Source organism: Zootoca vivipara, chromosome 12, assembly GCF_965207765.1.
Source record: "Zootoca vivipara chromosome 12, rZooViv2.hap1.1, whole genome shotgun sequence".
Lineage (NCBI taxonomy): Eukaryota > Metazoa > Chordata > Lepidosauria > Squamata > Lacertidae > Zootoca > Zootoca vivipara.
Genome location: NC_142595.1, coordinates 2654092 through 2798270, shown reverse-complemented (window position 1 = coordinate 2798270; position 144179 = coordinate 2654092). Strand labels below are relative to the sequence as shown.

The following is a 144179-nucleotide window of genomic DNA, read 5'->3' as shown; positions in this document are numbered from 1 at the left end:
GTTGATCTGAATTCCTGTAATTCGGGATTGCTATCTTTCTGACTCAATACCACGCTCCCAAGGTTTTATTTAACCTAAATTTGAAACAATAGGTGAGATGGCATAGACTTTTGGTCACCCATACTTTCTATTATATTGTACTGACTTGCACATCCACCACTAATGTGTCTTGAAGGAGAGGAAGAAACTATGCATGCATGCATACTTTTAGTGAACAAAGAAATTTTGAGTCAAGTTGTAAAATGCCACACCACACCTTCTTATTCAAATACGTTTAATAGATCTGCATCTATCACTGGAAATCTCTTCTCTCTCTTTAAAAAACAAAACTGTTTTGACAATCATTTAACAGTACCACCTCCATTTTTCCAAAAATGCTGTTGAGAGGAAGGGCATACTACTGATCAAACTCCCTGTCAGGTTTCAGCAGTACAACAGAATTTTGTGATTCGCAGGACTGAACCTGCATACATATGACTGAAGCGGCATTCGACCCGGAGCCCCATCAGGATGTGGCAGGTTCTTCCTCCAAACAGTCCTTACATTGCCCTCAATAGAAGGGTCATTCATGGGCGCAGCCGGGACTGGGGGGGGGGCGTTGTTGAGCTTTTTTTTTTTTTTTGGTAAGATCACCCAAAAAGTTGTCCAGCTTTTCTTCGGAGATAACGGGTCAAAATCCCGCCCTGAAAGAGAACATTACGGGGGGCAGAGGTTTTTTTTGGGGGGGGGGGACGAGAACCTCAGTTAACTGAGTATTACTCCTTTTCAATAATTGGGGGGGGGGACTGCTGCCGCCCTGCCCTCCTTGGCTATAGCCCATGGGGCCATTGAAGTGGCTTTTATTAATTGCCCATTCTTGGGGGGGGGGCTGGCTATTAATGAGCCTGTCAGATCAAAAGAAAACGGGGTCCTCCAGAAGCCTGGGTGGGAGTGGATCATTTCACGTGCTGGGCACAGCTTTCCTCCCCTATCCTGCTCCAATCCTCCCTCGGCGACCCTCACCCGCCTGGGTTTGCCAACGGCAGCCCCCGGGATGGCGTCCCGCGAGTGGGGAAGGCAGGCAGGCGCCTCGCCTCCCGGCGGACCCCGGCGCGTGTGCCGGGCGCGCGGGCAGCTCTTGGCCAAGTCCCAGGAGAAGCGCCCCGAGGGAGAGCCGGGGAGGGCTGGGCGCCGCGGAAGCGGAGGCGAGATGCGCGGCGCTTTCCTGCCCTCGCTCCCCCGCAGCCGCCCGGACGGGAGAGGATCAACCCCATCGGCATCTCTGGGGGAGAAGGAGCTGGTGGGGACGCGGAAGCGGAGGGAGGGAGGGGGGATTTCTGCGCGCTCGCTGGTGCTTTCGCGGCTCCCACCCACCCCCGAGAAAGACCAGGGAGAGAAAAGTGAGGGAGAGACCGAGACACAACAACTCACCTTCCGAAGAGGTGGCTGTCGGAGGAGGGTCTCCCCAGACGGAGGGCCGAAAGGGTGTGGAGAGAGAGCAGCTCCCGGACACGAGGTGCGAAGCGAGCAGCAGCCAGTAGACCAAACCAAAACAAGCAGGGGAGGGAGCGCCAGGTCGGAGTGGCACGAATCCGGAGTGAGTGAAAGAAGAACCCCACAAGAGAAGAAGAAGAACTGAAGGGTCCTGGCAGTCTGGGGAGGAAAAGGAAGCCCGGCTGTTCGGCTGAGCCAGGGCAGCTCCCCCCGACAGTCCTGCGCTTGGGGCGGACTTGCCAGGGTCGAAGAAGCAGGCGCCTGTTTCCCCGCCGCTGCCTCCTTCGCTCTTGGTCCTCGCAGCCTCAGACCGCGCTCTCGCGCTCGCTACGCCGGGCGCGCTCCTGTGCGCAGCGGCGACGGCGCTGCCGCTGCTGGGCGCGGCGCGGCTGAATTGGCTCCTCAGCCCAGCCCAGCCCTGCCCTGCCCTCGGCTCAGGCGGCGACGGGATACGCGACGGGGCAAGGGAGAGATGGGCGAGGGAGCGGCGGGGCACAGGGCCAGGGCCCCGAAGGACAGAGGCCTCCGAGGGCGGACGGTGCCAGAGAGGGCGAGGGCGAGGAGGACCCCTTTGCTACTGGGCCTTTGGCTCTTTCTTCTGCTCCGGAGCCGCCGGCCGGATGACGGCGTGGGAAGGAGCTCAGGGGACGACGACGCCCCCAACCCAACCCCGTTTTGCCAGCGTCGTTATATACCGCCCTGTGCGTCTCCTCCTCCAGGTGCACAGGATCGGAGCTTTAAATGTAGCCATTCAGTCAGTATTCATTGGGTAACGCTAAGTACCCTGATGTGAAAGATGGAGGGCACAATCATTAATTAATGATTTAATGATATTTGGAGTAGGGTGGGAGTTGGGGTCTTGTTCAATTGCTAACTAGTGCATGAGTGCATTGCTTTGTTTATTATTTAAGTATTGTTGTTTGCCATCATTTATGTGGCTGGCACTAGGAGAAGGGGACGGCAGAGGACGAGATGGTTGGACAGTGTTCTCGAAGCCACGAACATGAGTCTGACCAAACTGCGGGAGGCAGTGGAAGACAGGAGTGCCTGGCGTGCTATGGTCCATGGGGTCAGGACTAAACAACAACAAAGTACAAACAATCCCTCAATGAACAGATGGGAACTGTAAAGTTCAGGGAGCAGGTAATGTGGAACAAGTTTGAGAAAGGGAAGATGCCTTCAGAATGCAGGCGAGAAACCCACAATGCAGCAGCCACAAATGGCATTACTGACACACCTGGAATCGGGAGAGCTGTGGCAAGGATTGAGGCCTACACTTGCCAGCAGTGCATTTATGGCTGGCTCCCTGACTCAAGAGACAGGGCAAAACCACCTGAAGATGGGGGTAGAGGATGCACCACAGCTGCAGTGCCCCCAGAATGGTACTATTTCATACTTTGACTTGTGGCGCTGGCAAATTTACCCAAAAGATTGTAGAGTTTTAGCTGTATGACTGTTGGACACTAAGGGCTCATCCAGACTTCCTTTTGCACTGTGCTTTTCAGGCACATGTCCAGGCTTTAAAGCTCCATGTCTGAACCGGTTTTCCTTTCCTTTTCTTTTTACGTCCTGCCTTTCCCCCAATAAAAAATGCATTTTACCACCGAATTGGAGCAAATGGCAGTCCACAGAAAACCCAACTGCCGTTTGCTCTGATTCAGCAGTAAAATGTAAGTTTCCCCAGGGAAAGTTGGAATAAGGAAGGTTTGCATCTTGCTTGCAACAGGGGAAGTTCATCACGCTGGAAATATTATGCTTTATGGGGACTCTAAGACGAGTCCTGCTGGATCAGGCACATGTGGCTTAGCATTCTGTTCTCACAGCAACTCAGCAGACTTCATGTAAAAGAAGAACTGAAATAATAATTGAAATGTACTCGGAGTCGAGAGTGAATTTCATGCTCTTTATTCAGCTCATAGTCATCAAGGAGAAGAAGAATGGCTCTTTTCCCAAAACCATCTGCTTATATACATTATTTACACAATGGGCCTTGCGTGATTGGCTACTTCAGGGCTACACCTGTGGGCCAATTATATTGTGGATTGACTTCTGCCTGCAGCCTGATTGGCTGCTCCTACAGGCCAATCAGGTAGCAGATTCACTTCTGCCAGCCGCCTGATTGGCTGCTCCAGCAGGCCAATCAGGTTGCGGATTCACTTCCACCTGGAGTTGGATTGGGTAGCTCCCGCTGTTTCTGAATCCTATTGTTCTAGGATTCAGCTCAGTACATAACAATAATACTTCTATCAGGCAGGGGTTTGTTTTTGTTTTCTGTGGTGCTGAAGGTAACATGAAAGCCATCACTGCACGTTTTGCATATTTATGCTGGAAAGCTCACTCTGGTCAGCAATCAGTAGCCTTTAACTGGACATGAGAACGTCAGTGAAGCCATACAGTGTTGGCTGAGGTAGCAGAGCTCACAGTGGCTAACATGATTCATAAATACACACTCACACCATGTTCACACACAAAACCAATTCTCACTACAGCCAACCAACTGTAGACAACCAACCACACCCTAAGCCACACCCAACCTCTCACCACCAAGGAAATGCAATGAGTGAATAGTAAGAGAACCCACACAAGTAACGCTGGCACAACCCCTCACACACACTAAGTAGAATAACAGAAGCATAACCACACCACACCATTCACCTCTCCCCACTTCTTTTCTCCTCCTCCTTCCTAATTGTTTAAACCAATTCATAAACCAAGAATCTATACATTGATCACTAATAATGAAACATATGTTGTAGAAAATTTCCACATTTATTATGCTTTTTTGTGATATACAAATGACATGAGAAAACTTTGTATACTTATTTGTATAACATTATTCTTGTTTATAAAAACCCAATTTAAAGAGAGAGAGAGAGAGAGAGAGAGAAAGAGACCACACTGAAGTGCCTCACCATCCTGGCTCTAAAGAATAAAAAAAGTATTGGAAACTCTGGCTAGGAGTTCAATTATTGACCTTTTGGCTGAGTTGGGGTGGGATTTCATGAATGGAAACGGGAAATGCTCACTCCCTTTGCTCCCTCCCTCTTGCTGCCAATGGTGTTAGCCATGGCAACAGTGCTCTTTTCAGCAACCAGGGGCTCACAGCCACCATAATGCCCCCTCTATGAAGGGGGCACAAAGTTGCTGGCTGTTAGTCTGCCCCCACGTGAAATTCACCCCCTGAGAATCACCAGGACCTACTCCCCATTTTGCCACCTGCCAATGGGACAAATAAACGGAAACCCAGCACTAGTCTGAAAATGCTGGGCAGTTAACTATAACATTAATCTAAGTTCTATCATTAACTCAGAAAATGCTAGTCTGTTATAAACTAGGGTAAGTAAATGTATATTTTTTTAAAAAGAAACTCCTCAGGTGCTGCTGTTGATTAGTCTTGTCTTGCTTTTCTTCTGTCCAAAGCATTTGAGCCACTTATGTCCAGCAAGACTCTTCTTATGTTCTTAAGCATAACAATTTAAAATAGAATTAATGTAAAACATTCTTATTTTGCTGCTGTATGCTGTAGAAAAGCAATGGCTTCCTGGAGCACTTTCAAATGCATCAGACTGACATTAGTCCTTCCCCTATGTTATTATTAGCTTTTTTTAAAAAAACTTTAGCAAACTCTCTGTTGAGGCTTATTGGTAATTCTTATCTGTCCAAGGAGATTACTGACAGGTTCATCCATTTTGAGGAGAGTCTAGAATGGATTTCTCATTTGGCTGTCAGTTTGTGTTCTTCATTTGTCAGGGGATGCCGGGGGGGGGGAGCCTTAAGCTTTTCTTTTATTTGTCAAGACTTGCCTTCCTCATCACAACCAACAATGCTACTCAGGTATTTAACGGAAACATATGGAGTGCAATGGGTTCCATCTGAGAGATGTAAATACCTATAGTTCAGAGGTGTGGTGGTCAGAGCAGCCTTTCACAACCTTGGGTGCCCAGATGTTGTTGGACTACAACTCCCATCATCCCTGACCACTGCTCCTGTTAGCTGAGCATGATGGGAGTTGTAGTCCAACAACATCTGGGGACCTAAACTTGAGGGTTGGGCTAGGACAGACATCCCCAAACTTCGGCCCTCCTCATGTTTTGGACTACAATTCCCATCATCCCTGACCACTGGTCCTGTTAGCTAGGGATCATGGGAGTTGTGGGCCAAATCATCTGGAGGGCCGCAGTTTGGGGATGCCTGGGCTAGGACCTGGGAGAGCAGGGTTCAGATCCATGCTCAGCCATGAACCACACTGGGTGAGGGTTTTGACAGTCCCCCATTATATTCTTGTGGAGAAGCTGGTGAAATGTGGGCTGGACTGTTAGGTGGATTTCCAGCTGGTTTACTGACCAAACTCAAAGAGAGCTCATTAAAGGTTCCTCTTCATCCTGAAAAAAAGTGAGAAGTGGGGTGCCACAGGGCCCGTTGTTGTTCAACATCTTTATAAAGAATGAAGGAACTGAGGGAATGCTCATCAAATCCGCAGGTGACACCAAACTGGGAGTGGTGTTAGAATCAGGATTCAAGATGACCTTAACTGAGTGGAGAACTGGGACAAACCTAACAAAATTAATTTCAGTAGGGACAATGATTCACAGAGGGAATCATTCAGCCCATCGCCCAGCCCTTCCCGGCTTGCTTTTATGAGCCAGGATGGGCAAGAATCAAGGAGACAGGTGGTCAAATGTGAAATGTTCTTCCTGTAAAGTAATAGTCACCCTGTGAGCTCCATTTTTAAGTGTACGTTCCAAGTTTAAAAGCTCTGCAACATATCATATGGCAAATAATTTAGTAAATTAGCAATACAGTGGAACCTTGTCTTACGTACCGTCCTCCTTACGAATGCTGTGGGTTATAAGCTCTGCTAACCCGGAAGTAGATGCTCCTGGTTGCAAACTTTGCCCTGGGATGCAAGCGGAAGTCATGCTCTGGCAGTAGGGCAGCAGCGGGAGGCACCATTAGCAAAAGCGTGCCTCGGGTTATGAACGGTTTCCGCTTAAGAACGGACCTCTGGAACGAATTAAGTTCGTAACCGGAGGTACCATTGTATGTTGTTTAAGATTATGTTTCCTTTGTCGGTTCTGAACTTACCACCAGTCAGTGACTGACCTTAATTTGTATGAACTAGTCAGTGTTTCTCTTAAGGTTTCTCATTACGCATATTGTTGGTCTGCACCTCTTGGTACTTGTCCTGTTTTAGTAATTTCTGACACCATACAGCGTAGTCCCACCTACTATTTTCTTGCAGCATCATTAATATAATAATGTAAATGTTTCGGGGTGGTGTGGTATGAGTTGTATTCAGATCACATAACCCGTAGTCCCCCCCCCCAATCCCCATTCTATAATGGATAACAACAAGGGTTAGAGAAGGCTAATTGTAATGCTATTGTATTAGACACAAAACAGATGATGCTCCTTATGGAATTTTTTTTATAGACTTAGCAGTAGTTGGGAACATATTCAGTTGATAGCCGAGTGTGTATCGCTCAAAATCAGTCAATAGAATGACTGGGAATTCATAGTTCTCCACAGGAATATATATATCCTTGATGAATAGTTATAGTAGTCTGAAATGTGATAAACCGATAGCTGTGTAGATCATTGCATCTTTGGGTTTAGCCTTATTTTCTTTGTGCTTTTGGCAAAAAAAGTGTACCCCTACTTACAAAGAGGCAAATAGATTTTTCTTAAAAGTGCTATCAGATAATGTCAGAGGTTGTTACAGCTACTCTTGAGTAACGACTCTCCACATACTTGTCTTTAACAGAGTCTTTATTGGTGCACGTTATTTACAGTGTAGTGAGCTGTCGGTTTCATGTCCTCTCATTCCGTTTCAGAATCCGGCACTGCCCCTTTCCGCGACTTTGACCAACATAACAGCCTCGGGACAGCGAATCTCCTCCCCTTTCTCCTCCTCCTTAATTCCAGTGCCGGGGGAAAGGGTCTACACTCCGTCTTTTCCCTGTCCCCCCCTTTCCACCTCTCTCTCTTCCCGCCTGTGGAGCAAGGGCTCTCCCATGCTGCCGGAGACCTGGCACTCTCTCTCCGCTTCCTGACTGGCCCCTTCAGACTTTCATGGCTGCTTGGGGACGAACTGCTCCTGATGAGAGGGGGAGGTTCTCTGTAATCTCTCCCCCTTACAGATAATTTCAAAACATTACTGAAGGAAAACAAGACCCCATGACAGCAACTTTGAGAGGCTATATAGGATATGCAATATCCATGAAATGAATGGAAAGTGACATTTATTTCCAACCACCAGTGTAATGAAATTGGTAGAAGAAGAACAGTGCTACACAAACGCTCTATTAAAGGAAAGCTTATTTCTGTCCAACAAATAGGAGAATGTTTTTAATAGCTTTTCCTTGTGAAAATGTGATCCAGCTATTCCTGCCACACAAGGCCAGTGAGAGTCATGACTCAGCACATGTGTATACTGAAGCACGATTGCCACCATGATCACAAGCACAGTTTTCTACCCAAGTCTTTCAAAAGCAACAAATTTCAACAGACCTTTGCAAAACTAATTATACCTCTATTTTTTGAGTGGTTGTATTCAAAATAGCCAGTGTAAGGTAATATCAGGAGTAATTGTAGGTGTTTGTGCTAGTTTGTCTACATGCAATTACAGGTGCCCAGTTATAATACCGTATATAAATTATTAGAGTTGGCTTTTCCATAAAACAGTAATTCATACAGCAGTCTCATTATGGTAGAAAAACTCAGAATAAACCATACATTTAGGTAGGCAGTAGGCACACTAAAATTGAGCCCAGCTCTGACGTTTTAGTAGGAGTAGGTGCCTCTGTGACTACCTGAGTTTCTTTGCTGCTGCGGGTTGATTTCCTCTTGATAATTATATGGCCCAAATATTTAACCTGGTCCTGAAAAAAAGCAAAAGACACTTGCCTACTCACTTTTAGCCCCGCCTTGTGCATTTTGTGGAGCACAGCTTTCAAATTCTTCAGATTTGTTGGCAGATGTCTTTGCCCATCGCTAAGGTATCATCTATATACTATATAACATCTGCCCATTCCACCCTGCCATCATCCATTGGTCCTGAGCGGCTTGTTCCCCAGAAATAGGTTCAGATGTGTGCAGAGATGATACACCCTGAGCAAGCAGAGTCACAGCACTAAGGCAAGAAATCCCACTGTGCAACAGTTATTTAACGGTAATGCCCATTTTTAGTTATATTTAGCGTTCATTTCTCATCTATTCTTGATGATGAAGGACAGTTTATATCATAATAAATACAATTTTAATTAATAGATTACGCTTGCGGTATATGGGTAGCACAGAATAATGAACTAGGAAGGACAGAGCTGAGGAAAAGAGGTAGCAGAATCACACACAGACCATTTTTAGCTGGTTAATTGAGCCTTGGTGCAAGTTATCTTGCCTGAGGCGTCTGAGGACAGGAATAACACGGAAAGAATATTCTGAAGCTCTCCTTTAAGCAAGCTTTGAAACTTGAGCTTTAAGATTAAGGGCTATGAAAAGCAGTATAGCATTCTTTGTTATCCATATAACTTCATTTAAATTGATGGAATAATTCCAGGAGACTGTAGCAATAAGCATGCAAACTGTTGTGGTGCCTCGGATGCTAGGGGCATAACCAGACTGGCTTTGATGTTATCTGGTATATTGCTTATTTATTTTGCTTTTACAGTCAACACATAATGTTACCCATGTCTGCACCACATTGTAAGCTTAATGGCCGACCTCATTAACGAAATCTTTCACTGTTCTTTCATGGAAGGATAATTTCAATTGATGGGAGAAAATATTTAGTATTGAGGCTGCAAGCAAAGAGCACAGAGTGAGTGCAATTCTGTTAATTCTCCTGGACTCTTCAGTGGCTTTTGCTTTCATTGACCATAGTACCCTTTGTGTAGTATGTAAACTAGTCACTGTACCCAAGTCCTTACATTCCTATCTTAACAATCAGGTATAGAAAGGGGTGCTCTGCCCAATGGCAGTTACACTGTGATGTGCAACAGGTCTTCATCTCGTTCCCCATGCTGTTTAATATCTATTTAGACTTTGTGGGGTTCCCACTGCCATCAACCCCACAAGCACAGCCTGTGGAAAAGGTGGATGGGAGCTGCCACCAAACAACAGGAGAGCCTCAGATTCCCCTTTGCTGACCTACATGAGGCCACCAAATGAAGTCCCTCCAGGGATCTGAGCTGAGGTGTTACCTACTTGCCTCCCAATGTCCTGATTCCCAATTGCTGATGAATGCAGATGATGTCCCCCCCGCCCCCCCAAACCTTTAATACTCAAATAAATGTGATATGCAGGTAACTTGCAACTTATGGACATTTAACTTGTGCACATTCTGCTTTATGTTTTTGGCAATTAAAAAAATGGGGGGTGTCCAAGGAAAAAGACTTTGGCAAACACACCTGCCATTGCGCCCAGTGTGTTTTGACTATACACGATTTTCGCTTTACACACTATTCCCGGAATGTAACCCCCATGTAAGTTGAAAATGGACTATATGCAAAAATGTTGTTCAAAGGTGCAACAGGTAACACACATATCTACTCAAAGGCTCATTTGCACAAAGGCACTGCAGGTAATATGGCTACTCAAGCAAAGGCATTGATCCAACAACAGTCCCTTGCAATCCTGTTATAAAGGAATGGGTCATGTGCCACTAAGCACACCCCAGCGGTTCTGTCCCAATCTAATGTGCCACCTGGAGGAGGGTATGCCATGGGAGTCCATGGTTCAAAGAGGTTTGGTTTTTTCTTTCAAACGGCCCAAAAGGCCTTCAGAGTAGCTAAAGTAGCCCATTATATTTTCCCATTGGTCTCCTGGAAATTTATAGATTCTGTTATTCACTTCATTTTATAAAGAGCAATAAGGCCAAATAACAAAAATCTTGTACACAATGACTTTTCTGGTCTGACTTTTTTTTATTGAGAGACCATTTAGTACATGTTAATTACTGCTACCCAATATGTATGTCAGTGGCTAAATACGTCAGTGAATTGTTGCATGTGAAATTACCTAGGCTGTTCTTTATTATTCAAAAATATTTTTGGTTTCCTTTTTTTTTTTAGAAAAAATCTTTATTGTTTATTAAAATTTCAAAGAAATACAAAAAAGAAAATACATGTAAAAAATGCACACTTTACAACAATTCAAAAATTCTGTTTAACATAACTGAACTAACTTAAGAATCTGAGTGCTCCAGACCCTGGTTATGAAGAACCAGGGAGAAAGAAGATAAAAAGGAAGAAGAAAGGTGGTCAAGAAAATATCTAAGGTAAGTTAGAATGGGGGGAGGGGGGAGGGGGGAGGGAGGAGGGAGGGATAGAGTGGGGTATGACAGAAGAAAAAGTAGAGGGGAGAAAGGATAAATAGACAAGAGAAAGAATTAGTAAGGATATTTAAGAAAGACAGCGGAAAGTGAAAAAGTGGAAAGCCCATTATATTTTCCCATTGGTCTCCTGGAAATTTATAGATTCTGTTATTCACTTCATTTTATAAAGAGCAATAAGGCCAAATAACAAAAATCTTGTACACAATGACTTTTCTGGTCTGACTTTTTTTTATTGAGAGACCATTTAGTACATGTTAATTACTGCTACCCAATATGTATGTCAGTGGCTAAATACGTCAGTGAATTGTTGCATGTGAAATTACCTAGGCTGTTCTTTATTATTCAAAAATATTTTTGGTTTCCAAATGCTATGGCATCCAGGCAGAAGAAGCAGCTAACAGCTCCTTGCTGACTCAGCAGGTATTGCAGTGAAGATCAAATTATGCTGCTAGGAGCCTTGAAATTAGGCAGACCTGATGAGTTGAGTACAGTGGTACCTCTGGTTAAAAACTTAATTCGTTCTGGAGGTCCGTTCTTAACCTGAAACTGTTCTTAACCTGAGGTACCATTTTAGCTAATGGGGCCTCCCGCTGCCGCTGCGCTGCCACCGCTCGATTTCTGTTCTCATCCTGAAGCAAAGTTCTTAACCCGAGGTACTATTTCTGGGTTAGCGGAGTCTGTAACCTGAAGTGTCTGTAACCTGAAGTGTCTGTAACCTGAGGTACCACTGTAGTATCATTCTGAGGAAATGCATAAAACTCATTTGGGGATTTCAGAAAGGAACTGTGCTCTACTCAGCTATAACCCAAAAGCTCACTGCTTCAGAAAGGGGAATTACAGTCGTACCTTGGAAGCTGAACGCCTTGGCTCCTGAACAAATTGGCTCCTGAACGACCTAAACCCGGAAGTGAGTGTTCCGGTTTTTGAATGATTTTCGGAAACCAAATGTCCTGTGCAGTTTCCCCAGCTTCCGATTGGCTGTCGGATGCTCCTGCAGCCAATTGGAAGTCGTGCTTTGGTTTTATAACACTTCCAGGAGTCGAACAGACTCCCGGAACGCATTCTGTTCGAAAACCAAGGTACCACTTTATACACAATTTTACAGCAGTTTAACATTATCAGGAGTTTCATGAGACCTGGAACTTGGAATGAGCTAATCTGAACTCTGGAGACCATCTGCCAGTCCATGTAGACAGTGAGATAGATGGACTGAGATCTGACACAGTACAAAACAGCTTCTTCTACCACTGAGCCTTATTCTACTCATTTTATTTGAGCGAATTCCAGTTTGAGCTTCGGGAAGCTTGTCCATCATTAGCTGCTTCTGCCTGGATATAGGAAGGAACATAGCAGCTTCTGCTGTCAGCTATGCTATGATTATAACAGAAATTTTATAATAAAGTCATGGAGGTTTCCTCCAAGGATTCTACATACCTCATGCTACCTTGAAGACCAATCCAAAGAAGAGACTGAGACTTTTAGACTCCAAAAATGATAAACCAAAATCAAAAGTGCTGCCACTTTTCCAGATGTCCACGGCTCCTAATCCTTTGTACTTATTCACCACTTTAGACACTTTAGATACCTGCAAGTTCTGAGCTAGGAGCTGGGTCAGGAGGCCAGTGCTACTGGTATGCAGGGGCTTGTCTTGAACTCAAGGCCCCTATATTCCCTGAGAGTTTGCTGTGGGAGCTGTCCTTGGACTGCAGAGTTTGAACTAACCTCTGTTAGCTAGAACCTTGATCATTGCTACTTTTTGTTGCTGGATCCTCATTCAAACCTTGTTCAGCACTTTGTGGACCTCACAGCTTAGTGCCACAACATGCCACTTATATACATCCTGTACCATCATTACTTGGCACAACTGAAAGTAGTCGCTCACAGATAACACCTTTAAGTACATACCAAATAATAATGCTAAACTGATTGATGGATGAATTATCTTCTGTTGACTCAACTCGAATAGAATAATATTCTGCTTGAGAAACTTCATGCCTAATTATTTCTTGTATCACATTCTTCAAAATTTGGATTAACATGTAAATAGTTGTTTAATAGTTTGTTTTATTATATTGGAACGTCTATTATATTTTCAAGCTACTAAAAGGTCATTAACATTTTTAGCATATTGTCTCTCTTGAACATCAAAGGGGGCTCAATTGCCATTGGGCAAGTTGACACCTTGGCCAGTCCACTCCGTGACTGAAAGTCAAACCTTAAAAGAAATGCCCTTGATATCCTTTAGGAATTCACATCTCAAACCAGTGAATACTCCCGTGAAGGACTGCTTTCAAGACCCATCTAGCAATTCTAGAGTCACTGAAGAAGAGCAGTTAATAAACTCAGACCCAGTGGCATCATTGCCTACACGATCTAAACGTGTTAAGATTGCTGATACTATGCCCAGGACGATTTGATTTCCTTTGAGACACCTCCTAGAAATAGAAATCAAGTGTGCATCATACAACAGCAACCTGGTTAGAGATGAGGAAATTGGAGTCCTATGAACTAGGAGAAGAAAATCTCAAAAGGAAAGTCTCTATTCCTGTAGAGGTACACCAGCTGCAACATAAGCCTCGTCAGTTAGTGAATGGATCAGTAATAACCACAGAGAATATTATTGAAATTAAACCTTTACATAACAATGACAATCAACACAAAGACTGGAGTCTCCTGTCTCCTCTTGTCACTTGGCAGGTTGGAGGAATGAACTGGAGGACAGTGATTTTCTGCACTACATAAAACATTTCCAAATCTTGCTGTTCCAAGAAACTTGGTTAATGCAGAAAATTTGGCTACTTAGATACAGCTAAGCCCAGGGAACCTACTGCCATGGAGTGGACACCCCCCCCCCAACTGATCAGTAATCTGCTTTGTTTTGCCTTGGGTTGTTTGGTTTGGTCCCCTTTTTATTATTATTATCAGGCTGCTGTGCCTGAATGCTCTCTTGCACTGGGCACAACTGGGCTTTAGAGAGGAGGGGATTTGAGAGGGAGGAAGTCTCTCTTTCAGCCTCTGGGCAACTGCCCCGCACTGCTGCCCCGCATTTTGTGCTGCTGGTGCCCTAGGCAGGTGAATATGACCATGGAGAAATGCAGCTGGGCACCTGAAGCGGACGGCAAGGGATGGAGTCATGCAGGTGGTGGGTCAGGCTGCTGGAGAAGGAGGTGGTGTTTTCCTGGAGGTTGCAATGTTGCAGACATCTCCCACCCAAAGCAGGGTGGTTTTTGTTTTGTTTTTAGGAGCATGCAGATGTTGTGGCAGTGAGGAACATCAAGGGGGGAATAAGAGGGGAAGGCTTGCAGTTCCTTATTGCCCCCCCCTTCTCCGATACTGACAACCAGGGCATTGGCCCACTGAGAAGAGAAGTTAAGATTCTTGGCTGCCCCCTAGATCTGACCCAAGGTTGATGGGAAAGTTGCGGAAGCACTGGGACTGAGAAGAAGGCAAAGTTAGGGGTTCTCTCAACTGTCCAGTGCCGGATTTATGTATAAGCTAAACGAGCTATAGCTTAGGGCCCCACTCTCTTGGAGCCCCCCCCAAAAAATTAAAGAAAACAACAACTGGATGTACATTTCCAAAATATAAGATAAAAAACAAATAAAATAAAACCTACATACAGCAACAGTGTTTTGTGTTGTGTGGGCTCCTATGATGTAAGTAATGGGTCCTGCCTGCTAGCCTGCTCCCTAATTACTTTGATAAAATACATATTTTTTATGTGCGAATGGTTTAGATACCTATTAGGTCCATAAATTACCACATATATAGCATATATTCAACACAAAAAACGGTGACAATTTGTTGTTGACAAAGGACAGCTGAACATATAAAGGGCCCCATTACCTTCAGTAGCTTAGGGCCTCATCCAACCTAAATCCGGCCCTGGAACTGTCCAAATTCCCAACAGCACATCTGGATGTGGAATCTCTAAAGGGAGTCTTTGTGGTGGGTAACCTCTCCCAGACTCCTAATACTGTTATTTTATGGGTATCAATGGCTGGCGCCCCCGCCCTCGCAGGGTGCAGCATGGTTTCCGCGCAGCTTTGCCGTGCGGCGCCCTGCCTACCGGCCCGGCGCCCTGGTGCACCGCGCCACCAGAGGTCTACCTAGAGCCGGCCCTGTGTGTGATTTATTCAGGACCTGGAGACAGCATGCCTACTTAAATTCAACCTGTGCTCCTACCTCCCCCCCCCACAAGGTGTCTTATAGTACCTTCAAGACTTAATAAATGTATTGTGCTACAAGACTTTGTTGCTTTGCTGCCTACAGCAGAATAAGAGGCTACCTCCCCGATTTGCCTCTTGCATGTTCGTGCTGCCACTGAGCATAACGTCATAACGATCCATAGTTTAAAGTAAAATTCAGCAAATGTGTCCTCTTTTTTGCTCTTCAGAATGTGGAAACCCTAATCAATGGTTCTCAACTAGATAACTCAGAAGGAGAGTTTACTTATATAAGCAATTCCGCCGCAAGTGTAGTAGATTATGTGGTGATTGCTCATCTCTTTCAATCATCATTTCGTCTCTTCACAGTAAGCTCAGTAGTTGGTAATGATCATCAGCCACTCAGATTTTCCTTGCATTGGTCTAATAGTGCTACCATAAAGGATGACACTTATCTAAATTTTGAACAAGCACTACTAACTTCAAACAAGAGGATTAAATGGAATCCCTTGTTGCAAACAGATTTACAACAGAGGCTTTATTCAGAAGAGTTTTTGAAATTAAGAAACAATCTGCTACAAGTATCCAGTATTGAATTAGCAAATGAACTATATGTACAACTAATAACTTCTCTCAGGCCATTTTTCCTTTAAAAAGGTATCCCTCGTGGAAATTACCAAATTAAAAGGGACAATGCATGGTTTGATAAAGAATGCAGGACTTTAAAAAGGCAGATAAGAGAAGCTTTAAGATCATATCACACCAGTAATTCTCCCACAATTCCCTCACAATTCTACAAAATGCACAAGAATTATAGAAGACTAATCAGAGAGAGAGAAAAGGTCAATTATGAGGAACAATGGAAGGAATTAGGCCTCACACTTGCAAAAGAACCCAGCTAAATTCTGGGATATACTTGCAAGGTTGGAAAAAAGAACAGCTCTCGTTCTGGAAGGAACTATTGGTAAAAACCGATTGGGAAAGCCATTTTAGGAGGGCATTCAATGAGCCCGCTGTCGCCATGATCACTACTGAGGACAATACTGGATGTAAATGGGAATGCAGCGGGGAAAATATCTCAGCAGACAGGGCTAACTCACTAATCTCAAGACTAAAAAAAGACAAAGCCCCGGTGAGGATGGTCTCCCACCAGATTTTTTTATTGCATTTTTGACTGGTGGGCCACAATTTTTGCACCACCATTTTCTTTAATTAATAACTCTTGTGCCTCCTAAGCTGGTCATTGGCTTGTTGTTTAGTCATTTAGTCGTGTCTAACTCTTCGTGACCCCATGGACCATAGCACGCCAGGCACTCCTGTCTTCCACTGCCTCCCGCAGTTTGGTCAGACTCATGTTGGTAGCTTCGAGAACACTGTCATTGGCTATTGTGGTATTAATAAATAAAAAGGGGCCTAGAAATGATCCAGCAAATTATAGGCCAATTAGCCTTTTAGATGTCCAAGGGAAGATATATGCTAGGTCTCTTATTGACAAGCTAGTTGAGTTTATAAGAGCTGAGCATTACTTTCCAGTGAAAATCAGAAATCAGAAATATCCCATTCTCCTTTATACAGATGATGCAAACTTGATCTCTTATACCCAATTGGGTTTGTGCATACTGTTGAATCAGTTTAGTTTGTATTGCAAGAATGAACATATTCTTATCAATTACTAAAAAACAAAACTTATGGAATTTGGAAAATTCAATAAAATTTACAACTGGTCACTTGATGGAAATAAACTGGAGCAAGTATTTTCCTTTAAGTACCTTGGTGTGGTCTTTCAGTGGATAGGGAAATGGTTTGCACAGGTCCAATCAAGCACCTTGCTAGCTGGTAGAACCTTAAATGGACCATTACAATTTCATAGTCTGGTGCAGCCCGCTTTAGAACTCTGTAAGACCAGGGTGTTGCCAAAGCTGCTATATGGAGCACCACTGTGGGCTATGGCCAATTTAGATTCACTGGAAAGAACACAAAATAATTTTTTGCACATACTCCTACCAGTCCCTATTTCTACAAAAATATAATTACTCCGTGCAGAATTGGATGTAATGTCCATTAAAGCTGAAGCTCTTAGGCTAGCCCTGCTTTTCTGGTTAAAAACTATTTTTAAGCAGTTATCAGATTTTCTCCTGACAATTTTGGAAGAGATGGGCCCAAACTCATCGAAGCATGAAATGCATAAGGTTGCCCTGAGTTTGGGATTCTCTGTTTTCTTTTGATGCAAGGTTTCAAAAGAGCTAAAGTGGTACCTCGGGTTAAAAACTTAACTGTTCTTAATCTGAGATACCACTTTAGCTAATGGGGCCTCCCGCTTCCGTCGTGCAGCCTCCACGCAATTTCTGTTCTCCTGAAGCAAAGTTCTTAACCCAAGGTACTATTTCTAGGTTAGCAGAGTCTGTAACCTGAAGTGTCTGTAACTCGAGGTACCACTGTACTTCGAAGGCTTAGAGATGTTGAAAGGCAATCACAACTTGTCAATCCAATAATTTGTAAGCTTCCTTTATGCCATTGAATTTATCCCTTCCAAATCCAAATGTTAAAATGAGGATAGCCTTCACACAGTAAAATTAAATTTCCTTCCATTAGCAGGTTGAATGGGCCGGCATAAGAGAATTCCTAAGGAGGAGAGTTTGTGGTTGCAACTCTGTGTCCACAGAAGATACAATTCATGTGCTCCTTGAATGCCCTTTTTATAGTTAACTTAGAAACAACTATATTTACCCATTGTTAAGATCACAGAAGGGAAGGTCACCCCTAGAAAAGACTTGTTAAATCCCTGCTATTAAATTTAAATAGGATATGGGAAAAGATTTATCCTTTAAAGGTTAAGGAGCAGATATGTAAATCTGTTGCTGTTGTTGTTATCATTCTCATGTGTATAATGGGTGCCTGCTAAAACACAATAAACTGACTTGACGGTGACTATGACTGTACAATACTCCTTTTCACAGCTCTGCTGTTGGATTCCCAAGTGGTAGCTGTGGTCAGAAGTGCTTTTTCCACTTGATTAAAGAAGTCAACTGAAACTTTTTTTAATGAAACAAATATATTGCCACAATTTTGCCTAGCCAGCTAAACTCAAGGCTCAATAGTTTGACGTACTCTACATGAGGCTTCCCTTAAATTTTAGTGTGAAACTGCGGCTGGTCCAGAAAATTGTGACTTACCTACAATGATAATGAAAATGAATAAACAAAGGTGCTTGGAAGAGTTATGGACCAGGGAACTAAGAGAGCATAGAGCTGCCAAGGCTTGACCTTGAGATGGTACCTTATTATTAAGGAGCTACCCCTACACATCCAAGAACAGATCCTCACAAACACACCAGCGGAACCTCGGCCAGGAACTTTCTATCTTCTACCCAAAATACACAAACCAGGAAACCCAGGACGCCCCATCATCTCAGGTATTGGCACCATTACAGTGGGTGTTTCCGGCTATATGGACTCTGTTCTGAAACCATATGCTATCAGTGCTCCCAGCTACGTACGTGACACCACAGATTTTCTGAGGAAAATACAATATTTGAACAATCTTCCTAACAATACTATACTAGCCACTATGGATGTGGAATCTCTATATACCAACATCCCACACAATGATGGTTTACAAGCCATAAGGAACACCATTTCAGATAAAACCACAGCGGACTTTGCTACCAAACTCTGCCACTTTGTCCTTACCCACAACCACTTCAAATTTGGTGATGACCTGTTCCTCCAGATCAGCGGCACAGCCATGGGCACCCGCATGGCCCCACAGTATGCCAACATCTTCATGGCAGATTTAGAACAACGTTTCCTTAACTCCTACCCACTCAAACCTCTCCTGTACCTGCGATACATTGACGATATTTTTATTATCTGGACACATGGACAACAGACCCTGGAAACCTTCCACCAGACATTCAATGACTTTCACCCCACCATCAACCTAACAATGAACCAATCTATGCAAGAAATACATTTTTTGGACACTACTATAAAAATACAGGATGGACGTATAGACACCACCTTATACAGAAAACCAACTGACCGACAAACATATCTACATGCTTCTAGCTACCATCCCAAACATACCAAACAATCCATCGTATACAGCCAGGCCTTACGTTACAACCGCATCTGTTCCAACTCTACAGACAGAGAATCTCACCTAAGAGATCTACAGCAAACCTTTTTAGAACTAAAATATCCACCTGATGAAGTTAAACAACAGATCAACAGAGCCAGACAGATACCTAGAGAGAACCTGCTGCAAGACAGACCCAAAAAAGAAAATAACAGAACACCACTAGTCATCACATACAGCTCCCAAGCTAAAACAGTACAACGCATCATCAGAGATCTACAGCCTCTCCTGGACAATGACCGCTCCCTTTCTCAAGCTCTGGGAGGAAGACCTTTCATTGCCTACAGACAGCCACCCAATCTTAAACAACTCCTCACCCACAATAATACAACCACCAGACTTAACATGGACACTGGTACCAGAGCCTGCAATAAACCCAGATGCCAACTTTGCTGCCACATACACCCAGACAACACCATTACTGGCCCCAACAACATCCAACATACCATCTCAGGACTATTTAATTGCTCATCCTCTAACATTGTGTATGCCATCAAATGCCAACAGTGCCCTTCAGCTCTCTATATTGGACAAACAGGCCAAACCCTACGCCAAAGGATAAATGGACATAAATCTGACATCAGGAACCAGAAGACAGAAAAACCAGTAGGAGAACACTTCAATCTCCCAGGACATTCTATACAAGATCTCAAAGTAGCTGTCTTACTACAAAAGAATTTCAGAAATAGACTGGAAAGAGAAGTTGCTGAATTGCAACTTATCACCAAGCTCAAAACCATGGAGGGACCTGGTTTGAACAGAGATATCGGGTTCTTATCTCATTATACATGATAAGCGATCTTCAGCCATCTCAACCCTTGCTTTTTCATGCAAAACCATTTGCAGTCGTTTGCGGTCATCAACAGCTATCAGTCAGTCAATCACCCATTTCCACCACCCTTCTGAGTGATCCCCCCTCCCCATCCCCACCCCTCCCCACCCCTTCTCTACATAAGTGCCTGGAAACTTCCATTTCACTGTATCTGAAGAAGTGTGCATGCACACGAAAGCTCATACCAAAATAAAAACTTAGTTGGTCTTTAAGGTGCTACTGAAGGAATTTTTTTATTTTAGGTATCCTGACAGACAGGCTTTCTGCTGTAGATCGCCACCACCCTGTGTTGTATGTATAATGTTTTGGGAGGGTGGTCTGGAGCTACAGGGGAGGCAATTACAAAAGTCTATATAAGAGCTTGCACACCACTGTTCGGGGTTCCTCTCCTCCCTCCCTGCGTGGGGGGAGCAGGGGACCCTGTTGCAACAGTTTAATAAAGATCAGGCTTACTAGCTACTTTGCTTCTCACTATTCTCTGGTTGGCCTCTGTTACTTTCTCCTACCAATAGAGAACCTACATAAGGACTCTATATGAGCTCTTGGATACCCCATAAGGGAAAAAGGAGCAGTTTTTTTTCTTATAACAGTTATATTCAAGAGTTTGTGTGCCCCAAAGCAATTCCTTTCAATAATATTTGTTGCAGTTACTTTTTATGGCACACTGTAATTATAGCAAAATTATCAGTATAGGGCACACAATCACTTTGTTAAACCCCCCCCCCCAAATGTTTGTATATTTGACATGTTTGCTTAGTACAAACATCCACATTGTTTACAAAATTAAGCAGTGTGTAGAACCAACAGGATGGAGACAGATATTGGGGATAATCCTATGTTGCCTGAGCTACAGATGGTGGCAATTTGTGCCACAACCCTCCCTAAACTGCAGCCCTACAATAAGAGCTTCTAGATGCCCGGTATTTCTAAAATGGATGAGAATTCCAGGTTTTATTTACATAATTAAATTTCAGTTCCTGCTGGAGAACCACAACAGGTTGAAAGTGAGGTTGTTGCTTAATTAGAGGGCACTGGACATCTTTCACACCCCAAAGACCAAGGGGCCAATTTCCCCTTGTCCCTGATATCATTAGTTGCCCAAATTGGGAGCAAGCTCTCTTCAGACTATGCCACAAAAGCTTTTAGGTCCTATAGACTATGCTACAGTTTTGATAATTGTATGGAATACTGTAAATAGCACCACTGACACTTGTTGTTGTTGTTGTTTAGTCGTTTAGTTGTGTCCGACTCTTCGTGACCCCATGGACCAGAGCACGCCAGGCACTCCTGTCTTCCACTGCCTCCCGCAGTTTGGTCAAACTCATGTTGGTAGCTTCGAGAACACTGTCCAACCATCTTGTCCTCTGTCGTCCCCTTCTCCTAGTGCCCTCCATCTTTCCCAACATCAGGGTCTTTTCCAGGGAGTCTTCTCTTCTCATGAAGACTTGACCACTGACACTAGAGTAAGATGATTGCTTAACTTAGGGAGTGAATCTGCTTTCTTTCGCAGAGTGAAATCAATCAGTGTCTAGAGGTGGCTAGAAATCTGCCTGGAGCACCATATTTTAAAAAGAGCTGAATAAAGAAATGTTGGATAAAAGATTGAACTACACTGTCTTTATTGGCAACACAGTTCACCTTTTAGCTTAAAAGTTGCATTTCGTATTTCACTTACTTTGAACATCAGTTGTGTTGAGCTCAGAGACCACTGACAATGCCCTGTTGGTGGAAACGTTTTGAGTTTCATTTGAGCAGAGAGCTAAAAACTGCGCAACAGCTTAGTGTACTCATCTTAACAATATATTAACCTTTTTGGGAAATACGTTTCAGCTGGTTCCATCTGTCTACATCTATTTTTATCATAAACAAACCATATTTCTATATTAAACCTGGATCCCTTACTCGGGGTTTTAAAAAATGGTAATCTCCAAGTATTTGATCCCTATATCTCCCACATAAAAATTAATTTTTAACTGAAATGCCCTTTAGATAACAGTAAAAACACCAATTTATACCAATTAGCTTAGACATGGAATATCTGCATCTGTTTAAATATTGAACGGATAAACATCAGTAGACTTGCTGACAAGCTGGGTGGCATAGAAGCTGCATAAAGGCAACTTGTCCGAGTTGAAAACAAGTACTGTAGTTCAGAGTCATTAATCAATGGGAACTCTGTTTCGGCCATTGGGATTAGTGACTTGGGTATAATGCACAACTAAATAATCAAAATGTCATATACTTCTAAGTTTAATTGGCTGAGTAAAGTGCAGCCTTTGGTTTAAGTCACCTTTTAGCATTAGCTGCCCAGTTCAATTGCAGGCACAGTTTAGATTCAGATCGTGCCTGGAATTGCACAAGTGCTCTGCCTGGCCGGGGTGTGTGTGTGTGGAATCCAGTTGCAGAAACAGTTTGAATTCATATCATATCATCTCAGTGCCCATCCAGCTGTTTGATGCCTCTTTGAAGTCATCACCTGATGTCATCATTACATCAGGCTACTGATAGATGAGTGGTCCTGCTCACCTGACAAAGTTGGTCCATGGGAGGTGGGGAAGTAAGGATCTGGCCTCTTGGTGCTGATGTACATGTTGCTGATGTTATTTCTGTTGTCTGATCTTTGACCGCAATGAAGATTGATTGATTGATTGATTGATTGAAGTAAGTGAATTTAAAATGTAAAATGGAACACACTTTGAATATTTTCTCTTTGTTCCCTGTAACTTGGCTTCTCGCAGCAAGGGAACCGCCAGAAGGCCCTCAGCGCTGGACCTCTGTGTCCGGGCAGAATGATGGGGGCGGAGACACTCCTTCAGGTATACTGGACAGAGGTCGTTTAGGGCTTTAAAGGTCAGCACCTTTAAATATAGGTGTGGGTTTCAAGGTTTCATCATTGTGTGTTGAAGTTTGCAGGTGCAGGAATAGCTGCATATATTGGGCACTGTGCCCAATTCAGAGACACTGAGTTGCACCCAACATTGGGGGGGCATCACCCACGTGTGACATCATGCATGCCACAACCCCCCCCCAAACCAAGCAGGCCAACTTGGTCTGCCACCCACTGCCTGCCATCCAACACCTTACCTTTCTTTGCTGCTGCCACCGGCACAAAGCTGAGGCTGCTGTGGCAAGGCCACCTCCTCCCACTCTGCAAGAATCTTTGGTGCATTCCTTTGAGATTGCCAGCACACCTTCCTGAAAGGCGCCCTGGCAATCATCAGATGGATGCACCAGCACAGGCATTGAGGGGGCTGAAGACCCCTTGCCCCCCCTGGAATTGGTTTGCCTGATCTACTCCCAGAAGGATCCCTTGTTGTTGTTGTTTAGTCGTTTAGTCATGTCCGACACTTAGTGCAGTGTTTCTCAACCAGTGTGCCTCCAGACGTTTTGGGACTACAACTCCCATCATTCCTGATCACTGGTCTTGCTAGCTAGGGATGATGGGAGTTGTAGTCCCAAAACATCTGGAGGCACACTGGTTGAGAAACACTGACTTAGTGACCCCATGGACCATAGCACGCCAGGCACTCCTGTCTTCCACTGCCTCCCACAGTTTGGTCAAACTCGTCCCCTTCTCCTAGTGCCCTCAATCTTTCCCAACATCAGGGTCTTTTCCAGGGAGTCTTCTCTTCTCATGAGGTGGCCAAAGTATTGGAACCTCAGCTTCAGAATCTGTCCTTCCAGTGAGCACTCAGGGCTGATTTCCTTCAGAATGGATAGGTTTGATCTTCTTGCAGTCCATGGGACTCTCAAGAGTCTCCTCCAGCACCATAATTCAAAAGCATCCATTCTTCGGCGATCAGCCTTCTTTATGGTCCAGCTCTCACTTCCATACATCACTACTGGGGAAACCATAGCTTTAACTATACGGACCTTTGTCGGCAAGGTAATGTCTCTGCTTTTTAAGATGCTGTCTAGGTTTGTCATTGCGAAGGATCCCTAGCTGGAGTCAAAGCAAGTGCTGTCCTGTGTATATCTGGAGGGCTCTCAAGCTAGGAATATGTATCCAAAGAAATATTATGGTGAAATAAGGTATGTATGTATGTATTTATTTATTTATTTATATTTTAAAAAATAATTTTGAATATAGAAACAAATATAAATGCCATCTCCAACTTCTCGAAAGATTCCATCAACAGTGTCTCCGGAAATTTTTACATATCACTTGGGAAGACAGGCAAACTAATATCAGTGTACTAGAAGAAGCAAAGATCACCAGTGTTGAAGCAATGATTCTTCAACATCAACTTTGTTGGACTGGTCATGCTGTGCAGATGCCTGATGATCGTTTTCCAAAGCAACTACTGTACTCTATTCCGAACTTAAAAATGGAAAGTGTAATGCTAGTGGTCAACAAAAGAGGTTTAATGACTGTCTCAAGGCAAATCTAAAAAATGTAGTATAAACACTGACAATTGGGGAACACTGGCCTGTGAGTGCTCCAGTTGGAGAACAGCCTTTACCAAAGGTGTCATGGGCTTTGAAGAAACTCAATCTCAGGACGCAAGGGAGAAATGTGCTAAGAGGAAGGCACACTCGGCAAATCCACACCGTTATCAACTCCCACCCGGAAACCAATGTCCCCACTATGGAAGAACATGTGGATCCAGAATTGGCCTCCACAGTCACTTACAGACTCATTGTTAAAACCATGTTTATGGAAGACAATCTTACTCGACTACGAGTGATCGCCAAAGAAGAAGACGATATCTGGAGGCATCTCAAGCTAGGAATGTGTACCCAAATAAATATTATGGGAAAATGACATATTTTTTAAAAAAAATAATAATAATTTTGAATATAGAAACAAATATATCATCAATTACAGCCCCCCTCCTGTTCCTCCCAAAACAACCTAAATGATAGCCAGTAATAATAAAAGAAAACATTGATTCAATACCGTAGCTGCCAATTTAGAAAGTGTTGGTCCACATGTTCCTGTGTGTCTTTGGTGGTTTATACACATGTTCCTTCTTTGCTGCAAATGCAATAAAAGTGGGCCCTTTTAATTTATGAAGGTATTTATCAAAATTACCTTTAATGCTTTATAATTAGTAGAACTATAAAACACAGTGGCCAGGGATGCCAACGTGAATAAAATGGGCACCCCAGCCTGCCTTGCATAATCAATTACATGTCACAATGCACTGATGCCATTTGAATGGCAGTGCCCATCAACTTTTGGGGGGGGCAGCCCCCTCAAACCTTTTATGGGGGGTGAAGACCCCTCGGCCCCTAGGAGTTGGCCCCTATGGCCCAATTATATCATGTAGTAGTTACTGTAAATAGAGTGTATAAAATAATATCAACCTCACAAGTTGATGAATTTAGTTGTGTTGTTGCACACTACCTACCGGTAAGTGTGATGCAAGAGAAGATTAATTATGCTTTGACATATCGTGACAACCATCAGACAGAAACAATATTTGGCCTAATTTATATCATTCTGATGCTTTACTGATAGGGTGAGCAAATGTGTGATGATAAAAGTCTAATCAAATGCTTAAAGGAAGAACATCCATTTTCCTAATACCGACTGCTATAAAATCTAGAAATAGTGTTATTTGTTTCAAAGGAAATCATCTTTAAATAGGCCCTCCTGGAGATGCTGTAAAAGCTATGATATTAAAATGCTAAGGCTTCAATTCTGAGCAAGCTTGCTAGGAAATGGGTCCCACTAGATTTGGCACTTCTGAGTAAATAACTTCAATATCTGGCTGTATGGAAATACTGGCCTGGTTTAGACACTCAATTCCCTGCTTGTTAAACCATCATTTAGCAGCTGGGAACCAGCCACAGGACCACATGATTGCTCCTCCTCCCTCCCTTTGCTGCCTCACTTCCTTACAGCTTATAGCCTGGTTTAATTAAGCCACAGTTGAGTTGAGCCTTCATGTCCAAAATAAGGAACATTAAAGTGGTTTAATGTCATTTTTCTAACAAGGGGCTTAAACCACAATTTGAAGTTTATTTAATGCTGGTAAACCAGCATTAAACCACCATCTCTCAACTTTGCAACTGGAGGTATAAACAGGAGGTAGGTCAAGATAAGGGCTACACTATCATCTTTTGGAGGAAGGGGGCAATAAAATGTAATACACAGTGCATCATTTGGATGATAGGTACTGTGTAAACGGTTAGAAGCTTGGAGTACAGAGGATCCTGCTTCATGTCAGATAACAGTACTAAAATTGCTTTCAGGTTACAATACTTTCATAAAACTCTGAAAAACATTGAGATCTACATTGGAACTGAGATACAGTGCAGACTTTTAAATTGAAACTGTTAAGTTAGGTGAATGAATTTTTTTCCCCGTATGTGTATATAGCTAATATTTTTCTTTTTGAATGATTTTTGTTGCACTTATGATTTGATTGATGTAATTTCTTTTAAAAATTTGTAAACCTTTTAAAATGATAAAGTATTTTTAAATTTTTTAAAAAAAAATTAAAAGAAGAAGAAGCTTGGAGTACAGAGGATCCTGCTTCATGTCAGATAACAGTACTAAAATTGCTTTCAGGTTACAATACTTTCATAAAACTCTGAAAAACATTCAGATCTACATTGGAACTGAGATACAATGCAGACTTTTAAATTGAAACTGTTAAGTTAGGCATGCACCGAAACTGTGTTTGGTTTAGGTCTTCACTCTTTAAGTATAGAGGGAGTTAGTTTCATGTTTTTGTAACTCTGTATTTATACTGCTGCAAGTTCCAAACAGAATAAATGAATAACTTTACTAAGCATTTCCATATCAAAGCCTCTAGGGCTCACCATGAAAGGGTACCCAGACATTTTAAAGCCCCGTGTCCTAGTTCACCTGTCATTGAGGTCAGGTGAGAAAAGACAAGAACGTTATTCTTACTTGCATGATCCCGATGCAAATGTAAACAATAATACAATCTGTTTTAATTTGATTCCCAGAGGTAGAAAGTCTGGTGGAAATTATCTTCTTTTTCCTATGCAGTATATATTTCACTTTATAGAAATGGCAGAGCAGATATATGTGCTCATAACTGGGCCATTCACACACATAATCAGTTATGCTGAAGCTGTAGCATACCTACGTGTGGGAGCCTTGCATAACATAGATTGGTCATGACCCAGAGTAAGCGAGCAGGAGCAGCAAACGGGGAGTTTTACATGGGATTGGTGCAAGAGGCAAGGAGGGGCTGCGGCTGTTAGATTAAAGTAGGGGGGACCTGCTGCAGTTCCCCCCGAAAAGCTACTTCCCCTCCTCTAAAAGGAGCACATGAATTAAGGTTCCACAAAATGAGCCTTGTGGTATCTTAGAGAATAACAAATTTATTACAAAAAAATTCCTTCAGTAGCACCTTAAAGACCAACTAAGTTTTTATTTTGGTATGAGCTTTTGCTCTTTGATTAACAAAGAGAAATTATTCTAAGTGTGTTCCATTTCACATTTTAATTTCACTTACTTCAATCAATCAATCAATCAGTCAATCAATCTATTACCCCACAGGGAGTGGCAAGCCTGCCTGCAAATGACTTTATTGATTTTCTACACCCCCCGCTTGGTACCCTGGTCTCTACGTGCAACAAGCCTGACATTGGACTACCCAAGCAAGACCAGTCTGAAATGCTCTCGTCCTCATATGCCTCGATGCCGGAATTGGAGGCTTCCATTATTCTAAGTCCAATACGCAATCAAGATTCACAGCATTTGTCAAATTCTGACCCGCTAGCAGTATCGACGCAAGATACAGCTGTTGACCTGTTACCTTTGCAACCTATACGGGTCGGCAAAGCCCTTGCTCTGGAAAAACCAGCTGAACATCTTGATATTTGTAATAGTGTCATCGAAGATCCTCTGGGCCATATCAACTTATTGGCCCCTCAGTTAAAGTTATCACACCTACCTAGGGACCAGCGACCTCAAACCTGGAAACACCAAGCATGGCAGAAAGAGGATGAGCCTAACCCAGGAGCCTCAAACCATCGGAAAAGAGATTGACTGCCACTATTTCCACCATCAGCCTATTTCCACATTCTATCTTGGAATGTGGCAGGATGGTTATCTAAGCAGGGTGATGTCGACCTTCTAGATTTCCTTACAAAATTTCAGATTATATGTCTACAGGAGACATGGTGTCTAGATCTCCATGTCCCTTCTTTGCAGGGATACGAAGCCTTTGTTACCCCCGCGATAAAACCAAATATCCGGGGCCGACCTAGTGGCGGTTTAGTCACTTTTGTTTCAACCAAGCTAAAGTGCAAGGTCCAGCAACAGCAGTGGGCGAAGAGTAGTGGCACCCGCCCTGTGGAATGCCCTCCCACCAGATGTCAAAGAGAAAAACAGCTACCAGATTTTTAGAAGACATCTGAAGGCAGCCCTGTTTAGGGAAGCTTTTAATATTTAATAGATTATTGTATTTTAATATTCTGTTGGCAGCCACCCAGAGTGGCTGGGGAAACCCAGCCAGATGGGCGGAGTATAAATAAATAAATTTATTATTATTACTACTACTACTACTATATTTTTAAAAGCAATATTCTAGTCTTCATAGGGAACAGTTTGGAAATAAGGAGACAGAATGTAGTAAAATCTTCAAAAACAGCAGGGATATGAGGTGAAACTAGTCAGGGAACTTTACTGCTTTCCTAGCCTACCATCTCCCCTGGATTCAACTCACTGTCCTCTTGCCTGCACTTACAATTCAGTCAGTCAAATTTTTTTTTTTAGGAGCCATTGATCATCACAAAAATACAAGCAGTATAGAAGAACATTCTAGCATAGGTTGTTCCTGGCACACGAGGGCTCATGTTGTACAGTGAAATTCTGTCTGATCCATTGAGCTGCTAAGGCAAACATAGAAACCTTATATGTAGTGTATTCATCCCCATCCACCAACAAATAACAGATTTTCTTCCTATTATTCAAAAATGAAATTCTCTAGAGAATTCCTTTGAGAACCTGTCCCTAGGAGAATTATACAAGGAACAATGCAGAGCAGTACAATATTTCCCTACTCTCCCTCACTGTAGGGACACAAACAATGATTTGCAGGTACTATTCTGGCATATCTGTAAATCTGGCAACGAGAAGCCAAGTTACAGGGAACCAGGCAGAGGGCCTTCTTGGTAGTGGCACCCACCCTGTGGAATGCCCTCCCACCAGAGGTCAAAGAGAACAATTACCAGACCTTTAGAAGGCATCTTAAGGCAGCCCTGTTTAGGGAAGCTTTTAATGTTTGATGGATTTCTGTATTTTAATGTTTTGTTGGAAGCCACCCAGAGTGGCTGGGAGAACCCGGCCAGATGGGCGGGGTATAAATAATATATTATTATTATTATTATTATATCTTGTATCCAAATATGCCATGGGCAGTGTTTGAAAGGTGGAATACAAGGTGTAAATGCCCCCTCCAATGCATTAACTCTTAAATAAATAAAAATCTGGAAGACCAGAATCACAGAATAATAAAATGGTGAGAATTGCATAGTTTGGGCATGACATCAAATCAGGGCCCACTCCCTTGATTTTTTAATACAGTACAATGCTTTGCAACTATAGGGGCAGCAGTCTTGAGGGCATCAACTCCCAGTTCATACTTGATTATTCTTGGAATTCTGGAAGCCAAGACCTAAATTTGGGGCAAATACCCTTTGTGAGATACTGTGGAGAGGGCAGGTTTCATCCCTGTGTCTCCCCCCCACCCTGTTCTGACCCATTACCTATCCCTGCCCCCTATTCGGGCCCTCATCCCCCCCAGACAGCCCCCTACCTCCACTTGGCAATGTTGGGCCTTGTTGCTGGAAAAGGCCTGTTTTCAGTTGGTTTGGCCTTCATGGATGTATGTGAGTGGTGGATCTCGTGGTGGAGGCGGGGTTTGTGGGTGTGGTGTAGATTTCACAGGAAGGGAGGGGGTGTAGGAGGAGGAGCTGAGGGAATAACGCCACTTGAGGGCGCTGTTTTAGTTTGTGGAAAAGCAGGTGTGTACCTGCGCAGGTAAGAGATGTGAGGCTTCTGCGAACACTCGGGAAGTGGCATGGATCATTGTGTCCAAATTTCAGGGGGATTGGTCTAGCGGTTACCGAGAAAAGTGGAGCCCACAGTTTCACCATTTTTACATTTATATATATATATATATAGATTACATTTGTAATTAAGATCTTTGTACATTCACAAAAGTCTTAATATATTTCATTTACATTCCATTTATACATACATATTTTATTTTTAATATTTATGGTTTAACGAATTCTCATTTCCTTATATTCTAACACTTTCCATTTCTTCTTTGCCCCCGCATGCCTTCCCTTCACCCGCGTGTGATTCCTAAGTAATTTTAATAGCCTTCTTATTGAGATTATATCTCTGTACCATGATATTGTACATTCCTTATTGTTTCATTGATTGACTTAACTTTATATATATCTTAACTTTGTGAGCTCAATCTATACATACCAATAAAGTCTTATTAAAACATCTTTTGTTTGTGTATTCTTCTACACATTTCCATTGTTCTTTGAGATTTTGATTAGATTGCATTCTGATTGTTGCCGTCATTTTTGCTAATTCAATCATTTCAAAGAATTTATTTTGCCACTCTTCTAATGTTGGTGCTACTTCCGATTTCCATTTTTTGTGATTAATGTAACATTTTTATATGTAGCAGTGTATTTTTGTAATATTTTGTTTAAGTTTTCTGTATACCTCTTTAGAGATGTTTTAAACATATTAAGCAGTGTAAAAATTAAATTATCAATTAATCAATTTTCTATTACATTTTTCTGAAGAAGTGTGCATGCACACGAAAGCTCATACCAAAATAAAAAACTTAGTTGGTCTTTAAGGTGCTGCTGGAAGGAATTTTTCTGTATAGTACTTGGAATTCTGTTCTCCCCGCAAACTATCACGCTTTTCTTTTCTACCTTACTCCTTACTTCTTCCCATGAATATTTGCCTGCTTTATTCTTCTGCTTCTTTTTTAAAAAAGAAACAAATTGCAGTGGTGTGCTGTCTCCCTTTCTGTCCCTTTTCACTCCTGCCAGAAGGGGGCCACCATTTCTTAAGCTGTGTACACATTGCCTGCTTAAAACACAGCTAAGCCTGCACTTGCTTATAGCTATAACCCGCTAATGGAATATCGGGTTGGTGAGTAGATGATGCAAGACCCAGACCCAGACGCCAGCTTCTTCCTCTTTCCTACTCTGAAAACACTGTTACTGGAACAAATGACATCAGACACAAGATCAGGAGCTCACTCACTTACTTTTTTTCTTTAAAAATGTTTAGGGGTACTGTACTCTCATTTTGACTCAAGAAAATCACCATTTTATAGTTCAAATAGGGAAAAATAAATACAGTAAATGGACAAAAGTAGAAAGATCCACAAAATGTTTAGGGGTATTGCGACGAAAGTCCCTCTCACTTTCAGTCTTATAACTCTGACCTCTCAATTATTAAAAGCGCTAAGGTAAATCAAACCTCCCACTTATCCCTCTAGCCTTTCTTTAAACCCTCTGCACTTGTGGGTTTTCAAAAATAAAAGAGAGTCCTCTTCCAGCCTAAATGTGACCAGGTACCTATATAGACTTGGGGCTATAAACAAGACTGTTCCTATGTGCGCTCAGATAAGGGTTTCCCTTCACTAGAACCTCCCTTACTGTAAAGCTAGCCTCCTTCCTGAGGTAACTTTATTATCACTCAGAACCTGTCTCCTCCTTTAGCCCCCCCCCCTTTCTTGGTGCACTCTCAGCCACAAACTAACCTTTCTCCTCTAAAAGGCAGTTTTGACAGTTTAAAAGAGTTCCCCACCACCTGGGTTCCTGGGTACCTTAGCTGGAAAATGAAATAGACGATTACTAATGTGACACTTTAAAGATGGATATTTATTGGCTTGAATCTTAATGGTTGCTTTCTGGTAACATTGGTACAAACTTAATTTCACTGGTAACGTTTCTTAGTAATCAAATAACAGAATACCTATCCACTACTTCATCTACTCTAAAATCTACCTTCTCCACAACCACCCAAGCTCCCACACACACACAAAAAAACCCAACCGCCAACTGACATAACTGTTCCCCTTTCCATTAAAACCCCATGCAGGCCACGCCTCCCATGGAATGTTGCTGCCAGTTAACCAGGAGTCTGGGTTAACCCTTCGATAGGTTGGTTGTGAAACAAAAACATGACATAACAGTTTCAAATTCGCCACAGGTATGCATACCCTGTGACGAATATAGGACTCCTTTGAGTTGTTTATGACTCAATTAGGAGCCACTAATTACCGCCTGGCACGCTTTCTCTAGCGCCTCTGCTCCGTAGACCCGGGCTGGCAGTAAAACACACACAGCAGAGTTCTTCTTCTTCTCACACACAGCGGAAGCTTGTATAGCCGTTGGATAAAAAGCCTCTTAAGAACACACAGAGTCCAAAGTGTTCTAATAACTACTGGAGTTTATTCTACAGAGAAAATAACAAACAACCTGGTGAGAGCGCAGACATCTTGCGACCGTTTCCCAGGCAAAAACGAAACCAACTGATACACACAGAAACACTTCTAGCACATTCTGTAACATGATATCTTCCTCAGTGGTCAGGTGCTACACAGTACACAGTTAACCCCTTCGGTTACTTGTTACTCCTCACACCCCCTCTCACCTGAACACTGGGGATAGCGGGTATCCAAACTTACCCCAAAACCAACCCTTCACATAATTCCCCATGCCATTGGAAACTCAAGGGTTTTGTGAACCCATCTGCTAGGTTCTCTTGGCTTGGACAATACCTCAACTTTACCAAGCCTACCTGTATGCTCTGACATACGTTTCGGAAGCGGATGTCTAAGTGTTTGGTTCTGGCCTTGAACTGTCCAGACTCCGCCAGTCTCAAAGATGGTTGATTGTCGCCCCAAACAGTGATGGGCTGGCTACAATCACCCCAGATTTCCTGGACCAAACATCTGTAGTACTCCAACTCAGTGCATGTCGCAGACAACGCACAGAATTCGGCTTCCGTGGAAGACATTGCTATTAGGCTTTGCCTGCGCGACCGCCAACCAATCAGGGCATTTTCGAACTTGACTACCAAACCAGTCACTGATTTCCTGTCCTCCTGATTGGCCCAATCAGCATCTGCAAAACAAGTGAGTTGTGGCTCACCTTGCGCTGACATCTCCAAACAATACTCTTTGGTCTCCTGCAAATACCTAAGCACTCTCTTAATGCCATTCCAAGCATGCACGCTAGGTTTCGATGCTTCTCTACTGAGCAAATTGACTGCAAAAGCAATATCTGGTCTGCTCCATTGTGACAAATACAACAGACTCCCTAGCGCTGACTGAAACACTTCAGGACTCTCAAACGCTACTTTGTCCTTCACTTGTGACTCTTTCACAAAGTTTGTCTCCATGGGTGTTCTGACCCCTTTACAGTCAGACATTCTGAACTTCTCCAGCAAATGTTCAATCTTGCCTTTCTGACTGAGCAAAAAACTTCCATCCTCAGTTCTGTCTATCTGCACACCTAGATAAACATTCACTGCACCTAGATTCTTGAGTTTGAAACTCTTGCCTAGCTCTTTTGCAAACTTCTGCACTTGCATCTGGCTCTTTGCTAAGCAAATCAGGTCATCTACATAGACAAGCAATAGTTCTTGCTGTTCTCCTTCACCTCTGAGATACAGACAACTGTCAGCTAGACTCTTCTTGAAACCTAGGCTCTTCAAAACAGAATCAAGACATGAATTCCAATTTTTAGCGGATTGCTTCAGACCGTAGATCGACTTGTGCAGCTTCCACACCTGACCTGGCACGTCACTCTCAAACCCTGGAGGAGGCAACATGTACAACTCCTCCTGGAGGTCAGAGTTCAAATAAGCGGTGTCCACATCAAAATGGTTGACCACTAGGCCTCTCTGCGCTGCAGTCGCTAAAAGCATCCTGAAAGATTCCGATCTCGAAGTCGGGCTAAATACATCTGTGTAGTGGATTCCTTTCTTCTGAGTAAAACCTCTAGCCACTAACCTAGCCTTGTACTGAGGCTCTCCAGTCACTGTGGGTTTCAGCCTGTAAACCCACCTACAACTGACTGCTTTCTTACCTTCTGGCAACTGTGTTAGACTATACACACCAAGAGATTGCATGGAGTTCAACTCTTTCTCCATTGCAACTTTCCACTTCCTAGCTTCCTCCACTGACAACTGTTGCACCTCTTCAAAGCTTTCAGGCTCACACACTGCTAGGTTCGCCCATACACTGACAGCTGAAAACCTTTCAGGTGGTTTACCTTTCGTGGTGCGTTTTGAACGCCTTGGTCCCACATCTTCCCCCTCTAAATCCGAACTGCTTGTCTCTGACTGTGGCTCTCTCGGACTAGCAGCACTGTCAAGAGACTTACTACGCTTTGCAGCCCCCTCTGGGCTTGCTTTGGGTGAAGTGGGTGACCTACCACGTTTGCTGTACTTCCCAGGCTTGACCTGGGGTGAAGTCGGTGCGCTTCTGACTACTTGCTTCACTTCCCTAGGAGCTACACCACTTGGACCAGCTGCCTGACCTGGATCTGGTCCTGCAGCAGCTGGAACTCCAGCATCAGCCACCTGAGTTTCCTCTTCCTGGTCAAAACCTGAAGACCAGTCAAGAAGAACTTCGGGGTTAGCATGAATGCGTCTCCAGCCCTCTTGTTCACAGAACGTAGCACTCCTGCTAATATGAATGCGGGTTTGGTCCCCCTCTGCTGGTACAAACCTCCAAGCCTTTGAGTTTGGTTCGTAACCACAGAAGATCATTTTCCTGGATCTTGATCCACCCTTTCTGCGCTTCTGCTTTGGAATTAGAACCCAAGCCTCACACCCAAAAGTTCTGAAATAGTGCGCCTTCGGAACTTTGCCATACAACATGTAGTAGGGTGTGTTGTCCACAACTGAATTAAAAGCGCGGTTTGAACAAAAATTCACAAATTTATAACATTCCCCCCAAAATCTCTGGGGTAATCCTGCATCAAACAACGTTGCCTCTACCAGTTCAGACAGCGTTCTAAATTTTCTTTCAGCTAAACCATTTTCCTGTGGACTAAAAGGGGCGGTTTTCCTGTGCCTAATTCCCTTGCTGCGGAAAAACCCTTGTAGTTCTGCACTCAAAAACTCCCCCCCTGTCACTCTGGAAACACTGGACAGTGAGAGAGAACTGTAGTTCTACTTCGGCTACCCACTCTTTTATCACTCTGGCAGCCTCCCCCTTCTCTTTCAGTGTTATGACCCAGGAAAAATGGCTGAAATCATCCAGAAGACACAAAACATATTTTGAACCACCTAAACTTGACGTTGACATCGGCCCAGAAATATCCAAGTGCACTAACTGAAATGGTTTTGTGCGCTTCCTCTCAGACCTAGGATAAGAGCATCTCTTCGTCTTCGCTTTCGCACATGCACGGCATTGCAGGTGTTTATTGCATGGCTTGAACCTGCAACCTTTGACAAAATCAGGGGCTTTTTTCACATAAGGAAAAGACATGTGACAAAATTTCCTATGCCAAGCATGAATACAATCCTTATGAATAGCGCCCTCTGTGCCCTTTGGGGTATTTGCACGTTTAGCCTGAGCATCACCAGTGTTACTTCCACCTGCTTGCCCCCTCCCATCTAGGACAAACAGACCATCAGACCCAACAGTAACGCTTATCAGCTCAGCCCCATCTCTGGCAATTTTGCAAACACCATTGGCAAAACTTATTTCAAAGCCCTCACGCAATAAGCAAGACACACTTAAGAGACCATTCTCCATGCCTAGTACAACATAAACATCAAGGTTAGTGTCTAAGCATTGCATATAAAAAACACCCTTGCTTTTAATTGTTCCAGAAGAACCATCAGCAAGATGCAGGCTTTTTTCATCTTCAAGTGGCCTGCAGTTCAGGATCTGTCCTGAAGGCGGTACAAGATGATGGGTGCTGCCTGAGTCAATAATAAAAGTGAAACTGTCCTGTTGTCTGTTTCCAACCGTTGCTAAGGCAGCAGAAAGATGTTGGCTGGCAGGCTTATCTGTAGTCTTCCCACGTCCTCTGCCTCGGCGCTGCTGGCTGGTCCCACGACCACGTCCGCTGGGTTGCCTGGCACCTGGCTGAGTGACCTTGGCTGCTTCCGGAGCTGGGCAGAATCTCGCTACGTGCCCAGGCTGCTGGCACCGAAAACAAAGCCTTGTTGCGCACGCACTCACAGTGGATTCCTCAGTGCTTTTTCCTGCACCCCCACTGGCTTCTCTGCGCCCACGGCCCCCCTTCTCAGCTGATTCTTTCTGGCGTCGCAGTTCCTCGTCCGCCAAACGACCAGAAACGTAAGCAATCGTGAGTTCATCTTCAGGCATTGCCTCAAACGTTAAGCACAAATGCTCATAGGCGTTTCCCAAACTAGACAGCAAAATATAAACTTTTTCCTTCTCTTTGAACACAAGCTCATGCCGCTGCAGCTTATGGAATGCATCAATCACATTGGCAATGTGCTCCTTAATGGGTTGCCCTGGTCTCAGTCTCAACTCAAAGAGATGCCTCATAGCATGCAGCTTAGCTCCAGCTGTTTTTCTCTGATGGACCCTTTCCAAACTGTCCCAGGCTTGCTTAGCATTTTCAGCATTTTGCATATAGGGCAGTTGCGTAGCATCACAGCTCATGGCAATGGCACATAGAGCCTTATTGTCTTTCCTGGTTTCTGCTGCAAACCTCTGTGCTTCAGCTGCTGAATTATCAGCGACAGGGGTTGGAGGATTTAACACACGAGTCCATAAATCCTTTCCCAGCAACCACATTCTGGCCCTTTCTCTCCACTCTGCATAGTTGTCGCCATTCAACCTCTGGAACGGCACGACAAATGACTCCTGTAGCTGCTCCGTCATCTTGTCCACCCCCGGGCTCCGTGTCCAGCACTGTACTGTACTCACTCAGAATAGCTGACATTGCTCCTCCGGGTAGACTGCGGATCCCAGCCTCTAGTCCAGGGTCTTTCTGCTAGCGAGTGCATCTGTTAATTGCCGACTGCAAAACAACAGGTTTCTCCCAGCTAGCTCTTTACACCGGCTTTCTCCACAGCTTTTACAGCTGCAATCACCTTTTATTGCTTTGGTGATTGATTAGGTTCAGGACCTCTTATCTCCCAGAACCTGTCACCCAGAACCTGTGACAGGTGGATCCATGACCTGTGACCCATAACCTGTGACGAATATAGGACTCCTTTGAGTTGTTTATGACTCAATTAGGAGCCACTAATTACCGCCCGGCACGCTTTCTCTAGCGCCTCTGCTCTGTAGACCCGGGCTGGCAGTAAAACACACACAGCAGAGTTCTTCTTCTTCTCACACACAGCGGAAGCTTGTATAGCCGTTGGATAAAAAGCCTCTTAAGAACACACAGAGTCCAAAGTGTTCTAATAACTACTGGAGTTTATTCTACAGAGAAAATAACAAACAACCTGGTGAGAGCGCAGACATCTTGCGACCGTCTCCCAGGCAAAAACGAAACCAACTGATACACACAGAAACACTTCTAGCACATTCTGTAACATGATATCTTCCTCAGTGGTCAGGTGCTACACAGTACACAGTTAACCCCTTCTGTTACTTGTTACTCCTCACATACCCCTGCGTCCCCCCAGAAAAAAAAGCACTGGTTGCAAATATGCATATGCCCTCGTCTGTTAGCAATGCTCTTCTGCATATAGGACAGATAGGCAAGACTCTACCAGTGCTATGCTGAAACTTTTGTTGGAGAGTGATGGGCCATCAGGGACTTCCTGGTCTTTTGCTGGCACCTTATCCTTTTAGTAGCTCCCAGTCCACACCAGCAGCGCCAACCAGCCAATGACTCTTGGGGAGACCATAACTGGATACTGCCTGGAGGCACCACCTGGGCTGGGCTGGAAGGGGCAGGGCAGGGCAAGGCACACTTATTCATCTGCCAAATGGGTGGGGAGGAGCTTGGCTGCAGGGCCTCTGGCAGAGAAGTCTGACTGATAGAAAATGCCTCAAGAGGGAGAGGAGGAGGGAGAGAGATCGCAGGTGGTCGAGGCACAGGAAAGAGACTGAAACAGCTAGGACTCTAAGTGAGGTGCCTGCCTAAGGCCATGGCCCTCCCCTTAAGCCCCATTGAGCAGAGCTAGAGAGGGAACAATTCTCTGGGCTTCACCCAGCCCCGTTTCTCCACAGGCAGGCACAAGAGTCCTGGACTTAAGCACCAAAGCCAGACACCCTACTGAAGGGCCTTACTTATCATGGTGGAAACAACATACCTGAAATAAAGCAATACTTGTAACAGACCAAATGCAGACCAATGCTTTATTTCTTTAACCCTCTTAGTGACGCATGGGCCCATGGAAGAGATGGAGCACTCCTCTTTTGAGGTATCCCTTCCCTTGAGGTACAGCACGGTGTGTTTTACCATTCTTCATCAATCAATGAGAAAATGAATTGTATTCAGAAATTCAAACAAAAGGGAAATGTCAATACATTTCTCATAGATGGGGTGAGCGTTCTTAATTGAGCTTATCTTGTTCTTGAGATGGCCAAGGGATTTTGTGAGCATACAGACTTTTAGTCAGTGGTCTGCGTTTACAGTCTTCCTGCATGTCTGTACTTTCTGAAAACACAAAGATTTTATTGGCTGGGCTTTCCTGTATGTATGGGAAGGCAGAGAGGATTTCCACATTCTGCAGTGCCAGATTTAGGACAGTGCAGGCAGTCGTCGTCCCCCCCCCCCCCCTCCAAAGGGCACCAAGCTGAGGGGATGCAAAATTAAGAAGATCTATAAATGAGAAGATCCATTTGGGGGCACCAAATTTTGGCCTTGCACAGGGTGCCATCCATATTACAAAAGGTTCCCAATACTTGCCCCTCCTATTTGCCTGACAATTGCTCATCATCATTACTTTTCAAAACGAAGTGTTTTCTGTTTTAAAGAAATGATCTCTCTCTCTCTCTCTCTCTCTCTCTCTCTCTTACAAACACACACACACACACACACACAACCAGCAAGCGCACCAGTCTCAGTTGCTTGACAGCTAGCATTCCCTGGCTTTCCACATGTTCAATTAAAGTTCAGAGGAAGACATTACAAGGTGCGTGCAGGCTGCAGAATCCCAGAGTAATGTTTAAATACATGCTGCCCTTGTCCACCTAGCAATGATAGGTAAACTCAACCCAGCACCTGCCAAACTAATAAATAAATTCTCAAATGGGGGTGGGACAGGTTTTAGTATACAGCATTAGTCTCTGAACAAAATAATAGATGGACACAGATCTTCGGAAATGACAATACTGAAACCTCAATAAAGCAATAAAACTCTAAGAGAACACACACCCCTGCAACTGCAATGGTATGTTGGTTGAGCTAACATAATATTCTGTATCTGTCTGAGAAAGAGAGAGAAATATTAACAACTGCTGAGTGAAAGTATTCAACAGGTGTGGCTTCCTCCTTCCCCACCCCCAATGCATGAGGAAGGAATGGGAGAGAAGCTGTTCCTGTGTAGCTGCTGCCTGGGGTGTGTTGCACAGGTGGAAATGCAGGAGAAGCAGACACGGCGCAATGCATTCAAGCTACAAGAAAGAAGATTCCACCTAAACATTAGGAAAAACTTCCTGACAGTAAGAGCTGTTCGGCAGTGGAATTTGCTGCCAAGGAGTGTGGTGGAGTCTCCTTCTTTGGAGGTCTTTAAGTGGAGGCTTGACAGCCATCTGTCAGGAATGCTTTGATGGTGTTTCCTGCTTGGCAGGGGGTTGGCCTGGATGGCCCTTGTGGTCTCTTCCAACTCTATGATTCTAGGAATTTAACCCCTGCTGTGCTGCTCATCTGGAAGTCCCCGCACTAGGCACCTCCAAAGCTGCATTTCTCAGTCCAAAGGATAATTATAAGAATCTTCAACCTTGGTATGGTTCAGAAAAGAGTAGGATTTATGGATATCCTCTCCCCTTTCTTGCAGATGAACCTACAGGGATCTTGCTGGTGTAGCTGATCACTCTCCTAGTGCCTAGTGCTAAGAAGGATCCTGTAACTTCTTCAGCTTCCAACACCTCCTATTCCCAGTTTTCTCCCTCTGATCACTCATCATCATCCTACCACCAATCATAGATGAGGTTTTTGAGTTTCAAGGCAAAAACATTCCTCCCAACCTTTGTGAGGTGCAGCCCATCACTTGCCAGAAGTCCGTCTTCAAGAAACTGCAGACCATGATCTAAGAATCCAAACCGTTCCCATTTGCACCATTTGCGAAGCCAGTTGTTCAATTCCCCTATTTTTCCCTCTCTCCCTGGGCCATGTTGTTCAACTGGGAGGACATATGAGATGACAATTTGTGCATTTAATTGCTTCAACTTCCTGCCCAGAGCCTCATAATCACTTTTGATCTTCTGGAGGCTATGGCTTGCAGTGTCATTGGTTCCCACGTGGACCAAGAGGAAGGGGTATTTTTTCAGTGGGTTTTATGATTCCTTGCAGCCATTCTGTTACATCTTTGATCTTGGCCCCGGGGAGACAGCACACCTCTCGAGACATCTTGTCAGACCCACAGATCACTGCTTCTGTACCCCTCAGTAGGGAATCCCTTGGGGGTTCCCCTCCCACCCAGGCGCATAGCAAGGGAGGGGCGAAGGGGGCAGGCCGCCCCTAGCTCCTCTCTGGTGGGAGCAGCACGCGGGGGCAGCATCCCCGGCCCCTGGCCCGCCCCTCACCTCCTCCGCCCAAGCAGGAAGAAGCAGAGCCCTGCCGCCAGCCAAGCACTGCTGCCAGCTGAGCGTGCCGGCTGAGCAGAGCAGCAGTGCTAACCTGGACGGACTGTGCATGTGCGGACATGCACAGTCCGTCCTGGCTCGTCCTGGCACACGCGTCGTGACATCACGAGCGCTGTGGAGTGACACCCCGCCCCCAGGGAGCGCTGCCCCAGGCAGCCAAGTGGCACCGTTCGACACTGATCCCACCATTCCTCTGCATCCAACCTGTCTGTGACACAACTACACTATTAGTTTGTCTGGCACCTTTAGGCGCCAGGCAAAAATGTTCCTTTTTAACCAGACCTTTGGTTGATTGGATTGACATCCTTTGCTCTTTTAAAATGTGGGGTGGGGGTGGGGTTTCTGTGTGTGTGTGTTTGTGTGTGTGTGTGTTAGTTATTGGGTTGCTGCTGCTTTTATTTAATGCATTTTGTGGTTTTATATTTTGATTTTATTCTGTGAACTGCCCTGAGACCTGTGGATATGGGACGGTACAGTATATAAATTCAATCAATCAAATAATAATAATGGAGAACTACAATTATTATTATTACAATTATTATTACTGAGAACTACAATTGTGGTGTTCAAAAAACCACAAGGAAACAACCTCCCAACCAATCATTAGCTGACCTTAAAGTACCCATCCATGAACAAATAAACTTCAGAGTACAGTAACTGCAGTATGAAATTGCAGTTCATCAAGTTACACGCTATCGGCTGGGAGTTGAATCAGAGTTTTAGGTCCCATCTCCCCCCACCCTCGCGAGAGAGGTCAAGGGGGTGGACGCGGCTCTCCCCGCCCCACTATCCCGGGACACCGTCCTGGAAGGCGCGCCCGGTCCCCGTCGGAGGCAGCAGTCTCTCGCGCGGAGCCAGCGGGGCTACAGGCGTCGCGGCGGCGCTCTGCCCGTGGGAATCGGCGGCGGGAGGAGCCAGGGCCGCCCCGGGGTGCCCGCCTCGCCTAGAAGCCGAGCGAGCGAGCGCCCTTCCTGGTTGGCGCGGGGCGGGCTCGGCTGCGTCTTGCCTTTCCCAGAGGCCCCGCTGCCTGCCGGCCGGCCGCCTCTCTCGGCGCGCGATGGCTCTGGAGCGCTGGGCAGAGCGGCTGTCCTTCCGCGCTTTCCAGAGCGGGCTCCCCCGGGGAGCTGCGTACGGCTACGGCGGCGGGGAGAGCCCGGAGGGGCTGCGCCGGACGGAGCTCGCCCGGCTGGGAGGTAACCCGAGTCTGCGGCTCGCGTTTGGGCGGGAGGCGAGGAAGCCGTGCCGAGTCTCGCCCACGGCGGGTGCGCTCGGGACCCCCAGCCTCGCCTGCCTGCTGCGCCCGGCGGCTGCCGCGCTCCGCTCTCCAGAAGCCCCGACCGGCCCTTGGCTTCTCTCGTGGGAAGAAGCGGGGAGACCCTCCCGGGCGCAGCTGCAGGCGGACCAACTTTCTCCGCCGGCTCCACAGGCGGCGGGTGGGCGGGTTGCAAACTTGTCGCTCCGCGTCTGACACCAAAGGGCGGGCTGGCTGCTTCAGTGCTCAGGTGCTTCTTAGCTTCGTCACTCTCCCTTTTCGCCGCTCCCTTCGGTGCTTTTTGCCCCCTAGTTGCCTGAGCGGGGGATTTTGCCTGAGCGGGCGCCTCGCGGGGACTCGGCGTGTTCGGCGCGCGTGGAAGTTTTGCCTGCTGCGATCCAGTTAAGGAACAAGACCCTCGCGGGGGATTTTGCTTTTCGGGGAGGCGACTCCACTCCCAGGCTTACTTTTGAGTAAACAACAAGGGCATATCATATGTGACAGCGGTGAAGTAATTTGTCCTGCTGCTCTCAAATATCCAAACGGCCGGGTAGTTTTCTCTCTTAAGCACTAAACAAAAGTGGTGTTTAAAGTACACAAGCAAGATGAAGGTAATGAAACAAGAGACGTGGAAGCTGCTTTTATAGATTCGTACCGAAAGATTTGTGTCCCTGGTTACTTGGTGTATGGTGTCTGCCCTGGAAAGATTCTTTTTGGTCACTCTTTTAGTAATGTAATCAAAGTTGCCTTCACAGGTTTTCACATGTTATACTGTATAGCCTTTTTGAAAACAACAGTCAGCTCACACTTGAGTTTATGTATTTATTTAAATGCATAGATAAACCACTCAATATTTTACAAAACCTTTTAAGTGGTATCTCTAATTGGCAGAATCTTTCTTCCCGCACCCTGCAAAAATGTTCATTTACAGAAGCAATCCAGATGCTAAAGTATATATTATAAAGTACCCACCCCCATCAGTATTTATTTCTAACCAGGAGCACCAGCAAGACTTTCTGAAACCAGTTTGTTGCACGTGGATTGGGCCTCTGCTGCACTCCTAAGCAAAAAACAACCAGAATCTGCATAATGCAAATCTATTACTGTATATTGTATTACACATGCAATATAATTTCTACTAGGCAGAATGCCAACAGGTGAAGCTTTCCCAATAACTGCAGTTCCACACTAGAAAAGATTTACCCTGTATAATTTCTGTGTCCTACATAACTTTTAAAGGTGACGAGAGTTGTACATGAGCTATGCTACAGTCTATAGGTCTTTCTTCAGCAGATCTTTGTCTGGTAATGCTTACTTCCGATGAATGGGGGTCAGAAGTGATTTAAGCTTTATAGAAGTTCTGTTCAGATGCACATGCTTTGCATAAATCAAGATTTAAAGTGTTAAAAAGTGAGCAGCATATTCATTTGTTATGGGTACTCATTAACATTATATTTGTTTCTTAAATTTATATACTGCTCTTCATCTGAGGATCATAGGGCAGTTTGCAATATAAAAACACAAAAATGCATCCCATAATGACAAATAAAACAACACCCCCCCCCCCAAGTTTAAAAGGCCATAGATGGCTTAATTAGCCAAAGGCCTGGGAAAAGAAAATTGTTTTCACCTGGTGCCAAATATATGTAATGAAAGCATAAGGCAAGACTCCTTGGGGAGAGCATTCCAGAAACAGGGAACCACAACAGAAAAGGCCCTCTTTTGTGTTGCTTTCCTCTAGGCATAGGCAACATTGGCTCGCCAGATGTTTTGGAACTACAACTCCCATGATCCCTAGCTAACAGGGCCAGTGGTCAGGGATCATGGGAGTTGTAGTTCCAAAACATCTGGAGAGCCAAGGTTGCCTATGCCTGCTCTAGACCTCATGGAGTGGGCACATGAAGAAGGGCCTCAGATGGGTCAGTCCTTGAGGTCTTCAGACATAATATATCATAATAACTGCAGCATTTATTCAATTTTGTGAAGGATTTAAAATCCCAGCCAGGAAGCTCACTGGGTGACCTTGCACAAGTTGCTGTCTCTTAGCAGGGTTGTTGTGAGGATAAAAGGAAATGGGGGGCAAGCAATAGTGGGATATAAATGCAACAATAGCTTCCATAAATACCCATTTTGGTTTTTTATGCTAGTAGTAGCAAACTACCTGCAAGGACCCCCTCCCTGACTCATTGGGGGATAGCCTGATGTGGGCATTCAGAAGCTCATGTGAGAAGATCCCAGATTCCATCGCGTGACTTCCAGAGAGGGCTTGGAATGGTTCTGTTTGAAATCCTAGAGAGTATAATGATCAGGTAGCGTGTATGCTTGTTCGGGAAATAATTCCCTTTATTTATTTCCCACCCCACCTCCCAATGGAGTCCAAAGTGGCAGTTAATGAGGAAGATGAAAATCACCTATGTACTCTGCGTAGTCTGCATTACATCTCTGTGCATAAAGTACACCTGTCTCTAGAACTTCTGCAGAATACAGGACCACCCTCCACATATAAGCTGCCTTTAAGAGCACACGAAGAGCACATAGGCCTATACTTGTGGGTAGAGGGCAGTATACAAATTTAATAAATAACATAATAAAGCTCTGTCAAATCTAGCAACTTTTTTCTCACAATGGCTAACCAGATGGGAAGCACACAAGGAAGACGAGTGCAACAGCAGCTTTCATAATGGCAGATAGTATTTCATAATGATTCACCACACCCTTAAAGCTGAGGAATAAAATTATATGAGTTACTTTATCATTCAAAGAAGTCTGGGTTATCATTAAAATTTTGCTGATGTGCTTCAGGCGTGTTCTGAGTTGACAAGTCTGCACCATGTTACTATTGTAAGAACTCTGCTTGATGCCATTAATTTATTAGATATGCTCAGAAAATATGGTTGTGGGTAGCACATAGCCATTGATCACCATATACTCCATGAATTTGTCTAATCTTTTGAAGCCACCCAGTCTGTGGCCATCACTAACTCTCAGTTACCGATTCCATAGTTTAGCTATGTGCTGTGTGAAGAATGTACTTTCTTTCATTTATCAGATTTGTTGGATGGCCCTAAAAGGAGAAAACATTTTCTTTATCCACTTTTTACACACCATGCATAAATTTATACACCTCTTTCATGTTCTCCTCCCCTTCCTTGCTTTTTTACTAAATTCGTACTAGAAGCAGTATGCCTCTGAATACGAGTTGCTTCAAAATGCAGGAGGTGAAGGAATGCTGTTGTTCTCAAGTGAACAGGGAATCAGTGTGTTTTTACATGAGTATAGGTGGCGCTGTGGTTAAACCACTGAGCCTAGGGCTTGCTGATCAGAAGGTCGGCGGTTCGAATCCCTGTGACGGGGTGAGCTCCAGTTGCTTGGTCCCAGCTCCTGCCAACCTAGCAGTTCAAAAGCACGTCAAAATGCAAGTAGATAAATAGGAACCGCTACAGCGGGAAGGTAAACGGCGTTTCCATGTGCTGTTCTGGTTTGCCAGAAGCGGCTTTGTCATGCTGGCCACATGACCTGGAAGCTATACGCCGGCTCCCTCGGCCAATAATGCGACCCCAGAGTTGGTCACAACTGGACCTAATGGTCAGGGGTCCCTTTACCTTTATAATGTGTGCTTTAATTTAAAATGCATCTCTGGGTTATTTGTGGGGCATAGGAATTGGTTCATATTTTTTTTAAAAAAATATAGTCCGGCCCACCACATGGTCTGAGGGACAGTGGACCCATGGCTGAAAAAGGTTGCTGACCCTTGGACTAGATGGACTTGCCCCCCCAATCTTTAAGACTGGTCAGCCTTCCTATACTGGCTGGGGCTAATGGCAGTCATGCTATACAGTATCTGGAGGGCAACAGGTTGGCCAACGCTGCCCCAAACCAAACTTGCAGTGCTCTGTCCTCTTCTGCAAAGCTTCATCCCTTATTTCCTATAACCAACGTTTATTGTGATGTCCTTGTTGGCACCCTATGGTTAATGCTTGTCTTGTAAACCAGAATCAGAAACCATTCCAAACCCTGAACCACCAGCCATAGTTATTTGAGTGGGACATCACAATTCGTTCTGGACAGAAATGGACAAGAAGCAAAGAGTGGGCTGGGGGAAGAGGGAGGTGCAAGTTTGTGTTTAATTCATACTTCCTCAAACCACCTGCCTTCATTGTTTGAGGTTTAATTGAGCATAAGAGTCTTGTGATATCCCAAAGACTAAAAATATACACGATGGAATGCATTTTTATGCTTTTGTTAATCAAGAGTCAGGAAGTAAAGCAACTCCTTTGATAAATTGCTTAAAACAGTACAGTATTAGCTGCTGAATCTACATTGACCCAGCAGCTTGCAGCAGGAGAATGCAAATAGGTGAAACTGTGAAGAACTTATTCATACCTGAAGCTAGAACAGAATTAGCATAAAACACTGTGGTTCTGCAACAACAATGGGCCAAATACACATGGGTAAACCCAAAGCTATTTTTCTAGAAAATGAGGTGCCGGAACTCACCATGAACTCACCTTGTTCTCTTATAATTGTAATTGTGCCCACCTGAGAGGTGCCAGAATCAGTAGTGGCGCCCGCCCTGTGGAACACCCTCCCATCAGATGTCAAGGAAATAAAGAACAAGAACAGGCAGCCCTGTTTAGGGAAGCTTTTAATGTCTGATGTTTATCACTTTATTATTATTATTATTATTAAATATTAAATAAATGTATTATTATTATTTATTGAGTTCCAGCTATGTCCCCTGTTTTTAGCTGCTCTTATTTTTATCTGTAAGCTGTCTTAAGTCCCTGTCAGGGGAAAAATTTGAAGGAAATAAATAAATAAATAAATAATGTTACTAGTAATAATCCCTTCTGGATCAGACCAAGGGCCTGTGGTGGCCAGCGAGACAGGAGCAGGCACAAGGACAATAGCTTGTCCCCTGCATCTTGTTTGCGGAGACCTGCTCCCACTGATCCTCAAGGTCTTGCTGCTGCCCATTAGAGTGATAGAAATAGTTCTAAAGTGTGTTTCTAGAGCAAGATAAGCTGTAACTGTGACCTCATTGTTAATGGTGGCTATGGCAATTGTACCAGTGACATCATGAAAGTAGACTCTCAACACCTAGTTTTCTCCTTTGTTATGGAAAAGTGTCTGATTACTCATTTATTTTTATCATTTATCATTTTAATGACTACTACATCTTTCAGTAAATGTGTTACCATTTGTTTTGAGTAGCCCCTTGGGGAAATGGCAGTCCAATCCATTTTCTCATTCAAGTCACCTCAGGGTGCCATGGCACACTGCTTGAAAACCTCGGCCTTACACCACATGATGTCATAATGATCGCCCCTCCCCCATCATTGGAGTCTTGAAATGCATCACAAACATAGTAAATGTTTCTGTCCATTTTGAATGCAGTTGCTATAAATTCACTCAGATTCTTGTGTTTTGGGAACAGTTTAATTTCCTGCACTCAACTTGCACTTAAATTGAGTGTTCTAAATTACTTCCAGCGTGCTTTTTTGTCATCAGACTCCATTCTATTTTAGCAGAGACATTTATTTTGGCATTTTGGGTGACACAGTAGTTAACGACAGTCTTTTGTTTGAAATCAAACCCTATTCTGTCTTCTTAGCAAGAAAATATTATAAATTACTTCCTAAACAAGCCTGCTTTTATAGATTAGGAAGGTTGCCAGAACTCTGTTTCAATATCAAGTCTTCACATGCAGTTGGAATCGAAAACAAAACACTTCCATCTAAGCAAGTTGTTCTCCCCTTTTCAATTTAAGTGTTACTAATTACCCTACGGGACCCAGGTGGCGCTGTGGTTAAACCACTGAGCCTAGGGCTTGCTGACCAGAAGGTCGGTGGTTCGAATCCCTGTGATGGGGTGAGCTTCTGTTGCTTGGTCCCAGCTCCTGCCAACCTAGCAGTTCGAAAGCATGTCAAAATGCAAGTAGATGAATAGGAACCGCTACAGCGGGAAGGTAAACGGCGTTTCCATGTGCTGCTCTGGTTTGCCAGAAGCGGCTTTGTCATGCTGGCCACATGACCTGGAAGCTATATGCCGGCTCCCTCGGCCAATAATGCGAGATGAGCGCGCAACCCCAGAGTCGGTCACGACTAGACCTAATGGTCAGGGGTCCCTTTACCTAATTAACCTACACATATGTTCAAATCAAATTGGTGTGCATGGTTCACTTTTACATGCTCTAAAACCTAATGCTTTCAAGTGCAAAAGTGAGAACAGCATTTGCCCCACTTGTTTCTGTATGAATCCCTGTTCTGGACATGCCGCCTGTGAGCAAGTGATTCTGTTTACAGTGGGAGTTACTGAATTCTCAGACAATCTCTGTACCAACTGCTTCATGTGCATTGAGAAATAAACAACATCTTGAGTGACTACTGTGATCCTAAAGTGGGGGGAGCCAACGGTCACCTCCAGATGTTTTGCACCACAATTCCCATTTGCTCCAGCCGATATAGATAAATGGTCAAGGATAATGAGAGTTGTAGTCCACAATATTTGAACGGTGCCACACTGGCTTCCTCTGCCCTAAAGTGCCCACCAAGACCAGGTAGCCTCCTTTCTGAGAGGGTGTCTTGAGAGTACATGAGCCATTAATCATTTATTTCCCATATTACACTGAGCAGCAGGGGCACCACGACCTGTTTTGCCATGCCATTGCAGTGTCCTTTACCTGGGTTGCATGGCAGCGCCCACAAAGTGGCAGCAACAATGGCAGCTTCTGGAGAGATCTTGCTGCTGGTGGTGGGATGCCCCTGGGGGCACTCCTAATTGGGTTTTTGCCGCCCAAGGCAGCTGCCTCACCCTGTCCCATGGGTGGCCCAGCCCTGCTCAGCAGTTGTCTTCTGGCACAGAGCTTGGGAATGCTAACTGAAATATACTGGGAGTCGAGTGAATTTCAAGCTCTTTATTCAGCTCATAGTCATCAAGGAGAAGAAGAGAAGAATGGCTCTTTTCCCAAAACCATCTGCTTATATACATTATTTACACAATGGGCCTTGCGTGATTGGCTACTTCAGGGCTACACCTGTGGGCCAATCAGGTTGTGGATTGACTTCTGCCAGCCGCCTGATTGGCTGCTCCTGCAGGCCAATCAGGTTGCGGATTCACTACCACCTGGAGTTGGATTGGGTAGCTCCTGCGGACCAATCAGACTGCTGATTCTGAATCCTATTGTTCTAGGATTCAGCTCAGTACATAACACTAACCTAATGACTAAAACAAATTCAGATATGCAGATAGGGTGGTAGTGCAGACTTAAATATTAAATTTAAAAACCCATTAGCAATTTCTTGGTACTACTGAAGGAACAGCAATGGGAAGAGTTAAACATTTGTACAATATCAGCCCTGGGGTGGTGGTGGTATGTTAATCTTATTGTCCTCAGGCCAAGGAACTGGAGACTCTTAGACTATATATATTCCTGACCTGATGTTTAAAAGGAGACACAAACATGATCTTGGTTATCAGCACAAACTTAATAGTTTATGATTTACTGTGGTAGAAATCACATCAGTATAAAGAAAAGCCACAGGTCTCTAGGCTGCTGGATGAATGCTCTGTACTTTGAATTAAGATTGAAGTGGGTAAATTCCCCCCCCCATCACTAGGGTGTGAACTGGATGACCCTACATGCCAGTCAAAGTCCACCTTGTGCCATGCAACTGTTGCTCTGATGTTCAGGATCAGTGGTTTGTATGGCCCTCGGGATGATGTGGATGACAGCATTGCATCCAGCTGTTTTGCTTTCATCACTGAATGCATTGCAGCTTTGGAGGTTGGGGTATAGGACAGATCCCTATCTGAGAATGTGCAGAACTCTGTGTCAAAATCTTTGGAAAGAAGTGCTTTTAACACAGGCTGAATTTAGATATAATGCCAAGCTATAGTTTAGAACCCAAATCATGGTCTTAGTTTCCTTAGAGTACAAGAACACCATGTTTTAGAGCTATGTGTCTTTTTGTTTTCCATATTTTTGGAATAACTATGACTTGCCAGTTGAGAGTATGGCTGGTGTGTTGAATCTGGCTGTAATCAGCAGAGCTGCTCAATGACAAGGATATTGGATGCCATTTTGTACAGTGGTCCCTTGGGTTATGTACTTCTCTGGATACGTAATCTTTGGGTTGCGAAAGCGGCAAACCCGGAAGTATTTTTCTGGGTTTCGCCGCTTGCGCAGAAGCGCTCTCACACCGTGCGCATGCGCAGAAGCGGCGCCTCTAGTTACGGATTTTTCGGGGCGCACATTGACCCCCGGAATGAATTAAATCCGTATCCAGAGGGTCCACTGTACATGAAATAAACATGTGCACCACCCCTGTTGGTAATCATGTACTCATTGGTACATGAGATCCTTGGCTGAGCGGCAGGTCTGGGAAGCTCCAACACTAGTAAAATAAACTTTCCTTCACTTTTCTTTATTTTCTAAACAGAATATTCAGGCAGTCTGAGCACTGTGTGCTTGACCAGGGTCTAAATCCTTTCGTAATGAGAAGTCCTAGTAGAGGAGGGATGAGCAGTTGGCAATTGTGTCTGTCTCTTGGCGGCCTACAAAATCTTAATCTAGAAATTGAATAGAGAGAGTGTGTGTGTGTACAGTTTTACTTAAAAGGAAAATATTATTTTTATGCTGTAAAAACTGAACTAGAGACGCTCAACACTTTAAAAAAATTTTTAGAATTGTTATATGCAAATATAACAAAAAGGTAAAAGGGTAAAAACAGTGCAAGCTGACTTTAGCAATGGGAATACAGTATTCCATCTATTCTAATTTATGTAAAGATTAATATAAGCAGCCCTTGTGTCTAAGCAGGTATGTAAACAAGATTGATGATTATATGTAATGCACTCAGACTTAGATCTTCTGACCACTGATGGTGGGTGTTTGTCCTTCCAGCCCTGTAATACAAGTCCCTTTACACCATCAAGGCTTATAAAATCCTCAGTTTTGTCCATCCATTAATTTAAGGGAACATGAACTGTAAATACGAAGGATTTCCCCCAAAACAAAGTTAATACCAACCATAATTTCTAGCCAGCAAGAAGACATCATAGCACATGCCTGTACCATATGCCTCAAAGAGGCACATTCATCATTACATTGCCTGTATCTGAAATTCTTGTAAAGACACTGTGGAGTCCAGGACACCCAAAACATCAGTTTCTGTTTAAACATTCACCATTTTACAGAAGCACTACATGTAGATGCTAAAGCAACTTTCCATGGATTTAACTGAACTGATCTGAACTCTCTATTCCATTGATTCATGAGATCCTGGACATCTAATTTACAGCATTCCAATAAACAATAGATATTCAACACTTGAGTAGCTTTCTGTTTTGGTTGTAACATGTATGCAATGTGAAAATGAATGTATTTGTAATGTCATGCCTGAGCATGTATTGAAAACACTTAGGCCCTTACCTGGCCAACTTTATTATGAAATCTTCTGACCTGTTTTGAGAATAGAGTGGATCCTAAGAATACCCAAGCCTGTGGGTATAGAAAGCAGCTCTTGATTACAACTGTCACCTTTATTACAACTGTCAGGTATTACCTGAGTTGTATTGCCTGGATGAGTATAGTAGTGAGCTTCTAAAAACAAAACAAAAAACTTTGTTTCAAGTGATTTTATTCTGCACCGACTGAAAACATTTATTGAAAATTCCTCGATTTTCAGATTTCCAGCTTTTATAGCATGGTAGTTCAGTGAGTGATGCATTTTTGCATGTTTCATTGTAGGAATTACGTACCTTGACCATGCAGGAACCGCACTCTTCCCACAGAGTTTACTAAAAGCCTTCACTGATGACCTCAATGAAAATGTTTATGGTAAGGAGAAATCAAGGTAAATCTTTTCTCCCTCACTTTGGCATTGTTAAAGTTTCCAGAATTTAAAGCTGGGCTGAAATTTGTGGCCTATTGTCACATGGTTCCATTCATTGTCAGCAAAAGTGGGGAGTATGTTTTTGCAGCCTTTGCAAAGCTGGCAAAAATCTATGGGATTGATTGGTATCAATGCAGTGCACTGCCATAATCCACTAACTGTTATGTGGATTAATAGTAATGGCTTTGACGTGTATTCAACTGATGTGTGTTTCAGTTGCAAAGAAACTTCTTTTAGAATTGTAATTATTTTCACTCAATCTCTTTATAGGAAGTTGCTTGCTTGTTAACTAGTTGCTTTGGAAAACTGTTGCAAAGAGCTTCAAGACACAGCAGTGAAATATAAAATGAATGTTATATTTAATCACATTTATAGGAGTTTTTTTGAGGCAGTGCTTGACAAAAATATGAAATGTCTTGTTTGAGTCATGAACGTCTCTCTTGCCTCTTAGGAAACCCTCACAGCCAGAATATCAGCAGCAAATTGACATGTGACACAATTGAACATGTCCGATGCAGGTAGAGTAGTCTTCATTTTATAAATCAGATGTTGTATTTCACATTTGCCTTGGATCTTTAGTTTCACTATAACCACTTCTGTTGCCATTTATTGTACAGCATTGCCTCACTGTACAGTATTGCCTCACGGGTAGTGATAAAGCGGGATATCAAATCCAAACTCTTCTTCTTCTTCACTGCTAGAAATACAGTGGTACCTCGACTTACGAAGACGATCCGTTCCGCGGCCGTCTTTGTAAGTCGAAGTCATCGGTTGTCGAAGCGCCGCTTCTGCGCATGCGCGAAGTGTGATTTTGCGCTTCTGCGCAGGCACCGACCAGGCGCCGACTTGCTGTCAGAAAGTTCTTCCTGATGTTTAGTTGTAATCTCTTTCCTTGTAACTTGAATCCATTGGTTCGTGTCCTAACCTCCTGAGTGGGAGAAAACAAACTTGTTCCATGTGACAGCCCTTCAGATATTTGAAGATGGCCATCATATCTCCTCTCAGTCTCCCCTTTTCCAGGCTAAACATACCTAGCTCCTTCAACTGTTCCTCATAAAGTTTGGTTTCCAGACCCTTGATAATTTTTCACCCTCCTCTGCACATATTCCAGCTTGTCAATATCCTTCTTAAATTGTGGCACTCAGAACTGCACAGAGTATTCCAGGTGTGGACCACACCTTTATCTCTTTTCCCTTCTTTTTTGTAAACTGTCTTTTCTGTAAACTTTTTTTGGTAAACTTTGCTGAAGGGCAGCATGTACATATATTGTAAAAGTGGTAAATTGAGTTTACCCAAAGTGGATCACTTTTACGTTAGAAATGAGTGGATATGCTGTTCATTTCAAATAGCTCAGTTCCATGTATGTGTGTGATTTTTAGCCTCTGCTTAGATCACCTATATCTTCCCCTCCCTTTCCGGTATAAACTGAGGGCCAAACGGGGCATGAAATGAAATGTAAATAGGAATGGAAGAGAATTTTGCTTGGCCTGCAGTTTAAAGCAAAGTGACCTAATTTGCAGTTCCTGGACTTGTACATGGATTAGCAAGCAGGTAACAATCACATTCCGTACTTCTCTAAGTTTTACAATGCAGTTTTGGTTCACAGCCATATAAAATTGCACAAATACATACATATATTAGGAGGAAATGCAGAGAAAAGCAAACGAATAGCTCAGTCGGTAGAGCGTGAGACTCTTAATCTGAGGTTTGTGGGTTTGAACCCCACATTGGACTAGGTGACCCTTGGGGTACCTTCCAATTCTACAATTCTATGATTCTACAAAATATGCATTTTGGCAGGGGTATACATACAAGTCATATGTGGGTTGTTGTTTTTTGGTATGGCTTTCAATGCACCGTTTCCAAACAAATTTTGTTTTTACTTTAAAGTTCTCATCACAACTTGCCTCTAGTTGCCAGCTAGAACAATCCTTTTACCCGTTCCCATATATTTCTGCTTCAAATTTAAGTCTCCCTAAACTCAGCAGAACTTTTCTGAGGAAGCATTCTTAGAAGCATAGCCAAAACATATTAAGTAGCAAAAAAGATTGATTAATGTTGGTGCCCTATTTTCCTAGAAGTCATTGCTGGTTTTGAGATGACTCTTCTATATTGAAATTTCCCTGGTTTTCCTCTGAAATGTTAGCAAGGTCTGTCTCAAAACAGCGTTGTAACTGGTAAAATACATGAAAATCTCATTTGACCTTTAGTACACAGTAAGAAACATCCGATGCAGTACCTGCTTAGTATTGATTTGTCCTTTTGAAAGGTCACTAACTGGAGACTGTTCAAATGAATGAAACTAGAGCACTCTACTGTGCTCAGTGCATCTGTTTAAAAGCCCAAAGTTTTGATGGACTAAATTGCTTGTGCTTGTTTAGAGATCTCTTGTAGTTTGCCTAATTAATTCCCTGATCCCATATTTCAATGCAACATATTTGTGTAAACAAATCAGATGCTGCAGAGCATTAGTCAGAACCGCTGGTACAATGCAGTCTCTCTCATCTGGACTGCACTACATTAATGACAGAATGTGGATCTGTGAGTTGCATACTAAAAGTTAGTGTAGCAATTAAGAGAACGAGCTGTGTGTATTTACACCCTGTCCTTCAACTCAATGATTCTCAATGTGGCTTACAAGCTGTAGGTAATTATTCACACGCACACACCCCACAAACCTCACTCCCTCTTTCTCTCAGTGCCCCCCACCCCACTTCAAGAGTCCTTAGTCCTCTGGCTACAGCACACTTCCCTTCCATTGTGCATTTCTAGGGGGCAACTGGCAGTTGGAGACAAGTGTTCTTTTTGGCTGGGAGGGAGGAAGGAAATTCCTTGAAGCTGCTCTTTCTCTAACCAGTGGATGTGGCCAAGTTGGTCCACACCTTGTTCTTCATGGGATGCAGTGTTCTAATCTCATTGCAACCAGCAACTTCTAATGTGAGTGCCCAAGCCCTGCCCTTTCACTTTAAGCCGGTACTTAAAGAAGCAGGGCTGTGGCTTGCAGCTGTTGAGTGGCTGTAGCTTGCAGCTGTCCATTTGCCTGAGGCAGTTTACAGGAGACAGAGAATTAGCATGTCCATTCTCTTCAGTAGCTTGAAAACAAAGAGCTCTCACACAAAATGCCTACAGATTAGCATATGCATAGACCAATGCAATCATTTTCATGTGGTTTAAACACCTTGTGACTGAGCCAAAAAGATACAGCCCTACTTAATAATCAACCTGTTAGGTTCTCTTCAGCTTCAATGGATATTTCCAGTCATGCTTCATCAGTACAATACAGGCACATTATATATTTTCCATTCCAATGCACATAAAATAATTATGCTTAATAGAGCCTGATGATATGGCTAGCTGGCCACACAGGAACTTTTTGGTGGATTCTCCCTTGCTTGCTCACGGCCACGCTGAGCTGCCGCCGCCACCAAAAACAGTAAGTGGTCTTTATCACAGCAGATGGCATCATTTCCGCCCCCCAGCCTGCTTGCAAAATACCACCTATGTTCTTTCCCATGTAACTTTCACACAGCAACATGCTCTGTTCTCTGCATGCAGGTGCTTGACAACATTGCAGGTTGTCAATACAGTATATGAACTTGAAATTGGATGCTAAATAGTTTAGGAACAAAACAATTTTATTCTTCTTGTGTTTTTATGACAGTGCTCTGGGTTCCTGATCAAAGGGTGTTAGATTTTACAAGTTTACCCTGTCTCCTCAAACTCCTATGCTGGCATCTGTAAAGCTCCCCCCCCTTCTCATCTAGTTTGGAGGTTTGTTTAGCGGACTTGGGATCAGAATGTCTTTGTGTTTAATTGCTATGTAGTCAGGTGGTCTTAGCCTATATCCTCTGGCACCTTCTCCAGCATTGGATCAAACTACCCATTTGGGTTGCTGAACTATTTTCTTTCCTGCGGCAGTGTCACCCCAGGTCAAAGAGATTTTGCAGTGTATTGAACGTCAACCTCCTATTTGATGGGGGAAATTAAATGTATGTATTCCCCACAGGCAATGTTTATGCGATTGGGCAACTTTGTAAAAACCACTACTTGGTGCAGTGGACAGAATTACCGTAGCAAGGTTGCCAGGACACAAGAGGCAAGAAAAATATTGTAGTAGTATATAATAGTGAAGGGAAAAGACCTTTTCCATTATGCTATGTTTCCCTTCTCTTTTTTCAGGATACTGCAGCACTTCAATACATCTGTAGAAGACTACACAGTCATCTTCACTTCAGGCAGTACAGCGGCACTCAAACTTGTTGCAGAGGCCTTCCCTTGGGTTCCTGAAACAGCAGAGGAGCCTGGCAGCCGCTTTTGCTACCTCACTGATAGCCACACATCTGTGGTGGGCATGAGAGCAATCGCTGATGCAATGAATGTATTGTCAGTTCCAGTGAAACCAAAGGATATACTGTCGGGGACAGATGACATAGTGGCTGGAGGGAACAGCTGCAAAACACCTCACTTGTTCTGCTATCCTGCTCAGAGCAATTTTTCAGGGACTAGGTATCCCCTTGCATGGATAGAACAGATAAAATCTGGGCAGCTCTGCCCCATCAAGGTCCAAGGGAAATGGAGCGTACTCTTGGATGCAGCGTCTTATGTCAGCACTTCCCTGTTAGACTTAAGCCTTCATCAAGCAGACTTTGTGCCTCTGTCATTCTATAAGATGTTTGGATTCCCCACTGGTCTAGGTGCACTGCTGGTAAAGAATGAAGCTGCTGCTTGCCTGAGGAAGGTCTATTTTGGAGGGGGAACTGCAGCTGCCTACCTTGCAGGAGAGGATTTCTATTTACCGAAAAAATCAGTGGCTGAGAGGTAAAACCATGAAACACAATCTACTTAATAAAACTCCTGTTACCTAGGTTCTATGTTCCATCAGACCTGAGGCACCGACGGAACCATACAGGCCCCTGTGTCTTGATGCTGGGGATTGTTCTATCTGAAATTCACTTTGAAAATATACTTTTAGTAAATGGTGGTGCAGTTTATGTTGAGAGTCACACTAAATGCCATGGAATTAAAAATGCACTGAAAAATATATTAAGCCTTCCAAATCCACACCAACGAAATCTCAAAAGTGTGTGACTATGTGTTCCATTTAGACATCCAAATTCCAGCTTATGCAAAGTTACTTGTAGCAAAAAGGCAATTTAAGATGTTCAATATCAATCATGTTTCACTTGAGATGCTTCCGGCCCCGTCCCACCCACCCCTGGCACTTAAATTATTAAGCATTTTTAGTATGTTTTCTTAATTTGCTGGGTCCTCCTGTGATGTTGCATTTAACTAATGAGATATAAAAGAGCACTCCCGGTGATAATTATCTGCTTTAATAAGTGATCTGGTTCACGTCTACATAATCTGAGTCCGTATTAGACTTGATGACTTAAATCAGAAATAAATATATTTCAATTAGAAATATTGTGCTGCAGGATTCTGATGGCCATTCTGAATGTCTCATACTTTAAATAAATGTGCTTACAGTCACAAAGTTTCTACTAGGGCTGATAAGAAGTCTAGGCTGGCCAAATTACCAGAGGTTTTAGGGACAGTGGTGGCACTTGTTTGACTGGGAGGTAGCTTGGGGTCATAGAATATGGGACAAGCTCTACTCCCCCACCCTCCATCCCTGTCAACAGTGCTGTGTCATCATGTAACATCATTTCCTGGAATATTTGAAGCTGTAAATTCACTAAGTACTCTCTCACCTGAAATACTTTCCTCCTGCCTCTGCCCCAAATAATTGGGAAAAGGTTCTAGGAAGGCTTTGCCCAGGGGTCAGCAAACTTTTTCAGCAGGGGGCCGGTCCACTGTCCCTCAGACCTTGTGGGGGCCAGACTATATTTTTTTGGGGGAAATATGAACGAATTCCTATGCCCCACAAATAACCCAGAGATGCATTTTAAATAAAAGGACACATTCCACTCATGTAAAAACATGCTGATTCCCAGACTGTCCGCGGGCCAGATTTAGAAGGCGATTGGGCCGCATCCGGCCCCCGGGCCTTAGCTTGGGGACCTCTGGCTTTGCCAAACTGTGGGAAACTCTGTATTAAGGTTCTGTAGCTGTGTAAGCTGAAGTCTGTCTTTAAGCCCAACTAACTGCTAGCTGTTCGCCTCTTTGTTTTTTAAAAAAAGGGTACTGTATTTTTCCATAAGAGGAAAAGGTCAGGGAATATACACAGTAGCTTTTTTCAGTGAATAAGGTTTTGCTCTTGTGATATTTCAGATGTACAGCATACTAGCATAATATTGTACAGGGGAGTCTGATGGCATCAACGACTGTTTGGTGGTTGATGCCTTCTTGGTAGAATGGTCTGTCTGGACTGCAGTGAATGGTATAGTTGCAGACTTAAATGTCAGAGGGGGCACTGACATCTGATACTACCAGCTGCATAACCTCATACTGTAAGGATGAAACAAGCAGTCTTTAAATATTGCTCTGGATTCCTTGGATGAAAGGAAGGATATAAAGTAAATACGCTTATCGATTGAGATGTTCATTCCTGGTTGTTTTCCGTGCCGTCTGTCTAGGAGGCGGATCATTTTGCCTTTTTAAAGTAAATATGTTTTGTTGAGAGTAAATGTGGTTCTCAGTTTGTTGCAGCATTATTCTTCCTCACCAGAGGCAAAAGGACCACATTTGGGTGCCAATAAATCTTATTTACATCCTATGTAAGAGATGTAAGTGCCATAAAACTACCTCCAGAAATGGGAGCTTGAATCATATAGAAATGTGTTTTGGGGGATCCTGAAATATAGAGGTGAAATTATGTTAGGCCTGCTTGGGTTACAGGCGTTTGTGCTGCAATAAATTAACTAGAGGCTCATCCACTTATTTATTCAATTTATTTCTGCTTTCCCCATGCTTTCTAGGCACAGGTCCAAGTGGTGTTGCCTTTGCCCAGCCACTTGCCCCTAGAAAACCTGCTCTTTAGCACTAAATCAGAATGAACAGCAATCCGTGGAAAACCTGATTGCCATTTGTTCCAATTCAGTGCTAAACTGCAGGTTTTCCCAGGGGGAAGTACTGAGCCAAACGGAAGTGTGGACAAGCCCTGGTTGAAAATGAGGAGATATCTACTTTCAGATCTGGAAGTAGGTACCTCTTCCCATTCAATCTCCTCTTTGTTGTTTGTTGTTGTTTAGTCATTTAGCCGTGTCCGACTCTTAGTGACCCCATGGACCAGAACACACCAGTCACTCCTGTCTTCCACTGCCTCCCGCAGTTTGGTCAGACTCATGTTGGTGGCTTCGAGAACACTGTCCAACCATCTTGTCCTCTGTCATCCCCTTCTCCTTCTCTTTCCCAACATCAGGGTCTTTTCCAGGGAGTCTTCTCTTCTCATGAGGTGGCCAAAATATTGGAGCCTCAGCTTCATGATCTGTCCTTCCAGTGAGCACTCAGGGCTGATTTCCTTCAGAATGGAGAGGTTTGATCTTCTTGCAGTCCAAGGGACTCTCAAGTCTCCAGCACCATAATTCAAAAGCATCAATTCTTCGGCGATCAGCCTTCTTTATGGTCCAGCTCTCACTTCCATACATCACTACTGGGAAAACCATAGCTTTAACTATATGGACCTTTGTCGGCAAGGTGATGTCTCTGCTTTTTAAGATGCTGTCTAGGTTTGTCATTGCTTTTCTCCCAAGAAGCAGGTGTCTTCTAATTTTGTGACTGCTGTCACCATCTGCAGTGATCATGAAACCCAAGAAGGTAAAATCTCTCACTGCCTCCATTTCTTCCCCTTCTATTTGCCAGGAGCTGATGGGACCAGTGGCCATGATCTTGGTTTTTTTTTTATGTTGAGCTTCAGACCATATTTTGCACTCTCCTCTTTCACCCTCATTAAAAGGTTCTTTAATTTCTCCTCATTTTCTGCCATCAAGGTTGTGTCATCTGCATATCTGAGGTTGTCCCCCATCCCCCCACCCACCCAATGTACATGTGAGGAATGGCATGCCATGATATACAGATCCTCCCAGGGGCATTTCCAGTCTCGTTTCAACTTGCACAGCAATTGTTACATTTTCTAGTACGTAGCTCAAAACTGCTTGAAAAGCCTGTTGTGGTTTTAACAGGGAGCCTTTGGACCACCTCATAGGAGTAAGAGTAGGTGCTGGTTTTCACCTCAAGGCCCTTAGTCACTTGAGTCCTTCCTGACTCCTTTTTGCCTTCTTAGTACCATCACGACCTTTTTCTGATTCTCTGTACAATATATTGATGTGTCAGTGTGCCCCTCAATCCTGTGTTTGAATAATAAGGTCAACTGGGTAATCTCAGTTAATTATAAACCCTTGTTCTACTATGAAAGCCAGTATTGGTTCAGACAAAAGCTGCAATCCTGTGCTTAGATATTCATGCTTGGTTCCATTGAGTTCAATACTTCTTTGTACACAGAAGGCAGCGCAGAATTTACAGCCAGGATTGCTTATGAATTCCAAAGCCCACCCAAAATATAACCTAGTTACCTGCTCTTAGGAGGATGTATGGAAAGGGACAATGAGATTCAGGGCCTTTTCTTTTGGGGCTCCCTGACTTTGGAAACTTTCCCTAGGGAGGCCTTCTAGCTGTTAAAAAGAACCTTCTAAACAGGAATGTCTTAACATACCTGAAGGGCTGTCACACTTGGAAGGTAGAGTTTTCTCCTGCTGTGGAGGGTAGGACCTGTACCACTAGATTCCAACTAAACATCAGGAAGAGCTTTCTGACAGTAAGAGCTGTTTGACAGTGGAACGGAATCCCCTGGAAAGTGGTGGACTCTCCTTCCTTGGAGGTTTTTAAGCAGAGTTTGAATGGTCATCTGCCATGTATGATTTAGTTGCAGGGGTTGGATCAGATGAGTATCAAGGTCCCTTCCAATTTTACAATTCTGTGATTCTATTATCTCTGGCAGGGTAGAAAGAGGGAGCACTGTTATTGTGCTCCATATTTAGTTTGGGTTTTAGAATCTTATTTCTTAGAATAGTTCTCCATTGTGTTTATTGAAATAGTGGTTACACTTGTTTAAGCCAAAAGCTGCTTAAAAGGGGAATTGTTTTTTATAATGCCCTCCTGGTGGGAGAGCAAGACAGACTCTTCCCACCCCACCCCACCCCACCCACTGGATGTGCATATTCTTTGAGACATGCATCTAAAGCCATAGCATTTGAATAGGGCACCAGTGCATAAAATGTAAAACACATAGGCGTACAAATCAGGAATGAGTTGTAGAATCCATGAACACTGAGTTTTGGGCCTGTGAGCACTGGGGTTTTTTGCCTGTTCAAATTTTATTCTCACACATGGAGAATTTAACACACACACTTTATTTCCCATCATTTTCTGGGGAAATACCAGGCTTCATTCAATCATTATCGAAGACACCATCAAACAGAATGTCCCTGTGAGTAAGATTATCTGTGGCCTTGTTAACTATCTAAAGAACTGTGATGTCCTTAAGAGAATAAATTAAGCTCCTGAGCACAATTTCTTGAAATACACATGATTATGGAGCATGGTCCATTGTTCTGTCTGACAGTAAAATGGAGTAGACTGAGAGATTGCCCCACAATGCTGGTGCCTTACACATGTGAACTAATGCAGGGGTCAGCATTGCTACTTGTGCCACATTTGTCACCAGTGTGTGGCAGTTAGAGCTATTATGCAGAGAATGTTAATAGATATATATTTTTTTCTCCCAGAACGGTTTGCCCAACGGTCTTCAGCTTGGCATTGCCACCTGTGAATGTTGTAAGCAAGGGCTTTTAGATTATGGTGTCAGAGTGACCTAGAGCTGTAACACAGGAGCAAATGTTCAATATATGCTTAGTGTAAGATAAGAAATTACATGTCAGACAAGGACGTGATGTTCCTTTGGTTCATGACATGTTTGTTCAAGTTAGCATGAGTGCTGTAGACCCTAGTTTCCACATCGCAAACCTCCAGTACTTTGCCTCTTTGGCACATATATTCTTTTGTAAATATGTACACTTCTATGTTTAGGAATTGGTACACTGTTTAGAACCTGAGGCTATGTTTGGGATGGTTCTATGTGTTTACTGGATAAATGTGTGGAAACTGGAAGAGCTCTTAAAATGCATGTTAATATTTTTTATTGTTGGATAGTCTAACCTGGAATGCTTCCTGATGTAAGCCTTTACATTTGGCTGTGGATTATGGCCCCCAAAATGATACAGGATGCTTAGGAAATGGATTGATGTGTGCATTCTCTCTATTGAAATGATTGTGGCAGAGTATACAGAGGACCTCCTTTGAGAACTTTCGAGACTCTGAATCAGAGCGATGGATTGTTACTTTTATTTGCAGATACATTGTTTATTAACTAATTGTTTACTGGGCAACATTTGGATTGTTTTTATTTCCAACAGTGGCAATGTTTCCACCAAAGCAACAAAAGTTTTAAATTCATGTGGTGTGAGGTATGAATCTTCCCCAGATTGGGGGGGGGGGGGAATGATACAAGGAATTTAATTTTCAATGGTTTTGAATCAAGACCTCCATTCACATGGCAGGAATTGAAATATATTTGGGAGCTATTACAGCATATTTAAAGGGACGCGGGTGGCGCTGTGGGTTAAACCACAGGGCCTAGGGCTTGCCAAGCAGAAGGTCGGTGGTTTGAATCCCCGCAACGGGATGAGCTCCCAGTGCTTGGTCCCAGCTCCTGCCAACCTAGCAGTTCGAAAGCACATCAAAGTGCAAGTAGATAAATAGGTATCGCTCCGGCAGGAAGGTAAACGGCGTTTCCGTGCGCTGCTCTGGTTCACCAGAAGTGGCTTTGTCATGCTGGCCACATGACCTGGAAGCTATACGCTGGCTCCCTTGGCCAGTAACGCGAGATGAGTGCCGCAACCCCAGAGTCGGTCACGAGTCGGTCAGGAGTCCCTTTACCTTTACAGCATATTTAATAAATTACATTCTAAAAAAGATGTGGAGGTAGGAAGTGACATGGAAGGCTGTGTTCTAAAATCTTGTAACAAGGAAAGAGTTTATATGTTTAGTATTAATTTGTGGAGCAGAATATGTTGGTAAAATAATTCACTTTAGTAGCTTGCCTTAAATCCATTTACAATGAAAAATGGGGCAAAAATCACTAGAGAAGTCACACTTTTTTTATTCTGCAGAGTTCTCAGGAACAAGACTAATTCCAACACAGGCATTTCTGATTAGGACACCAAAGCAATGCAATTTCCCCCTTCTAGTAGGTATGAAAAGCCTGTTTGAAGAATATATTGCTACTCAGAACATTTCTGGACTATTCTTGTTTCCCTCCCTCTGCCCACTTAAAATATTGCTTCCCTTACTTTGGATATGAGGTTTTATTGAAATGGCTGGAGGAGTATTTTGTGATGCTAATAGCTGTCCTCCTGCATTATCTGTGTCTCCTTAGAATGTGAACTCCTTGGCTTTATGAGGTAGAGGGAAAAGAGGGGGAAGCTGCTGTTCAAATCCCCTTTCAGCCGGTGGCGTGCGGTGAAATTTTTCATAGGGGAACAGTTAGGGTTGTACAGTTGGGGACCCCAAGGGTCACTTAGTCCAATTGTGTGCAAGGCAGGAATCTCCACTCAAGCATCCCTGGCAGATGCCTAGAAACCTTCAATGAAGGAGAGTCCACAGTCTCCCAAGGAAGTCCATCCTCCAGCCAGTCAATTTGCCAATTCCTAGCACCTTGCAAAAAGAAAAAAAACCTTTGGCTTTGCTTTGACAACCCCAGGCGGAAGGGTGGATTCCACACACACACACCCCACTAAAAAAAACACCATTTTAAACACACACACACCCTTTCTTCATCATCTCCCTATGATTGTGTTGTTAGTTGTTGAATGTTGCTGCTGTTCTTTCAGGTTCTGGCAGATTGGGGCGAGGGGGTTGTTTTATTAAAACACCATGCTTTCAAAACACACACACACACAGAGGCTGAAGGAGATGAGGGAGGAAGTGAAATATGAAGGTTGCAGGGTTGCGTGTCGAGGTTGCGTGTCAAGGACATCCCCCCAATAAATCACACATCACAAAGCAATTTAAGTTTAAGGTTTTTGGCATTATTTTGGCCACAACTTTATTTAAAATACAACCAAATGTGAGTGGTTGCTTAGGCATTGGTTCATCCATCTGTCCCCCCACCCTGGGACAGATCTGACATCCCTAGCCACCTAGGGAAGTCAGTAGGTAAACACCCCCTGAGAGAGGATGGCCCTTCACCTCTCCCCGAATGTTCCCCGAGGCTCTTGCTCTTGTATGGCCCTAGCCCCTTGTGGGGGTACAGATGAGAGCCCGTTGAGCCCCAGGATTCCTTTAATGGAATACCCCTATAAGCAGCAGCAATTTTGAGGAGTAGGCCCAGCCTTTCCAACAATTTTTTTAACCAATGCCTAACTGCCAACCTTACAAATTGTGACGATTTGCTATGCAGTAGGCAAAAACCAAATGGCAACAGCCAATCAGCCAAATGGACAAAATTCCTACCGGGCCCCTTCCCCAAAGCAGGCGGCCCCATGACAAGCATAGCAATGTCAAAGCATAAGGACCTTAAAGAGGGTGGACGGGCGGGTGACCCGTTGCACTGGCAAAAGTGAAACTAAAAGCTGCACACAAAGAATTTATACCCGCTATCACTATCAACCATTAACTTGCAACATGACTCCCCACCCCCAACAAACTGTCCAATCCCCCTGTGGCCATTAGACTAATCTGGCCAGCAACCCCAGGGGATGTCCTGTTAACCCCTACTGCAAAACCCGGTATCTTGTCTTCCACTCCCACCCCATAGGCACCTCAGGCTTTCCGACTGCTCTTCCTTTAAAAGGAAGGAGAAGGGGCTGCAGTTCTGCTTCAAGCAGCCACTTTCTGCTCATTGGTGTGTATTGCTCTGCAGGGTCATGCGGTTTTGCAGCCTTTGTGGAGGTAATCAGAGAGACAGGCAGACGCAGATGCATATGCACACATGGGCATAGCCAGGATTTTTGTTAGGGGGACAGGCCTGTTGTTGGGTGGGGGGCAGAACCTCAGCTATGTATTTTTATAGATTTTGGGGCTTCCTCCCCCCCCCCCGGCTATTCCCGCGCGCGCGCGCACACACACACACACACACACAGAGCCTAGAGACCCTGGCTAAGCAGGTACATGGAAAGGTACTGCTGCTGGCGAGCATTAAGGGGGCTAGGCTACTCCCACTAGTTGCTGGACCGCACGCCATTGCTTCCAGCCCTTAAAGCTCACTGTATTTCTGTAGACAAATGTACCAATGTCACAAGATGTTATGCATTTATTTATTGCATTTATATACCATCTTCCTGGGAAAGATGTTGGGAAAGATGGAGGGCACTAGGAGAAGGGGACGACAGAGGATGAGATGGTTGGACAGTGTTCTCGAAGCTACGAACATGAGTTTGACCAAACTGCGGGAGGCAGTGAAGGGCAGGAGTGCCTGGCGTGCTCTGGTCCATGGGGTCACAAAGAGTTGGACACGACTAAACAACAACAACCATCTTCCTGCCAAGTTACCCAGTTTTTATATACTAAAACAAAGAAATGCAGATTTTCTCAGGCAGGTTGATAGAACATAGACTTTTTCTCTTCTGACTTCCCTCAGGGCAGCCCTTGAGCAGATATAAGAGAAGTAACCCTAGCAATTCTCCAAAGGCTAATTGATGGCCTCATACAACTGTGCTGAAGTTCATAAATTCAATTGCTAGTTAAGAAGTTGGATTCAGTAATCGGGTGATGCTTGAGTTTGATTCAGTGTCAGGACAGTAAACTTGATCAGACACTCCCAAGGATTACCCCAACCCAAAACAGGCATGCCAAAACAGGCTTGTGTTAATGTGGAAAGAAGGAAGGAGAAAATGAAATTCATTTTAATTTGCCTTACTCTGGAAAGTGCTGCCTCTCTTCACATCTAGTTGGAACCATTCAGTAACTTTTTTCCCATTTCATCCTTTAGCTTTCTCTGCATGTCTAAATTAGTTAATTATCATATTTCACTAAACAATGACATCGATTCAAGCACTTTCTACTGGGTTTTGGAAACTTCTCCCTGTGTTTTTAGCCTGAAGCTGCTTTTCTGTGAAATAATCTGCATATAGTTAGCTTTCAAGATGTTCAGCAGGGCATCTTAAGAAGACTTAGTTGCTGAGTAACTGTCACACAGAAGTGGGTCTTAGTATTATGTTCCATATTACATTTCAGGCAGTATGACAAATAGCATCATAATAACTTTGACTCAGTTGTCATTAATTATAACTGAAATGTAATCACAGCTGGGATTTTGCCTAGTAATTGCAACCTATAGAGGCAAACATTAATATGTACAGGGAAAAACATACTTTCATAAACTTAGGCAGTAAATCAAGGCAATATATCTGCATGACCTGAAAAATCCTAACAGGCTGAGGTTAAGATAGCAAAATATTTGGAAAAGTTTCAACTGTTTGCTTTACAAATGTTACTGCATTGAATGCATATGTGTGTGTGTGTGTGTTTTGTGTCACCCAGCTGCCAATGCTCAGCTGTGGAAATAGTCAGGAAAAGACAGGGTAAGAAGTATGTATAGATAAAATATTTAACCCCATATAGCAGAGCTTCACTGGCTGCTAGTTTGTTTCCGAGTTAGATTTAAGGTTGATACTGACCTTTAAAGCCCTACATGACCTGGGGCACATTAGAGTGTGTGCCTATTATTCATTACTGAGGTAGAGAAACATTTCCAGCCCAAGGGCTCATTGCCTCATAGGCCGCTTGCCAGTGTTGGGCAGGGCCCAGTGGCGCCAACCATAGGGTGTGGAAAGGGCTTCAGCCCCCTCATTATTTATGGGTAGGGGGCTGAGCCCCGCTGCTATCTTTTGTAGCCTGGTGCTGCCAGGCGGGCGTGGGATGCACAGAGGGTGAAGATCACCCTCCACGCACCCCCCCTGCTGTTGCTGGGTGAGAGCTTGTGCAGGGGGCGGGGTATGTGGAAGGTGAATATCTGCATAGCCTGCCCACTGCCACCACCAGGTGAGCACTCATGCACTGGGAGGGGGCAGGACGCGTAGAGGGGCACATGTGTATGACATCATGCGATACTGGGCCCCCTCAACATGGGGGGCAAGTCTGTGCCCCTGGCAGGTGAGTTGAGCAACATACAGTACACAACTCTTACCTATGTGCAGTAGGCTACAATTTTGCCATGTAAAAGTTCATACAAACACCTCTCTCCATCATAGCTGCCAAGTCTCCCGTATTCCCTGGGAAACCCCCATTTTTCCAGCTGTTCCCAGCCGAAAAAACTGATTTTTTTTTGTTTTTTACCGGTTTATTCTGGCGCGGTGGCCATTTTGGAACTGGGCGGAGCATGCTCAGAAGCGACTTTTGATGCTGCTTTGCCCAGTTCCAAAATGGCTGCAGCGTGACGTCTGGTGCGGCGGCCATTTTGGAACAGGGCAGAGCAGCATCAAAAGTAGCTTCTGAGCATGCTCCGCCCAGTTCCAAAATGGCGGCAGTGCTACTTCCGGTCTGCTACTTCCGGTCCAGTCCCTTATTTCTCAGGCTGGAACTTGGCAGCTATGCTCTCCATTCAATGAAACAAGGGGGATTGTCCAATTTCCATGACATTTCCAGCAAGGCCAAAGCACTCGGGGAGCCAGTGAGGGGTGTGACCAGGGCAGAGGCATTGCTTGGGAAGAATCCCAGGGGCCAGGTGCAGAATGCTGGAGGGCCACATTTGGATTCTGGGCCTGAAGTTCAGTATGTTATTGCTATAGTATATGCCAACATTGCGATCTTCTGATCGACCCCTGCTCTTTTCTTTCCCATCTCAAGTGCTGTGGTGGCAACCCAATCGGGGCAAGTAATTTGTGGCAGTGAAACCTTGTTCATGAAATGCTCTGCTTCGCAGAGCCCATGACCCTAGCTCATACCTTTGGAGAGTAAATGTTTCTACCTTGGAGCTTTCCTTTTGTTGTGTTAATTGTAGAAATAATGGGGTTTTAATGTGGTTAGTTACAAAGGGAACTTACTAAAAAATTTATGTTAGTAAGGCACATTGTGTATCTGTTGAGTGGAAAGGCAGGATAAAAAAAATACTATATAATTCTCCAGCAAGGAACAAGCTTTATTGAAGCCTTGGTAGCTAATCTACTTTTAGCCCAGTATGGAGGATTCTTGTGACTGTGCTCCCAAAGGAAAAGTGATATGAAAATCTCCCAACCCAGGGTTAAATCTTGTGTTGCTGAAATTCAAACTTGCAAATGGGTTCATAAGAGGTATTAGTGCAATGCTAGAGTGACATAAATGAATCTCTGGCAGTTATAACAGCAGAGCAGGTAAAAACAGGGCATGTCATGAGCAGGATGTGGGTATGACATAATTGTGTCACATCCAACGGACCCTCTGAGTTCATTTTTGATCTCTTCTTAGAGTGGGCCCACTCAATGCACTGTCATATTCACTTATGGAATGTGAATGGTGGTTGCAATTGGGTAAAGACATGAGAATTCATGTAGAGTGTCCTATACAGGTTTATCAGGACAACAAAGCATGTTTGGCTTTGCTAACTTCTGAGAGTTGTAAGCAAAGCACAAAGGACTTGCAGTTGAAATTATGATGTGCAAGAGAATGTGTTCAGACTGGACTTGTAACGGTGTCCTACATGCCAGGAAATGAAATTCCTGCTGATTTGTTGTCCAATGTTGTTCCCAAAGAACAACACTGAACTTATGTACAGAAACTGCGATTGTTTTGACACACGGCCCAGGGAGATACATAGAAGTGGGGGGGGGGGTTAGCTTTCTATTTTCTCTCATTGTGCAGTTAGACAGTCACAAGACTGTGTTTGCACATTCCAGCACAGCACTGTTGGAATCACGGGATAGGATGTGATGCTGTTTCCTGTTTCCGTTGTTGTATTTTTTTCCTTCGGACTTCTTTCAGCGAGAGGAGACATGTTTTCCTTTGTTCCGCTTAACTCTTAGCAATAAAGTAGTTTTAGTGCACAACCTCTGGCCTCACTCCGCTGTGTTTACTCTGCAAGATTTATGGAACATGTGCCTGATCTCTACAGACAGACTCGGGTCATGAATCACGTCGGGAGGCGGCTGGAATGTTCCTGCATTATGTCTGGGGGATCTTCGTTCCCCGCCCCCCTTAGGGAGAGAATCTGCCAATCCTAAAATGGATATTCAGGTTTTATTTCCGTAGAAAGCCATGAACCAAATTTTATACTTACAGTATTTTGTTTCTTTAGCCACAGTCCAGTTACCCATTTCCATGCACTTCAAATTCTGTTGAAATCAACAGGACCACCAGTCTCTGTTTGTGGTCATATTCAGTTTGTACAGTGATTGTTTTACAGTAGCTTCTTCCTGTTTCTTCCTCCTGGAATGATTTTTTGTTTGTTTGTTTGTTTTGACTGCATCAGACCAACATGGCTACCTACCTGTAACTTCTTCCTGTACAGTATTTTTTCCTGATAGTCCACCTACATGATCTACGTTTAAGGCAGAGAGATGGAGAGAAGTATGCAGAGCATAGTGGTGGAACTTCCCATTTTTTCATTTATGTTTGGTTTTGGAGAACTTACACATCTCACAAAAACAGTTTGCACATACAAGGCAATTTAACCCCATGAAAACTTCCTGTTTCTTATATGAGGAATCATTTTATAGTACAGGCATCCCCCCACTTACACATGTTCTACTCATGCACAACCACATACATATATATGCGGCACCAGGAAATAATTACATAATCTAATTCATACCCAGAAATGGCAGGAGAGAGCTGGAGAGTCCCTTAGGCTCCCTAGGAGATGCTCCCCGGGGCCTGAAGGGGATGTCAGTGAGTGCGGAAGAAGCCCTGAAGAGACCAGAGGTGATGCGGAGCTTTGTTTAGGCTGCTGAAGCCTCTCCACCTAACAGCTGGCGTGCGGGATAGCAAAGCAGCAGCAGCCTTTTTCCTGCACATCCTCCAGCCTCCTGTTGGCCCCAGAGCTTCAATTCTAGTGGTGGTCATTTTTGGATACAGTATTTTTGGTGTGGGTTGGAGTAAGAGTGGCAGAGAGGGCGTTTAAAGGATGTTTAGAGAATGCTCCCCACTTTATGTGATTTAACGTGGGGAGGGCTCAGAACATAACCCCTGTGCAAGTAGGGAGTAAGCAGTATTGTGGGGTGGGTGGGTGGGTGGGTGGGTGGGTGAAATAAATGTCTCCACAAAATACATGGAAATGAAAAACACATCAAACATGATTTAGCTGAGTCTCTTTCGCTGTTAACATATTTGCAACTACTTGCCAGTGTCTCACAGACACGAACACATCTCAGTTTTCTTTCAAAGAGAGAGAGAGAGAGAGAGAGAGGAGCAAATTATACCACCCACAGTCCTAAGTAAGACTGAACTATTTTTCTAAAGCCTCCTAGCCAGCAGATTTGGAGCACAGGTTTGTGATTTCTCCCTTGTGTGAGATCTCTGTACTGCAAGATGATAAATTGCAATTGCAATTGCGGTTTTTTTTGTGCATGTGCTGAATTAAAAGTTGATGCAAAGTATACCAACTTGTAGTATGTATCAAGAACCCCCGCTTCTCTGGCATCAGTGATCATTTTCTTTTTCTCCCCTAACGCCCTGCAGATCTTGTTTCTTAGTGGGCTCATGCTAAGTCAAGCACTTTTGGGATTGGTCTGCCCAATAATTACTGTTGGAAACTTAATTGAAGTATTTTGACAGTCTGTTCTAATTATCTTCCTTCAAACCTACAAATGCAAGTAAGGTTTATTATGGGTTCTTTAAACCTGGGATTGGTCTCTCTAGAGAGATTAATATGTTACATATCTGAGTTTTAATTAATACAGTTTCTTAGTCCCAATAAGACCTTGTTCAAATTCTACAGGGGGGATTAAGGTAACCATGTCAAAATAAGTCCCTACAAAGAAAGGATATTTGTACCCTGGTTGAGCTCTCCCTTATGGTGATGTGTTACAGGAGAGATTCATCAGATAGTCTCTTGAGGAAGAAAAATTGTACAGTACAAGAAAGCCAAATTCCCAACTTGGGATGGCAGATACATGGAGTCATTTTGGATTTTCTTCCCATAGTCAAGAGTCAAGACTGATTTAAGATTTATTAGATGAGAAAAATGGCAGTTCTACCAAATTCACTTTGGCTATGGTGATATTTTGTTTGGTTGCTATATATATTTGGCTATGCTCCATGAAATACCTGAAAAGTCTAGCAAATCCCTTTTCTGTAATTTAATACTGAATATATATATTCCCATAGCTAGGTCAATACCTTCCTAAGGTTTATGAATTTTTGCTAAATAACTTTTGATTTTTATAGTGTGTAAATGAATAGCAACAAAAGTTGATTGCAATGTGATTCTCTCTCTCTTTTTTCAATTCATGCAGGTTTGAGGATGGGACTGTTTCTTTCCTTGATATTATTGCACTAAAGCATGGATTTGATGCCTTGGAAAGACTTACAGGTTAGTCTGCTGTCCTGGGTGTTGTGTATTGAATCTGTACTAGCTGACCCGGCCACGCGTTGCTGTGTTTTTTTTTTTTTTGAGTTTTGAAATCATTTGTATTTAGAAAGGTAATGGCTTGTTTTTTAAAAAAAATTGGATGTATTCTTTTTGTCCGGATGTATTAACTTTGTCCTTGGATTTTTGGGTATATATTTTTTGAGTTATTACGATTGTTGTTTGTTTGTTGGTTTGGTTTGGGGGTTTTTTTAGTGACTGTCCCCCATTTAAAAAAAAAATCGATCCGTAGTCCGAAAACACAGCAAGACACACAGACACCAGCTGAGTAAAATCTCCTCCAAACCTGTCCCCCCCTCCAAAAAAAGATTGAAGTAGATCCCGTTAAGTCCACAACACTCTCACACACACCGCCCGAAGCAGTACACCCCCCACCATCCCCTTCCCGAGCGTCCCCCGTTGGAAAAAAACCCGATCAGTAGCCCGAAAACCCAACACACACACAGGAGTCGAGGAAAATCCCCTCCCAGCCCGTCCCCCCTCCAAAAATAGACGGAAGTACAGTCCGGTAAGTCCACAACACTCACATACACACCGACCAAAACACTACAGCCCCACCATCCACTCCCCGACCGTCCCCCGCTGGGAAAAAAACCACTATCCGGTTCCCGCAAACCACATCACACACAAACACACACCATCCAATCTACATCCCTTCCCTGCCCGTCCCCCGCTCAGAAACTGAAGATTATAACATTAGAAGGGGCGATTTGAGTCGGGTGGCAGTTAAAATGGGGGGCAGGCTTTGAGGAGGCGATGGCCGTGTGTCTTTGGTAGTTGCAGTGTGGGATCTGCTTTTGTGGTGTTTGCGGCGCGGCTTTGGAGGTGGGAGCGTGCGATCAGGCTTTCTATTGGATGCTGCTGGGGTCTTCAGAGCTTCTGCTGGTGACGTCTAATTTGGGCACCACTTTTTTGTGTTTAATCATTATTTTAGGTGTGAAATAATGTGGAAATAATGTGGAATTTAGGTGTGGCAAATTTCCAAAGGCAGCCCCACGTAGAACACATTACAGTAATTCAAATGAGATGTAACTAAGGCGTTCTTGCCTGATGGCTCTCCAGCCAGCCACTGCAAAGGGTTCTCCCTCTTTTGGAACTGAGGAGGGAGGAAACAGCAAGTTGCACCCTCATTTCACCCAGATCCTTTATAAACATTTATTTAAAGGACCTTTTTTAAGCTTCTGGAAAACAATTCAAAGCAAGCAGCCATCATGGTTCGTGTACTGCCAGAGAGGCCCAGCTGAACCAGGGTCACCCCTCTTTGGTGAGCTCCTCTTCCATGACAAGAGTTAAAGATAAGGGCTAGAGACCCTGGTCTTAGAATAAGGAACCACAGCTCCCTGCCAGCTTATTTCTTTTTAAAATCATTGTTTGGCTTTTTGCTTAATGAAAATGCACACGCAACCATTTAAAGCACAGAGTTGCCTTATCGGAAGCAAGTGTTTAAAGGAGTTGTGTTTTGCGCAAGATGCTCTTAAGCTAAATGGACTTAATTAACTAAATGTAATCATTGACCATTTATTTATTTGATTGATGAACATATGACGGAACAAAGTTGAGTTTTTGCCAATTTAATTAAGGTTTTGAGTCTAGCTGATGGATGAATTTTGGTTCTTTAAATTGGTAAATAAAACAACATATTCCATTTGAAATTTAAACAACAGTGTTAATGAATCAGATCTTTCAGCAACTGATTTTTCAGTATGATGAACAGAGTTCATGAGAAGCCTGGAATGAGTTTGTATATTGATCAGGTCACATTTAAAGATTTATGTTTAGTTAACAAAATTGAGTTTGCCTACAGACATGGCGGCTATGGGTCCGAATAGGCCTTGATCACCTTTATTGGGAGAAGGACATGGGGAGTGCAACCCTGTTGGTGGCTTTTGATACCATAGACCATAGACCAGGATGGTCCAACCTCCCAAACCAAGTAATAATAATATAATAATTTATTATTTATACCCCACCCATCTGGCTGGGTTTCTCCACTCTGGGCCACAAGAGTACTTCAGTACAGAACCTGTTTGCCGCACGCTGCCTTGTTGTATGGCAGGGTGGGGGGGAGCCAGGCCAAAATTTGATGCCTCCTCCAACCTTTGTGCTGCCTTCCCAAAGCTGTGTAAGCAAGGAGGTGGCTTTGGGAAGGTGGGCTTTTACCCAGCTTTGGGAAGGCAGCCCAAGTGCGGAGCGGGGTATCAAATGTTTCTGGGGGCTGCCAAAAAAGGCCTTGAGCGCCACATGTGGCTCTCAGGCGATGCCTTGGACCACACTGCCATAGACCATGGTATTCTCCTGAGCTGACTTGTGAGAATGGGTCTGAGAGAGACTATTTCACAGTGATGCCGAGCGGCATTCGTCTTTTTTTGGGGGATGAAGTCAAACGGTTGGAAAGTTACAGCACCTGCTGTGACTGTGGAGACTGACATGGGGGAGTCATGTTTTGTTGCATCTGGGGCAGATGAAGGCATCTGGTAAATAAGTAATATACTTTGTGCCTTGCAGTGGATCAGAATATAGTCCTTTCAAACTCTGCAACATTTTTAGAACTCCATAATCTCAACAATATAGTCAATCTGTTTGCAGATCAAATGCATTCTCAAATATGAATGGATTTATTTCATTCTGCCCGGACACTGAGGTCCAGCACTGAGGGCCTTCTGGCGGTTCCCTCGTTGCGAGAAGCCAAGTTGCAGGGAACTAGGCAGAGGGCCTTCTTGGTGGTGGCGCCTACCCTGTGGAACGCCCTCCCAACAGATGTCAAAGAGGAAAACAACTACCAGACTTTTAGAAGACATCTGAAGGCAGCCCTGTTCAGGGAGGCTTTTAATGTTTAATAGATTACTGTGTTTTATTTTTCTGTTGGAAGCCGCCCAGAGTGGCTGGGGAAACCCAGCCAGATGGGCAGGGTATAAATAATAAATTATTATTATTATTATTATTATTATTATTATTATTATTATTTACTTACAACTGCTGTGGGGTTTGTTTGATGAAGAATTGCAACTGCTGAGAATTGTGATGCATGAAGTTAAAACACAGCAGCTCAGCAATGTTATGGAGGTAAAATTCATTTTCCTGTGGATGCCTATTTAAGTACTACTTTTTAAAAAAGATATCCTAGCAGGGATTATTTTGTTTGTACTATGTATAGCTCCTCAGGTGACTTGATCCAATCCTTTCTTCAGTGCAGAAACATTAAGATAATTTCAGAAGGACCATATTAAAACAAATGAAAGTTTGCATGTTTTGTGAAATGCTACTTATTCAGCAGCTCCAGATTAAATGGCACTAATAATAAATATCAGATATACTATAGAAAATTATTCTGCAGTCACCATGGGATTAAGTCAGCTGTGCTTTACTCAGCCACCAACTCATGAAATATGTAATAAAGCCTGTTTGACAACTTCTCCTAATTACTAGAGGTATAAAGAACAGTGTCATGTTGTGGTTTGGGGGCAGAACTGGGAAGTGAATTTGAAGTTCACTTTAAACACCTTTGCTGTGTGTGACAAGTTGATCAGGCCTGAGAAACACAGTCTGGGAATCTTTATTTCCAAAAGGGAACACTAGGATGAACAACCAGACCTCAATCTGCAAAGTTGCGAGGGAATATAAGAACAAATCACCAGGCAATGAAAGTTCAGAGGTTTATTTCCAAAATATTGAAGGGAATATTATTGCCTCCTCTCCCCTGCCCTCCCTGGATCCATTTATTTCGCCATTTTGACTTTAAATGGAACTCACAATATTTTGTGAATGTGACAAGAGCCAGGGTTCAAATCCCTTCTCACCCATTAAGTTTACTGAGTGACCTTGGGACAGTCATTCACTCTAAGCATAATCTGCTTCGCAGGGTTGTTGTGAGGATAAAAATGGGGAGGAGGAAAAAAACAATGTATGCCATCTTGAACATCTTGGAGGAAAGGTGGGATATAAATGTTATAAATAAATAAATAAATAAATAAATATTCTGTGGGAACAACAATTTTTTAAAGTGTGAACATTTACTAAGCACCGTTTGAAGATTAAAATATTAAATCACTTGCCCCCTGAAGATCTCAATCTAATAAGAAATAGTGCAAAAGAAAACAGGAGTGAATATAAGCTCTGGAGTAGGATTCTTTCTGGCAGGGAGAAGAAAAGCACCTATTCTTACTCTGGTCAACTGATGCGGCAGGCTGGTTTCCCCCTACAATCAAACCTAAGTAATCAGTAAAGAGTTCTTAGATTCTCAAGGACTTCCCCCACCCGCAAGAAGTAATATATCAGGAAGTGTCACCTGAGAGTAAGACAGAACATTTTGCACCCATACCCCTGGATCCAAAACAAAGCTGGTTTATTTGTGTCTCAGACTCTGTGTTTTTCAGTTTCACTCATAATACACGATAGGTTACAGAGAAAGGGCAGAACTCCTCAATGCCTTCTTTGCCTCAGTCTTCTCCAAGAAAGAAAACAACGCCCGACCTGAAGAATATGGAGCAGATGATTCAGCAGGGGAAACACAGCCCAGAATAAGTAAGGAGGTAGTACAAGAATACTTGGCTAGTTTAGATGTATTCAAGTCTCCAGGGCCAGATGAACTACATCCAAGAGTATTAAAAGAACTGGCAGAGGTGATTTCAGAACCACTGGCAATAATCTTTGAAAATTCCTGGAGAACAGGCGAAGTTCCAGCAGACTGGAGGAGGGCAAATGTTGTCCCTATTTTCAAAAAGGGGAAAAGAGAGGACCCAAACAATTACCGCCCAGTCAGCCTGACATCAATACCAGGAAAGATTCTAGAGCAGATCATTAAGCAAACAGTCTGTGAGCACCTAGAAAGAAACTCTGTGATCACTAAAAGTCAGCATGGGTTCCTGAAAAATAAGTCATGTCAGACTAATCTGATCTCATTTTTTGACAGAATTACAAGCCTGGTAGATGAAGGGAACGCTGTGGATGTAGCCTATCTTGATTTCAGCAAGGCCTTTGACAAGGTGCCCCATGATATTCTTGTAAAGAAGCTGGTAAAATGTGGGCTAGACAATGCTACCATTCAGTGGATTTGTAGCTGGATTACTGACCGAACCCAAAGGGTGCTCATCAATGGCTCCTCCTCATCCTGGAGAGTAGTGACTAGTGGGGTGCCACAGGGTTCTGTCTTGGGCCCAGTCTTGTTCAACATCTTTATCAATGACTTGGATGATGGGCTTGAGGGAATCCTGAGCAAGTTTGCAGATGACACCAAGTTGGGAGGGGTGGCTAACACCCCAGAGGACAGGATCACACTTCAGAATGACCTTAACAGATTAGACAACTGGGCCAAAGCAAACAAGATGAATTTTAACAAGGAGAAATGTAAAGTGCTACACTTGGGCAAAAAAAATGAAAGGCACAGATACAGGATGGGAGACACCTGGCTTGAGAGCAGTACATGTGAAAAGGATCTAGGAGTTTTGGTTGACCACAAACTTGACATGAGTCAGCAGTGTGATGCAGCAGCTAAAAAAGCCAATGCAATTCTGGGCTGCATCAATAGGAGTATAGCATCTAGATCAAGGGAAGTAATAGTACCACTGTATTCTGCTCTGGTCAGACCTCACCTGGAGTATTGTGTCCAGTTCTGGGCACCACAGTTCAAGAAGGATACTGATAAGCTGGAACGTGTCCAGAAGAGGGCAACCAAAATGGTCAAAGGCCTGGAAACGATGCCTTATGAGGAACGGCTTAGGGAGCTGGGTATGTTTAGCCTGGAGAAGAGAAGGTTAAGGGGTGATATGATAACCATGTTCAAATATATAAAAGGATGTCATATAAAGGAGGGAGAAAGGTTGTTTTCTGCTGCTCCAGAGAAGCGGACACGGAGCAACGGATTCAAACTACAAGAAAGAAAATTCCACCTAAACATTAGGAAGAACTTCCTGACAGTAAGAGCTGTTCGGCAGTGGAATTTGCTGCCAAGGAGTGTGGTGGAGTCTCCTTCTTTGGAGGTCTTTAAGCAGAGGCTTGACAGCCATCTGTCAGGAATGCTTTGATGGTGTTTCCTGCTTGGCAGGGGGTTGGACTGGATGGCCCTTGTGGTCTCTTCCAACTCTATGATTCTATGATTCTATGATTCTATGATTCTAGGTTGTAATGATGTGCTAAGGTAAAGGTAAAAGGTAAAGATACCCCTGACAATTAGGTCCAGTCGCGGACGACTCTGGAGCTGTGGCGCTCATCTCACTTTACTGGCTGAGGGAGCCAGTGTTTGTCCGCAGACAGCTTCCAGGTCATGTGGCCAGCATGACTAAGCCACTTCTGGAGAACAAGAGCAGCACACGGAAACGCCGTTTACCTTCCCGCCGGAGCGGTACCTATTTATCTACCGTACTTGCAGTTTGACGTGCTTTCGAACTGCTAGGTTGGCAGGAGCTGGGACCGAGCAACGGGAGCTCACCCCGTTGCAGGGATTCGAACCGCCGGCCTTCTGATCGGCAAGCCCTAGGCTCTGTGGTTTAGACCAATGTTTCCCAACCTTTGGTCTCTAGCTGTTTTCGGACTACATTTCCCACCATCCCTGACCACTGGTGTTGCTAGCTAGGGATGATGGGAGTTGTAGTCCAAAAACAGCTGGAGACCCAAGGTTGGGAAACACTGGTTTAGACCACAGCGCCACCCGCGACCCTAATGATGGGCTAGATGTAGCCAATACTACCCATAACTCTTGGGAAGATGGCTCACGTATCTCCAAAAAAATCAGTTGACCCTTTCATAAAGTTATCATTCTAGCTTTTCCCCTTCATCTGCAGCAATTAGACAAGAAGAACAAACACAACATTCTGTGCTTCTTTCATGTTGTCTATAGATACCGGTAATTGTAGTTTGCTGGATGTCAGCCATCTTATGTATTGCCCCAGTGGGATTTATGAGAGTTCTCCATTGATCAATAACCAGAGAAAATCTTTGGATTGAAAAATTATCTTTTGAAAAAGCACGGAATGTACTTTGTGGCAGTGCATACAAGGCTAACATTTGACTCTTATTGCTGCCAGCCGAAATACCTCTTTGCTTTTTTTTTTTTTTTAAAAAAGAAGAAGCAAATTTCTAAGATACATACTGTACCACAGGGGGAATTGGGCTGCAGCTTGTGGGGGGAGAAGGGGAACAAAAAACCAGGAAAGACAATCCAGACAATTTTTTAAAGACAATCAATAAGAGCAAGAACATCTAAATGGATTTGGGAACGGAAAGCTTCTTTTATAGGTTAGCTCAAGAACTGAACTGTCACACTGGCTCCAGCTTTTGAGATTCCTGGGGTCACACAGTGCTGATAGCACCCCAAAGACCTGCTCCCCTAGGACCAGCACTCCTGCAGCTGCTTGTCTGCCCCCCTATGAGCCCATTTTCTCCAAGCGTTGTGGGGAGGGCGGAGTTGTAGTTGTGGGGAGAGCTGCCAAGTTATCCCTTTTTAAAAGGGATTTTCCATTATGCTGAATAGGCTTCCTCGGGAGAAAAGGGAAAACTTGGCAGCTATGGCGAGCAGCTTTATCCTGTAGTGACACTGCCAGGGTCGGCCCAAGTTGTTTTGCTGCTGTAGGCAAAATCCCCCCCCCCCGATGCTGGCAGATCCAGGTTCCTTCCCCATCCCTGTTCCTGCCATTGCATCTGCATGGGCTGCCCCTGGACATTACAACAACTGCTGCCACTCTTTGGCCAAAGAGATTGGTAGCTGCAGTAGTGCTGCTGGTGGGAGGCCCAAGGGATGCTACCACTGGGGTGGGGCCAGGCAAAGTGTCAGCCTCGATGGGCCCTGCATGTCTGTGGACTACAGCAAATGCCCCAGTGGGCAGACTGCTGACTCTGAGCCTGTGTTACGTTTATCTCCTGAACCACCCGGAGCTCTTCAGATGAAGGGTGGTACCGTATATAGATGACAATGATGACACTGTTGAACTGGACAATTGAGCTACATGTGCTTAACAGCTAAACCTGAACACCCAAAGTATTTTTCTGCCGCAAGGAGTTCACATTTATGTGTGAGTTGTGATTATTGTTGTTCTTGTTGTTGTTTACACCAAAGGGCATGCAATCAATTGCATCTGAAAAAGCTTGGTTTAGTTGACTAATTATAATTTACTTGGGAGCCAGACTTCCCATTAATTAAATACACAAATTAAATTGGGAAATTACCTAAACTGTCTGTTGCTGGCATACCGCTATGTCCTTTTCTTCGTGAGCATTCGTCACAAGAGATTAAATTGTAGTAGGATTTGCTGGAGTCTCAGGGTGTGATTTACTGAAATTAGGGGTAGAGGATAATTTTTTTTCGTCCACAACCTACCATAATTAGCCAACCTAATTTGCCCATCTTGGATTTATATGTGGATCAGAACAGAGCTGTCAATTGGAGTACAGTACACATGTATATGACTTTTGTGATGCACTTCAATTTAATGTATTTTTAATCTTTGTTGGAAGCCGCCCACAGTGGCTGGGGAAACCCAGCCAGATGGTCGGGGTACAAATAAATTATTATTATTATTATTATTATTATTATTATTATTACTTTAGGTTCAAAACGTGTGCACCAAAATGCATGTTTTACGGAAAAATACATTCAAAGATTATATACTTTAGGGAAAGAATACATATAAAATGAGAAAAAAATTATAGCATTTAAATGCACTTTGAGGTTTTTTTTTTAAAAAAAAGAAATCTGCAAACAGTGAGATGAAACAGAACTATGATTGAGAGTATTTGAAAGTGATTTGGAATGGAAACAGACCCACCTGTCTGCCTGTAGCCACGTGGCATGAGCACTCAAACCCATTGTTTAAAAAGTCAGTATTTCTTGTATTAACAAACAAGGTTTCATACCATCATCTCTTCTTCTTAACTAGAGCAAATTTAAATTTTCAGATTAACAGTTTTTAATTTTTAATCTATTTTTCAGAATAACAGTTCCATGTGCTGCTCTGGCTCGCCAGAAGCAGCTTTGTCATGCTGGCCACATGACCCGGAAGCTGTACGCCAGCTCCCTCGGCCAATAAAGCAAGATGAGTGCCGCAACCCCAGAATCGTCTGCGACTGGACCTAATGGTCAGGGGTCCCTTTACCTTTACCTTACCTGGCCTTGCCTCCACACATCAGCGGAGCATGTTTAACCCCATTCTGCCCTGCCTCCACCCCTGTTCCTCCCTCTTCTGAGTTCAAAAGGACCTGCACATCTGTGATTGCATGTCAACTGGACACGCCTAAAATGGCCGCCACCTGTACAGCCATTCAGTTTCATCCAAAGTCTCATTCACAGTCCTATTTTTCAAAACAAACAAACACATAGAGGCAGCCTGGATTGCCCTGTGTCAGAGTTGAGCATTTGCTTTTTCTTTGTTATTCTTTGCATAACTGATGGGATAAGTAATGGGTGTGGGAAAATGAATACTGTATCCTGCTGGGGGCTGGAAGAGACCTCAGTAATCACTATAGTTAAGTTTAATTTTGTACATTGCATGTGTTGTTTAAAGACCAAAGATCTCTCTTCTTCAGCACTTAAATTTCAAGGGATTATGATAATGCTACTTTGCAGAAGGGACCCAGGTGGCGCTGTGGTTAAACCACTGAGCCTAGGGCTTGCTGATCAGAAGGTTGGCGGTTCGAATCCCTGTGACGGGGTGAGCTCCCGTTGCTTGGTCCCAGCTCCTGCCAACCTAGCAGTTCGAAAGCACGTCAAAATGCAAGTAGATAAATAGGAACCGCTACAGCGGGAAGGTAAACGGCGTTTCCATGTGCTGCTCTGGTTTGCCAGAAGCGGCTTTGTCATGCTGGCCACATGACCTGGAAGCTATACGCCGGCTCCCTCGGCCAATAATGCGAGATGAGCGCGCAACCCCAGAGTCGGTCACGACTGGACCTAATGGTCAGGGGTCCCTTTACCTTTACCTTCACTTTGCAGAAAATAGCTGAAATTACAGGCTGAACTGAACTCCAAGGGGCTACTTTATCCGGATGTTGCGCATGCTCTGTAGCTCTCTCTCGGATAATATATAACATTGGATGTATATAAATGAGATAAAATGATCTAAGTCAGACTGGGAGAGGACTGAATAAAACAATTGACATAAAAGGTCTCTGAGTAATGTTGGAGCACAGCACCTTGATAAAAAAAATGAATTCACAAGAGGGAGCATTTAAGTAAAGCAGCTGTTACCTGGAACATGCGCTTTCCATGTGTGAGCTCTTGCCATGTGTGCGACCTGCACTGGCAATTAGGCACCTGGGAACTTGAGAGCCCCCTGGCATCGGTGTCGTCAGTCTCTGGGGAAGCTGTCTCCTTGGGCTTCGGTCTCAGGATCTGGGACTGGGTTCAGATCTAGCTGGTTCCTCCTCTGTGTCAGAGTGCTGGCTGCTCTTCAAGATCAGGATTGTGACAGCTGATGCAGACAAGCAAGTTCATTCTTTTTCACTGACACTTCAGGTGTTCTGCACTCCTCAAGGAATGTCCCTTGTATGGAAACCTATCTTTTGTCATCTGTGGACATTAGTCTACATTAGTCAGAATACAGCGTTATAACACTGTAACTCCAGATGGCGCTGTAGAGCTGAATACACAACTCAATGATCTTTTCAATTGTGAGATTTACAACTATTTTTGCAGAGCATTTTCAGGGCATTTTTATAGCTGTGTAGATCTAGCTTGTGTCTTCAACAAAACAGGGGAAGAAGCGGGAGTGATAATCAAGGACTGTGCTGTCATTCATCTTTGACCATTGTAGTCCAACAAATACGATATTTTTTTATTTTAAGGGCTCACATGAATTCCAGTTCAGATGTGCTTTCCAACAGTGAGATTATTTAATTCACTCAGAATCAGTGAGCAGAACTCTATAATTTTTTTATTAGCGTTTAAATTTGATACCCCATTTTTGGGAGGCAGGCAAGGGAAAAGTAAGTGGGCTCTTGGGACGCAGGAAAGAACACATTACAGTTTCATTTCTAAGTAGAGGTTTATAATGTGATTACCAAAATGTGAATAACAATAAAAATAGTGTAGCAGTTTATTCCCAACAGGTAGATTTTTTTCTTTCAAATAAAATAGTAACATGCTTTTCCAGCAGGAATCTCCATTCATGCCAAGTTCTTTTCTACATTTGAGCAAAATGTATTTATATGATACAATCATCAAACTCTGGAATGATAAATAGCAGGAATAAAATCCTGTTTCAGGAAATGACTGCAATGAAAGAGCAATTAAAATAAAGCTGGCAAAAAGTTGAAAATATTATTTAAGCTTGAAGAAATCATGGGGGGACGGGGGACGGGACGGGACATTGCACTGGAAACAAAATGTTAAGTCAAAAAGCAACAAATGTATTAAAAGGGTTATACAGTGAAGTATCAGCAGAGTGCTATATATTCACATTCATGCATCTAAATTTCTTTTTAAAAATAAAAACCTGAGCTAGTGTCTTCCACAGTGATTTACTCTATATTATCTTCCCTGCCTACCAATTCATTTCCAGTCTCAGTTCAGTGTTAGTGTCGCCTCTAAATCCCCAAATAGCTTAGAACCAGGAGACCCAAAGGATCATTTTAAAATTGTGTGTCCACAACACGGCCCTTCTGTATGTCTTCCGATCTTCTGCAGCACGGGAGGCATGGATGTATTAGAAATCACCTTGGGTGGGGTGATTGGTTTGCTTTCCATTTTTGCTGGCAACTGAAGACCTTATTGCAGGCATCCCCAAACTTCGGCCCTCCAGATGTTTTGGACTACAATTCTCACAAACCCTGACCACTGGTCCTGTTAGCTAGGGATCATGGGAGTTGTAGGCGAAAACATCTGGAGGGCCACAGTTTGGGGATGCCTGCCTTATTGTTTGGAAAACCTCTGATTCACCTAATGTTGCAAGTCGATTGTTGGCTTTTCCTATTTGCTGTTTTTTAAGATTTGCTGAATTGTTTTGCTTTTATTGTGATGCATTGGCTATTCCTTGAGAGCACAAAGATAAAATAATGATTAGTTCATAAATAAAATACATTATCAAGTTTGGCTGACTAGAAATGGAGATTAGGGGTCAAACCACATTTCAGGCTATAAAAAATAGAGGAATGGTTTTTTATTCTATATTAAAAAAGCAAAGCTGCTACTCTTTCTGAAACACATGTTCAAATATATGAAAGGATGTCATATGGAGGAGGGAGAAAGGTTGTTTTCTGCTGCTCCAGAGAAGCGGACACGGAGCAATGGATTCAAGCTATAAGAAAGAAGATTCCACTTAAATATTAGGAAGAACTTCCTGACAGCAAGAGCTGTTCAGCAGTGGAATTTGCTGCCAAGAAGTGTGGTGGACTCTCCTTCTTTGGAGGTCTTTAAGCGGAGGCTTGACAGCCATCTGTCAGGAATGCTTTGATGGTGTTTCCTGCTTGGCAGGGGGTTGGACTGGATGGCCCTTGTGGTCTCTTCCAACTCTATGATTCTATGAAGGTCATGTCCGATCTTCCCAGCAGGGAATCACTTCACTAAACTGGTATAAAATCAGTGTGTTTCTACCGTGGACACACTCCTTTGGAGCATAATATAGGATGATGGTATATCAGTTCCTTTCCCTCACACAAATAGATATCAAATATTTTTCCAAGAGGAGGCTGGTTGAAAAAAACCTTGTGAATTAATATGAAAGCAATCAACGCTGCATGTGCAACTTTGGTCTGTGAGGGGTTGTTGGCATATCAATGCTAAATGTTCCAGGAGTCTTGAAAAACTACACATGCTTATGTTACAACATTGAAATAAATACTGAAGTTGTGAAAAAGGAAGGCAGGAATTTTATTTCATGGTATTGGTAGTTTCTTTAAATGGAAGCAGTTCTTGGGAGCTTAAGTTGTTCAGTTCATTTTGTATGCAAAGCTTCTTTAAGGGTATTAGAAGCATCTTCATTTCAAAGATTAGAAATGTTAAAGAAGAATGACAGATGGAATGAAAAGCAGGCGGGGGGTGGGGGGGTGTCCTGCTGCAGTACCAGTGAAAGTGGTGCTAGAGCTATTTCTAGGTGCTCACAGCTTCTCTACCTAAACCTACAGTAACTTTTGAATTCTCAAGTGATGCAGTGCACACTTTTGCTACAAGGCCTATCTGTTGATTGTAGTCAATGGTCTGCCCTGCCTCATGGGAAGATCAGTAATGGTGGACAAATTACATTATTCTGTAATGCACAGACATATTCTGGGGCAAGAGCTCTATTCAGAATGGTAAACATTTGAGGTGTGCATGCACACGAAAGCTTATACCAAAAATAAACTTAGTTGGTCTCTAAGGTGCTACTGGACAATTTTTTTAAAAAATTATATATTTCAACTGCGTCAGACCAACACGGCTACCTACCTGAATCAAGGTTTATTTGAGTTATTTGCAGTATGTTGTAATGGCATAGACGACACGACTAAAGGCAGGTTGAACTCAATGGGAAGGCGACCAAGAGCAGAGCTCAAGCGCTTCCTTTTATTGAAAGCTCAGGATGACAGTTAATCATTACAAGGATAGTGTAACTTCTAGCCAATTACAGCAGTGCAGTCCCATACAAGGTGATGTTTCCTGTAACGTCACAACCGGTCACTCCCTAAGACATCCTCCATAGCCCACGTGTTGTTTTGCCATGCCCTCTGTCCATGCTCCAAGCACATGTCACTCTGTAAACACCCCCTCCTCATTCCCATTGTGTTGCCCTCCTTGGCTTGACCCATCTGGTTTGTCCTGATTCATCCAGTTCCGTCCAGATCCTCCTAGATCCTTCTAGCTCTGTTGTGACCTGTTGCCCTGCTGACCTGAGCCTCTGACCTGTCCTTCTTCATGTGTTTCCCATTCTGACATTAGCCGGTTTGCCGCGCTAATGCCCACACTCTCGAAGATCGGTGTGGCTTGCCAGCACCAGATCTCAGTCATTCCCACACATGCCAGCACCATTTCCTCATGTAATCCCCACAGCAGTATGCAGGATTGTAAAGGAGCAGCTGTTCAAAATATTATGGTAATTGCAAAGTGATGTCAACTGGAGACTAAACTGACGCAGCAGTGGGAATATATCTTGGACATATTCTGTAATGAGAGTGGGAAACTGGTTTTTGAAATTGTATTAATTTGGTTTGATTTGTAATAATTTGGAAAACCAATAAAAATAACTGGCGAAAAAGGTTTTTTAGAACTTCCACCTGAGAAAGTAAAAGGAAGCCGGGAGCACGTAATCTACTTTGATAACTCTAGAAGTGAGGCTGCTTTCTGTCACAAATTCTAAGAATGAATTTTATATCCTCCCACCTCTACTGCCAGGATTGGTAGTTTGGAGTTTTTAGAAAGCATCTTTCATTTTTCAAGTTGACCTAATCAACCGTTTTGTGCCAAAATCCCAATGACTCTTTGAAGTGAATTGCATAAGAGGCTTAATATAACTGAGCTTAAATCCTGAACCTTTTGCTTTTCATCTGGCACTGCTCTTTGAATAACAAGTTGGATTTTGAAGAAGGGGAATCTTGCTGTGAATCTCAGGTTATCAGTTCTTTTGCCAGGTGACTGTACTGACACACTGTGGTTCTCAGCAGTTTTAAATCAAATGGCGTATGTGCGGGATGTGTGTGTATGAGTAAACATCAAGGAGCTGACTTTTTCATATCTTTTAGAAGTGATACATTAATAATGCAGTTTTTGGAATAGTGGCAAATATTGGTTATGTGATATTTTATATGCATTACTAGGCATTTATTAAAACTGTTAAATTTAGAAGTTTTCATTGCTTTTGCTATCAACAGTTACTACAAGGTTCTCCTCCGCCTGCCCCCCCCAAACCACCCTAATTAAATTCACTGATATTCTATTTATTTATTTATTTATTTATTTATTTAATTCTGTTTGTGAATCCCTGGGAAACATCTCAAAGCAATACATAAGCTTATTTACGAAAAAGAAGACATTTTGAAATCAGATTTACAGAAAAATGTTTTCCTCTTGTGATGCACTGGGATGATAAATCAGTTTTATACAAATAGGAAATGTCGACAAAAACCAGGAATAAAATAAAGCTGCTTTTGGCATACACAGCTTTCAAGAGAGTGTTCCTGGCTTTACAGTGGTGGGAGCAATTATTTTACAACACTAAATTATATTTTACTCATGGGGAAAGTGCAGTGAATATGGAGTCTCCTTTTGATTTGGAGAACAGAATGCAGTAGGGACCAACAGAAAGCTACATGTGTGAGTGTCGACTTCCTTCAGCAGCATAAATGCTGAAAGGAGATGTCTGCTTTGTGCATCTTTGACATTGCTGAGCTCCATGGTTTGAAAGCCCTCTTTCTCCTTTGGTTCTGGAACTGCTTCTGCCAATGTTTTTGTTAAATGGGCGGAGATGTGATTACTCCTAGTTACTTTGATTCGTCATTGGTTTGCTCGTCTTTTTGGGTCAGATTACTACATCTAAAATCTAATAGATCAGCTTCACTTCAGCTAGATTCCATTACCACTTTGTGTAATCCTCCCAACAAATTCTATATGGACTGTTAGTTGAGCAAGGGCTACCAGTAATGGCTTTTCTATATAAGGTTCTTTACAATTGACTCTCAAAATACAAGTTGCTAACATCATTGAGTTTAAAGAAGGAGTAGAAATTAGCTATTCAACAAAATAAGATGGGGAATTTGCAAAAGCCATCTGTTCATTAAGATAAATACTGAAAACATATCACATGTGGTCTAAGCATGCCATCGTGAATGAGAGGATTAAGCTTCGGCTGAGGAGGCAGAGAAAGAGAGGAGAGAACAAAAAGTAATTGCACACCCAATTAGAACCGGGTGAAGATGAAATGTTCCTACCATTAATTAGAGTAGATGTGTGGTTTCAATGCATATCTGACCTATTTTAATATTAGTTTACCCATGTCAGTAATAAATTAGATGTGTGACAGGTGTTGAAAAAAGCCAAAACAGGTTCTAGAAAACTTTCAGTAGAATGATGTACCAAGCTTTGTTTGTTGTTTATAACAGACAATGCGTAATTCTTATAATCTGTTTGTTTTATTTATTTCCCACAATTCATGAGATGAATCTAAATGCATAAAACTGACTACTGAAAATAATTGCTTCTGTAGTTATGAAAAATGGTGTGAAAATTCTGTCCCTGGTGTTAGATCTGTGATGACTCCTCCTCCTCATGTGAAGTCATCAACCAATGACACTGGAGTTGCTGGGTTTGCCCAGGAAAGACGAAGTGAGGGAGTGCCTGCTGCTGTAGCTTTTTTGAGAAAAATCCCCCAACAAAATGTATTTCTATGTGGGCAGGTTCTCTTACCGATATGTGAGTCTTACTTCCAAAATGTCTCTTCAAAGAATCTATTTTACTATGATGCCTGCAAAAGTGTATTGAAACGTCTTTTTGATTTGTTTATATTTTATGTTGTTTATGTAAACTTAATAAACACATCTTTTAAAAACTTACATTAAAATATAATAACAATTGACTTGATTTTAGGAGAACTTTTTGATGTCCCTGTGGAAATGGCTCAAAATGAAACTGGAAGTTGACTTGTTGAATTTTTCTCGCCTCTCTCTGCCCTTGCAGGTGGAATGAAGAACATAGAACAACATACATTTGCCTTAGCTCACTACACCTACAGAATCCTCTCTACGTTAACATATCCTAACGGGGCATCTGTTGTGCATCTTTACAGTGATACAGACTTCAGCAGCCCCGAAGTCCAGGGTCCAATCATTAATTTTAATGTATTGGATGAAAATGGAGATATAGTTGGTTATTCACAGGTATGCTTTAATAATTCTCTTGTTATCTTCTAATGCATTTTTGTGATCATTTGACTACCTTCACTCAAAATACCTTTTCTTGCTGAATTATTCCTTCTGAACCTCCCACATGTTGTTTTATATTAAAAATAACAAACAAGGGAATAAATCTTTTGACAAAGTGGAGGACAAGTTGTCTAAACAAAGATGATTCCCTCTGGAATTTGTACATGGCCACCAAGCACAGTGTTCCGTGTGGCTGGCATGTTATCTTCAAAAGTATGATGAAAACCTACCCCTTTGTCCTTTTTTCATGAGGTACGTCACCAGAGTCTTTTGAGTGATATTGGAAAGAGTCAAGGCCAACCTCCTCGTTTTTAAAAATAAAGAATATATTGTTCAACAATGATCAAAGAATATGAATTAGCAATTCTAATGCTTTTAAGAGCCTACCCACTCATTACATTAAATGTGATGAGTCCAGTTAAGATAATATTCATAGCCAGCCTAATGGCTTTTTTGGCCATGTTCCCAACAGCCATCTCGAAACCTCGGGGGGGGGGGGTGATCATTCACTATTGATTTCCCCCCATTGATTTAGCAGTTAAGATTCCAGGCAGACAGAAGAACTCGATGGACTGGAGGAACAGAATACAAACCAGATGATGAGGGAAAAGATTCTGCTGATGCCTCCAGTTCAGTTATTCTTTGGGCCTGTATCATCCTCACAGTTATGCAGCGCCAGCGGGTATCTCACCACAAGTTCCCAAGGCAAAAGAGTTGGATTGTGTTGTTCTCACTACTGAAATGGATCTGATATCAGAATGGGGTTTGCTATTACAGCCTGGCAAAGTGCATTTGCAATGTATTTAATCAAATCCGACTAGGTATTGAAACGATACGTCTCCTGCAGACAGTTAACTAGGTGGAAAACTGTCATCTTGGCTCAGACATATGATCAAAGGACAACATAATGGATGCATTTAACAACTCTTATATTCTAGGGACACGGGTGGCGCTGTCGGTTAAACCACAGGGCCTAGGGCTTGCCAATCAGAAGGTTGGCGGTTCAAATCCCCACGATGGGGTGAGCTCCCGTTGCTCGGTCCCAGCTCCTGCCAACCTTACAGTTCGAAAGCACGTCAAAGTGCAAGTAGATAAGTAGGTACTGCTACAGCGGGAAGGTAAATGGCGTTTCCGTGCACTGCTCTGGTTTGCCAGAAGTGGCTTTCTCATGCTGGCCACATGACCTGGAACCTGTACGCTGGCTCCATCGGCCAATAACGCGAGATGAGCGCCGCAACCCCAGAGTCGGTCACGACTGGACCTAATGGTCAGGGGTCCCTTTACCTTTACCTTTATATTCTAGAAAACCTGAAAATACTAGCATACCCTCCAAAATTTATCTGAAGAAATTAGTCTAAACCACAGAGTCTAGGGCTTGCCGATCGGAAGGTCGGCGGTTGAAATCCCCGCGATAGGGTGAGCTCCCGTTCCTCAGTCCCTGCAACGTACCGCTCCAGCGGGAAGGTAAACGGCGTTTCCGTGCGCTGCTCTGGTTCGCCAGAAGCGGCTTAGTCATGCTGGCCACATGACCTGTCTGTGGACAAATGCCGGCTCCCTCGGCCAGTAAAGCAAGATGAGCGCTGCAACCCCAGAGTCGTCCGCAACTGGACCTAACGGTCAGGGGTCTTTTTACCTTTATTCTACATTAGGAAGCTTCTCCTGCATTTGTTCTTGCCACACACATATATGTAATATATACATCAACATTGGTCAAGCCAATTACATTCTCTCAGCGTAACCTACCTCACAGGAACCTACTTGACAAGGAACCATGCTATGTCCATTCACTTGCTTTCACTCAAGTGGTGGCCCACCCATGAGGCAAGGTGAGGCGACCACCTCAAGCAGCAAGATCCCCAGGGGCAGCAGATCCCAATGTGAATCTCCCCCCTCCCGTTCCTGATATACAGTAGATCTTCACTCATTCCTTCTTCCCTGGCAGGGATGGGAGAGCCATTTTGGAGTCTGCCTCAGGTGCCAAAATGTGTTGGGCAGGCCCTGTTTCACTTTCTGTATCTAGGCAAGTGCTGAGATATAAAGTCAAAAATAGTTTGTGAGAGAAACTGCAATGTAGGGACAAACAGAGCTTTTTTTCTTGGGGTACACAGGGATACGCATACCCCTCAACATTTTGTGAATCTAAGTTTGGCCTCATTGAGGAGCAGTATTTCAATATGAGTACGAAAATAAGAGTACCCATAAACATTTTTTTAGGAAAAAAGCACAGGGGACAAATATGTTTCTTCATTCCAGTCTGGTAGCTGCCATGCCTTATGTACATTGTGAAGTTATAAAATGAGGATTACATCATGATATATTTTAATGAAAAGTCTCTTTTAGGATGTAAAGGTGATATTGGGGGAAAATCTCAAGTTGCATTAGAACGAACATTCATAAAATCTAAAGCAGCTAAGTTATTAAGTAATAGAGGAAAATATTTTGTGATTTCTCAAACTGTAGCTTTAATTGATAGCAAACTGATATCTTTAACTATGTTGAGAATCTTTCTTTCTTTGCTGAACCTACAAGGTAGACAAGTTGGCTGGGCTGTACAACATACACATTCGCACAGGCTGTTTCTGTAATACTGGAGCTTGTCAGCAGCATTTGGGGATCAGCAATAATGACATCAAAAAGAACCTGCAGGTCAGTATGTGTTTAGTCCATTCATGCTACCAGCATGCTTAGGGGTGCCATTTAATCTTAAGGTTTCCCAATGTATCCCAGCAAGTCCTGCCCAGTCCAGCATTATGGTTTCATTTAGGTGCTCCCAAGTGAAGTCTTCAGTCTTTAGTCTTTCACAGGCTCCAAACTGTCCAATATTCTCAAACGAAAAGGTAAAGCCATCAGCTACCCTGTGGTAGTTTCTGTGCATCACAGTCCTTTTGGGAAGTGAGCCCCAGTCACTTCAGTGGAGTTTGCTCCCAAGCAAGGTGCACACAGCGTTGCAGTCTTAAAGAATTACGAGTGAGCACTGGACTGGACACAGGTACGATATTTGCTCCGATGTATTATTAGTTCTCAAATACATAAGAGGAATCCTGATCACACTCTCAAAATAAACTGTGGGCAAGATTCTGCAAAAATTATTTCTGCAACAAAAATCCTTTTTTGTGATTGTGATTGTTGTAGAGCATCTGTAAACATGTACATAGAGATATGACAGTAGTTTACCTTTTTCGGGGTCCTTACAGTATTCAGTGTAATCTCTTCTCAACCTACATTCTTCCTCTTGTATACTTTGCTTTTTTGAAAGTCCTCTGGCCATGAAATTGTACAACAGGGCTGGGGAAACACTTTTCAGCCACTTTCCTTCGTGGCTAACTTTCTGGGAGTCACATGTCAGTGGTGGATGGAACCACACACACACAGCCACATGCTGAAGGTGGAAGTCCTGTAAGTTGGAAGATGCACAAGCCAAGGCTCCCCCAGCCTGTTTGTATGGCAAGCTCATGTGTTTATCAGGGCAATCAAAGCCTTTATCACCCTTAACTTGCTGAATGGGTGGCGGCTTTCCTCTGTATCCTGTTGTGGAGCAAGGACAACCTTCACACATCAGCTGCAGTTTGGACTTCAAAATTTAGTAAAGCCACATGTCCTTTTGCCATGTGTGCCATTTCCTAGTTTATTTGTCAAATGCAAACAAACAGCCCTAGCATGTTGTACATATTACCTTAGTGAAAAGACGCAGTAACTATCATGCTGCATTTTAATGGAAAGAATAATGAAAACAGGACCAGAGCTCAGCAGTGAAGCACAAAGCGTTTTTGCTTTGCATGAGTAAAGTCCCATGGTCAGTCTTTGTATCTCCAATGGGAAATCTTGGAGACATGCTGTCAGTCAGAGTAGACAGAATGATACCCAGAATCCAGACTTCATATGCGGCAGTTTCAGGTGTTTATAAAACCAAGGGAGAGCAGCGATAGAGACTTGTTTGCAAAATTTATAAATAATATATATATATATTACTAGGTGCCTAAAGGCAACATACAAAGCATAAGAAGGGGGAAAACAACATCTTAAAATAAAAATAAATACTCCTTTTAAAATCGGGAACTGCAGCAGCCCACTTAAAAGTAAACCTCTCCAAGTGCCTGGTGGAATGGGTTCATTTTTACAGAAACCTAAAACTCAGTAAAGGTAGATCAAGGTGGGTCTCTCAAGTATGGTCATTCCAAAGATTTGGGGTTGTGAATAACCAAATTTGGCACAAGGAATAAAAATCAAGATTACCTCTCTCTCCAAAATGAAGTCTTGCGGGAGGGGGGACATTATGTGTTTTTACAAAAATCTTATCGCTGTAAAATACAGCACGTTACATTTTGATAGCGTATACAAAATGTTTATAATACCTTCTATCTCTCCCTCCCCCCAACTAGGCTGGGCATGTCTGTGGTGATGACATAGATGTAGTTGATGGACGTCCCACTGGGTCTGTGAGAATCTCCTTTGGCTATATGTCTACATTTGAAGATGCACAAGCCTTCCTAAAGTTCATTATAACCACCAGACTCACTGGCTGCAACATAGTTAATATTCCATCTCCAACACAGACTATTTCAGAATTGGTCGCGTCTCCCAGGGAGAATGGTCACACCTGTGATAACAACAGTGCAAATGAGCTACCTCCGAACAAGAGCATTGGGGACTCTGGACTTAGTACCTGTTCCACTTCCGTGAACCTGCAGGTCAATCTACAGCCGGCCAAGAGACATTCAGAAAGAGACATGACTGAGGTTTTTGGGAACCCAGCAGAAGACATGCCAAGTGGTAGAAGGCCAGTCACTGTCACCAACATTTATCTCTACCCAATCAAATCATGTGCTGCATTTGAGGTAAATGCTTTTAGTGATATGGGGTGGGTTATCTCTATATCTATATCTATATCTATATCTATATCTATATCTATATCTATATCTATATCTATATCTATATCTATATCTATATCTATATCTACATAGATGTGTTATATGTATGTGTGTGTGTGCATGCACGCATGCAATTTTTAGCTCACAAAGGCATCCAGGGCCAGAGCCGCTTCACCTTCACATAGATAGAAACAATAAGCTCCCAGTGCCAATTTTAGGGATACCATTAACTGATATTAAATTGTTGGTTATTTAGTGTATGTGTATCCATCATGGGGCAGGAGAAGTACAGCATTAGGATTTTCTTCTAATGCATCAAAATGTTTTTGGCTTGTTCAGATCAGAGAGAGAAAAATTAAAATTCAGAATAGAGATCAGTTGAAGTAAAACTAAATGAGCATTGGCTATGCTCTATATCCGTCTCTTCTGGCTTGGCCCAGCAAATAAAAAGAAGAAAAGGGTCGTTTTTTTTTTATAAAATAATTTTTATTGATTTTACAGACAAAACTAAACAAACTACACAAACATACAATATAATACTGTCCCTTCGTTTTCCCTCCACCCACTGGTTCACCTCTGCCACCAGTGAAACCCGTGTGCTTTGAGAATCAAAGGGGTCCATTGTAAGTTGGGTTTAGCCTCCCCCCTCCCTCCTCCCCCCTCTTCCCCCCCCCTGCCACTGAAAGGACAGGGGTGGAGGAGTTCTGAGGATTGGTTTCCCCCAGCTCATTCATAAGTATACATTAACACAATACAAACATAATAGGGGAGAGTTTTAACTCCCCAATTCTTATTACCTTAACCTTATACTTGTGACTTCCTCGATAGTCTTCCTCCTGGTTTTCCTTAAACAAAATCTAAGGTTGATGGCGGGTTTTCTATTTCAGTTTAAAATCCTTTTCTTATAATATTAACTCAACCCTCCTCCTTTTCCATGCTGCCCTCCCACAGACCCCCTCCTGCCACAAGAGGAACCCGTGGGGCACAGCATTTCCAAGGTTCCATTATATCCCCTCCTCACCCCTCTGAGCACCCCCTGCCACTGAGTATCTCAGAGTAAGGAAAGGAGAGTAGACAGCTTTCTGCCTAAACCTAACTTAACTTACAAAGATTTACATTCACTTAAATTCTTTCCTAAGCTGCTCTTATAATTCCCTCCAGAAAGCACAACTTTTTCCATTCATTTTTAGACTCCATCTCCTCTCCCTAAGTCTTTTCCCCCAATTGGATCAGCATTTCCGTTAAACAAGCCAAAATTTCAAAAACCGTCTCTCAGAAGCTAAAAACAAAGTCTTTTAACTAAAATATTCACCCCACACCCATTCTTTCCCATGTCCATCTCCAGGCCCTTGTCCCCCCCTGCCCCTGTCTTTTCCATTCCTCCCTAACATCATCCCACATTTCACCCCCTCCAGGATCTTCAAGTCCATCACTCCTCAAATTCCTTTGCTTCTCATTTTCTTGCTCTGCTTGATTTTCTTCCTTTTGAGGTCCATGCTTTGCTTCATCCCAAACATATTTTTTAAAGTCCAAGTCCTCTTTAAGATTTTCATCTAATTGTTCCTCCTGACATCCAGGTTCAGTCTCCACAGTCTCCAAAATCAAATTTTCCTCTAAATCCTGGGCTTGGACTTCATCCTCGTCTGCTGGTAAATTGGGATGCTGCCGTTCCTTGTAGATATCCTCCCATGTTTGTAGATAGTTTAGCACAGCCTCCTGGAAGGCTCGAGAGTACTTTGTTTTCATATTTCTCCTGACCGCAGACAAACAGGAGGTGGAGAACAAAGAGGTGCTGGAAAATTCCTTTCTCAGACGGCCGACTCCATTTTGGCTGATCTTTTCCTTTGTCTTTTAACTCAATCACAACTCCATTCTTAAATCCAATATTAAATAATTCTACCACATTTTCATCCAATTTTTCCGATTATAACAGTACAATCAGTCCACCCGGTCTTTTGACAGCTTGACAGCTTTTTGACAGCTGTCAAAGCGCTCTCCCCCTTAATGATGCTGTACCTCAAGGGGAGCCGGACTCGGGAGTTGAGAGGGTTCAAAAAGGTCTTTCTTTCTCTCGGGTCCACAGTCTCAAATGTCTTTTGTCATTCAGCTTAAGGTTATTTAAAGCACCTCCCAATTTTCCATTAGGAAGAGACCGACTTCCGTTTCTTTAGAGTCTCTCCTGTTTTTCCAATTAACGAATTTGAAGTCCGTAATCGCAGTTCCACTTACTTTTTTGGAAGTTCAAATTTATTCGGAAGAATCTGCCGCTTGCCGGGTCGGGACTCGGAGCTTCACTTCTTGGAGGTAAGATAAAGCCCAAAATGGCTCCCGCGGTTCCACCCCGCTGGGCGCATGAGTCACCGGGACTCTCTACCCGGTGTTTTTACGGGGAATCCGCTCGCTCTGCGGACCTCCCCCCCCCCTCCGCGAAGCCAGGGACATTGGCGCGCGAGGTCCCTGCGTCCTTCTCTCCGCCGCGACAGACCGGAAGTCCTCAGAAAAGGGTCGTTTTGGTGTCCCTGAAAGGATCGCTCCATTGGTTGGTATAACCACAAGGGAGGCTTCAGTTCATCTAAAGCTGTATTTTCCATGAATAATTGGACACCAGTTTTATCCTTATATGTATCCCCAAAACTCTTGTGTTGTGCTACATCAGCGTGTCAACAGCAGGTAAAGGTGGTCTACTAAGGCCTGTGTTTCACTCAAGTAGTGAACCTGCACCTGGCCTGTACAATGTCAGGTTGGGGTACACATGAAAAATGTCTTTCCATATAGGGAATCAATTACTATATTATTATTATTATTATTATTATTATTATTAGTGTTTTTGTAGGAGAATTGCATCACTGAGGCTAGAGTGGCTGTACTCTGTAATGTCCCATCTGTAATGCTTTTGCCTATTCCATTTAGTAACTGCTCAGAGGGTCCCCTGCAACCTCTTCACTCACTTTTTGCTCCATCAAGGAGGATGTGTGGGCTGCATTATTTGGCTCTGCAATGGGCCTTTTGGCTTTTGAGGAGAAGGGGGGGAGAGGAAAGAACCCTCAGAGGAATCAGGACAAGAGATTTAAAGAGGGAGAATTGGAATATTTCTTCCTTAAGCCTGTTGGAGACAATGGAGAAGGTGGGGCAAGGTGAATACCAACTGCTCAACCAATCTTGACAATGGGAAGGAGGAATTTGGAGAAACTGAGGGTTGATTGGTAATGGGGAGACAGAAATGTAGGAGGAGGAAGAAAGATGGGGATCGTATGGAGAGCAAACGCAAACCCAGGGAGGTAAAGAACTCTCAGAGCTCTGCAATGCAATGGCAGTTGTAAGTCTGGAAATGGAAGACCTGAAAAAAGAATGAGGTGCTTTTGGGATGACAACCTCCAAGGTTTGTTGACAAAGGTGGTAGTGGGCTTCAGGTTAATTTTAAAGTAGGGTTTACAGTACTTCTGCTACAGCATGCTTTACTTCCCAGTGCTCTGGTAGTCAGTGAGAAAGGTGTGTGATTGCAATTTCAGGAGGTCCCATGTTAGCTGAAATGTGCATCAGGACCCACACCTTTGTCCATGCCAAATGAGAATTTTCGCTGGAAACTCACATCCAGATTTGGCCAGGGCATATACTTGTAGTGACATTCAGGGGAAAAATGGTGTTTTTAGTCAAGGCACTATAATGGGACAATTAAAATGGCCGTGGAACTGTGCTCTCTGGCAACAGGAGGAGGAAGAAGGACTCAATAATTTTCCTGTTTTAGCTGCTTGTATAAAACTACAAAAACTGACAGTCACTTCACAGACTACTGTGCAGCTGGAGGCTGCGTATAGAATTGTGGGTCACAAATTCTACTGACCACCAGTCAGAGCATGAGGCAACTTCACAGCAACTAAAGTTAAACCTTTTTTTTTACTCATTGTCTTAAATATATGGAATGCTTATTGCGTGTGGAGGTCCCCAAACCACCTCTAAATAAATCACAACGTAGACAGGATTAAGTTTAATGGTTTTTGGCATGAATTTGGCCACAACTTTATTAAATCCAAAACAATGTGTGAGTGGTTGCGTAGGCATTGGTTCCCAACTGTCACCTAAGGACAGAACTGATAATAAAATAAAAACTTGCCTTGTCAACACGGGGAAATCCCCACAGGGAGAGACGGGGACCGGGTGTACAGAACTCTCCCCTCTCCCTTCAGGCTCCCAGAGGCTTCAATATGCCGTCCTGGCCCCTACCTAGGGGTTACGGACACAGCATAGAGCCACTGTATTCCTGACCAGGATTTCCCCACCACTCAGGCATAAACTTGGGGCCAACTAATCTTTAAGACCCTTAATACAAACAACATAACCAATGCCTAACCGCCAACCTTACAAGTTGTGACTATTTGCTATGCAGTAGGCGAAAACCCAAATGGCACCAGCCAATCAGCCAAATGGGAAAAATTCCTACCGGCCCCTGAATACAGGCAACCAAGAAAAGTCATAGCAATGTCAACACAGAGGCCTAACAACAGGGAGGGAGGGCGGGGATCAGAAACGCAGCCAAAGAGAAGGGTAAAGAAAAAACCCAATGTTTAAGCTTATATACCCCCAGGGTTGGATTTACAAATTGTTACATACAAATATGCCCAACAACAGCCCTTATCCAATCAAACGGTGGCCACTCATGCCCCCACCTTTGCCAAAGGCGTGGTTTTCCAGCCCCCACCGCAAATCGTGCTCTCTGTAATGGAGAACCCGTCGTATCAAAATAAATATTACGGTAATATTCTGTTATCTTGAAACTGCTCTTGTCTACTCAAAGAGTTCAGTGGTGTTAACAGTCCCATATTCTTGATGACTGTTTCTGGTGGGACAGTTGCTGAACAGCTCCATATTTTGAACTGAGCAGGGTTTGACAAGCTAGCAACACTGCCTCTGCTCCATGACTCACTCCCAAACATGTCAAAACGCAATACCCCCCATGGGTGTCACCAGGATTTATTTATTTATTTGGGGGGAGGCATTATGTTAGGCAGAACCGAGTTATTTGCAATGCAATTGGTCAGTTAAGTATGCCCCTCGTCTCCAGTATCAACAGCACTAGTCACTGATGGCAGGATATCAAAGAAAGATCTCTTTCATTCCTGACAGTCCCTGCGTAAATAGTAGTAGTAGAGATTATCAATTTTCTACTTATCTTCCCAGTTTTATTGAAGTCTGAAAGAAAACACAGCCTACATTTATGTTCATACTGGAGGGAGTGGCTTAAAGAGTCTTTTGCTTGTGCCTTGGCATGAGAGAAAGGGATTAAAGTACATAATAAACAAAGAAATAAATCAGGCAAGCAGAGGACCAGGGACTCCTCTGTAATCTAGGAGGATCATTCATAGCTGACAGTGTATCCCCGTGAAAACTGAATGGCATCCCACCCCTGCATCCCAAAGATAACAACCCTTCTTTTGTTAACATACTCATCCAGGGATGCAAGAGGGCTGTCAAGAGCTCTTGATCTTTCCAGGGTTGGTTGAAACTGCCTCCAACTTCTAATTCAACAGCAGCAGCAGCAATAGTAGTAGTAGCAGCAGCAGTAGCAATTGTTCAGAGATTGTTATCCCAGGACCACTAACTGTGGCAATAGGTCTAATGTTGGGAATTTCAAGAACAGCCTCCCTGAACTGGCTTCACGTAACATGGACGATTTTACAAAAATCCCCCAAAACTGCTTAGTAGAGTGCATGGAAATGAATAGCTTAATCCTAAAACTTACAATAAATATTAATTCAATAATTAGCATGCTTGTATGCACTAACATAACATGGGCTGCAGGCGGTGATGGGCGTACAGCAATTGAGGAAACACTTGATTAACATGTTATAATTGAGAGGATACTGATTTGCATTACAAAGAAATGTTAACATTAAAAATACATTTGCAACAAAAATATGGCGTTTAAGTGTTGCGGTGCTATTTGAAAATTCTCTCTTTGAAGATTTTAATTGCTTTTCTTTTTCAAAGTTAAGAACATTACCACCTTGCCTGTGACACTCCCTCACCCCCACCGTCTTTTGAATGAGGCATGATGAAATAGGTAGATGGTCTACACACTGACCTAGAATCTGACTTTCCTTTGCGATGTATTTTGCAATGCTTTAATAGATGTCAATATTATTATAGCTTCTTTTATGAAAACTTCCTGCTGTGGATCACAGCCCTGCATCTGCATGAAAATTGAGGTCAAAGCCATTGACTGCTCACCTGCATTTAAAATATATTCTGTTCAGTAATAAGTTTTTTAGTTGCCTGGGAGTTTAAAGCAAAACATAATAAGAAACATTACCAAGGCAGTCACATATTTTTCGCAAGTATAAATGGCACATTACTTTTGCATGCGCTGAGCACAGCCCTTAATTCAGAGGTGCAATCCTGGAAAATGAAGACTCGAACGCAAATTCAGAATTCCATTGGCATAGCAAAGCAACTGCTGAGGGCAGAGTTATGCAAATGACTTTGCAAATATTTACATACAGGTACTGGTGGTTCTGGCAGAATTTGCAAAGTTTTCTTTTTAAAAGAAATGAAGCTGAATTCTGCAATCTGCATGAATTATTCAGATTAATTTTATATACATGCAACAATCACTCAATAAAGCCAGCTTTATTTGCCGTGGTAAAAGTTGTGTTTCCAATAAAGCTTACATGGGAGGGGGGGTGTCAAAAATTAATGTGTTAGAGATGAACTGTGCTTTTAGGAAGGGGGCTTTACACTAGGCTAGTAGTTTGTATACATTTCTGTCTCAGGAGACAATGGAGGAGTGTGCCTTTGTGAGGCCAAACTGTATGGAAGGTTGCAGCACCTGCTATGTGGCTGTAGAGACCGATATGGGGCGAGACATGTTTTGTTGCTGTTGGGGCAGATGAAGGCATCCATTTGTGCTGCAGCACACCACATATTACAGTGAGGGGGGAATGTATTTGATCCCCTGCTAAATTTTCCCATTTGCCCTCTGACAAAGAAATGACCAGTCCATAATTTTAATAGTAGGTTGATTGTAGCTGTGAGAGACAGAAGAACAACAGGAAAAAACCCCAGAAACCCAGAAGATAAAAGTCAGAGATTGGTGTGCATTATAATGAGTGAAATAAGCATTTGATCCCTTTGCAAAAGATGAGTTAGTACTTGGTGGCAAAACCCTTGTTGGCAATTACAGAGGTCAGACGTTTCTTGTAGGTGGCCGCCAGGTTTGCACACATCTCAGGAGGTATTTTGTCCCACTCCTCTTTACAGATCCTCTCCAAGTCAGTAAGATTTCGAGGCTGATGTGTAGCCACTTGAACCTTCAGCTCCCTCCACAGATTTTCAATGGGATTAAGGTCTGGAGACTGGTTAGGCCACTCCAGGACCTTAATGTGCTTCTTCCTGAGCCACTCCTTTGTTGTCTTGGCCATTTGTTTTGGGTCATTGTTGCCCAGATAAATTTGTAAACATTTATCTTTTTACCTTTACAGCTACAATAAACCTACCATTATAATTATGGATTGGTCATTTCTTCGTCAGAGGGGAAACGGGCAAATTTAGCAGGGGATCAAATACTTCCCCCCCCTCACTGTACGTTTAACTATTTGCTCTTTATTTCTTGTCTTAGGTTTAAGTTTAATAGTTGTTTTTTAAAAAACAATTTCTACCCTATGACCTAGTGTTGTAGGCCTACCTTTGTGTTATGGTATAAGGGATCTCATATAACATATTGGATACCACATTAAGGATTCACAAACTGCTGCATAAAATCACGTGACTTAATTGTACTGGCTTTAATGGGGGATAACACATTAAGTAACCGATAAATAAGTATAACCATATTTGCATATGCAAATAAGGATTTTAGCAGCTTAAAGCTTTCCCTATTTCTCCATGGTTTTCTTCACTAAGTACTAATAGCACGAGTTTAGCTCAAGTATGCCAACCTTGACTCAGACACATGCTGAAGCTGCCTGGGAACCAGAAGTTTGGGATCAATGATGGAAGAAAGGCAGGAGATAAATGAAATATATTTATTTTCACATTCCCACATGGCTTGAGTCATGGCCCCATCCAGCAGGCCACACATGGAGGAAGGGGAAATGCATTTCTGGTTCCCAGCATGGCCCCAGTTGCTGTTCTATTGAATATGGTATTGGAGTCCATGTAGTTCTGGTATACTCACAACTTGAATCAGGGAGGAAGAAGTTATGTCACAGAAGTCCAGGAGCCAGCAGCCCAACTACCCAAGCAGGCAGCTAGACACCCCAGGCAAGAAGCCATCCGGCCAACTGTCTAGAACCCCATTTTCCCCAGTTGAGTTGATTTAGTATTTGTATTCTGCTTTTCCAGCAATTAATGTTGAAGTGTCTCACACTAATCACAACAGCGTTAAGAAACAACAAATATTGCAATCACTGTAATCGCAAACACCATAGGATATAAAGCAAACAACAAATTCATCAAAATAATTCAGTAAAGCCATAGTAACTCATAGTACTACCAGGTTACTTCCTAATCATATGGAACCTTACTCCAGAACAACAAAAAATAGATTAGCTGTTGGTTATCAAAGGAATTGTTTTTCCACCCTGCAGAGGGTGGAAGCCCCATTCACTGTACATGAATTATAGACACTTACACAGAACTATCGGCCTCGCAAACTGACACTTCTGGCCCTAATTGTTCCCCTACAAAAAAAAAATCACTGCACACCACTGCAATAGACACCACTGCAATCTTCAAAATAAGAATTACAAATGTTTGCAAAAAATAAGTACTGTACAAACTTTCATTTTATTTAAAAATGAATAAAATGAAAATTAAGAAGGGGAGGAACAACAACATGTGGATTATATAATTTAAGTATCCTTGCCAAACCTAACTTCCAAAAGGTACAACTGCTATAAATTTTGATCCCTAAATCAAGGGTGGACAACTGCCCTTGGGCTAGTTGGCCAGATTCCTAAATCTCCCATATGGGCAAACTTTGACACATGGGCTGGACCATTCACCTGCCAATCACCTGATGTCTTAATCATGTCAGGTGATTTATACCTGTCAAATTCAAATGTGGTCTCTGTAAACTCTCAATCAGCTTAGCAGTGGTTACAACACCTTCCTCTGCATATGTATTTTCAGTGCCAATCAGCTCTTTTTTATTATTATTTTTTATAATAATTTTTATTAATTTTGTAAAGACAAAACATACAACACATACAAAATAAGCTCAGTCCCTTCATTTTCCCTCCACCCACAAGACCACTTCTGCCACCAGTGATACCCATGGGCATTGGGAAACAAAGGGGTCCATTTTAAGCTGGGTTTGACCTCCCCCCTCCCTCCTCCCCCCTCATCCCCCCCCTGCCACTGAGAGGACATAGGCGGAAAATCTCTGGGGTTTGGTTTATCCCCCAGCTAATTCTTCAATATCACTTTGCTTAACAACAAAACAACAGATAGGGGGAAAAAAAACAAGAAAAAAGAAAAAGGGAAAAGAAAAAAATATAAATTCAATATCTTATTCTCATCACAGTTTGTTTGCGGCTTCCCCGGTTCTCGTCCTCCTGGATTTCCTAACTTCATCAATTGATTATGGCGGGTTTTCTGTTCTAATTCAAAATCTTATTCTTATCATATTAACTTAATCCTCCTCCTTCTTCATGCTGCCCCCCTCCGAGTCCCCTCCTGCCACTAGGGTAACTCGAGGGGTTCAGCAGTCAAAAGGTTCCATTTTTGTGTCTGGGTTTCCTTCCACCCCTCCCCCTCCCCCCAAAACACCCCCTGCCACTGGGTGCAGAGAGTAGAGAGAGGGAGCCAGGCAGATCTCTACCCAAACCTCTGTCTGCTCACCAAAAATATTAAAAACAAACTCTAACATGTTTCCTCAGCCATTCTTCTACTCCCTCCAGAAAACTCTTAACCCTAAACTTTTAAAACTCTCTCCTTCCCCCTTCCCGATGTCCCTTCCCCCAATTGGATCAGCATATCCTTTAGCAAGCCAAGATTCAGAAACCGTCATTCATCCACCAGAAAAATAACCTTAAACTAAAGTTTTCACCCCACACCAGATCTTTCCCACTTCCACTTCCAGGCCTTTGCTCCCCCCTCTTCCTGCCTATCCCCCCCCCTCACTAACTCCACTCCCCATTTCAATCCCTCCAGGATTTTCATTTCCTTCAGTCTTCTCTTCACTTTGCCTCTCCTTGTCGGCCTCGTCTCCTTGTTCAAGTCTTTGTTTTTCATCATCCAACACATTTTTTTTTGGGTCCAAATCAGTCTCCAAATTGTCAAATTGTTGCTCCTCGCACACAATCTCAGTCTCAAAATTGTCCTCTAAATCTTGATCTTGCACCTCATTCTCCATTGTTGTTGGATTCAAACATTGGCGTTCCTTGTAAATATCTTCCCATATTTGTAGATAGTTCAGCACTGCCTCCTGGAAGGCTCGAGAAAACTTTGTTTTCATACTTCACTTAGCCACAGGCAGACCAGAGATAAGGGCCAAAGGGTACTGGAAAATTCCTCTCTACCACGTTGTCGGCTCCATCTTGGCTGGTCTTTCCCTTTGTCTTTAACTTCATCACAGTTCAAATTTAAATTCCCATTGAATTACTTCTAAATCCTCTTCAGTCAGTTTTTATAGTCCACAACAATAAAATCGACTTTCTTAATCCTTTTAGCAATTTGACAGCTTTTGACAGCTGTCAAAACATCTTCCCCTTTGTTACTGCTGAACCTCAAGGGGTATCGACACCGGGGGCTGGGGAGGTTTTGAAAAGTCTTTCTCTCGGGTCCTTAATCTAGAAAAAACTTTTCCCCCTTCGACTTGAGGATATTTAATGCGCCTCCTGATTGACCATTTGGAAGAGATCGGCTTCCGTTGTTTTGAAATCTCTTCCTGTCTTCAAAATTGGAATTTTTAAAGTCCAAATAGAGATTTGACTTACTTTGGAAAAGTCTTTTATTTTCTTGGAAGAATCCGCCGCTTGCAGGCTGAGGACTCGGAGCTTCACTTCACGGAGGTAAGATGAGACCCAAAAATGGCTCCCGTGACTCCACTCCGCTGGCTCTCGATCGCTCTACGGAGCTCTCGGCAGCGGAGGAATTGCGTCTGGAGCAAGCAGCTGGGTGCTATGTCACCGGGACACTCTACCCGGTGTTTTTTTGGGGAGTCCGCTCGCTCTGCGGACTTCCCCCCCCTCCACGAAGCCAGGGACTTCGGAGCGCGAAGTCCCTGTGTCCTACTGCACCAGCGCAACGGACCGGAAGCCCAATCAGCTCTTTATGCTGTCAGATGATTGACAAGGAAGGTGGTGTCAGGCTTGGGTCTCTCCCACACACATGAGACGACTCTGGCAGTTAAGTATTTCAGATTTACTGGCCATTTAAAAAGCCCCGGTTGGAGCTCAGCTACCGTAATTTCAGTCCTCCTTCGATGACACAGTTGCTGGAACTGAACTCCTCCCCCTTTTCCCCCAACAGGAAAAATTACTGCACTCCCACAATTCCTGTGTCTGTGTCACTATCTGAGCTTTGCAGCTGGATTCCTGCTCTCTGTGTCTCTCCGTCTTTCTCTGCGGGCGCAAAGGTCGAATTCTCTTAGGAATTCTCTCCCTCCTTCCACTGTATCTGTCTCGTCTCTGCCTGTCAGAGAGTCCCGTTCTCTGACAGGTGGTCCCAACCACCACTCAAGTTGACCTGTGGTGGGTGGGAAGAATAGTGAGGAAGGGAATCCCAGTGGGGTAACCCCCTCGTGCGGCTCATCCCAGCAGGGCTCAGTGCCAATCAACTCTTTCAGCTCCAAATTCCTCATCTGTAGCCATGCCTGTATGGGTGAATCTGTTTTGACTACAGTAGTGATGGGACTGGACATCAGCAAGGGAGAAAATGATTCCATGAACACACACACACACACACACACACACACACACACACACACGTTTAAAGTGCATGGATTTTGCATTGTAAATGCTGCAGAATAAAAAAGGTAAATTTTAAACATTAATAACTTCGTCGTAACAGCAGGTTTCAGGCTACACATATTTGCTCAAGACTACATAAATAAAAGAGTATTTAATCTCGGATGCAATAAATACTTTAGACTCGCTGAGATCACTGTGCACTAGATTTTATTTTAATTTTTAAGTGCTCCCAGGTCTAAGATGAATTATAATATTGTTCTCTTTACATTTTCCTGAATAAATCAGTCGACCTTTTTCACTACCTCCTTGCCAAATAATAAAACAGGATATTCTAATGGAACTTCCTCAGGCTGTTTCAACACCTCGCCACTGTGCCGAGCTTTATCTTTCTTGTTAAAATCTGCTTTATTAGCTTGGCATCATTTTTTGGGGGGGAAATTAAATCTTCCGGTATGTTTGTCGGATAACATGCAGGAGAAAGGGGTGGCTGTTAAAAAGGAAGGAGGAAGACAAGAACTTTTTCTGGCATTTTTTTGTTTTTGTTTTTAGTGAATATATACAACATAGCACAGAATGCTTTTTAGGCCTTTCTTCAAATCCAGGCAGAAGCTGCTCCAGTATCAAGTCTCTCTCCTGCCCCTCCCCCACTCCAATTTGTTTTCCTGTTTATTGAATTTATATTCTGCTGTTCCTCCCAAAAGAGTTCAGGGCAGCAAACACTTTAAACAAAATATAGTGGTACCTTGGTTTAAGAACAGCCCTGTTTACAAACTATTTGGTTTACGAACTCTGCAAAACCAGAAGTAGTGTCTTGGTTTGAGAACTTTACCTCGGTCTAAGAACAGAATCCGAACAGTGGAAAGGCACCGGCAGTGGGAAAGCACGCTTTGGTTTCAGAACGGTTGTGGTTTAAGAACGGACTTCAGGAACGGATTAAGTTTGTAAAGTGAGGTACCACTGTAAAAACAATTTTTAAAATAATTTTAAAAACCTGCTTAAAAACTGTTGCAAACATCTAAAAACAGCAAAACACCTAAAACTATTTTAAGAACAGACGTAACCATTAACCAAGGTGGGCATTTGAAAGATTCACTCCCACAAGAATAGATGGTCACTAACTTGGATGGCTTTTAAAAGAGACAAATTCAGGGGAGGATAAGGCTCTCAATGGCTGCTAGCCATGATGGTTGTATTCTGCCTCTGTTGTTGGAGGGAGTATGTCTCTGAATAAGTGAATCACAGGTGGAGAGAGTGTGTTCAGGTTTTGCTTTCAACCAGTAGCTGGCCATTGGATGGGACTAGATGGGCCATTGATCTGATTCAACAGGGCTGATAGGTTCTGAACTTACTGGTACAGGATGTTGACTGAGAGGGTGGAAACTGGCGAGTGGGAGTGGGTGGGAGAACAGAAGAGAGTGTCTGGAAAAGGGGCAGGGGGAGGGGAGACACATAGATATCAAAAGAGGGAGGAGAGAAATCAGGATATGTTGTTTCTTCATTCACACAAAAAAGCTGCATTAAAATATCCTATGCTGCCCATAGATGTCAGTGGAGAAATCAAAGACTTTAATGTACCTGAGACTGGGCACAGGTTTCTCCACCCCCCTTCTGCAAAAAATCAAAACAAAATGAGAAAAACAGCATGGTGGCCATTGAGGATAGAGCCTGATCAATGGGCCTAGAATGCTGACTGTCTGCAGGAATAAGAATGTCCTGCAACTCCAGCAGGAAGGACAGTGGAGTCGCTGGAACCCTGAACAAAAACACTCAGTGCTTCAAGATTTTGTTGAAGGGCCCACTTCTATAACACGGGGACAATTATCCAGATAACATTAAATTATGTAATATTTATAATTTTGTATAGTGCCCTGCAATCCTGTTTTCAATATTGTGGCTGAAAAGCCAAATCTTTCTTTCTTTCTTTCTTTCTTTCTTTCTTTCTTTCTTTCTTTCTTTCTTTCTTTCTTATATCTATCTATCATCTATCTATCTATCTATCTATCTATCATCTATCTACCTACCTACCTACCTACCTACCTACCTATCATCTATTATTATTATTAGCTGCCCCTCTGACTAGGTTGCTCTAGGCTGTTCCCAACAAAATATTAAAAACACAGTGAAACATTAACCATTAAAAATTTCCCTGAACAGGGCTGCCTTCAGGTGTCTTTGAAAAGTCAACCAGTTGTTTATCTCCTTGACCTCTGATGGGAGGGCATTCCACAGGGCGGGCGCCACTACCGAGAAGGCCCTCTGCCTGGTTCCCTGTAACTTGGCTTCTCATAGTGAGGGAACCGCCAGAAGACCCTCAGAGTTGGCTAGACAATGAGGTGGAGACACTCCTTCAGGTATACTGGGCTGAGGGTGTTTAGGGCTTTAAAGGTCAGTGCCAACAATTTGAATTGTGCTTGGAAATGTACTGGGAGCCCATGTAGGTCTTTCAGGACTGGTGTTATATGGTCCCAATGGCCACTCCCAGTCACCAGTCTGGCAGCTGCAGTCTAATTATTCCTAACTAGTGTATTTCAGCCCGTTCAATAACGGGCGCTAGAACATCCCGGGGTTCGGAGAAGCGCTTGCGCAGCGCTTCTCCGAACCCTGGGACCTGTCCTTGCTGTCAGCGGCAGGGAGACAGGAACAAAGGAGGAGAAAGCAGCCCTTTCTCCTCCTTCCTTCCTCTCCTCCCGCCGCCGACAGCCCTTTCTGTCGGCGGTGAGGGGAGAGGAACGAACAGAGAGAAAGCAGCCATTTCTCTCCGTTCGTTCCTCCCCCTCTCACCGCTGACAGAAAGCACAGAGGTTGCCGGCTCTGTCGGGTGGGGGGAGGAAGAAGCAATCCGATCCTCTGCTTCTCCCTCCCCCCGCCTGACAGAGCCAAATGCCGGCTCTGTTGGGCGGGGGGGGGGGAGGGAGAAGCCGAAGACCGATCGGATCTTCTGCTTCTCCCTCCCCCACACCCGACAGAGCCAGCAACTCCGCAGCGGGGGCTTTTCGCCGTTTGCCTTCCCCCCAGGGGGAGGCAAACGGCGAAAACCCCCACCGCGCCATACTTCGGCTCTGGGACTGGCTTGGCGGTGGCGGGAAGAAGGGGAGACTCCCCTTCTTCCCGCCGCCGCCAAGCCAGTCCCCCAGCCGAATTGCCCGCTGCCGCTTCGACTTCCTCGGCTACGGCAAGCAGGCAGACAGCTCGCCTGCTTGCCTTCACCGAGGAAGCGCTGTCCCATGCTGGCAGTGCGTGGCAAGGCGGCGGGGGGGGAGGAGCGCTTCTCTTCCCCCGCCGCCTCGCAGCACACCTCCAGCATGAGACGGGACTTCAGAGCGGCGGTTGGCGGTTGTCTCTGCCTCCAATCCCTGTGTCCCTGGGGCACATGCGCAATAACCTAGGGACACACAGAATCTGGACGCAGAGACACAGGGACTTTATTATATAGGATAAGGGCAACAATCCAGGTAGAGTGGCCTTACTGCAGCTTCTCTTGGCCCTGAGCCTGCTGCCTAACACAATAAAGTGCATTCAGCCACTGGATTCTGCCGCTGGGGAAGGACCCATGTCCTAAAACAGGCATCCCCAAACTGCGGCCCTCCAGATGTTTTGGCCTACAACTCCCATGATCCCTAGCTAACAGGATCAGTGGTTGGGGAAGGTGGGAATTGTAGTCCAAAACATCTGGAGGGCCTGCCCTAAAACCAGAGGTTTCCAACCTTTTTGAGTCCACGGCTCCCTTAACCAACTACATTCTTTCTGCAGCTCCCTTGTGAGGCTCAGGAGCCCAGTCGTGTTGTCACCCCTTGCCTGCAGAGCCGACAGCCCCTCACCCTTTTTCAAACACCCTCCCTTGTGGAGTGTTCCCTCACCAGCCTCTGGGCAGCCTCTGCTGCTGCTCCTGGTCTCTTAACTCCCACCCCCCCAAGCCTTTGGGAGGCAGAGACATGAGAGGGCATCAGAAGAGGGAGGGAAGGAAAGAGAAAAAGAGGCCAGCCACAGCACACTGGTTGAAAACCACTGCCTTAAACCATTCCAAACTTCCCAAATTTTACCAAGTCTTTCCTCTAAGTTATTAGTCCAAGGATAATCTCTGTTTTGTACTTGTTACATTTATTTTTATGATGATAATTTGTATATTACTTTGATTATTTATGTTGATAATTTATATATTGCTTTTCTTTGTAAGAAATAAACTCAGATCAATTTCAGTTATAAAATCAATAAAACATCATATATATTAAAACATAATGTATTAAAAATGCATTCTAAATAAAAATATTCTCCCAAAATATGTTTTGGAATTTGTGGCATTCCAAATTCCTGCACAGGTTCTATCCTCCAGCAGAAAAAAGCTGGGGTTGCAGTGGGAAACTGATCCTCTAGAACAGGGACGTCCAACAGGTCGATTGCAAAGCTCAACAACTTTGGCTTCCCAAAAAAAGCTCAACAACTTTGGTAGATCACTGCCAGTTTTTTTATAGTGGGAGTAGATCTCAGTCTCTTGAAAGTTGGACATGCCTGCTCTAGAACATTGGCGCTAAATTTCCCCTAGACATTCATGATTTCAGAAGGACTTCTTCCCTGAACCCAGAGAAATTTGAGATGTACCATAGTCTATTAATCCTGTTTGCTGTTGACAAATAGTATGCTATCATATCTTTTCAGCTCTTGCAATGAGGTATTGACTATTAAAAGTCTCTATTTTAAAACCAGAAGTAAATACCTATCATTTTAAACTCATTTGATTATCAGGTAGTCATGAATAGTTCTGTTTTTCCATTTCTTCGCTCAGCATCTGTGCACATCTGTATAGTTTAAAGACTTACTAAGTGAGAAGTGGTCTGTTTCCCATCAGGTGATGCAATGGCCCATTGGAAATAAAGGTTTGCTGTATGATCGTAGCTTCATGGTTGCAAATCACAATGGAGTTTGCATCACTCAAAAGCAGGAACCAAGACTGTGCCTTGTGCAGCCCTTTATTGACCTGGAGCAAAATGTGATGATCATCAGAGCAGAAGGTTGGTATGCAAATCTTCATTATCCTTTCATTGTTAGGTGGTTTCAGTAAAATATGTAGTATCACAAATTACTAGTGTTTTTGACATGCCCTGCTGAGAATTTCTGTTGTTGCAAATCAAATAATAGATACCAAGTATGTTATCTATTGTGTGGTTTAACCCACAGCGGATGGCACTGTGGGTTAAACTACAGAGCCTAGGTAGGGCTTGCTGATCAGAAGGTTGGCAGTGGTGAGCTCCCGTTGCTCGGTCCCAGCTCCTGCCAACCTAGCAGTTCAAAAGCACATCAAAGTGCAAGTAGATAAATAGGTACCACTCCGGCGGGAAGGTACAGTGGTGCCTCGCTTAACGAATGCCCTGCTTAACGAAATTTCCGCTTAACGAAAGGTTTTTTCTAGTGGAGGTTGCCTCGCTAGACGAATTCGTTTTACGAAAAATTCGTCTAGCGTATCGCGGTTTCCCATAGGAATGCATTTAAATTCAATTAATGCGTTCCTATGGGCAAAAAAAATCAATGCATTCCTATGGGATTCGCTAGACGAATTTTTCGTTATAAAAAAAGACCCGTGGAACGAATTAAATTCATCTAGCGAGGCACCACTGTAAACGGAGTTTCCATGCGCTGCTCTGGTTCACCAGAAGCAGCTTAGTCATGCTGGCCACATGACCCGGAAAAACTGTCTGCAAACAAACACCGGCTCCCTTGGCCAGTAAAGCGAGATGAGCGCTGCAACGCCAGAGTCCTTCGCGACTGGACTTAACTGTCAGGGGTCTTTTACCTTTACCTTTTTAAAGGATAAAACACAGCATTGGAATGAGAAAGTTTTGGGAGATGGCCTTGTTGCTTTTATCCTGATATTTTCTGAGATGATGCCTCTGCTATTCAGTTGAAATTAAAATCTCTTTGGGTTAATGAAGTACTCAAATATGTGTCCCCAAGATAGTAAAATAATTTGTTTTGCCAGGTAAGATTATTTTCAATTAACCACATCCAATACCATTCACATTTTTCTCTTATCTCATAAAGCATTTCAGCATCTACATTCCCGCAGTTCATTTTTTCCAGAAGGGAAAATTACAGTTGAGACAGTTCGAGTTGATTCCCCCCCCCAATTCTTTTTAACCCAGTGGTTCCCAACAGGTGGTCCGGGGACCCCCAGGGGTCCGCGAGCTATGCCAGAGGGGTCCGCAAGATGCTATTAGAATAAAAAATATATTAAATATATTTCGTATGATAACAGATTTTTTGTTTTGGCCGCTTCCTGCATGAGCAGAGTCTAGCGCAAAATTAGAATTAGATAGAGGCAGTAGTTCTGCTGTATGCTGTTAGGCGGCGCTTTACAAACACTACTGTTTTGCAAAGAGGCAGTGCGCGCATTCTACTAATGCTCACCTCCCCAAGATGCTTTGCGCGCGTCGGCTTCATTTGTGCGCTACTGCGCAGGTACCCTGTCTTCTCCATTCCCCTCCCTCCTCCCTGGCGCGCGCTGCCTCTTTGCAAAACAGTAGTGTTTGTAAACAAAGCGTTGTTTTTCGTGGAAGCTACAGTTCGCGTAGTTAAAAATGGACCGTCGGTTAAAAAGTGGTTTGTTAAAACGACAAAGGCCTACAGATGAAGGGGAAGAACTGTAAAAAATGTATAAATATAAAATATAAAAAGACTCTTAATTTGGCTCTCACTTTTTAATTTTAGGATTAGGAATTAATGGGGGTCCTTGTCACAATAGCGGCTCGATGAGGGGTCCTCGAGAAAATTTTGTTGGGAACCCCTGTTTTTAACCTGAGAAGATGTCTTTGTGCATGCAAAAATGTTTTGGTGTGCCCTCATTTTTCCTAGTGAATATTTTTCGAAAACATATTTTAAAATGTCAAGTATTTGCTTCCTTTCGAACTTCTCTTTCCCCCTCTTAAAAGAAGCCTATATTCTCATTTATTAGAGGTGACATAATTGGGATAAGACTGCTTTTCATAGGCTGCAGCTATCAGGGCTGCAGGAAATTTCTGCCTATTCCAATGTATGAAATACAGAGGGAATGAAGTTACTAAAAGCTAAAATTGTGCAAGCGTGCTGTGGGGATCAAGGTTGCACAAAACTCTGCTATATCCTTGTTTAATGATCATTTGGAGCCACCTGCAGGAACAAAAATATATTTCTGTATCGAAGCTATGCTGTACCATTTTGATCTAGCACAGATGTAATGCTAGCTCCTGTAGCAAATGATAGTTTGCATTACAGAAGCTGGCCTCAGGAATGTGTATGTCAAACCTGGCATGGTTTGACAGCCCCAGATGGCACATGAGGAGAAGGAAGAAGCAGTAGATTTGGGGCTGGTAGACCCAGGGATGGAGAAGAGAGGTCCTCCTCTTCTGACTCCAGGTGTCTCCTCTGTTCCTCTAGAGGAGCTCAGAACCTCGCCAGGCAGGAGGGAGGCCTTTGACTAGCCAGAGGGACTGAACAGGAGGAGCTGAAGGCAGAGGGGCAGATACAGTTTTGTTGTCAAGAACCATGTGCAACCTTTGCAGCCCCACCCCCCACCCCATAAGCTCAACAATTTATGTATCCAGATGATTATTTAATTTTTGGAATGTCTGCCAGTATGTTTTTTACTATGTTTTTATTTTGTTTTTTATTGTTGATGTTTTGTAATGTGTTTCTAATGTTGATAAAGGATGATAACAACAACAACAACAACAACAACAACCTCTTTTCAAGCCATCCAAGCTGCCTCTTGGGGGAGCAGGTGCCATAGTTGGACTATGACATGAAGAAGTCATTTTCTTAAAAATTTGACCTAAATCGTCCAACATTCATTGGATGTCCATGAGTTTTAGCATTATGGGGGGACGGGGACTTTTCTACACACCATGCACAATTTTATAAACTTCTAACATGTCACCTTTTACTCACCTTTCCTCTAAAATAAAAGGTCCCATATGCTTCATAGAGGAGTTGCTTCACCCCCTCGATCATTTTGCTTGCCCTTTTACAAATTATTTTTCAACTATACAGTATCCTTTTTGAGACTGTCCTTTCCCTTATGAGGTGTCTGGATCAGTTTATTTTTTGCTATTGAGTCTGTACCATTATTCCATCAATAAAGATCACTTCCTTAACTTACAAGTACATACTTACATCTGCTGCTATGTTTTGGAGCGGGAGCCAGAACACTGGATGTGTGCAACACTAAATTCCAGCAAAGAAAGAGTGGCAGAATGTACTTGCTGACAAGGATTCTGTTTTCCAAACTGTGGTTTGCAGGGAGTTAACAATCTATCTGCATCCAACTTCTGCCCAGAACCCTTTCAAAATGCCACTAAAAACATTGAAGCTTAAATCCAGACATTCTTGTTCATAGATGCATGTAGGGATCTCCAAGATGGTCAGTGCTGTTAGCTCAGAGACCATTCCCCCCTTATTGAGGATTGTGGACTGGCTGGAATCAGTCCCCCATAAGCCTCAAACAGGTGATCTATACTTCCTAGTTGCACAGGTCCACCTATATGCTTACAGCCTCAATCCACCACAACATGCATTCTCAGGTTCTAGGTGAAGAATTTTCAAGGCAAGCATTTGGTTTACAGAAGCCCATGACTTGGATCATTTTATTCAATTCTATTAAAAATGGATATACTGTATGAATAATGTTTTCTATAACTCTTTATGTAGGGATGGATCCCATTTCTTTATCCTTGGAAGAAGACAGTGAAAGTCTGACGCAGACCTGCCAGAGTAAAGTCTGCTCACACAGGTGAGGGGTGTGTGTGTGCAGGGAGTGAAGCCACAGAGCTTGTGTTGGTGGAATGAATGAATGAATCTTTATTTGCGTCAGCCATCAGCAATAACAATAAAACAACAATATGATATACAATATGATATGGAATTGTGGTGCTGGAGGAGACTCTTGAGAGTCCCATGGACTGCAAGAAGATCAAACCTATCAATTCTGAAGGAAATCAGCCCTGAGTGCTCACTGGAAGGACAGATCGTGAAGCTGAGGCTCCAATACTTTGGCCACCTCATGAGAAGAGAAGACTCCCTAGAAAAGACCCTGATGTTGGGAAAGATTGAGGGCACTAGGAGAAGGGGACGACAGAGGACGAGATGGTTGGACAGTGTTCTCAAAGCTACCAACATGAGTCTGACCAAACTGCGGGAGGCGGTGCAAGACAGGAGTGCCTGGCGTGCTATGGTCCATGGGGTCACGAAGAGTCGGACACGACTAAACGACTAAACAACAACAAATGATATACAAAGAATAGAAATAAAAAGTCAATTATCTAAAATACATTTTAGGGTTTTGAATCAATAGTCAAATAGTGGATCTTATTCTGATTGCCCCAGCTAAAAACCTTGCAACCTTTGCTGTCTCCTGCTCATCTTGATCTGCCAAGAGAAAGGACACTGTGTTGGTGGAAACCAATGGTCTTTTTCCCAGTGTAGAGGGCGTGGGTGAAGAGGAGCCATGATTAATCCGTATGAGCACAGTAGCTGTGTTTGGATGTAACACTATTATTTGTGTTTAAGAGGCTTAGTAGGGCTTTGGAGAGAACCAGAGGAGTATGGTTATCTTTGGATACATCTAAGGATGTATCCAAAATCTTTGGATTATAAGGAAGGACAGAAAAGAATGATTTCACTCTGTACACAAGGGTCATCCAGTCCAACCCCCTGCCAAGCAGGAAACAAAGAAGATACAGATACAACAAAAAAGAAAGAAGATACAGAGTCCAACAAACTAGAAATTGTAAAAAGGGCAGACATATCCACAAAATTGTTATGGGTGGCAGTACTGGGTGAAAAGAGTAGTTTAGTACTTGGGGCGTGCTATTGTTGCCTTGACCAAAATGCTTAGGGTGATCTTGAGATGAAGAATGAAATCAAGGAGGCATCCAAAACTGGAAGTGCTGCAGTGATAGGTGACTTCATTTATTCACATGTAGACTGGGTACATGTACGGCAAAGAGGTGACATTAAATAACAGTGCCTTAGAACCGTTTGTGTTGAATGTTTATGTGTCATGTTTAATGCTCATCACTGCTAAAACCATAAAGACAAAAAAATGAAACATTATTTTAAAGTGTTAGTAGTTGGAGACAAGCCAGGGAGGTGTTCCTCCCTGTGGAACACCCTCCCTCAGATGTCAAGGAGATAAAGAACTACACAACTTTTAGATCTGAAAGCAGCCCTGTATCGGGGATGGGTGGTGTATTATTATTATTATTATTATTATTATTACTATAATAATATCCCACTCTTCCTCTGAAAAAACCTCTTTGAAACATATTTAGATGGCAAGGGAGTCAAAGTTGTGCTTAAAGGAGGATAGGTATGGAGAGTCTGTCTTTGCAGCAGAAAATATAGGGCAGATCCTTGTATCTGAACTAACTTTCACAGTTAAAGGTAAAGGACGCCTGGACGGTTAAGTCCAGTCAAATTTGACTTTGGGGTGTGGTGCTCATCTCCGCTTTCAGGCCGAGGGAGCTGCTTTTGTCCACAGACAGCTTTCCAGCTCATGTGGCCAGCATGACTACAGCACACTTCACCAAAGAACAAACTGAAAATCTTAACGCCCCGATAACCTTGCTAAGTTATCAAAATCATCTAGACCTGGTGGAGTATCCTTGATGTACTACAAAATCTTCCAAGGAATACTGGCTCAACCACTGGTGGAGGTAATGAACCAAATTCTTCAAGGGGAAGAAATCCCACCTTTGTGGAAAAAGGCATTCGTAGGATTAATTCTAAAGCAAGACCAAGGAACTATACACCCAAAGAATTTCAGGCCAATATCTTTATTAAACAATAATTATAAATTATTTACAAATATCAAAGCAAATAGAATGATGACACAATTGAATACAGTAATCTGTGAAGATCAAGCAGGTTTTTGCCATCTATTAGAAATATTTTGAATATAATTGAATATCTGGAAAAAAAGGATGGAGGAGCAAGCAGCGCTTCTGTTTCTAGATGTTGGAAAAGGCCTTCGAGAACGTTTCATGGAGCTTTATGACAAAGATCCTAGATGATATGGACTTCAGGCCAGCAATTTTATATTACTAAAGATTAAATGAAAATACTCAGGCAAGAAATAGTATGGCACCGAAAATGGTGAGATGGGAAATAAAACCAAGAGAGAAATAGGAGGAAGTCTAGTTCGAGAGAACAAGTGGACAAGAAGAAATTTTATAGGAAAGAAAAGAGAGGTAAATATGACACGACACAAGTTTTGTTCTGTAAATCAATTTTATTTAAGACGTGTATACATCTGTATGTTTGCTTTTACTTTCTATACGTACCAATTATTGCTGTATACATTTGTTTAGATTGCTCAAATAAAAACAATAAAAAATTTAAATGAAAGATTTAATGAAAATACTAACTCAGAATATACATAACCAAACAAAGAGAGAACTGGAAAATTACTTAGGAATTAAAGTGGAAAAGAAAATTAAATACTTAGGAGTATGGATTGCATCTAAAAATCTGAACTTATTCCAAGATATCTATAATAGAGTATGGACTGAAAAGACTTTCAAAAATAGGAGCGTAATTAAAATGAATGATATTTGTCCAATCTCTCTCTCTCCCCCTCCATCAAATGCCCAAAATTGGCTGCCATCAACCAGCAAAGAACAAACAAGTGTCAGGCTGCTGCCAGCGACTCCCACAGCCAGTTGCCCAGGAACATACAAAGACAAGGAATGTTCTTACCGTCCGCTTTTATGGGTGTTGAGAAGTGCCCTCTGTCTTTGAGCTCTTTGCTCTTCTACTTTCAAGGCTCACCGGGTTCGGGGGGTGGGGGGGTGAGTGTGGAATGCTTTCTAAAGACACTGTTGCCCCCCTGGTTCTTCCTCTTCCTCCTCCTCCTCCCTTTATTTCCCAACTTTCCCCTTCATCTGTCTCTGAGCTGTGACCACCCACAAACCCCTGTTATAAATCTATACTGTCTTCCTCTTCTCTGGAAGGCGGTCTCCACCATTCCTCCTCCGCCCAGTCCCTGCCAACAAGTAAGGAAGTGGGAAAACTCTGTCTCTTTGGATATCTGAATCAGCCACACGTTTGGGCATAATTCTGTATGTCCAGATCATTGAATATGTGGATAATGTTTTGATAGCAGGACCTGTGTGTAATGTGATCTGATTCTGACTTGTTATCCTGGATTGTTAACTGATATTAAGGAAGAGAAGTAATTTGGAACTTTGGGTTAATGCAAGACAGGATCTCTATGCTGAAGCCAAGCATGGGTTTAGGGCAGGGGTCCCCAGACTACGGCCCGCGGGCCAGATGCGGCCCAATTGGCCTCCCAATCCGGCCCGTGACGACCCCCGCCACCCACTGCCACCGCCTGCTCTTACGGCGCGCAGCGCGGTGGCGCTCTTCCAGGTTGGAAAAAAGCACCGAAAATTGTTCGTGCGCATGTGTATGGGCCTCTCTCAACCCAGAAGAGGTCATTTCCGGTGCACTTCCGGGTCGGGGGAGGCCCATACGCATGCGCACAAACGATTTCCGGCGCTTTTTCCGACCTGGAAGCGCACCACTGCACCAGTAAGTGTGTGTGCGCATGCGCACAGGCGCACACTCCCCCGCCCTCCGGCCCAAAGCCAGGTAAGTCTGGGGACCCCTGGTTTAGGGGCAAAGAAAGTGAGGGAAGAAGAGCACAAACTGTGGCACCAGCCCCCAGCTCCATAAACCTTGGTTTCCTGAACCAGGGCTGAGTGTCCAAACCTCACCAACTTGTTACCCTAGCTATGCAAGTATCACTTAGCCTCAATCAGCCATCTGAAATGGAAACAATAGGAAGAAACACAATGAAATCTATAAAGCGGTTTACAGTTGTGCTGTGTAAATAACAGAACATACGGTAATATTCTCGATTAACAAAATAGTTCTTCCAAATGCTGTTTTCGGCTAAAACTGTGTTATAATGGGTACAGCTGGATTGTAGGTGGCTGGCATAAAAGATATCTAATTATGCATTGCCACCAGCCTGACATTAGTTTTGCAACTGAAAGGGAGCTCTGAATACTTCCTTACACCTTTCCCTTACAGGGTGCAGACACACGATTGTGGAGGAAGAGTGGCTGATTGGTTTTCTTCGTTTCTTGGCCGGCAGTGCCGCCTGATCAGGCAGAGTTCAGACTTCAAAAGAAATGCTAATAAGAAAGATGAAAAAGGTATACGTTTTGCATGGTTGTTAGGAAATGAACACCCCAGTTCCGCAAATGTGAAGTGTCAACATAGCTTATATGCTCTTTCATAGATGAAAATCAAAATTGCCCCAGTGATATGGGATGCACTGGAATTACAAAATGCACACACACAATGGACTGACTTTTAATACCACACTACTTATAGGGGAAACTTCTGGGTTTCATAATAAGAGGCACTCCTTTATATCCGACAACATATGGTTAGCACTCCCTAACCATCACTGAAACTATATTCATATTGAATATCCTATTAAATAAAATTGTAATTAAAACAATATCTGAAAATTGTGTCAAAATAAAAAAAATCCTTCAGTAGCACCTTAAAGACCAACTAAGTTTTTATTTTGGTATGAGCTTTCGTGTGCATGCACATGAAAGCTCATACCAAAATAAAAACTTCGACTCAGACCAACACGGCTACCTACCTGCAACTGAAAATTGTGTGTTTCTGTGAGAAAACCAAGGACTTGAACATTATGTCACGTTATTATGTGCTCCAGCATAGTTGAAGCTGCATATGCCTGGGTTCATAGAATCATAGAATCATAGAATCATAGAGTTGGAAGAGACCACAAGGGCCATCCAGTCCAACCCCCTGCCAAGCAGGAAACACCATCAAAGCATTCCTGACAGATGGCTGTCAAGCCTCTGCTTAAAGACCTCCAAAGAAGGAGACTCCACCACACTCCTTGGCAGCAAATTCCACTGCCGAACAGCTCTCACTGTCAGGAAGTTCTTCCTAATGTTTAGGTGGAATTTTCTTTCTTGTAGTTTGAATCCGTTGCTCCGTGTCCGCTTCTCTGGAGCAGCAGAAAACAACCTTTCTCCCTCCTTTATATGACATCCTTTTATATATTTGAACATGGTTATCATATCACCCCTTAACCTTCTCTTCTCCAGGCTAAACATACCCAGCTCCCTAAGCCGTTCCTCATAAGGCATCGTTTCCAGGCCTTTGACCATTTTGGTTGCCCTCTTCTGGACACGTTCCAGCTTATCAGTATCCTTCTTGAACTGTGGTGCCCAGAACTGGACACAATACTCCAGGTGAGGTCTGACCAGAGCAGAATACAGTGGTACTATTACTTCCCTTGATCTAGATGCTATACTCCTATTGATGCAGCCCAGAATTGCATTGGCTTTTTTAGCTGCTGCATCACACTGCTGACTCATGTCAAGTTTGTGGTCAACCAAAACTCCTAGATCCTTTTCACATGTACTGCTCTCAAGCCAGGTGTCTCCCATCCTGTATTTGTGCCTTTCATTTTTTTTGCCCAAGTGTAGTACTTTACATTTCTCCTTGTTAAAATTCATCTTGTTTGCTTTGGCCCAGTTGTCTAATCTGTTAAGGTCATTCTGAAGTGTGATCCTGTCCTCTGGGGTGTTAGCCACCCCTCCCAATTTGGTGTCATCTGCAAACTTGCTCAGGATTCCCTCAAGCCCATCATCCAAGTCATTGATAAAGATGTTGAACAAGACTGGGCCCAAGACAGAACCCTGTGGCACCCCACTAGTCACTACTCTCCAGGATGAGGAGGAGCCATTGATGAGCACCCTTTGGGTTCGGTCAGTAATCCAGCTACAAATCCACTGAATGGTAGCATTGTCTAGCCCACATTTTACCAGCTTCTTTACAAGAATATCATGGGGCACCTTGTCAAAGGCCTTGCTGAAATCAAGATAGGCTACATCCACAGCGTTACCTTCATCTACCAGGCTTGTAATTCTGTCAAAAAATGAGATCAGATTAGTCTGACATGACTTATTTTTCAGGAACCCATGCTGACTTTTAGTGATCACAGAGTTTCTTTCTAGGTGCTCACAGACTGTTTGCTTAATGATCTGCTCTAGAATCTTTCCTGGTATTGATGTCAGGCTGACTGGGCGGTAATTGTTTGGGTCCTCTCTTTTCCCCTTTTTGAAAATAGGGACAACATTTGCCCTCCTCCAGTCTGCTGGAACTTCGCCTGTTCTCCAGGAATTTTCAAAGATTATTGCCAGTGGTTCTGAAATCACCTCTGCCAGTTCTTTTAATACTCTTGGATGTAGTTCATCTGGCCCTGGAGACTTGAATACATCTAAACTAGCCAAGTATTCTTGTACTACCTCCTTACTTATTCTGGGCTGTGTTTCCCCTGCTGAATCATCTGCTCCATATTCTTCAGGTCGGGCGTTGTTTTCTTTCTTGGAGAAGACTGAGGCAAAGAAGGCATTGAGGAGTTCTGCCCTTTCTCTGTCCCCTGTTTGCATTTCACCATGTTCTCCTCTGAGTGACCCCACTGTTTCCTTGTTTTTCCTTTTGCTACGGACATACCCATAAAAGCCCTTTTTGTTGCTTTTAACCTCTCTGGCGAGCCTGAGTTCATTCTGTGCTTTAGCTTTTCTGACTTTGTTTCTACACGTGCTGGCTATATGTTTGAATTCCTCTCTGGAGATTTCCCCCCTTTTCCATTTTTTGTACATATCCCTTTTAAATCTTAACTCAGTCAAGAGTTCTTTAGATAGCCAGCCTGGCTTCTTTAGGCACCTTCCATGTTTCCGTCTCATTGGTATTGCCTGAAGTTGTGCTTTTAATATCTCCCTTTTAACAAACTCCCAACCATCATGAACTCCCTTCCCTTTTAGTATTACTGTCCATGGGATTTCACCCAGCGTTTCCCTAAGTTTTCTGAAGTCGGCTTTCTTAAAGTCTAGAATTTGGACCTTAGTATGCTTGGTTGCTCCTTTCCGCTGGATAATAAACTCCAGAAGAGCATGGTCACTCCCACCTAATGATCCTGCCACTTCTACCCCACCAACCAAGTCATCACTATTGGTTAGGACCAGATCTAAAATGGCTGATCCTCTTGTTGCTTCTCCCACTTTCTGGACAATGAAGTTGTCTGCAAGGCCAGTGAGGAATCTGTTCGACCTTATGCTCTTGGCTGAGTTTGACATCCAACAAATATCAGGATAGTTGAAATCCCCCATTACTACTATCTCACTTCCTTTGGAATGCTTGGCCATCTGTTCCAGGAAGGCATCATCTGTGTCCTCAGTTTGGCTTGGGGATCTATAGTAAACTCCCACAATGAGATCACTGTTGTTTTTCTCTCCCTTAATTTTGACCCAGATACTCTCAATTTGGCTTTGAAGTTTTAAATCCTGGATCTCTTCACAGGTATACATATCCCTAACATATAAAGCTACTCCTCCTCCTTTCCTGTTTGGTCTATTTCTCTTAAATAGATTGTATCCCTCTATTACTACATTCCAGTCATGAGACTCATCCCACCAGGTTTCAGTGATGCCTATTATGTCATATTTAGTTTGCTGTACCAAGAGCTCAAGTTCATCTTGTTTATTTCCCATGCTCTGTGCATTAGTATACAGACATTGAAGACCGTTGATCATTCCCCCATGTCTCTTATTTAAGGATATTTTCGTCCCACCACTAGGTCTGCATGCTGCTTGCTCCATTTGGTCCTTGACATTTGGATGATCATCTTCAGCATTTGATAGACTCCTACCTTCAGGACCACTGTCTCCCTCCCCCACATAAGTCAGTTTAAAGCCCTCCTGATGAGGTTTTTGAGTTTTGTGGCAAAAACATTCCTCCCAACTTTTGTGAGGTGCAGTCCATCACTTGCCAGAAGTCCATCTTCAAGAAACTGCAGACCGTGATCTAGGAATCCAAACCGTTCCTGTTTGCACCATTTGCGAAGCCAGTTGTTCACTTCCCCTATTTTTCTCTCTCTCCCTGGGCCATGTCGTTCAACTGGGAGGACAGAAGAGATGACAATTTGTGCATCTAATTGCTTCAACTTCCTGCCCAGAGCCTCATAATCATTTTTGATCTTCTGTAAGCTATGGCTTGCAGTGTCATTGGTTCCCACATGCACCAAAAGGAAGGGGTATTTGTCGGTGGGTTTTATGATTCCTTGCAGCCGTTCTGTTACATCTTTGATCTTGGCCCCAGGTAGACAGCACACCTCTCGAGACATCTTGTCAGGCCCACAGATCACTGCTTCTGTACCCCTCAGTAGGGAATCCCCAATCACCACTACACGCCTCTTCATGGGCTTGGTTGGGATTCTTCTATGTGCTGTCCCTTCCAAGGTTACCTGCATATTTCCAGAGGACTGACTTGGTTGCTCGTCTTCATATTCCTCATCAACTGTGATGAGGGAGAGATCCTCAGGTGGAGTCTGTTCCTCGTCTTCCATGAGCACTTCAAAACGGTTGTGTAATTCTAAGCACTCAGAGCGATCCCTGGGCCTTCTACTTCTATGAGTCACGTTCCTCCATACATCTGGCTGCTGTGTTGGGGAACTGTCCTCCTCCTCAGGGAGATCCCCTGTCTCCTCCTTGGTGCAGACAGTGTGCTCTGCTGCATCCAAGAAAAGCTCCAGCTCTTTAATTCTCTGGAGCGTAGATACACGCCCCTGAAGCTGCTGCACCTTCTCTTCCAGAAGGGCAACCTTGTTTTCTAGTAGGGCAACCAACTTGCAATTGTTGCAGGTGTAGCTACCCACATCCTTTGGCAAGATTAGTGATCCTTTGGGTTGGATTAGTGCTTTGATAGAAGGCTGCTGGGATCCTTACATAGGGTGCTTTCCAAGAATAAGCAGGAAAAAACAATATTATTACCAGCATTTCCCAAACACATTCATTGTATGTAGCTCTTCTCCTTTGCATTACCACTTTCCCCTCTGCTCTTAATGCATAAGCAAAGAACAATGCCCTCTTTTGAGCTATAATGGACACAGGGTACAAGAAACCTTCCCCTCGGTTTCTGGATTTAGAATTGAGACATGTGATGAGTCAGATGAGAGGTCAGATGCTGATGGAAGTGAGCCAAGTCAGTTCAAATGGACCAAGTAGTGGTTGTGGCCAGGCCAGTGGGAGGGCAGGATTGTTAAGGGTGCATAAATTGAATAGTAAATGGGATGTTGGATGGGTAATGAGAAGAGATCAGAAAATGAATTTGGAGAGTGAGGACTTGGAGATGCATGCAGAGTAAGGAGAAGTTTGGGTTCATGGATGGCAGGGATAAATCATATTAGGAGTGGTGCTCATTCATGATGATTGCCCCAAGCAATGCTTCCATGCCTTTCAAGAGATAGAATCTTCTTGAAGCTTCTAAGGATTAGTTAATATCTTTACCTGGTATAAGGGACCCAGGTGGCGCTGTGGGTTAAACCACAGAGCCTAGGGCTTGCTGATCAGAAGGTCAACGGTTAGAATCCCTGCAACGGGGTGAGCTCCCGTTGCTCGGTCCCAGCTCCTGCCAACCTAGCAGTTCAAAAGCACATCAAAGTGAAGTAGATAAATAGGGACCGCTCCGGCGGGAAGGTAAATGGCGTTTCCGTGCGCTGCTCTGGTTCGCCAGAAGCAGGCCTATAGAGCGAGATGAGCACCGCAACCCCAGAGTCGGACACGACTGGACCTGATGGTCAGGGGCCCTTTACCTTTTTTTACCTGGTATGAATCGAGTGGGACTACACATCTCACTCACCATGTGAGAACATTTTGGCTCTGCCTGATAAGAGTTTTCAAATCACACCATCTACAGTCGGAGAAAGCTGGAGAGATCAGATGGACACACAGAGAGATGGAGGAGCCTTTAATCCTTGCTTTTCTCTGTTTAGCAGCTGATTCGCAATAGAAGTTTGGGGGAGCAGGAAAGTGGGCTCCCCTCTCCGTCCCTCCCTCTCCCTCTCTCTCTCTCTCTCTCTCTGTGTGTGTGTGTGTGTGAGAGAGAGAGAGAGAGAGAGAGAGAGAGAGAGAGAGAGAGAAAGAAAGAAAGAAAGAAAGAAAGAAAGAAAGAAAGAAAGAAAGAAAGAAAGAAAGAAAGAAAGAAAGAAAGGCAGAGATAGGAGATTTACTGCAAATTTAGTCCTCTTCAACTTTCTCTGCCTATAGGCATGTGAGCCATAAGAATTCTCAAGGGACATAGCTAAGCTGTTTGTTCTTGTGAGTATCACATGTAGTCTGGCTCCAAGCCGTGCAAATATTCAACACATGCCCTGTCATATATAGAGGCAGTCAGCTTGCATGCTGGCTTGTTCATGTACAGCATTAGTGCATAAGCAGTGTGCTTGCCTGGCTTCCAATTCGCTGACATGCTGGTGCATGAAATGGCATGCATGGAACCAGGGTGTCACTGGAGCTCAGTTCTGGCACCTCTCAGATGGGCGCCATTGTTGGATTTTTTGAATAGTCAAGTTACTTTAGAGGTCTAATGTAAATACTGTCTGTTTAAGAGAAACAGGTGCCGGTGTTTCTGTTAATTGCTCACAGGCGTGGGCTTTGCTTCTTGTATATAAGGCTCTGCCAGAAAGCCTTCTGTATCTCTTAGTTAGATCTTTCAGTTTGATTCATCTCCAAGTAGATCACTCTCTCAGTTGTTCTCAGTTTAAGAGATTCCCAGTTGAATCTTAGTATGAGAGTTGCTATAAAGCTAGTTTCTGTTAATTCTTGGGTAGTTTAATGGGAGTTTTGTGGGAGTTTGTGGGGGGTTTGGAATGTGGGAGAAAGCATTTATCTTTAGTTTAAAGTCTCTTTAGATTCAGTTTGTTTTTCAGTTAAAGAAACCCAACCGTTTGTATTTTCATCTGCATACTTTTACAAGTGTGCAGCTAGTAAGGGGTTTCATATAAGGGAGATAATACCCTACGCTCTTGGTGGTGTTTTCTTAGCCAGGTCAACTTCTGACTGCGTATACTCTGCGTGAAGCGTACTTTAAAGGGCCGCTGGAAACTGGGATATATGATTTAGGTTAAGCAAGTTTCAATACCCAGTTTTCTCCACTATTATTCTTATCATATATATTATTTTCCAATAGCCATTGCCATTCTAAAAGAACAAGGGATATGTTTGCGGTAAGCTCCAGCACCTCTTTTTCTAGAAAAATGTGCACTGCATGAAACACTTGTGCAAGTAGCAAGAGCACCTTTCCCCCTCATCTTCACAGTGTCTGTTTTAGCTATAAGAGGCATTTCATAGAGACTGGATTCCTTACACTGTGCTCAGTATTTCTAATAACTATCACCTTCTACTGAATGTATTTCAGGAGAGACCTCTGCTGTAAGGGCCTCACTCTCGCTAGTAAATGAAGCACAATACCTCCTGATCAACAGAACAAGTATTTTACAGCTGAGAGATAAAGTTGTTGAAAGGTAAGAGCTTCCTCACCTGAAAAGCCACATTTCCTTGTGTTGCCCCTTTTTGCCTTTTCCATGAGCAAGGCTTCTTCCGGCCCAGCCTGCTTAATTTTTAACTTGTACACTGACTACTGTACATGCACAATTATGGCAACTATTATTCTTAAGAAAAAATAAAAATGTGAGATGAGCATCTGCTGGATCAGGCCAGTAGCTTATCTAGTCCGGTGTCCTGTGCTCATAGTAGCCAACCAGATGCCAATTGAAAGCCCACAACCAGGAACCAGGCGCACGACTCTTTCCTGCCTCACTTTAAACCCTTTCTCACCCTGGAAAGACACCTTTGGGGAGCAATTTCCCCCTTTTGGCTCCTTTCTCATAGAAATATAGTATTGTAGAGTGGGAAGGGACCCTGATGAGGACCAGCTGCCCCACCCCCCTTTTTTTGCTCTCATCCTTTTTTTTTTTGCTCTCAGCCCTCATTTGCCCTCCTCCTGCTATGTAAATTTACACCACACACAAACACATATATATGGTTGCCTCCCATGCTAGTCCTACTCAGAGTGGAGTAGGCACCAATTCTCTATGGAGCCCCCCAACCTTGAGGGGCCAGGCTTTGCTGTGGCAGGCGTCACCAGGCCTTCCCACGCCTGCCTGTGATGAGCCCCATTGGCCTGTCACACGCCAGCAGTGGGCCATGAGAACTTGTTCCAGGCATGGGGAGGGGGTGTGTGGAGCGCCTATGAAAAATCCACCTTACTTGAGCAGTATTATGGCTGTTCACAGAAGCAGCATGCAGGTATGAGAGATCACATTCTTCCTTATTGCTCCTGCTTTGTACCGTTCTTGGGTGCTTTTGCCAGGCAGGAATAGGTGCTTGAGCTCTGCCTGTGGTTGAAACAAGAGAAACAAAGAACATGATGAGGCATTAAGAAAAGCGAAGAAGAGGTGGAGTCTGAAGTGACAGGAACCAAATTCCTTCTTGCCTCTTGGGAAGTGGGGGGGGGGAGAGAGAAGGAAAGGAAATTCAGAGCGGAGGGGAGGACTGTGGCAAGCTGACGGGGCTCCCAGATGAGGAACAGCAAGAGGGGCGGCAAACTCAGTGACCGCCCCGGGCAGCAAAAACCCTAGCTACGCCACTGATTGCACTTGGTCAAACTTTGTTCATGTTAGTCATTAAGGGTTTGTGAAATCTGTCTTCACTGAGCTGGGAAACTTGAAAGCACAAGTGTTACTGAACTCATTTGGGTTAATATTAGACCATATTGTTTCTCCCCTGCCTCTGTGGAACAGACTAGGCGAATCACTTCCCCCGCAGGAACTTGTCCACCGCTTCCGTGCCAACATTGTAGTCAGCACAGATGAGCCGTTCGAAGAAGACCTGTGGGAGGAGATTGCAGTAGGTCCCCTGCGTTTCAAGGTACAAATGGCTGCAGTGGTTTGTTAGTGTCAGGCGGCATGCTGAGAAATAGCAGGCAGCAGCTTCTTGCAAGACAATGATTCAGGCAAGGATCTGGAACAGCTGTTTGGGATACAGAACAGCTTTCAGCTACAGTAGTCTGAGCAACAGTGTATTGCTTTGTGTGTACAATGACTCTCTGCTACCACAGAAGTGACCTGGCATGGCACTGTGATGCCAGGGCAAGAAGGCAGCTGGTACTGTCAGATTTGTTGAATACTGGGAGCCAAGACCCAAGTTTGGGGCAGGTACTCTATGGTAAGAGAACCCCAGCAGAGAACTAGCATCGCAAAACATTCAGCAAAGAAAACCTGGTGTAAAGCCTTTAAAAACTGTTCTTCCAGTGAGTCCCTCAAATGTCCCATTTCAAAAGCTCTTTCCAAACTGTTCCACTTCCCCAGCATAGACATTGACCACACATTTGAGTAAGTCATAAAATAATTAACTTTAAAAAAAACTCTTCAAATGTCAGATCCATGTGCTTTTCCATACAGCAGCCAGAAAAGATGCACAGGCAGTCAAGACGTTGCATAGTTACAAAAGGTAAAAGTTAAACTATTGATAAACTGTTGAAAAAAATGCTAGTTTCAGACTCTGGTCTGAAATAGATGAGGCTGGTCAAAGTCATGTGGCTGGCTGGAATGACCACCTCAAACCTCCCTACATGCCGAAGTCCTCAGAGAGAGATACACTGTACAGCAAAGGTGACCTATTGCTGCTAAGGTGGAGGGTGATGGCATAGGCTCAGCCTGACAGGACAGTTTACTCTATTATTTTAACCCCTTCATGCACTGATTAGATTTAAACATGCTAAAATTATATGAGGCTGGAACCCTACAAGACTGACCAAGAGCCCAGCCAGCAGCACCATGATCTGTACACTGGTGTTCCTTGTGGCTATGCTGTGGTGGAAGGAGGATTGCAATTGATGGGCCTAAGAAAGCACGTCAAAGTGCAAGTAGATAAATAGGTACCGCTCCAGCAGGAAGGTAAACAGCGTTTCCTGGTTCGCCAGAAGCGGCTTAGTCATGCTGGCCACATGACCCGGAAGCTGTATGCCAGCATCCTCGGCCTAGAGCGAGATGAGCACCACAACCCCAGAGTCGTCCTCGACTGGACTTAACAGTCAAGGGTTCCTTTACCTTTACCTTTTAAGAGACTTATGGCACCACTCCCCACTCTCCTCAGGAAGCACAAATGTAACCTTGCTGCTCAAGTAACTCCCTGGGTTTGCTCCAGGTTTCTCTCCCCCTCCCCCCTTTTTTTATCCTGCTCTCTTTTTATTGAGTCTGCCAATGTTTCCTTTCACTCTATCAACTTCCCTCACCCGCTCAACTATTCCCTCATAGCCACTTTTGGAAGGGCTTCTTCACAGTGGATTCTGCTTCCTTATTGGTGGTTATTTTCTGGATATAATGAATGTTATTTTCTGACTGATCAAGATGGCCCAAAACTGGAATGACCTATGGAACTGGCTGATTCATCTGGGAGACCCTGAGTCCAGGGGAGGGGGGGGGCTGAATTAGATTTAAGTGTTTAAATGTTATTATGATAAAAGAAATAATATTTGAATGTATGGAAAATTTTTGGGTATAAATTTGAGGCTAAGGAGAGAAATAGATGGCTGGGAAAATAAATTTAGATTTGGACTAAGGTGAATTATGGGTGGAAGACAGTCGATGCTTTTAAGAATAGAAATAGTTGTGAGATAATGAAAAAATGTGTTAGAATGATTTAAGATAATAAATGAAAATTGCTTAATTTGGAGTTAAAAATGGAGCCAGTGCGAGGGGAATCGAGGAAGTCTACAATGTTAATTAAAATGTTAGAATTGATATGTTTTTCTTTTTTATGTTTTTATTCTTGTTTTTTTGTGAATTTTTGTAATTTGTAATGTTTGAAAATCAATAAATATTATTTGGGGGTGGGGGAGAATGTCCCGGCCCTCAAACACTCTGCACTTCAATCGGGAGAAAGCTGCACTCGCAGAGCTCGGGCGATGCTGAATTTCGGCATCAATGTTGGCCCTTGTGGAAAGGTAACTGCCTAGGTTTCAGTGTATCTGAAGAAGTGTGCATGCACACGAAAGCTCATCCTATATAATAATATGCAAGTGTCTCTGCGTCCAGATTCCCTGTGTCCCTGTGTCCGCGCTACTGCGCATGTGTCCCACGGACACAGGGACTGGATGCAGAGACTGGACCGTTTCCCTAACCATTTCCCTGTGGCCGCCAACCGCCAAATTTTTTTTTGCCTCTCGCGCGCGGTGGGTCGCGTTCCTCTTCCCGCCGGACTCACGTGGACGTAGAGCGTGGCGGCCGCCTCCGCTTCCTGAGCGGGAGGCTGAGGGCGGAGCTGCACGGCGGAGGCGCCTCCGAAGAGCCTCTCTGGCAGCTGAACTGCCCGCAGGCCAGCCGGGAGCGCTGCCCTGAGCTTGCCAAGGGTGCCCATGCCGCTCCGCGCTGCTCTCAGGTCCCGGAGATCTCTTCCGGTGCCTGACGGGGAGGGCAGGGGACGGGAGAGGCTGGGCTCGACTGGAGCTTCTCTGGCCCACGTTGCTTTTCACACTAAAAATAAATAAAATAAAATCGAGCGCGGTGGTCTGAGGGCGGGAGGGGGAAACAGGCTGCTTGCCTCCCTCGGCCCCCGGACAGCTCGGAAACCTTCCTCAGGCCTTATTCCGCCCCCTTCGGAGGCCGGCTGGGGAAATGCCTCGACGACGAGCGGGGCTCATGGCTTCCCCTCAGCCCCCTTCCCTTTGTCTCGCCTCCCTACCCCCTTTTCCCAGCGGCGGGAGCGGTGCTCGCTCCAGAACTCATTTCTGGGTAGCAACCCCTCTGAGCATGTGCAGAGTGCCCACACTTTTCTAGCGCCCGTTTACTTAACGGGTTGAATGACACTAGTACCAAAATAAAAACTTAGTTGGTCTTTAAGGTGCTACTGAAGGAATTTTTTTATTTTGTTTCGACTCAGACCAACACTGCTACCTACCTGTAACTGCCTTGGTAGGAGAAGTGATAAACATTTTCCAACATTACACCACTGAGTTGGGTTATTTTGTACTTGTTGGTGCAGCACTTTGGTGTTTTGGATGTTGAGTGATAGGCCAAGCTTTTCGTAAGCTTCTGCAAAGATATTTAGGATGGTTTGGCGGTCATCCTCTGAGCGTGCGCACACTACGTTGTCACCAGCATACTGAAGCTCTATGACGGACGTTACGGTAACCTTACTGTTTGCTTTCAGCCTGCTCAGATTGATAAGCTTTCTATCTGTTCGATATATGATTTGTACTCCGGTGGGGAGTTTCCCTTCAACAAAGTGTAGGAGCATGGCAATGAAAATAATGGTATGAGCTTTCGTGTGCATGCACACTTCATCAGATGCACTGAAACAGAAGAAACCAGACCCTTATGTATATTCAGAGGGTGGGGTGATGGGAATGGGTGATGGGCTGATAGGAGTGGTAAACCTGTTGATGACTGTTAACGACTGTTAATGACTGCAATTGGTCTTGCGGGGGGGGGGGGAAGCAAGGGCTGAGGTGCTAAGGAAAGCTTGATCATGTATAATGAGATAAGAAGCGTATGTCTTTGTTCATTCCAGGTGGCTCCATGGTTTTAAGCTTGCTAATGAGTTGCAATTCAGCAACTTTTCTTTCCAGTCTGTTTCTGAAAATTTTCTGTAATAAAACAGCTGCTTTGAGATCTTGTATAGAATGTCCTGGTTTACACCCCCACCCCACCCCTGCTCAACTTTGCAGGCCAAAAATGTTTGGTGCTGGCTATATGGTCAGAATGGTTGCTACTGACATTTGACTCCTCTAGAAGCAGGTGTGTTGTGATTCTTGGCTAAGTGGGGGCTTCAAGATCTTCTTTGTGCATATTTCAGGTTATCGGGCCATGCCACAGGTGTTTGGTTATCTGCATTGATCAAAAAACTGGAGAACGGAACAAGGAATTTCTTCAGACTCTGGCTGCCACTAAAGACAAAAAAGTCAGTATACAACTACTTTTTAAAAAAATAATAATAATGCGCCCTTTTCCCTGACACGGAAGGCTTACAGATAAAATAAGAACAGCTGAAAACAGAGAGAATAAAGAATAATTTAAATACAATTAAACATTAATAGAATTAATACTAACTATGTATGTATGTATGTATGTATGTATGTATGTATGTATGTATGTACTCCAGGGAGGGAGTTCCAAATTTGTCTGGGAGCAGCCACCACCGAGAAGACCCTCTCCCACATCTCCACCAAGCATGCCTGTGAGGGTGGTGGGACCAAGAGGAGCGCCTTCCTTGAAGATCTCAGGACCCAGGCAGATTCATATGAGGGAATATACAAATGTGAACGAGCTGCTCAATGGAGCTTTGCTGCCACTCCCACAAAACCTTTTGGTTTTAAAAAAGGGGAGAAGGAAAAGTTACACACACACACACACACACACACACAGAGAGAGAGAGAGAGAGAGAGAGAGAGAGAGAGAGAGAGAGAGAGAGAGGCAAGCTTTCATTTGCCTTTTTTTTGCCCCCTCAAGCCCTGAAAGATCTGTAAATATAATAAATGTTAAGCTTAATTTTTAACAGAGCAGCATGCCTCCTTTCCTCCCCCCTTGCTATCTTACTCCTGCTTTTGGGGGGGGGATTATTAATAGTGTTCACCCAGTGATAACTATAGAAAGGCCAAATGCCACCCCAGCCCACTAAAGGATGAGCTCACCACAAAACAGGCCAGAAATTGTCCCACAGTACAGCATGATGCAAGCCAGCAAGCCAAAGTCTGGATAACTCCCACAGCAAATACTTCCTTGGAATCTTTGCATAAATTAAGGCCGAATTTAAGCAAGGAAGATGGAAATGGTTCTGAACATCATCTTCAATAACTTGACCATTGTTTCTGTTCATTGCACTGCTTGTAGTCAATATACTGGTACTTATAGGAATTTAGTTTAACCATCCAGAGGCATGGCAGTTGTTACTGTTCCACCTGTTGGGTATTTGATCTTACTTACAAATGTTCCCCCCCCCTCAGACTAAGTTTGGAATATACCTGATGAATCATCCTGAGATGCAGGTCCACCATCCAGATACATTGTCCGTGGGATCGCCAGTGCTTGCAGCAGTGAAGAACGTTATCGCACGTTGACCATCTGCTGAAGAGCAAACAGGTGGATGATTCCTCAGCTAAACCTGCGTATGGGACAGTCTGGCAGATTATTCATATGTGTTCTCAACAGCAAAATGATCTTCTCCAATATTATGAGTAAAATGTCAATCGCCTTTAAACATTCAGAAATGACATGTCACAGCTAATCATGTGGATCACTTTTTGCAACTCTATGTGCTTGATAATTTTTGATTTCTGCTTTCCATTCAGGTTCACAAGAGACTTGTTGCAGGGCAGTGATGCTGACTAGGAAATTTAATGTCCTCAGAATGCCACTTCACGAGTTAGATTGATAGTTAATAACCTCAAATAGTCAGCTGATTTAAATTAAGTATGGGGTGTGTGCACAGTGTGTGTGGGGGAGAAATAGTTTTAGATGCTTGGGAGTCAAGGCTTTAACGTGGATAGCAAATTTGCTGCCTTGTTGCAGTGCCTGCTGTTAGCTTCCAGGATGCACTGCTTGTAAATAAAACAAATGCAAGTGGCACCTGCAAAAAAGGACTCTTCCAGACCTGTTTTTTCGCCAATTATTTATATTGATTTTCCATAATCTTTAACAAATTGCCACCAAATTAATACAAATTTAAAAGTTGATTTCCCACCCTCCCCCAAATGTCCCCTCTATTTTCCTCCCTTCTTTGCTGCTCCCAATAAAATAACTTCTACAACTATCTCTTCAAAATACACTCATCCCTTCTCCCTACACATCACCTGTCCAATTACCAATTTCTGCTATGGCTTTTATACATTGTTATAACCCAGGCATCCCCAAACTTCGGCCCTCCAGATGTTTTGGACTACAATTCCCATCATCCCTGACCACTGGTCCTCTTAGCTAGGGATCATGGAAGTTGTAGGCCAAAACATCTGGAGGGCCGAAATTTGGGGAGGCCTGTTATAACCTATCCTCTTTTATCTATCTATAATGGTCATTAATCAGTTTTGAAACATTTCCCTCTGATGCCTCTTGAGTAGCACTTTTGCCTGATAATAATAATAATAATAATTTATTATTTATACCCCGCCCATCTCGCTGGGTTTCCCCAGCCACTCTGGGCAGCTTCCAACCGAATATTAAAAACAGTACAGCATCAAACATTAAAAACTTCCCTAACCAGGGCCGCCTTCAGTTGTCTTCTAAAAGTAAAATAATTGCTTATTGCCTTGACATCTGCTGGGAGGGCGTTCCACAGGGCGGGTGCCACTACCGAGAAGGCCCTGAAGGATCTGAAAAACAGATCTTGCTTCTTCCCAGACAACACACACATATTCCTCCTTAACATGGCCTGCCCCAGTAATAAACAGAGAGTGAAAATGAACCCCCCTTGAATTTTTTGTATAAATATATAATATACATTCCCCCTCTCACACTGCCAATCTCCCAGCATCCCCCATCCCTTGCATTTCACCAATTTTAATCCGCAATTTTACATACAATCAGCTTCGGGGCTGATGTAATCAGGGCCGGCCAGGCTGGGTAGCACAGGGTGCCACAGCGCCGGCCCGCCAGGGGGGAGCCCACCCACCCGCCGCGCTGGGAAACGGGGGGGCGGGGGACCAGAAGGATCCATCGCACCACGGCGCCAGGGCACCAGAGGTGCTTAAGACGGCCCTGGATGTAATCCCACTTTCTGTTTTTTACCCAGCTTTTGGTCGCTCACCCAGCAGGTGGGCTTTAGCACCAAATATAAGCCGGAATGGAGGGGAAATTGGCCTGCTTTTGAGCATCTAAAAAGCATGTGTTGATTATGAGGAGCTGCCATGAATTTATCCAGAACAGATCATTCCAAACCAACCTTATCTCCTTTTTTGATACCATTACTACTTTGGTACTGTGCCCTTTCTTTCTTTCTTTCTTTCTTTCTTTCTTTCTTTCTTTCTTTCTTTCTTTCTTTCTTTCTTTCTTTCCCCTCTCTGTCTTTCATGCAGCACTGGCCTGTTTTGCTCTTCTTGCTCATGGCAAGGCTTCACCACCACAAACATAATGCAGTACAAGATTGTGTCTTTGCAGCCCAAGCATGCAATCTCTGCAATCCAGTGCTTGCTAGTTCCACTACGTTCAGCAAGGCTTGCTCCCTGCTTAGTTTGCACAGGACTGCAGCCTGTGTATGAAGAGTCCTTGTGTGCTGATCTGTTGCCTCATAGCAGTGTAGCAAGTTGATTACCTAATCTGTGGACAAGCACCAGATTCCCCCTTGTTGTGCATAAAGATTGGTTGTGACACTTCAGCTGAGTGGCACATTTGACCAAGGCCAAATGATTGGCAAGGTGAGCCAATCACCACAGGCGTCAAGATCCTGATGGAGCCGTGATTTCTGATGTAGATCTTCACTGAGCCCTTCTTAACACTGGTGGGGATGGAAATGCCATTTTGTGGTTCACCTCAGGTGTCGAAATGTATTGGGCCAGCCCAGAATCTGACCCAGTGGAATAGTGAAATGGAATGGAGAGATTTACATAGCTACAGCCTAGATGGAATGCTGGGAAAATGCCAAGTGGTAAATTGAGCCGCACTTTTTATTCAAGTGAATAACTATATTTGTGCACTGTCTGCTTAAACAAAATAATTTTGCTGTACATCAGTCCTGACAATAAATGCAAATTCTGCTTTGCAGATATTATCCAAATATTTTTGAAGCTAAATTATTTGTCTGATATTTGAGATCTGTATTTGATATCATGGGATACTTGATTCCAATATTTTATATTTAATAATATTTGATAGTTAGCATATGATATATTAGTATCTGAAAGCATTTTATGGAACACATTAAATAGACATGAAGTGGGACTGGTATTTTTTTGTAATACCAGCCAAAACATTCAAGAGACTATGAACAAATCCAACGAACTTAATTTGGAGAGGAAATGTCACTCAGAACAAACTATTCTGTGTTAGAATTTGCATTCATCTTTCTGAAAAGCAGGTTGGAAATATTTGCCAAATTTCAAATATTAGAAAATATTTGTTTCAGCTAAAATATATAATTCATTTTTGTATGTGTTCATTTAATTAAACTGACATCTCTTATACATTTTGCAGAGTGATCTGTCTGTCTATTCTCTATTGGGGGGGGGGGGCTTTGAGATATTGTCACCCAAGCTGTGAACACAAAGCAGTTGGTTTTCCTCTGTGACGATGTTTTGGAATGAGATGGTGGACTAAACTGCTCCAGACTCTGCCAATTTGGACATCTTTGGATGTACCAAGGCCATTTGGCATGGCAGTTCCTGATCCGCCAAAAGTGCAGGCTTGCTGGCCACAGGACTCTTCCTCACTGATGAAGCAGTACCCTGCAGGACTGGACCCTCCTGCTTTCTGAAGTGTTGTCAGGAGGGCAGGAAATGAAATGTTTGCAGGAAGGTTCTTGAGATCAAGGAACAGGTTTTCATCTATTCCATTGGTTTAAGTCTCCCCTCCAGAGAAGGTGAACACAAGCATGTTCCATCTTCCCTGTGACAGCTGATTAGATATTTGAAGATAGTTGTGTGGCAATGTCCCTCCCTCCCCGTGAGAATAAAGACACACAACACATCAGATAGATTTAAATGGGCGAAAAGGCCACAACTTTATTGGTTATGGATGTTGAGCAGTATTGGCTTAGGCATGGGACCCTAACTGTCTATATTGGACGCCAGCCCGTGTGTTGGACATCTGGGAAGAGTTAACCCACCAGTAAGGAGCCCATTGATGTACATCAACCGGAACTCCTCCTGTGATCACCGTTAGGGGCGTGCCTTATGGCCCTAACCTCCCTAGGCTTCGGACCAGACTGTGCCCCCAGAATCCTTTAATGGAATACTCCTTCATTTGCAGGGTAGGCGATGGCGCTACCTACCCTCCTCCGCTCTAACGCAATTTCCAGTGCCTAACCGCCAATTGAGCCCAAAGGGCTCGCCGCCAATACCCTCACACCTGCAACCAACACCTTATACCCTTAACTATGTCAGCCAACCAATATCGTTTCCCGCTACTGGAAGATGTACGCCATCGTCACGGCAAAGGGGGTGCTTCACCAGGGTGCTGGGTAACCTGACCATTCAGCATTACCACCCTACGTGCCACAGCAGAGTCCAAGAGCCTCCGTGCTTTATTTAAGGCGCCGGGCAACGCCCATCACGCCACGAGCGCCTCTGAAGCAGAAATGACCACCAAAGCATCAGGCCTGGGTAAGCTGCCAACAGTTCGCCAAAGTCCCCATCAATCTTCCACCTCAAATCCATGGCTTTACTGTAGGCCAAGTCTCTTTCCCCCGAGCTGTATGACCAGAGCATCGGAGGGACCCCTGTGAAGCAGCCCCAGCTTTTATGGCTGACAAGAGGTCATCCCAATGCATTCCTTACAATCCAGGCCACTCTGACATTTCCTGGGAGACCAAGGCCACACCCAAGGCCAGATTCAATCGCATGTGTATGGGCCCCGTGAACCAGGCTGTGGTCAACTGACCAGACCTGCAGTTGATGGTAATCTGGAATAAAGGAGGACAGCAAAGGGTCAGAAGGGACACAGACTACCATGAGGCCTGCACGTACCCCTTGTAGGCATTAGACTTCCACCTCCCCAAGGTCTTTAATCCTTTTGGCCAACAATCGCATATGGCAATAGCCCTGCGTCTTACACGCGTGAACCATCCTGGTGATCAGACTACTATGAGAAAATTAGAGGTGGGCCGGGCCAGCTGGCCCCCGGTGGATGAATCACCTTGTGTCCTTTACTGGGCAAGGACCCCTACGACCTGCAGGCGACCTGCTTCGGTCTGCCTTGGAGTGGCGAATATGCACTTGGGAACTGGACAATGTTACATCCTGCAGCATGCTCCCATGGTTGTGTCAGGATGGCCCACAAACCACCTCTCCACCCCAACATAGGCTATTAGAATAGGCGGCAGAGAAGAGTCATGTCTCGAATTTGGACCAACAATTGCACCTCAACTGTTTATGAATTTGATATAGCCAACACCCCGTCATCGCTGATTGGCGGCTGTAGCCTGCACCAACCCTCGAGAGCACTAGGAAATCTACTCAGGTGTCAATGGAATAAGCTGCCTTGCAGAAGAAGGATACTGCTGCAGTATGGATATTGAGTGCCTTTGCAGCGCAACCAAACTCTCTTAAATGCATTAGATATTGTAAGACAGCATGCTTAGTGGGAGAAACCCCAGGCAGAAGCACAGCGGATCTATGCCTCTCAGCCCCTGCGCGCGTGGTCGGGTCGTGATGCCCACAACTCCACCTCCGACACAGGCATGGAAGTAGTTTTATCATATCAGTCTCCTCTTTTCAGGCTAAACATACCCAGCTCCCACAATTATTCCTTCTAAGGCTTGGTTTCCACACCCTTGATCATTTTAGTTGCTCTCTGCACACGCTCCAGCTTGTCAACATCCTTCTTAAATTGTTGTGCCCAGAATCGGACACAGTATTCCAGGTATGGGCTGTCCAAGGCAGAATAGAGCGGTACCGTTACTTCCCTTGATCTGGACACTAGACTTTGTTGATGCAGCCTAGATTAGGATTAGCTTTTTTTGCTGCTGTATCACACTCGGCTCATATTAAGCTTGTGGTCCACCAAGACCCCCAGATCCCTTTCACATGTACTGCTAGTAAGCCATGTATCCTCCATCCTATATTTGTGCATCTGGTTCTTCCTGCCTAAGTGTAGAACCTTACATTTTCCCCTATTGAAATTCATTTTGTCTTCTGTCTTCTGTGGCATTAGCTCCCCCTCCCAGTTTGGTGTCACCTGCAAATTGGATGAGCATCCCCTCAATTCCTTCATCCAAGTCATTTATAAAGATGTTGAGCAACAATGGGCCCAGGACAGAACCCTGTGGCATCCCACTTGTCACTTTTTTCCAGGATGACAAGGAACCAAGAATGATACTCTTTGGGCTGGGTCAAATCCACCTAACTGTTCATTTTACCAGCTTCCTTGCAAGAATATAATAGGAGACTTTGTCAAAAGCCTTACTGAAATCAATATACGCTTTGTCCACAACATTCACCTGATTCAGCTTATAACTCCATCAAAAAATGAAATGAGGTGTGTTGGGCATGACTTATTTTTCTAAGTGCTCACAGACCAACTGTTGAATAACCTGTTCTAGGACCTTTCCTGGTATTGATGTCAAGCTCCCTGGTGTCTGATGATTGTGTTGTTTTGGTACTGATGGTTAGATCCAGCTGCTAGTTGTGTGTTTCATGGGACACCTTCTGTGACATCACAATGTGGCTATCAAATGACCTGCTCTAGTCTGCTGTTTTACAATAGAATTTATTTAGTGGTTTGGCCAGATGCACCATATTGCCCTCCTTTGGACTCTGCCATCTGATATTTCCATGAATCTTTGTGATTCTGCCAGGCTACTGTTTCTTACCATCTGGTCTCTCGTCTCTTTCCAAATTTGAAGCATGAAGAATCACTGCTCCGGGAACCTACAATATTCTGGGGAGTGGCTTCTCACTGGAAATATCCAAAGCACACGAAACAACAATTTCTCTTGGTATGATCTGGGTTGCACCAAGAAGGCCTTGAATTGCTCTAGAGGGATATGAGAGAGACAAATATTTCACAGAGGATGCCCTGAGAGATAAGAATGTGGGGTTGACATTTTGAAATATTTAAACGTTAGCCTCTGTGAATGATTTTTTTTTCCCATTTTTTGTGTCCCCCCCACCCCACCCTCCAATTTTAAAGCTGTGGCTTATATTCGGGTGCAGCTTATATTTGGGCCAATGCAGTAGAATCATATACTGTATCTGATAAAGCTCTTGATTTTGAGATGGTATTTTTTTTGGTACCAGCTACTATTGATATCTTGGAATTTTAAAAAAAAATGCTCCATTTTTTTTCCAAGCAAAAAATTGATCCAGAGAAGCCGACTTCTGACACCACATTCTTGGTTTGGTTTAGGGACATTTTGTTAGTCCCAGGTTACGTTGGGATAGGAAAAACCACCCCTAGAGACACTTCCACCCCTAGGGGCAATTTGGTTCATTTTTAAAATAAGTGTGGTTTTAATAAGGTATTATCCTGATTCTTTTTAGATTATGAATTTTTATTCCAAGAGTTAAATGAAGACAAAACATTAAAGTCTCACACTGAATATAATTTATCTGCATAAAGGACTTTATATTAATTTTTATTTAGTATTTGCTTGGTTTACAAAGGGACTTTATAATCGGAAAATGGAGACAATGTATTTACTTTGTAACCCAAGAAAATCTTTAATAAAAACAATTTTTCCTCATTTTGCCACTAGATGGCAAGCTTCCTCTTTCTGATCTACCTGTGTTCAAAAAGAAATATAATCTCAACACTGGAAAACAAACAAGCAAACACCTCTTTGGACAGGTTAGACTACTTTAAAGGTGCCCAGCACAAAAGCGCCTAGTCTTATTTGTAATTTGACAAGTTAGGGGCTCTTCTCTTGTTACGCCTGCCATTTTCAGACCAATTCCCCACGAAACAAATCTCTGGGGGGGACTAGTATGCAAACTTCATCCACCTCTGCCAAAAGGAGTTTGATTTCCTAAGAGCAGTGAAAAACAGGAGGAATCCTTGGGGCTCCTTCACTCCCGCTTGTCCTGTCATTTCTGGTCCCAACAGCTGCTGTTTCATACTGAATCTGAACAAGTACCAAACTGCAGAAAGCCCAAGTGACGCTGGCTCAATTCACTGGTAAGCGGCGGGTCTCCGCAGGGGAAAGCGATGGGTACATAAAAAGAACCTTTCGGACCCGTGACCAGAAATCATGGAACAAGCGGAACTAGGGGGGGGGGACCCTTTGTTTTTACGAAGCAGGCTTGGGTCTCAGCGACATTCATTTCTTTTAAAAAGCAGCATTTTAATACTGTGACACCAGATGTTGCTGTTTCGACATGATTTCCCATTATGAGGTTTTCCTGATGTCTCTTGATCCAGCCTTGGACTTTGCTCCTGAGCTGAGTTGCGCAGCCTCCCTCCAAAGCACTTTGGACCAAAGCAGGCTGTTTTCCAAAGCACCTGATGTCTGACACTGTCAGTTCCATTCCCATGTCATTTTAAGCTCTTGTTTGTCATTCTGCTAGTTAATTAAAGATACTCATCCATTGTTGAAACAAATAATAATATTTTTTTTCTTCCAGTAGCACCTTAGAGACCAGCTAAGTTTGTCATTGGTATGAGCTTTTGTGTGCATGCACACTTCTTCAGATACACTGAAACAGAACTCACCAGATCCCCACATATAGTGAGAGGGTGGGGGGCACCACAAAGAAGGGTGGTGGGAAACCAGACTGTTTATGACTGCATTTGGTCTTATAGGAAGAATTTACGACTGTTTACGCCTGCAATTTGTCCCACAGGAAAAGCGAGGGGTGAGATGGCTAAAGATACCTTTATCATGTATAATGAGATAAGAATCCAATGTCTTTATTCAGACCAGGTTTCTCTGTGGTTTTAAGTTTGGTGATAAATTGTAGTTCAGCAACTTCTCTTTCCAGTCTATTTCTGAAATTCCTTGAAAAAAACACTTTTCTGCATTTGCTGTGGGGACACCTGATTTTGAAAGTGGAGTTGCTTAAGCAGGGTTTATTTCCAGCCATAACTCACCGGAACTCAGTTCTGGCACCTCTCAGGCAGGTGCCATTGCCATCTAGAAAAATAGCACTGGGCTTAAGTATTTAAGGGCACACCTCAAGTTTCTTGGCTTGAGGGAGAGATTTATAACCTCCCTTTTCAGATGTTCCCAGGAATTGTGGTGTCTTGGGATACAAATGTACCACACCTTCTTCTTTTCTTGCTTTAACCACTTGGGGACCCCCCCCCCATTTGAGGAGAGAGGCTACCAAATGGCCAGGCTGTGGGACACCCCCTCCCCCTTGAGGCATGTCTGACCCCCATCATTTCATGCATTTTGTTAGTGAGCCAAGGCACATTTTTTTGCACATAGCTTGGGGTGGGATGTGAGTCCAATGTACCGCTCCCTCTGCTGGGTTGCCTGTTGGTTTTGCCTGCTGTTTGACACAGTTTAATGGATAGTTTGGTGTTGCTACACACTATGTGATTTGCTTGTTGTTTTAAACTGTATGTAACCTGTCTATGTGGTGAAGAGCAGACCATAAATGCATATAAATAAATGTCCTGCTTTTAGACTCTTCTAGTAATATGGCTGCCTTGGATTCCATGTGGGCACCAAATTTCAAGATTTCATAGAGAAGAGCAATTTTGATAGTCCATTGTTGCCATGCTCTGCACACACACCCGTGTGCACCCATCCAGGGTGGCATGCTGAAAAGCTAGACGTGGCTTCATGGGAGGCTTAGTGTGGGCAGCAGGTCAAGCAGAAGGACACTCCCCTCCACTGCAATCTATACCTCAATTCTCCGTACTGCTGTTACTATACACCACTCTTATTTCAAGGAACTCATGGTGGCATACAGGGGTCTCTTTTCCCCACCTAACATCCCTGTGAAGTAAACAAGGCTGAGAGAGAGAGTGAGAGAGAGAGAGAGAGAATAACTGGCTTCAAGACCTGAGTGGTCTTCATGACTGAATGAGGATTCGAGCCTGTGCCTGCCCACTCCTAGCCCTACCATCCAATCCAGTGGTTCTCAGAGGGTGTGATGTTCCACACCAGGGGTCAGCAAACTTTTTCAGCAGGGGTCCGGTCCACTGTCCCTTAGACCTTGTGGGGGGCTGGACTATATTTTGAAAAAAAATAATGAACGAATTCCTATGCCCCACAAATAACCCAGAGATGCATTTTAAATAAAAGGACACATTCTACTCATGTAAAAACATGCTGATTCCTGGACCATCCGTGGGCCGGATTTAGAAGGCGACTGGGCCGCATCCGGCCCCCGGGCCTTAGTTTGGGAATCCCTGGTCCACAGTGTAGGGTAGGAGAGGGTGGCAAGTGAGGCAGGAAGATTCAAGGACAATCAAAGAAACAATTAAACATTTCAGTGTAGTGTAGTGTAGTGTAGTGCAAGGGCGTACCCACCACGGGGCAAGTTAGGGCAGCTGCCCTACTCTAGAAGCCAGCTGCCCCCCCCCAAGCTAAAAAGAAAGAAGAAATCTCAATGCAAAAAGCGGGCCACACGGCCCCAGCCAGAAAGAAACAGACCAGCCCTCCCCCCTTTCCCCTTTCCATAACCCATCGCACTTTCTCCTCTCCCCCTCCCACTATCGAGCTGCAAAAGCGGTGGGGTGTAAACGTAAGAGACGGAGGGATCCTCGCTTATTCTCCCCACCCCACCCCGACCACCCCCACCAAGAAGTCACTTCTTTGTAGTTTTCTCCCCTGCAGCAGGAGAAACAGACACTCCCCCAATTCGAAATACAGTCAGTCAGCAGCAGCAAACGCACACACGCGCACGCACACACATACACACACTGCAGGCTCCTTCAACCCTTCCAAGATCCTCCCTCCCCCCACTTTCTCCCCGGATCGAGGCACTCACACTCACTTTTCTGGCTGGGTGCCTTGATGTCTATGCAGAGCAGCTGCAGGGGCAGCTCAGCCAGGGACAGTGGCTGCGGAGCCAGCCCAGGAGGCACAGTGGGGAGCCGGGTGGGAAGCAGAGGAGGAGGAGGCTGAGCCGTCTGCGCTCGGGGCAGAAACAGCGCACCCGGGGGATGGGGCGAGCTGCCCAGAGGGGCGAGCAGTGCCGTGGGCAGGGGGGCAGGAGGGGGCAATTGCCCCCCTAGAAGCAAAAGGCTAAGGGGCGCAGCGTGGCAGCCCCAGGCTCCGGCTCCCAGCGCAAAGCTCCAGAGGCGCGAGGGGAGCGTAAGCGGAGGAGCGCTAAGCGGGAGCGGGGAGTGTAAGTGGAGGAGGCAGCCACAGGCTCGCATTCCCCGCGCACCTCTGGAGCTTCGCGCCGGGAACGGGAGCTTGGAGCCGCCTCCTCGGAAGACCTGGGAGGCGCGGAGGAGGCAGCCCCAGGCTTGCGTTCCCCGCGCGCCTCTGGAGCTTCGCGCCGGGAACAAGAGCCTGGGGCTGCCTCCTCAGAAGAGCTGGGAGGACGCAGGCCATGTAGCCCCGCCCACATTCCCACTGTGGCCCCTCCCCTCCCGCCCCTTGCCCCGCCCCTTGCCCCCCCTAATTTTGATCCTGGGTATGCCCCTGGCGTAGTGTAGTATCATATTGTATAAGGGGAGCAGGTGGCGCTGTGGTCTAAACCACTGAGCCTCTTTGGCTAGCCGATCGGAAGGTTGGGGGTTTGAACCCCCCGCGACGGGGTGAACTCCCGTTGCTCTTTCCCAGCTTCTGCCAACCTAGCAGTTCAAAAGCACACCAGTGCAAGTAGATTAATAGGTACTGCTGTGGCAGGTAGGTAAACAGTGTTTCCGTGAGCTGTGGCTTCTGTCATGGTGGCCCGTTGCAACAGAAGTGGTTTAATCCTGCTGGCCACATGATCCAGAAATCTCTCTGTGGACAAACGCCTGCTCCCTTGGCCTGAAGTGAGATGAGTGCCGCAACCTCATAGTCGGCTTTGACTGGATTTAACCATCCAGGGTTCCTTTACTTTTACCCAGTACAGTACAGTATCAAAATAAATTTTTTAATTTGCAGAATATGGATAGATATATTCTCAAAATGATACCTAGGGCAGCAAGGGATACTTAGGACAATCGTAGCTGCGATCGAGAATCACTGCTCAGAGTGCTGGAGAAGACTCATTTAATTCAAGACCAATAGCAGGCCCAAGCAAACCTCCAAAAAGAGAAAGTTTGTTTATATGTGGAATGTGGATAGCTATATGAGTCTCAGTTTCACATGGCCTGGAAAGGAAAGTGTCCTTCAGCCTATGGACTTGATCTGTGGTGAGAACCTTTCTAATTCCAATATGGCCCCAAACAATATGAAAAGACACCTGTTGTCAAAACATGGACATCTTGCAAACAAGAATGTTCAGTATTTTGAAAGGCTTTTGGTACAGCAGAAATGACAACAATCATATTCTAAAAAATGTGTAGAAATCTCGGATAAGATGCAGATTATATCTTACCAAGTGGCTGAATTGCCTACTCAACAGAAAAAAATCAGGCAAAATAACTGAAGAATTGATTGATGATGCTGAGCTGCATTGTTTTATACTTTCTGGTTCTCCCGTGATCATATTATAAAGTAGTTCTATTCTATGTTATAAATCAAGCACTGCTAGGTGTTCTTTCCTTTTGTTTTCCAATGTATTTGTTATCAATAAAAAGTTCTGTGTGGTGCAAGCAATCCCCCCCCCCGTAAAAAAGTGTGGCCCAGAGAAAAA

General features: G+C 43.8%; 2 protein-coding genes and 1 long non-coding RNA gene across 10 annotated transcripts in view; 1 reads left to right on the top strand and 2 right to left on the bottom strand.

Moving 5' to 3' along the window:
• LOC118095417 (poly(rC)-binding protein 3) overlaps positions 1–1825 on the bottom strand; it is a 249935-nt gene extending 248110 nt beyond the window's left edge. For 7 of the 8 annotated variants that reach the window (XM_088655488.1, XM_060282171.2, XM_088655484.1 and 4 more), the window contains exon 1: positions 1411–1825. The gene's annotated coding sequence lies outside the window, so the exon portion shown is untranslated. The remainder of the gene's footprint in view (positions 1–1410) is intronic. The other variant, XM_088655481.1, reaches the window with a different exon arrangement.
• Positions 1826–37318: 35493 nt separating this feature from the next.
• Positions 37319–40639, bottom strand: LOC148683747 (uncharacterized). Its single transcript, XR_015946544.1, has 2 exons — positions 39251–40639; positions 37319–38530 (listed from the first exon to the last, which is right to left on the bottom strand). It is a non-coding gene; the product is annotated as an uncharacterized LOC148683747 (long non-coding RNA).
• A 752-nt stretch (positions 40640–41391) lies between these two features.
• On the top strand, positions 41392–134962 carry MOCOS (molybdenum cofactor sulfurase). Its single transcript, XM_035135079.3, has 15 exons — positions 41392–41873; positions 51684–51773; positions 52280–52346; positions 56008–56646; positions 71211–71287; positions 87912–88111; positions 90686–90802; positions 92536–92991; positions 109777–109939; positions 113607–113688; positions 117993–118117; positions 125208–125313; positions 126592–126718; positions 130646–130750; positions 131793–134962. Exons 1-15 carry the CDS (start codon positions 41738–41740, stop codon positions 131904–131906), a joined length of 2604 nt encoding a protein of 867 aa, XP_034990970.2. The 5' UTR covers positions 41392–41737; the 3' UTR covers positions 131907–134962.
• Positions 134963–144179: the final 9217 nt, after the last annotated feature.

Excerpts from the sequence above, each read along its gene's own strand:
- MOCOS (XM_035135079.3), top strand. The coding sequence starts at position 41,738 with ATGGCTCTGGAGCGCTGGGCAGAGCGGCTGTCCTTCCGCGCTTTCCAG. Across the intron at positions 56,647-71,210 it reads AAAAAATCAGTGGCTGAGAG|GTTTGAGGATGGGACTGTTT; the intron begins GTAAAACCATGA and ends CAATTCATGCAG. Across the intron at positions 113,689-117,992 it reads AGTAAAGTCTGCTCACACAG|GGTGCAGACACACGATTGTG; the intron begins GTGAGGGGTGTG and ends TTTCCCTTACAG.